We start from the raw sequence: 133339 nt of genomic DNA on the forward strand, positions 1-133339 counted from the left end.
ACTCCCCTGCTTCTCCCTGACACAAAGTCCTTCCTGGGGAGACACAAGGACATGTCCTCCACTGCCTGTGCCTGCTGCAGCTTCTCCCACCACCCACGGGCACTTCAGCAAGGCCAGGACAGGGGTCAGCTTGTTCCCCAGTGCCCTGCATGGGCACAGTCCACCTGCAGCCAGACATGATGCTGGCAGCTCCCAAAATCACCCTGCTTTCCCCTCTGCCCACCCAGGGAGGGGGCAGACGCTCTGCAGACCAGGGCTGAGCAGGAGCTCCCAGCCCCAGCATACACAGGTAGCACCCAGCACCCCCAGATCACATCCAGCTGCTCTCCCACACCGGGCTGGACCCCGAGGGCAGCACCGGGGGGCTGGCTGCCAGCTCCCTCCTCTCTCCCCAGGCAGCTGCTGGGGCTGTCGGCTTTATTTAGAGCTTCGCACAAACAAACAGCAAAGATATCTGAAGTGACTTGGCACCATCAGTCTGCGCACAGCGTCAGCCTGCGCGCGTTCCCATCCCCGCCAGCCTCCCCCTCGGCCCCAGCTACACCCATGTGTTGCATTCAGCCTTAATTTAGCTCCCTTGGTGCTGCTGGGAGCTGGGACTGGCCTCCCCAGGCATCTTGCACCGCACCTCCCTCCGGGAGCCCCCCAGGGGAGCTGGAGGCTGCGCTCAAGTGCTGCAGCCGCTGCTGCTCCTACTGTAAAATAACTCGTGGCCAACACCAGGGTGCAGCCATTGCTTTTATTTCCCCTTCGCACCACCAGTGAGGGCATGCAGCGGGGACCCGGAGGAGCCGTTAGCTTTGGCCTTTTGCACATGCAGCATGGCATGAAAACAATCACTGTGCACAGGAACGGGACATGGGATTAGCAGTGGTTTGTGGAAGCCTACACTGCCACCAGGGCATCCCACCCAGCCCCAGTCCAGGAGCAAGGCACCCTCGGGGTGCCCAGCAAGAGGGAAGTTACCGAGGATGGGCTGCAGCCGTTCACAGCCACTTTCCTGGTTATTTTTAAATGGAAGCACAGTTCCTGGAGGCCTGGCTGACTTCAGCCTGTCTGGGCTGTTCTCCTGCTCGGCGATGAAGGTTCAGACAACCTGTTTCAAGGAGATTACAAAGCGGAGACAGCCTGTACGCAAGCAGCCGCCGCGGAGTGCTTGGGAAGGAAAGTTGGAGCTTAAAAAAGCTCTGCAAGGGAAGGTACCACGGCAGAGCAGATGGTGCAGCATGAGCTTCCCGGGAAGAGCTGCTATTGCTCCCCATTAGGAAGCATATGGGCAGGCTCAGCTGCCTCCCCTCCTGCCCACGGCCCTTCCACTCGGCATCGCAGGGGCCTGCTCACACCCAGGGGGGTTTAGAGGATCCACCCCAAGAGGGCAGCCCCTGCCCCATGGGCTGGCAACAAACCTGGGGGAAGAGAGGAGCACTCTGCTCCTTCGTATGCCCGAGACCGAGCAAGAGCGCAGCATTTCAGGAGGCGCAACGCCATCATTAGAGCTCCCTTCTGCACCAAACACCCACGGGGAGCAGGAGGCTGCTGTGGCGCTTGGCAGGGCAGGCAGCACTGCCAGGATCCCTGGCTGCCAGCGGGCAGCCCGGCTGCGCTCGCTTTTGCAGCATCTTCATGCTTCAGCTCAAACCCACTGCTCCTGCAGGGACAACTTTAAGTGCCTGGGTCTCGCCGGGAGCCGTGCAGCAGCCAGTGCGGGGGGCGCAGGCAGCGTTTTAAGAGAGCTTTTCAAGAATAGGTTCATTTTCACAGCTTTGAGGCACAGCGAGGAACAGGCATCACACTGCCAGCACCCTTCTGGGGAAGGCACGTGCTCCGGCTGGTCTGGGCCAGCTCACCCACCCTGGCAGGTTTGGGTGCTGGAGGGAGGCTGGGACAGGCAGGGTTCTGGCCCCCCCTTCCTGGGGGCAAAGGCTCCAGCCAGCATTGTCACTGCTCCCGGCAGGGACCAAAGGGCCAAATGTGCTTTTGCATTTCCCCATTTTCATCTGGGAAGCTCCGCGTGGGCAGCAGGACCAGCTGCACAAGTGGCTTCCTCCTCAGGAAGGGGGCTCCTTCCCCACACAGGGACCCCCAGCCAGGGCAGGAGCACCCCTGTCTCTGGGAGGGACCCAAAGAGACCCTCCTGTCTAAGCCCAGCAGGAGCAATTACAGCCTTGCTAGGGTGATCCCAGCTGAAAGTCTTGCAGCACTGGTTTTACCCAGACTGCTCTTTAATTCCCTAACGAGCAGCCGGTCTGATCCCCTCCCAGCACTAATAGCCTACGGGGACAGCGGTGGCTCACTGCTAAGGGGGGACTCACAGGTGATGGAGATGGGAGAGGTTTCAATTCCTCCCTGTAGTGCCAAACCTAGGCCTGTTAATGAGCCATGCTTCACTAATGACAGAGGCGACTGGTTTCTTCTCCTGCCCAGAGTTTTCTCCCTCGGGATTCCCAGCCCAACGTGGTACAGCGCAGTGGGAAGGTTACCAGCCACATCGTACCAGGACACAGGACCTGTCCCATAGGATTTATAGGCACAGCTCAGCCTCAAAACCCCAACCGGCAAGGAAATTTTAGAGATAAACATAGGGAAGGCACCAACACTTTGGACATCAGCCTAGAAAACACCCTAAAACCAGCATCTAGCAGTGCTGTTTTGGGGCCATGGGTGCACAACCATGCCTGAGCATCAGTGAGCAGCCAGCACCCATGGGACCCCTCCACAGTAAACCCAAATAATTGCACCACACGCCCTTGCCAAGGCACTCAGGGTTGCAAGGACTCGCTGCCCCAGGAAAGCTCGGAGCCTCCCGGTCGTATCCTAGCCCAGGCCCAGCCTCAAACACAACCCAGCCCAGTCCCAGCACCATAAAAGATGCTGCTTTCATAGCTCACCACAACAAAACGAGGCGTGCAACCACATCAGAGCACCAAGTCTGGCCCCAGCACCCACATGGGGTCTACTCCAGTGCACACAAAGCAGCACAGCCTCCCTGCAGCTGGAGAGCAACACATATGGAGCTGGGCACACCCACCCCATCTGTCCTCCAGCTCCAAAACCAAATTTCAAGACCCTTCCAGCTTACAATCCAGGTGAACACATCCTACAGCCCTCCTGCCTCTGCCCACCACCCCTCAGGCTTCAGAGTCAGCACCCTCACAGGGCTCTTAGCTGGGAGAAGTGCCACACAGATGCCTTCTAAAGTTGATAGCACCAATTACACTGCTGATATTTAGGGCTTCCAGCACAACAAATGGAGCTTCAGCTTCATTAGGTACCCTGCCAATTTAATCCAAGACATCCAGTACAGAAGGAGCTTAAATTAGTTTATCTGATGTTAACTTATAACAAGCAATATGTTAACACAAGGATGGAAAGAAGTGACCTGCAGCCTGTTTGCAAGGAGCAGCTGAGCTGGACGGTGACCCAGAGAAGAGGCAAAGGGGGCAGGCACCCACAGCAGGAGCACCCCAGTCCTGCAAACACCGATTTAAGAAACAGGGATGTGTATCATACCTCTCTGCTCACCACATGCTCCTCCTGCAGTACCCACCACCATGAACACCTTGCAGCTGGAGAAGGGACACCCAGCCACCCCCTTATGTGCGAGAGGCCCTGGGGGGCTGGGGGTGGTAATGAGCTGTAGGTGCTTTGTTAAGTCTGTGATTGCTCGAAGAAAGGTGGGGGTGGGCTATGGAGGCTGCCGTGTGAGCAGCCTGTGCATGGGCTTTGCCCCTTGCCTTTTGTGGGGGGCTCACGGGAGCTGCCTGTCATTGCTTTGGTCAAGCTTTTGTTGCGTGATTTAGGGCTGAGCTGAGCTAGCTCAGGTCCTTATCCCACATCCCATCGGTGAGACGGTGCTGGGGGTGAGCAGGGAGGAGCTGCTCCCTAGTGCAGGGGACTTTCTGAGGAGGCCACCGCTGTGCACACCAGCCGGACCTAGCACCTGTTACCGCGGCCCCGCTGGGGAGCTGGGCTCCTCACCGTAGCCTGCTTCACCGGAGCAGCCCTTGAATGCTCTGCCAGGGTCAGCTGGTCCCTCCAAGCCCATAAAATGACTTTCAGGGAGGATGAGGGAGGGATGCTGGTACTGCCTGCCCGGCGCTGGACTGTTCTGGGATGGAGCAATGCTCCAGTGCCATCATGGTGGCCATGCACCATCACCCTGGGCTGCGGCAGTGGCAGCAGAGCCCAGCCAGCGTCAGACCACCCACCACCGTCTGCTGAGCAAAAAGGGAAGCACATGGGTTGCAGCAGGAACCGCATCTGCGCCGCAGGTCGCCTGTGGCAGTGCCATGCAATGCTCCCAGGATGCTCCTGCTCGGCAGCAGCACCCTGCACGGTGCTGCAGACCGGGTAACTTGGCCGGGCTTCCTTAATGCAGCCCTGCACGCTTCTGGCCGGGGGAATTCCTCCTGCCTGTGTCAGAGCAGGAAAGGTGGTTTATATCCTGTGCCTGGCCTGGAAGCGGCTGGGCTGACCTGGAGGTGATGGGCAGAGGGATGGAGGGTTTAGGGTGAAACTGCTGCCTGGTTGGGAAAACCCAGCTGTGGGGGATGGGGGGCTGGGAAATGGCCCTGGCAGGGCTGGCGCGTGCTGCCCAGTTAGCTGCCGTAAGCCCTGGGGGGGCTGTGATGACCTTTGTTTGCAGGCAGGATCCTGCCTCTTGCTCTGGAGAATGATTTACTCGCTGGCTCTAGGTGCAGCAGGTGAGCAAAGCCTGAGCAGTCCCACACCGCAGCCTCCTGGGTCCACAGCACAGGGACAGGGATGGGGGCACAAGGCAGCTCCCACCTGGGGCAGCTCCCTGGGGGCACAGGGCAGCCCCAGTCCTGCATCACTTGTGCCAGCGGTTGCAAAGCTCGGGGGCTGTGGGGAATATCTGCACTGGCTGGGGGGCTCGGCCAGGGCTCACCCCAGCTCTTGTGGGCTCCAGAGACCTGGGACCCTTCCCGAGGCCGGGCTGGGTACAGAAGGGATGCTCAGCCCCGGGAGCAGTGGTGCTGTGGAGGAGAAAGCGGCAGGGAGGGGCAGGCAGGCAGGGGCAGCCAGGGAGCTCCAGCCATGCACGGGGACATGTCGGAGCTGGGTGTTAATCATTGATGGGCTCCCAGGAGCTGTTTGAGCTGGAGCCTCCATCCCTGCTCCGGAGCGGGATGTTCTGCACCGTGCTGGCCTGTGGGGACATAGTGGCAGTGCCAGTACCCAGATTCCCGTGACACACAGGCAGCTCCCTGCAGTCCACGGCCAAATGTATGTACTGGGGGCTACTGGGAGGCCTTGTCACACTGACGCAGACACATTTATTTCACCCGTCCAAGCCCCTGCAGCTGTGGCCCTCCCCAGTGGGCCAGGCCCCTGCCAGAGCTGCTGGTGATTCCCCATGTTGGATGCAGCTCGTCCCCCTCCAGCTGCCCCCTACTCTTAACCTGGGGGCTGCCAGTGCCATGCCCGTGCCCGGGGCTGGCCAGGGGCTGTGTGGGACAGCCTGGTGGCCCAGGGCTCCCGGGGTGCTGCAAGCGAGAGGACAGGTTGCAGGGTGTGGGGATGCACATGGGGACTGTGGGTGCCTGTGACTACAGCCCCATGGGGTGATGCTAGGGAAGACCTTGGTTTCCCCTTGGCAGTACTGGTATGACCATGGCAGGGTGTGGAGCCCAGCTGAGGGAAGAGCGATATCATCTCAGTTTTCTTCTGCCTTTTTTTTTTTTTTTAACTCTGCGTCCTCTCAAAGTTCTTTGTTGATTGCAAATTGTTATCATGAAAGCTCATCCAACGCTGCAATAGCAGATAATGCTCTGTGCGCTCCCAGGCACGGCTGCTGTAACTCATTGCAGGCTGTGCTGCCTGATAAAGTCCTGCGGCAGCTGCAGATGAAAATAAAAATGCTAACGTGGGGGGATTTATCATGTTAAGCTATCTCAGCCCATCGCTTCCTGCTTGTCAGAGCTCTCACTGGAGGCACCAGCATGGTTGCAGGACTTTGAAGCCCAGGTTTGGTGGGGGCATTTGTGCTGTTGGACCTTGGCTGGTCAGGACCTCGCACCTCCAGAGCCAGGGAGACGGCCCGGCGGAGGGCTGAGCTGGGGCACATGGGATGCAGGAGACCTGGTGCAACCCCCCATCCCACTTTCCCAACTGTTATTAATGAGAGTGCTGAGACATAACAGCGTGGCTGGCAGCGAGGGCTTTCACCAAGGTTATTTGTGAAAGTGCTGTATCTGATGCATTGTGGTGGAAATGGCCATTTCACCATGTCTGGGATGCAGCAGGGATGTGCCCCCCCTGACACGGCTGGACCCAGCCTGGAGCTGGGGGGTGCTGCTGTCTTGACCAGCCCCCAGCACCGTCAGTGCCGTCCCCAGCACTGACACCGGGCTGTCCCCGTGGTGGCTGTCCCCACAGCAGCCTCACAGCTCAGGGGCTATGCGCCAGAGCTCAGTGCTGTTTGCTCTGGCCCCATCGAGACCAGGCACATCCATGCTGCCTGACCCAGCACTCCCAGCTCTGTGGGACTGGGGCCACGCTGGTCCTGCAGATGGGAGCATGAGGACAATGCTTTTGCAAGGGGGTTGTGTTGGTTTTTTGGTATTTTTGGTTTTGGTTGTGGTTTTTTTTTTTTTTTTTTTAAGCTGAAAGGCAACAAAAAGCACAAGGATTAATTCCGGCTCTGCAAGATCCGCTGTGTGCCTGGTGACTGTATTGGTCCCAAGGGTCTGGCCTGGCCCTGATAAGGAGCTGCAAATCAGAACTACGAAATGCTGCTGTCCTGCCCGGGAGCTCAGCCTGCCAGAGCCATGGAGGGGGATCAGGGATTTAGAGGGTCTGCGTGATGTCTGACAGGTTTAGAAAATACTGCCTGGGATTATCTATTAGCAGTGGTGACCAGAGACCTTTGAGCCGAGACGCACGTCGGCACCAGCTGATGTCTGCTGAGGGGGGGTTCATGCACGTGGGGAACCTGTTCCGCATGTGCATGCGTTTGCATATGTGTGCATGTACACACGTACCTGTGTGCACACAGGTGCATGCATGTGCAGCAGCGACAGCTCTGGAACAGGCTACAGGCACAAATGGGGCTGCTGGCCTTGTGGCATTGCAGGGTCCAAGCCATGCATGGCCCCTGGCAGCTGCCAGACCCGTGCTGGGTCTTTGGTGCCAGGAGGGAACGTAGAGAGCCGGTGGCAAAGCATCTGCCCTGCGCCATACGTGAGGGACGCACCAGCCTTCGTTGTGCTGCAGCCCTTTAACAGCAACTCCTGACCGCCAGCATTAATGATATCCACCCAATTAGCTGCTGCAACCTCCACCTAGCCTGAAGGATTAGCAAACGAAATCATCATCCCAAGGCATAAGCAGTTAACACCACTAATTAGTCATCGTGTGAATCCTAACCCAAACAGTATCCCGGGTGCGGGCAGCCAGCCGTGGCAGCACCGCGGGCAGGGGGCTGCTGCTGCCCACCCGGCCGGGGCCTCCCTCAGCTCCTGGAGACGGGAGCTGTTTATGGAGAATTTGCCGGGCTCGGGGATACGATATTTTTACATGTTGCCATAGTTACTGATGCCATTATAAAATTAAGCCTGAACTTTGCGGAAGAAATGGATCTGTCAGAAGCAATTATTTTAGCAAGCGCGTTGTTGATCCCACTGTGCTGCCCACCCCATGGCCGGCAGCGAGGGGCTGAGCCCAGCCGGGGCGATGGAGCTCCCCGCTGAAGGCTCTGCAGGGGCCACATCCTGCTAACGCGTGTGTTGCTGGGCCAAGATGCCGGAGCACTGGGTTCGCCTGGTTGCACCACTGGGAGCCACCGGCGCCGGCACAGCCCCTCGGCGCTGGCAGTGCCATTGGGCACGTCGGGGCGAACAAAAGCCGGCTGAGAGCGCGCTTTCAGCCGCTCCACGGCTCCCTCCCGCAGCGCCTGCTTTCCCCCTTCTCCTGCCTCTCTAAATATTTTTTCCTTTCCCTGCACTTCTCAGAGGGACGCTTGTGCTGGGCTCGGGGCACTGCCAGTGCTGGGGCCACTGCCAAGTGCATCCAAGCTTTAAGGTTGCTCTGTGCCAGGAGGAGTGGGAGCCCCAGGGACCCCGGCAGCATCCTGCCCTTGCTGGCTAACAGGGATGCCCTGCGCTGCCCTTGGGGAGGAGAGCTACCCAAAGGGTTTCCCCATCCCGAGCAGCAGCCCCCGGCTCTTTTACCTGGACAAAACCCACCAGAGCGTCCCCAGGAACATGCACAGCTCACTCTGGGCATGGTGCATGTGTGGATGTTGGGGGGACCAGGACCACACCAATGGACCACCAACAGCTGATCCAACAAGAAGAGCCCTGGGCACCCCCAGAGCAGGCAGTCCCCTCCTGCCTGGGGTGAGAGGTCCCCTCCCTGGGACCCTCTCTCAGGCGCTGGCAGGACCAAGTGCCACAGCTGCATCCACCCTTCCCGTGCTGGCTCTGGAAGGCAACCGTCCCTGCGCAACGTCCCACCAAACACCAAAAGCACAAAGCGAGTCTTTCTTAAGCACTGGATGTTCCTGTTCATCCCACGGTCCTGGAAATCCCTCTTTAATCATTGCCAGAGTCTTGGCCTCCACGACATCCTGCGGTGAGGGACCACACGGGCCAAAGGAGTGTTGGACACAAAGGATTTCCTTTGAAATGTGTTTGACACTCTCATTTTCACTGCTTACCCCCTCTGTCTGCAATAGAAGGGATGGAGAATGGCTGGAGGGCAGCCCCCGATCTGCCCCATGCCCCTCCAGCTCCAGGGATTTAATGAAAATTATTCCAGGTCAGGCAGGGAGGTTCTCAGTAACAATAGCTGCAATAGCACAACCTCCTATTAGATATCAGAGAATCCACACAGACAAGCAGCATCCTCCAAGCACCTCTCCTCAGCTTAAAGCCCCAGACTGCAGCCCTGGGGTCCTGGTCCGCTTACCCACGGCCACAGGGCCAGGTTGTGGCATGGGCACAGCCTGGCAGTGCCTGGGAGCCCACCTCCTCCCCAAACCCTCTGGGGGTCCCGCAGGGCACCCCGGTGCCGTGGGGTGGCTGTGCTGTAATGCTGCTTTCACTGGGGGTGGGCTCAGGGGGCTGGAGAAATCTCTGCTGTGCTGGAGAGAGCCCTCGCTACGTCAGGAATCCAGGAGGAGGATGAGGCTGGCAGCGAGGCTGTGGCACCAAAACAGTTCCTATGACAACCCCAAATCCCAGACCTGTTTATCCCCTTTAATAAAAATCCACAATAACCATGAAACCAGGGAATAAGATTCAATAAGTAAGACGCAAAATAAATCAGGAACAGTGCAAAATATGTCACTGTTTTACTTTGGCTTTATTCCTTGTTTTCCAAGGAAAAGCCTGAGAAATGGGGAGCTGCAAAGGGGTGAGCTGGCGGGTCTGGAATTGGTGGGAGCAGGGTCTGGCCGTGCAGCATCCCTGGGCTTCTCCCTCCAGTTCTCTCTCCTGGGAGGAGCGCAGCCCGGGGCAGTCAGCAGGCACAGGCAAGACCCACGTGGCATTTCTTGGGGACAATCGAAGGTGTCTCTGAGACCCTCTCACCCTTCCCAACCCCCTCAGAGCACCCCAGCTGTTCCTCCAGCTCCTCGTGCTGTTCCCTGTTGGTGTCCTGGCACAGCATCCCCATGGCATCGCCTGGTACCCATGGCATCACAGGGTCCACATGGCATCGCTGGGGTCCCCATGGCATCACAGGGTCCACATGGCATCACTCGGTGCCTGTGGCATCGTGGGAGCCCTGTGGGGTCCCGGTGGCATCAGATGCTCTTGGACCCATGGTTGCTTGGCTAATGCTGATGTGCCAAGGGACCAAGCTGTCTCTCCCTGGGGATGGGCTTGTGGCCACCACAGACTCACAGTGGCAAGGACAGAGATGGGGACAGAGCAGGAGCTCAAGGGCATCTTGAACAGAGACAGACACAAACCAGGGCTGGAGCTGCTGCCCCGTCAGCTGCTGGAGGGGACAAGCCAGAGCGATGCCAGCTCCCGGGAGACATGATGGCCCCTGGGCACCCATCCCTGTGAGAAGCACTGCCAGTGCGGGGGGGCTCTGCTTCTCACCCAGAGCGGAGCATCCCAGGGCAGGGCATGAGGCACTTAGCCCTGTCTCTCCCCTTTTCTCCTTGCTCAGCCCTGGCTCCAGCACAAGCTCAGCTTTGTCCCACTCCCCAGAGTGCTGCCAGCCCTCTCCTGTCCCCTGGGACACCAGGGATACGCCCGCATCCCCCTGTTTCAGACAGCCCCACGTGCTAGCTGAGACCATACTCTTCCTCCGTGTTAATTAAATCATTGCTCCCCCTCCCCTCACTGCCAGGGCCAGCCTCCTCCATCAGGCATGCGCCCTGGACTAATTGCTCTCTGTAATTGCACGCTTTCCTTTGGAGGCACACACTCCCCCTTGGCTCTCAGCACAGCCCGTGCCTCCAACGCTGGCTCCCTGGCACGGCATGGCATGGCACGGCACGGCACGGCATGGCACGGCACAGCACGGCATGGCACAGCACGGCATGGCATGGCACAACATGCACCACCACCCTGTCAGGCCCTGCCAGCCCTGTTGCCTCAGTGCCTCCGGGAGCTGTTTCCCACCTCCCAGGGCCAGGAGCAGGGCAGGCAGCCCCTGAGCAGCCCCTGGCCCTTCCCCAGCTCCTGCTTTCTGCTGCTCCCCAGGGTGGGGGTCTGTGCAGACCCCCACTGCAGCGCAGCCCACCTCAGCCTCTCTCCAGCCCTTTTGCTTGGATTTGCCATCCCACAAGGTCCCGGCACTGGGCTCACACACCAAAGCTCAGCTGAACCCGCTGCACCACCCACGTGTTGGGAGCTTCTCACCATGGTGGGGGCCACTGCCAGGGCTGTTTGCCAGACACACCGCCGCAGCCTCATCCGCTCCACTGCACGCTTGCCCTGGCATGGCATTGCCCCAGGGTGTCCGTGCATGGGGTCCAGCCCTGGGACACAGCCCAAACCCTGGCTGGAGCTGGCGTGTCCCCTCCCTGTGACACCAAGCCTCTCCTCACTGCCTGTCCAGCCTCAGCTCCGCACCACAGCGAAGGCATCTTCACTCGGCCCCAGCTGCGGGCAGGAGGAGCTGGTGGGCACCAGCCCCGGCATTGCCCCATGCCCACCCCAGCCACTGCAGCTGTTGACAGAGCACAAACACCCGCCTTTCTCGCTCGAGCACCCGGCGGGTGACTTAGTGGGACGTGACGACCAGCAGCACCAGGAAAACACCACGGACAAGCAGTTAATCCCTGCCCCCAGCATTGCCTGGCGCTGCCCCCCAAGCGAGGCGCTGCCCCCCGAGCAAGGTGCTCCCGGCACGTTCCTACCTTGTGTCCGTGCTTGGGCACTTGTTTGTGCTTTCACTGCTGGCACACCTCGGGCTGGTGGCTTAAAGGATTTTCCTATAATAAGCACCAAATCCCTCCCCTGGGCAGTAAAGCTGCAGACCTGGGCCCTTTTGTAGGTGCAGAGCGCTCCGCAGTGCCCTGCTCGCTGGCTGCTTTGCATATGCTAGTATCAAACTGGATTTCCCCCCTCCTGACCCAGCCCAGTGCTTAAAAAGCCCTAAATCCCCTTGAATTTCATTTCCCCTTGTCTGCGAGGTCTATCCTCAGTTTCAGTCTCACCCACATATTTTACATACTCCTCTCAATCCTGGTGTGAGCTTTCCATGAGCTTCTCTGTGCCGAGGCTGCCCAACCCGTGTCCTGCTCAGAGCAGCCACCACCTCAGTGGAGAAAGGAGCCGCTGCCCGGCATGGCCATGGCTCCACCCGGGAGCTGGTGCTGTGGGAGGCTTCACTCCGACCCCACAGCCCTTTACTGTTGCTGGGGTGGTGCGGAGGGGGCCAGGCTGGGGACAGGTGCTGTGGTGGTGGTGATGGACCCCTGCCCTGGCAAAGTCCCCCTGCCACCATGCCCACCGGGTGCCGAGTGCCCCCAAGCTGTCCCGAGAAAGCGATGACCCAAAACTGTCCCCAGTGTACATCCCCGGAGCAGAGCATGCTTATTCAGTCATGCAAATGAATTTCAGTAGTGGCTTCTCACCCCCCGTAACAGTTCTGTCCCCAGGAGGATCTCTCCTGGCAGATAAGGCTCTCCTGGGTATACGCACGCTGCTGTTTCATGCTGTCTTGTTTCACTTCTTTTTTGATTTCATGGTAAAAAGTAGATAAAGTTGGAAACTGGCAGCTGCAGCGGCTTACAAGGTTACAGGCAGCAGCAGCGGCAGAAACAGCAGGTTCCTCTGCCTGCAAAGTGTGTTCTGCCCTTAGCCCGTGCCTGCAAAGCAGCCGATTTGCTTGTGGCAGCACACACTGGGGTGGGAGTGCCTGCCGCCACGGGTGGGTGGGTGTGCGCACCTTGTGCCGGGGTACAGCCAGGTGGTGCCGTGGTGCCTGGCATGGGGCACACACTCTGTAGCTTCCTGCTGTCACCGTGTTCCATTGCTGGCCACCGGCCTGCTCTGCTCGGAGGTGGGCACCCAGCACGTGTGCACAGAGCAGGAGATGTGCAAGGAGCAGATGTGCAAGGAGCAGGGGATGTGCATGGAGCAGATGTGCACGGAGCAGATATACAAGGAGCAGATGTGCAAGGAGCAGGGGATGTGGACAGACCAGATGTGCAAGGAGCAGATGTGCATGGAGCAGATGTGCACGGAGCAGACTTGCACGGAGCAGGGCTGTGCATGGAGCAGATGTGTATGGGCTGGCGGGGGCTGGAGCAGGAGATGTGCATGGATTGGGGAGAACGGGTAGAAGGGCTGGCTGGTGCCAGCTGCCCCGATTTTAACGCAGCATCCTGAGGCCCATTCCCAAATACCAGCCCCGTCGGAGGGCAGGGAAAGGTGGGCGACAGCTGGCCCTCAGCCCACGAGCTGCAGCAAAGCGGCACCGAGGGCTGTTCCTGAGAAGTGACTCACACATCAGGAGATGTGGGTTTCGGAGGAGCCGGGCAGCCACCCTGCCCGGGGAGCTGCCCGTGGGGCTCAGCACCAGCCCAGCAGCAGCACAGGGTGAGCTGGCACGGGGCTGCGGAGGGCATGCATCTCCCAGGACCCCATGGGACCAGCGCTGTTTCTCTTGCTCTGAACACAGCAGGACTGGACGACACGGCTGTTTGATGGCTTTAATGAGGATGGGATTGATGAAGTGACAAGATAAAACAAATTATGGGCGTGCTGAGCCAGGAAAAGTGCCAGTAGTGGCCTACGCTGGTGGCGACAGGTGTGTAAGTCCTTCTGGTGTGACTGGCACCGAACAGCTTGCACAAGGCAGAGGTGCTTAGCCTTGTGGCCTGATCCTGTGCTTGAGATGGCTGCTGGGTCCTGGGAGAGCTGCTCCTGAGCCTCACCCAGCACCATTGATGAGACGGGAATGAATTAGGGGAGCTTTGCCAGCTCTGAGCATGGCGTGCCGAGCTTAGACCAGGGTGTGCCATGCAAACAGATCCGCTTCTTTTTTGTGCTCTGCAGCAATGCCCCTGCTTCCTCCCCCAAAACAGGCTCTTTGGCCTTGCAGGCTGTGGTGCCACACGTCACTTGGCAGCCACCCTTATGCTGGCGTACTCGGAGCAGGCTGGGCCGGGGTTTCTGCCATGCCGTGAGGCCACGGGCAGGGGCTGGAGATCAGCGTAGTGGATGTCATTGTCCTCCTTGCTGCTTTGCTGCAGAAGTGCATACAAATGGTGAATGCTGTCACAAGAAAAGTCTCACAAAAATAACCCTCACGGCAAGTTCAAGGTGGGATGGCAGTGCCACAGCTGGACAGATGGCCCTGTGCCATGGCGTGGAGCGTGCTGGGACCACGTGCAGGCAACTATTGCTCCCCCAGGGCCCACCCTGCCCCAGAGCCTTGCAGAGTCCCTGCAAGTCAGGGCATCAACATGGGATGCTCTGCCCTGTGGTCACGGCTCGCTCTTACCTGGCTGGGCAGAGGTGAGGTGACTGCATCCAGGACTTCGCTGCTGGGGGAGAAGGATGGCCATTAGAGCTGAAGGGAGCAGGGTCCCCTCCCCACCCAGCACAGCCCTCCTCAATTCCCCTCCCGAATTTCAGCCCCACTCTGTAGCAGGTGGCCACATGATGCCCACGCTGAAGGCAGAGAGGGACAGTGTGCTGTCTGCATGCCTAGGCCAGGCTCAGACACCATGGTGAGGGGCTGCAGGGAGGTCTCTGATGCTGGGTGCTCCTCACTGTGCACTTCTGTGAAACACAGAGCAGCAACACAGCGTAGCAATGCACCTGTGAGTAAAGGACCTTTTCTGGGGAAAATCACTGCTCCAGGAGAGAAAACCAGGATAAGGCAGGTGGATAAAGCGGATCACTCGTCTCAGGGTGCAGAAGAAATAGGTGGTGGGTACAAACCTGGGGGTGCTGGGGGTCCCTGCACAGCACTGCAGAGGGATGGGTGAGAGGCTGCCTACAGCTGCTGGCCCAGCTTTGCACGGGCTCACTGCCTTGCCTCTGTGCTTCCTCCTGTACATGCAAAAGGCGATGAAAAGGCTGAGAAGAAGGAGGAAACAGAGCACTACAGCTGCAGCCACCACGCCAGGAACCGGGGCTCCCTCTGTGGATACAAGGCAGAGAGGGGAGTGGGTGGTGGGCACGGGGCAGTGTGGAACCTTGCCACAGGCAGGATGGGGGCTGTGGGACAGGGTCCCTGGGAGCAGCGTCCCTCAGGCTGCACTCACCGTGCACGGACACCTCTGTGCCCTTGCCGTGCTGAAACACCTGAACACCACCCAGTGATTTGCTGAACTTCACACAGTAATAGCTGCCGGCATCCTCGAGGCGAGCATCCATGATGTGGATGGTGAAGTCTGTGTTGGACTCACTCACCGCCCTCGTCACACGAGGGAAAGAGCCTGTCTGGTCGTAAATGGTCTCGTTCTCGCTGCCCCAGCCCTTCAGCCACTTCACAGGGCCAAGGGGACCATCTCCGGACGTGGTGCAGGTCAGGGTGAACATCTCCCCCTTGTTCACCGACACCTTGGTCTGGGGCTGCTGCAGCTGGAAGCTCTGACCCGCCTGGGCACCCGCACCTGGGGCACAGTGACAGGAAGGTTTGGGGCTGAGCAAGAGGTGACAGCTTGCTCCACTCACCCCAAGTGGCACAGGCAGAGCAGCCCCGGCTTGCTCCAGGCTTGCAGCAGCAGCTCAGCTGAGAAATATCCCTGGATATGGCAGAGACCAAACTGCAGGCACCGGGAGCGGTGGAAACCGGGTGCAAAATGAACAAGGGGCCAATTTGCATCCCCCTGCCCTGTTGTTAACAGGAGGTGCTGCAGGTGCTTGGAGTCCAGAGAAGTACAGAGGGAGCCAAGGGGAATTCCTGGCAGGAAAAACTCCCAACTGCTGTTAAACATTAATGCCCCAGCTCAGTACAACACGAGCCAGGACTGTGGGGGTTCTGCGAGGCAGCGGGTTCACAGCGAGGGCTGTGTGCGGCCAGCCAGGAGCTGGCTCTGTGCGGGGACGTGCCCTGGGGCCCAGCACAGCCCCCAGACCCCTTCTGTCCCCAAACCCCTCCTGGAGCCCAGCACAGCCCCCAGACCCCTTCTGTCCCAAACCCCTCCTGGAGCCAGCACAGCCCCCAGACCCCTTCTGTCCCCAAACCCCTCCTGGAGCCCAGCACAGCCCCCAGACCCCTTCTGTCCCCAAACCCCTCCTGGAGCCCAGCACAGCCCCCAGACCCCTTCTGTCCCAAACCCCTCCTGGAGCCCAGCACGGCCCCCAGACCCCTTCTGTCCCCAAACCCCTCCTGCAGCCCAGCACAGCCCCCAGACCCCTTCTGTCCCAAACCCCTCCTGGAGCCAGCACAGCCCCCAGACCCCTTCTGTCCCCAAACCCCTCCTGGAGCCCAGCACAGCCCCCAGACCCCTTCTGTCCCCAAACCCCTCCTGGAGCCAGCACAGCCCCCAGACCCCTTCTGTCCCCAAACCCCTCCTGGAGCCCAGCACAGCCCCCAGACCCCTTCTGTCCCCAAACCCCTCCTGGAGCCCAGCACAGCCCCCAGACCCCTTCTGTCCCCAAACCCCTCCTGGAGCCCAGCACAGCCCCCAGACCCCTTCTGTCCCCAAACCCCTCACTACGTCCAGCACCGGCTCGGCGGGGCTCGGCGCTGCCCGTCCCGCCCGCGTTGCCCCCGGCAGCCCGGCGCAGCCCAGCAGGGTGGTCGCAGGGGGCGAGCCCCTCCGTCCGGCGTTTGCCTTTGCCCTCCTGCTCGCCTTAGCGATCTGCTCCGGCGGCCGGGCCTCCCCCCGCCGCCCCCGGGGCAGCCGCCGTCGGCGGGGCAGGGGCTGGGGGCGCTGGCGGCGGGGGCTGCGCTGCCCCCTCCTCACTCACCCCAGAGCCGCGGTGGGAGGAGGCTGAGCGGCCCGAGCAGCAGCGGAGCCACCGCACGCCAGGCCATGGGCACTACCAAACTTCGGGCTCCGGCGCCGGGAGAAGGAAAAGGAGAAGCCGCGCAGGAAATGGAAGCGAGCGGGCGCGGGCTGTTAACGCTTTTGGTGCCTGCCCCGAGCAGAGCCGCCGGGCGCTCCGCCGGGCTTCACCCCCAGAGGCATCCCCCCCAGGGGCATCACCCCCACGGGCATCACCCGCGAAGGGCGTCACCCCCACGGGCATCACCCGCGAGGGGCATCACCCCCAAGGACATCACCCGCGAAGGGCTTCACCCCCAGGGGCATCACCCTCGAAGGGCTTTACCCCCACGGGCATCACCCGCGAGGGGCATCACCCCCACAGGCATCACCCGCGAGGGGCATCACCCCCAAGGACATCACCCCCAAAGGGCCTCACCACCCAGAGGAATCACCCGCAAGGAGCATCACCCCCAACGTGCATCACCCACAAGGGCTGTCACCCCCAGAGGCATCACCCCCAGGGACATCACCCATGAGGGGCATCACCCCCAAAGTGCTTCACTCCCCAGGGGAATCATCTGTGAGGGGCATCACCCCCAGAGGCAACACCCCCAGGGACATCACCTGTGAGGGGCATCACCCATGAGGGGCATCACCCCCAAAGTGCTTCACTCCCCAGGGAAATCATCTGTGAGGGGCATCACCCCTGAAGGGCATCACCACCAAAAGACTTCACCATCCAGGGACATCACCCATGAGGGACATCACCCCTGAGGGTGAAGTGCCTCCATGTCTGCCCCGACCCCAAGGGGCTGAGCTGGGCTTGGGGCAGGACAGCGGCTCTGCCCCCTGGGTTTGGTGAGCCAGCTGGATGGGGCTCAGGCAAAACCCTGACTGAGCTCTGCACCACGGGCCCATCGGAGAGGCCAGCCTGTGCCCTGATCCTGCTGGCAAGGGCTGGGCATCCCCCCAGCGCCCCGGGGTGCTGAGCTGTCGGCTGGCCACGTGTGGGGGAGTGTGCTGGGTCGGGGTGCCGCTGGCTGGCTGCCAGGTGCTGGTGGCCATGGCAGACATTGGCACGGCAGAGCGGGGCTGACATCACTGCAAGGCCCAGCCTCATGACGTGAGATGTGAACACAGCAGGCACCAGCTGGGACTTGTGCAAGGGATCCGTGGAGGAACTTGGGTGGTGAGCTCCTTCCTTCCCCTTTACCAGGAGGCAGGCCAGCACCCTGCTGAGCCGAGCCGAGCCAAGCCGAGCCGAGCCAACCAACAAAGCCAAGCTGAGCCATCGGGGAGTGGGACGTGGGAATCACCATGGCTCTGCCAACACAGGTGCTGCCTCTCGCCTGCCTGATGCTGCTGCTGCTCTGGAGAGCCCTGGGTGAGTGGGGACCTGGCACAGGCCCAGCGGCTTTCCCACAGCCCACCCCGCCATGCCACTGACAGGGCAAGTCCTTCCCTGTGCCCACAGGTATCCAGGGCCCTTCTCTTGCTGCCTCCCTTCCAGCTTGCTTTTTTCCCCAGCCAAAGAGTTTGTTTTACTCCAGCAACTCCCAGGCGCCCTGGCCCCTCCCCATCCTGCAGTCCCCATCAGTGCCAGCTGCCACTGGGGGTGAGAGTCGGGGACATCTCTCTGCCCACTGCTGGGTTTGGAGCTGGCAGTCTGGCAATGCTCCGTGCTGTGCTCTGGCCCCAGGGTCCCTCGTCAGCCCCAAACCTTCCTGTCACTGTGCCCCAGGTGCGGGTGCCCAGGCGGGTCAGAGCTTCCAGCTGCAGCAGCCCCAGACCAAGGTGTCGGTGAACAAGGGGAAGATGTTCACCCTGCGCTGCACCACGTCCGGAGATGGTCCCCTTGGCCCTGTGAAGTGGCTGAAGGGCTGGGGCAGCGAGAACGAGACCATTTATGACCTGACGGGCTCTTTCCCTCGTGTGACGAGGGCGGTGAGTGAGTCCAACACAGACTTCACCATCCACATCATGGATGCTCGCCTCGAGGATGCCGGCAGCTATTACTGTGTGAAGTTCAGCAAATCACTGGGTGGTGTTCAGGTGTTTCAGCACGGCAAGGGCACAGAGGTGTCCGTGCACGGTGAGTGGGGCTCCCAGAGCAGCTCCCGGTGGATGCCAGCCCTGCTGGGCGCAGCCCCCAGCACAGCCCAGCCCAGCACGGTGGGCTCTGCTGTGGGTGAGCGGAGATGGGGAAGGGGCTCGGGGGCCGGTCCCAGGAGGGTTCTGTGGGCCACCCCCGGGCAAATCTGTGCCCCCACAGGAGACCCCGCTCCCTGCAGCCCTGGCGCCGGCTGGGGGTGGCAGAGCCTGGTCTGATGGCCCCACACTTCTTCCCACAGCCAAACCCAGCCCCCCGGTTGTGTCCGGGCCCCAGCACAGAGCGGGGCCGGGGCAGTCGGTGCCTTTCACCTGCACGGCCGGGGGCTTCTTCCCCAGAGACATCAGCGTGAAATGGTTCAAGGACAGGAGCCCAATTTTGGCTCGGCAGCCCCAGATCATCACCCCTGAGCAACTGAAATCCTCCTACAACATGTCCAGCACCCTGACGGTGATGCTGAAGGAGGACGACGTCCGCTCGCAGCTCATCTGCGCGGTGCAGCACCCCACGCTGACGGCCCCGCTGATGGGGACGTACCAGCTCAGCAAAGCCCTGCGAGGTGAGGGCTGGGAGGGGAGTCGGCGCTTGAGGTGCCCAGCTTCTGTGGGGCTGGGGGTCCTGGGGCAGGGACAGGGCACCCTGCGGGGAGCAGAGCCAGGGGACACCAGGCACCAGGTGCTGCCTTTCTTCCCAGTTTCCCCCAGTGTCCACGTGGATGCTGACCTGCCGAGCCTCTCTGAGGTGAACAAGACCGCGAACTTCACCTGCCACGTGAAGGGGTTTTACCCGCGAGGGGTGACCATCACCTGGCTGGAGAATGGGATGGAGATAAAGGTGGAGAACACCTCCCCGCCGGTGGAGACCCCACAGGGCTTGTTTGAGCTGAGCAGCCTGCTGCAGGTCCAAGCGACGGAGGAGAAGAATGGGTCCGTGTTCACCTGCCGAGTGGTGCACGACGCCCAGGACCCCATCAGCAGGACGGCCACCCTGCGGATCGCTGCCCAGTCACCACCAGGTAACACTGTGGGAGCACTGTTGGGTCCCCATGGTGGTGGGGGGCTGTGGGGTGCCTGCGCTCAAGCCCCAGCTGCTCATGTCCCCTATCCCCACTACAGGTGTGACCCTCCTGTGGAGCCCGGGCTTGTGGCTTGGCATCCTGCTGGAGAAGGGGCTCCTTGGCGGCCTCCTCATCTTCCTCTTCAGGTGCATGAGGGTGTGACTGGGGACACGGCGGGGCTGCTGCCCTGTCCTGCTCTGTGTGGACACCTGCTTCCTCGGGTGGTGGTGCTGGGAACGGGTCCTGGGGCTCGGCCACCGTCAGTTTTGTCATGTGTACCTGGAAATAAATGGGCCGGGATTAAATAATAAATTAATTAATGGGCTGTCCTGGGCTGCTCAGCGCCTCTGGTCTGGGCGCCTGGCCCTGTGTGCAGCCTGTACACCCACCCTCACCTGGTGCTGGGCGCTGCCCGTCCCGGTGCTGGGCGCTGCCCGTCCCGGTGCTGGGCGCCGCACATGGAGCCGCCGGGCCGCCAGGGGCCGCTGTGGCGGGAGGGGCAGGGCAGGGCGGCACGCGGCGGCAGCTGTTCCCGCCCGGGAGGCTCTGGCGGCGCACGCGGGGCGGGGCGGGGCGGCGCGGGGCGGGGCGGGCACGGCGGGGTTTGGGCGCTGCACCGCGGCAAGATGGCGGACAGGGAGGAGGCGCTGAGGGAGTTCGTGGCCGTGACCGGCGTCGAGGAGGAGCGAGCGCGCTTTTTCCTGGAGTCCGCCGGCTGGGACCTCCAGGTAGCCCCGCCGCCGCCTCTCTCCCCTGCGGCCTGCCCGCCGGCGGCTGGGCCGAGGCGGGGGGCTCGGTGGAGCCCGCGGCCTTAGAGGCCAGCGCAGCGGCCGGGGGCGGGGGCAGCGCTGGGCCCGGAGCTCGGGCCTCCGGCGGCCTCCGGCCTCTCCCCGCGGCCGTTCCCGAGCTCTTGGCCCGTCGCCGAGCTGCGGGGGTCGGGCGCAGCCCTTGCCGCGGGGCCGGCTGGGGCCGGAGCCCGCCCTGGTTCTCACGTTCATTTGAACGTCGCAGATTTTCCGCATGGGGCCAGGGAGCGGGGCCTGGGCTTTGGGAGGTTTCCTGATCGCTGGCGAGGCAGCCGGTGCTCTGCCGGCAGCAGGCCCGGCACCCCCGAGTTAAGGGGGACATTGGCCACTGGTCTGACCTGTTCCCGCCACTGACCCCCTTCAGGTGACCTGGCTTTGTTAAATGCTGAGGCTACTTATGGGCGTCAGCGACTGGTTCAGAGCAGTAATTTTAGCATAACTGCTATAGAAATATTACAGAATAAGTGCCTCCTGTCGGGGAAGTTGCTCTGGCATACCTGCAACGAAGCCAAATATTACAAGCTGGCAAAGCCCTGTCTGTTCTAGGACCTTTAAAGGGGGAAATTACATGAAGTGTCTTTAGTTTGATGTGCCTCACGAGGTCCAATGTGGCAGAAACTTTAGCTATGTTGTCTGTGTGCGGTTTTGCCATTGTTCTGGAATGCTTGCTCTCATCCTGAAAAGCTCCTGCGGTGTGCCTTTCCAGATTGCGCTTGCCAGTTTCTATGAGGACGGGGGTGATGAGGACATTCTGACTCTTCCCCAGCCGACACCCAGCTCTATATCCAGAGGCACTGCAGCCAGGTGAGGAGGGAGCTTCAGCTCAGGCTGATCTATTTATCTGAGGCCTGTAAACCAATTTATGTAAAAAAAGCAGGCTCTATCTAACGTTGATTTTCAGGAAAGATAGCCCTGCATTTAGGTCTGCTTCACCTCATATGGCTCTAGAAATTGTGAAAACCTCAGTATTTATCTGTCGCAAGCGCAGATGGTTATTGCACATCTAATTCAAAGGTCAGTTAGGACAACTTGCCTCCTTGTTCAGGAACGTTTCATTTGTCTTTTGAGGTTAGAAGATAATCGGTCAGTGATGCTTTCATCTGAGCAGATTGGATCTCCACAGGAAAAATACTTTCTTATTTTGTGTCACACCTGATCTGATCAAGTTGAGCATTTTACAAAAATAAGTTAATTTTGCCTTACCAAATCCCTGTGCGGTAGGGAAGTACTATCCAGTTTTAAAGAGGAGTTGCTGACTATATCCTGAAGGAAAAGTGCTGTCGGTTCAGCTTTGGTGAATAAAATCCATATTGCAGAAGAGCCTGTTTTCAGTTTGGATCACAGCTAACAGTCTTGGCAGAAACAACAAGAAGGGAAGGACATGGAGGCTGGACTGCCCTGGGGCCTGGTAGAAAAACCTGTGCAGGTTGGGAAGCGGCAGATCTTTGGAAGAGGCAACAAAATCCAGTATGCAAACAAAGGAGGGGTGACTGAAGACTCACTGCTTTTTCTATGGTTTCAGCTGCTGTCTGAGCCTCCTCCGGGGCACCCGCTCTTGTTTTTTGTTGGTAGAGTTGGCAGAGAGGTCCAAGAGCTCAGTTCACCACTCTGTTACGCCAGTGCTGACTGTCACAGAATAATGAATCAGGCCCTAAAAGTAGAACAGGGTCAACCTAACTGCTGAGTTTGGGAGCTTTTGCTTATGTGATTGAAACGTATCATGAGGCTGACGTACTTCTCCAACTGACTTTTGCAGTGACCATAGAGTAACATCGTTTAGAGACCTTGTTCATGCACAGGATGATGATGATGAAGAGGAGGAGGGACAGCGGTAAGTTTTCAGTTAAAAACTTGAAACCTGTCTGTTTATCTCTGCCCTTTTGTGATGGCTTGCCACTTCTGTATAGTTTTTTTTTAAAAAGCAGATTTGTGTCGATATGAAATTTCCTGTAGTGAAAAATCTCAGGTTTGACATGGAAAGAGCAAAGTCTGTCCACAAGCACTTGCTCAGCATGGCTGTGTAAGCACCAGTTTTCATCGCTGAATTGATGAGAATCCTGTTGAGAGAAAGTCTAAGGTAGGATGTGGAAGCCCTAGGTTAATCATAGACAAAAGCTCAGATCATTTGTGTCGGTAGAGAATGGAAATGTGGGAGTAATGCAGGGATTGCTTTTCTTTCTGTTTGGTGGTTTTTGGGGTTTTTTTTGGCTGGGGATTTTGGTTGGTTGTTTTGGTTTGAAGTGCTGCTTAAGGGTAATGTAGAGGAGTGTGGAGATGGAAAAAAAAATGTAGGTCCCCTTTCCAGTGGGAACATGGTGTACTCATGGGAAAGTCGTCTATGATGCCAGTTGTAAGTAGTTAAATACCCTTAAGGTTAACAGTCAAGGTAAACTGAATGGAGCTGATGTATCTTAAGGTGGCTTAACCTAGGTAGACTGTGCGGTCTTCTGCAAACAGATGTGAGCTTGCTCTGTATGTGTTACAAGCAGTCTGGAGCTAATAAACCTGATCTTCCAGAAGTGCTTAATTGCACTTCACCGACTGTGCATTGATTGCTGCCAGTTCACATCGCTCCTGTGTGTGGCGATCTGTCACTGTGGCATGAATGTGTGCTTTCCCTCAAAATACCAGTTAGATACTGGACATCTTCTTTCATCTGACAGGTCAGAAACTTGCTGGAAGTCTTGTTCAGCTTGGTAATATAGCTGGTACTAGCGTTTGAAACTGAGCCTTGTCAGTCTGGACGGTTTGTCTTGCTAGGTCTGGCAAAGTTATTATCACTTTATTGCTATTGATCAATGGATAATTTTACAGTAACTGGTACAAAAAGAAAGTCCCTGCAGTACGGGGACTTGTAAGTGGCTACGATAGCAGATATGCTGGTAGTAGCTAATATTTGCAGATCCAGGCTGTTTCATTTAGCTGCACAAATATGAACAAGTAGATCCTGATATAAAACTTCTGGGTCCTGTCCCATGCATCTCCTGGAGAAGCAGTGGTCCAGTCTTACCCAGAAGCCGTGTGCTTTCTGTTAGGTTTTATGCCGGTGGCTCGGAGAGAAGTGGACAGCAGATCGTTGGTCCTCCGAGGAAGAAGAGTCCCAATGAGCTGGTGGAGGATCTGTTCAAAGGAGCAAAGGAGCACGGTGCAGTGGCGGTTGATCGGACGGCCAAGAGCAGTGGCGAGACTAGCAAGCCTAAAGTGAGGAGTGATGACTTCTTCTTTCTGCTCCCCATTTCAGTTCAGGCTCCCACCCTGACAGCTGTTTGGGACTGTGGAGTCCTGGAATTGTCTTAAAAGGACAGCTAAGTCTGGACTCCTCTCCTAGTGCGGCTCCAATTCATGTGTCTCAGTGGCAAGACAAGCCACTTTCTTGTGCTGTATTTATTAACTTGCTGGTCACTGTTCCTGCAGGACAATAGATACTGCTGGTGCTGCAAAGCCCCCATTTTTCCATAACTGTGTTGGGGAAAGGGAAGCAAGCTGTCTCGGGTTTGTGTCATTCTATAACCTCTTTGCCTGCCTCTCTCTCTCACAGCCTTTTGCAGGGGGAGGATATCGCCTCGGGGCTACTCCAGAGGAGGAGTCAGCTTATGTGGCAGGAGAGAGGAGACAGAATTCTGCTCAGGATGTGAGTATCTCTCTATTCTGTTTTGTAGATGTCACTTGAGGGATTTCTTTGCTCTAGCTACATAGCTTGTGAGCCCAGAGAGTTATAAAGCTTTATAGAAATTCAAGAGGACAGAAGTATGGTAAATCCCGCTTCTCGTGGGATTTCTGATTAGAAAATAGTAGATGCTTGGGTCTTGGTAAGCAGTTTTCTGATGAACTTAATTAAGAATCTGAGTGTTCCTTAGAAGTGCTGATGGTAAAATGTAGCGTGCAAAGAGCACTGGGCGATTCACTCTGTCCACTGAAGAGATGTGGAGCTAAGGGCAGCAAGGCAAGATTCTCTTGTGCTTGGTTTGTGACAAATATGCACCCTAGGCCACGCCAGGAGCTTGGTTTAGGCTCCTTGCCTAACGCACTCTTGGCTTTTCAACTGTATTTATCAAAAAGGGGTCTGTGGTGCTGCCTCCAGGAATGGACGCATGACCATTACTTAGCCAGTGCTTTGGGTTTTTCTCCTAACCCAGAGGAGTCTGGCTGGAATGTTTTCTGCACCTTGAAATTCCTCTGCCAGCCAGGAACTTTTCCCTTTGCGTCTGGTTATTGTTCTTACTAAGATGCTTCAGTGAGGCTGATTGTTTGGGGGCCACTGCAGGTGCATGTTGTACTGAAGCTCTGGAAGAGTGGATTCAGTCTGGATAGCGGCGAACTGAGGAGCTACCAAGATCCGTCCAATGCCCAGTTTCTTGATGATATCCGCAGAGGGTATGTAGCAAGAGGGGAGAGAAGGAATAGCAGTTTTCTGAAACAAGCGTTTGTGGAATCCAGGATGCTGAATCAATGGCACGTTTCACCTGGGCTTTCTTATAAGAGCTAGATGCTTAATATGGAAACAATGGGAGGGCAGAGCTGACAGTTTGCTTCAGACAAATGGGAAGTGGCTTCGGACTGTATGGGGCCTTGAGAATTTGAAGTGAACAAACAGACTTTCCTATTTGGGCTGAGAATTTCTGATGCATCATGTCACTCCAGGTGAGGGCTGGGGAAAAGTAACATTTCATTTGTGTCTGTCGTTGGGGAGGTGTGCGTCTGCCCTGTTACTTAAGCAAGGGCTCACTGTGATTCCTGAAATTCCAGAGGTGGTCTGTGGCTGGCAATTTTTCTCTGCACTTGCCTGACGTGCTTTTTTGGGCAGCTGCCTTAGGACACTGTCTTTGCAGGGAAGTCCCAGCAGAGCTGCGCAGGTTAGCACGGGGTGGACAGGTGAACCTGGATATGGAGGATCACCGTGATGAAGAGTATGTGAAACCTAAAAGTGTCTTCAAAGCTTTTACTGGAGAAGGACAAAAGCTGGGCAGGTGAGCAGCGCTGATTTGCTACGTAAGAGAGTCACTTGAGAGTTTTGCTAGGTGGAGCCTTTTGATTAGTCTTTCTGAAGAAAAGGCACTCGGTGCCTGTGGTATGGGAGGTGTTCCTCTAAAAGAGGAAATGAAGTTTACTGGTGTGTACTGTGAGATGGCTCAGCCTTTCTGTGGCAAGAGGCAGATCCCTAGTTTGGAACCCCCATGGTACGTCACGTAGAAGCAGTGTTTCCAAGTTACAGTGTCCCTGTCCCTCCAGGTGTGTGAAGACACATGATGCAGTGTTCCAAAGGGAGATGGTAGAGGTGAAGTTCTAGACAAGGTCTTGCTGACTGGCTGACTCCTAAATTCTCACTTCCAACCTGCATTGGTGTCTCTTGGCTAGGAACCTTGGTAGCTGGCCCAGCAAGCGATAAGCTCACTGCCTGACTCCTGGCACCCTGCAAACAGGGGAGTCATTTGGTTTTTAACAGCTTGCCTTTTATCTCCCCGTCCTCAGCACGGCACCGCAGGTGATGGGCACCAGCTCGCCAGCCCAGCAGGCAGAGAATGAAGCCAAAGCCAGTTCTGCCATTGCTATCGATGAGTCGGAGCCCATCACCAACATCCAAATCCGGCTTGCTGACGGTGGACGACTGGTCCAGAAGTTTAACCACAATCACAGGTACAAACACAACAGGAAACACAGGTTACTGACTGGGAAGGCCTGAACGGCACTGCAGACTGCACAAGTGGAACAGATGTTAAAATCCTGGCTAGCCTGCTTAAGGGAGCTCTGGGAATATTTCGGTATAGGTGAAGAGGAACAAAATTACGGTGGGGTTTTAAGGCGGTCGTTAACTGTTGGAAGGATAGGATTTGCTTTCCAAATAGTGATGGATTATAGCCAGCAATACTGCACCTGGGAGCATCAGTGTTATCAGCAGAACTTTCCTTGATGCCATCTATAAAAAAACTTGAATCTCTATAAGGGCTCTAGAGATTGGCAGATAATTAGGAAATTGGTTTGGTTATTCTGACTCTCAATTCAGTTTTCCACTGTGCTGTTCCCTGTGTTGAAAGGAGCACCAAGGGGTGTTCCTACAGCAGTTCTGTTCCCTTGGAGGAGTGAAGCTGGCTTATATACACAGCTTCATTAGACTTCTCTCCCAAAGCCCTCACCTACCTTATCTCAAAGAGCATGGCCATTTGTTTGTACCTGTTCCTCCAGTTTCTAGAAGAGAATCAAACATGGTACAAAGAGCTATAAAAACCTTCTGTGATTTGGTTCAGGAAATAGATCCAGTGTCACTGTTCTAGCTGCTCTTGGGAGTTGAGATCATCTAGGTTATGCTGTGTGTGAGCAGCTCAGTCACTTACAGCAGCTAGTATCAAACAACTTGTTAATCTGTTTGTCTTGAAGGGTTCAGAAGCGTTCAATTTTGAATAGCCGCCTGACAACAGATGTTACCTTTGGGCAGCGTAAAAGAACATTTAGCTGTAAGTCTTTAGCCTATAAAGCAGCTTGTGTTATTTCACTAAATGGGAGCTTACAGAGGGGTAGGTTAAATCAGAATTGTCTGGCTGTGGCCTCTACTGTTAACTGAAAACAGAGTGCAGTGACTGCAGGGTTGTGCGCACTGGAAAGGGTGAATTTGGGCTGTTGCTGTGCATTTTCATAGGATGTTCAGTAACAGGGTCACCCTTGTGTGTTTGATCCCTTTGGACAGGATCCGTGACATCCGACTCTTCATAGTAGATGCTCGGCCAGCGATGGCTGCCACCAGTTTCGTCCTCATGACCACCTTCCCAAATAAAGAGCTGACTGATGAGAACCAGACCCTGAAGGAAGCCAACCTGCTCAATGCTGTCATTGTTCAGCGATTAACATAAAGGAACCCACCTCTCGCCACACGCCTGTCTGCAGTGCGCATGTGTCGTCTCGTCCTGTGTGCGCACCCATGCCGTGCAACACAGGCTCACATCTACTCGTAGCTCTGGGTTCTTAGGTCTTGGTTGGACTTTTTTTCCTCTTTAGTTGCATTTCCCATGGGGTTTTTTGTTGGTTTTTTTTGTGATGATGATCAGTGGACTTCAAAATAAATAAACGAAACGAATCTGTTTTGAAAGGAGCTGCAGCCTATTGTGCCACAAATTCTCCCACGACAGTTCAGTTACTTTTGTGGATTGTGTTACTGCAGTCTTTAGAGGAGAGGAAGGTAAGGGGGAAGGGAGCTCCCAGGGAGCAGTTTCTGTCCAGTGCCAACTGGCTGCTGCAAAGTACTCCCTTTATTGTCGCTCATTAAATATAAACCTTACGAGAATGGATGATCTCATTGTCAGGATAATGGTGATACTGCTGTAAAAGTGTTGTCGGGGAAGTCTTTGTGAAACAGCTGTTGCTCAGAATGGGGAGAACTCCAACATGTGCATGTGGGTGCAAGGTTTAGCACTCCTCTTGGACTTTTTCAGAGAGAGAGCCTTGACTTTCCTTCCCTCGGCAGAACTCTTGGGGACATTCATTGCAGTACATCCCTGCTCTGCCCGCCCCTTCTCCAGCAGTCCAGGCTGACTGCAGTTTTAACTTGCTGTATTGCGTTTCTCTGAGAAACCCTGCTGCTGACTTTTTCTTTCCAAGAAGGCACAAAGCTGAATCAGCTTGAAGTGACTGAAAGTAAAAGGCAAACAGAGTCTATCTTACTGGAAAGCAAGTTATAGTTTAAGAGGTGAATTACTGAGATGATGGAAACAGCCCAGGTGGAAAAGCTCAAGGCTGTAGTACCCTTTTATTTCCTCTCCTCTGCTGAGGACTAAGCTGAACGACTGGAATTATCCAGCTTTGGTCTGTTCCACTGTTTGTGTTTTGGGCTCAGGTCTCCATATCTTTCTCTTCATTGAACAGAATCCTGCGGGTGAATTCATTATGCCTAGACATGAGTGACTGGTAGCGCTGGTGTAGTGTCACATGTCTGAGTTGCCATTTAGTGTGGTGCTACGGCACTTTGCAGTGACCGGCAGTGTGCTTGCTCTTCTAGCTCTGGGCTTTGGAGCACAACTCCAAAGAGCTGTGCTGAACTGTGGGCCTCCAGATGTCAGCTAACCTGGAGCTGCGCTGTGCCCGGTGGTATTTCCTTGAGAGAGGCTGGATTGCTGCCCTCCGAAGGGCTGGAGCGCGCTGTCCGCTCCCTGCCTTAGTCACTCTGGACCCCTGCGGCTGCTGTGCTCTAAGTCCACCCCCCTCAGCACTCTGAAGCTTCCAGGTCCTGGCCTTGGTGTGAGGAGAAGGAGCTCTAGGGATATGCAGGCTTGGGGAGGGCCAGCAGGTCGGACAGGTTTGGCATGAGAAACTTGCTTGGCTGCCTGTGTTAATACGCAACTGCCAGCATAGATACCAGACCTTAGCAAGGGCGTTTTTACAACAGTTTCTCAGTTGAGAGCTGAATTAACTTAGATTTTTCATTTCTAAATGGATATACAATGTGCATAACAGATTTGTAAATTATTGTGAAAATTGCCATTAAAAGCCCTCAAAATAGGAAAATGGCGTTTGACCCTTTCTAATAATGGCTACCATTTTTTCTCGTAATTTGGGTGATGTGCATGCTGATGTCTGCTCTCACTGCTTTGGGTTGCTCTGCAAGCAGGCTTTGTGCTGAGCTGTCTTCAGCTCAAGGAGATTCAAAATCTCAGCAGCATTTTCAAAGTTTTTTGTTGTTTTTTTTTTCTGACAGGTGAACTTGGGGTTTTCCTGCCTGCATCACTTGATGTTGTATATTATGGCCACTTCGTGAACCAGTACAGAGAGAATTCAGGAAGGGAATTTCCCTCTGATCTAAATATAGCCGGAACTGCCTTGTGGGATGTCGCTCATTTTAATTGTTTGTTGGAGGAGTTCTTGTATCCTCGTCTCCACACGTGCCATTCTGGGGACCTGGGACAACATCTTCCAGAGTGCTGGACAGGATGCGCCCCTAGACCCAGAAAAAAGTTTTAACAGAGTACAAATTTTGTCTCCTGCTTCTGCCTTGGTCAGCCAGTGGACTAAGGGGGTGACCAGCAGCATCTGTGGTCTTTGGCTGGATGAGCTGGCCCCACTGGTGTCCCCAAATTAAATGAGGGTTGGCAGCTAGACAGCAACGCATCTCCCTGGAGGATTTTGTGGCACAGATTCTGATCATTGATGGGAGCCTTCACATCCAGGACTCCTCCCAGCTCTTTCCTTGCCAGTGAGATGGCAAGGTGATAAATTCAGGGGAGTTCCGGCCTTGGAGGTGCTTCTCTGCCAGGAAAAGCGCGTTTTCCCCTGAGCCGGAGGGTGGCACTGCTGCAGAGAAGCCGCTCCGCCTTCAGGGCTCCTGCTGAGAAACTGCCAGCTCCCCCCTTTCTGAAGGGAGCTGCACCTTGTTCTCCCCTGCGTCTGAGCCTCTCTGGGATGCGGCTGCCAGCTCCTTCTTCCTCTCATTCTCTTCTTAGTTTTTGTTTTTGTAAGTAATGAGCAGTCCTTATGTCCTGGTGAGCAGGATCAGTGCTGCTCTGTCGCCAGGCTATCTGAAGCACGCCTGCAGCGGAGCGCTGGAGAGGTATCGGGAGCCAAGATAGGCGCATCTTCTTCCGAAGCTGACAAAAGAGCCTGTGGAACAAACTGGAAGCAACATACATGCAATCTCCTGTATTAAACCACCTCCTTCTGTGAGCTGGTGGAATTTTTCACTATAAAATAAGCTATAAAGCAAGAATGACAGCCAGGCTAATTAATGGGGAAAGGCTTACATACCAGAACAGGAAAAAGGCAGATGGTGGAAAGAGACACCTTGATTTTGCAAAGAAAATCACCTTCCCTGTCACTTGTGCAGCTCTTTGGTGTTTGACGTGCCCCTGCAGGGAGGTAAATGCTCATTTCTGACACTCCTATAGTTTGTGATGGTTGTTAGCGAGTTTGATATGTCTCTCTGCTAAAATCTCCTTTGTCATCCCATTTCTTTGTTCTAACAGTCATAGGCTGAGATTGGGCTTTTCTAAAACTGACATTTATGCTCACAAAATACTGTCTTTTTCTCCTTCTTTGCCCAGAGAAATGTTTCACTTTTAAAATGTCCTTTTTTCTCTGATCATTCCCTCCACAAGGGAGTCTCGCCTGTCTTCCTGGTCTTTCGCACGCTGGTGTTAAGGCAGTGTTCCACATTTCAAGTGAGAACTCGCTTCTTTTAAATCTCTGTGTGATAAGTTTTATGACTGTGCTGTCCCATCTGGGGCTGATGTCTTTCACTGTGTCTGAGTGTTTTTCTCAGAGCGCTGTATTTGAACGATTTTCTCTTCCTCTGACAGGTAATCGTAGGACTTCCTTGGATTTTTTTCCTTTGTACATCATTCATTGTTTCCTCCTCTTCCTTTTCATGCATCCTGTTGCTAAGGTTTAGTTCCTGAGTTTTATGATAACATTTTTAACCATTTCCTGGGAACTTTACCTCCCCTCTGTAATGCTGTTTTTGCCATGGGATGTTTCCTGGTCCATGTTTCTTGCACGGTCAGTGGTCTGCTTTTACCTCGGGAGGTTCTGCTGTTCTAGTGCCTTTGGTCAAGTAGTTTTTCAGTGATCCCTTTGTATGAACATCCATTTCTAGGCATAGCTGCACCTTCAGCTGCCTGTTTGGATAGAACAATGTTAACAGCACAAAGCAGCTAGTTGGTTGGCTTGTTCTGCCACAAAACTTGGGTACCTCAGCTAGCGGATAAATGGAAGCAGTGACAAGAGATAGGGAGCAAGAAATCTCTGGGGACACCTGCAGCTACAAGAGGATAAGTGTAACTTTAGCCTAATTTTTTTTTCTGCCTTTGGTTATAATCGGTTATATTTAATTTAGTCTTTGCTCCTTGTTGCTGAATAACACCAAATCTTTCCAGAAGGAGAAAGTGACCTTCATGCCATGGCTGCTTCTTGGGTGGGTCTTCAACTCCCTCATGTCTTTATTTAGAGGGGTGATTAAAAGGATGTCAGTCTGCTCCTGGGAAGTTCTTTGGAAGTTCAGTCAGGAGAGTTTTCTTTTGAAAGCAGTGCTGCTTTACAGATCCTTATGGATCCTTTGTTTTCAAGAAAAAGGACCCTGAGCTGACGTTTCTCCTGACTCTGTAGTTACAGCGGAAAACTGGCTTGGGGGATTGGTGTTACAGTCACATAAAGCAGGATGCTTGTGGGTTTTTTCAAAGCTCACCACCACGAGGGGAGGAGCTGTGATATCTGTTTGAATCCTTGGGCAGGAGCTGGTGTCTGTTGAGGAGTTTGCTGTTCTAGGTAAGCCTGTGTGAAGAATTGCTAGGTTGTGAAAGAAAGCTACCCCCCTACTGCTTCTGAATGGTCTTGTTTCTGTTGCTGAACCAGACTGTTTAGAGATAGAGACTGGCAATTTTAAATGACAGCAATTAAGCAACGAAGTTGTTTTTCTTACCAGGTTGTGGGTTTCCATTGGTGCTTGTATGGTAAACACCTGGCATCAGCCAAGGAAGGGTGTCTGACAGTCACTCCAGGTGGAGCTGGTGTCCCACAGCTCTCAGCCGTGCCTGCTGCCCAGGTGTGCTTTCCTGGCAACCCAGCTGTGTCCTCCAAGAAAGACAAGCCTTTCAGTTCCTATTGTGCTTCAAGACTCAGACCAGACTTCTCTGAGCTGCATGGTTCTGTACTTGTCCTTCAGGCACAGCAGCAATGAACATACGTGTCAGGGCTCTGCCTGGTGGCAAGGGAATTGGCCATCGCACTGGCTTGCTGAACTGTGCAAGCTGGGTACCCTCACCTACAGTCCTTGTTAACGAGGTGTGATCACCCTGCCAGCTTTCAAGGTTTAGGCAGTTTCACTATAGGAAGAAAAAAAGCCCCAAAGGTAGTTGATGTCTGCTGAGAGTTCAGCTGCAAGTCTCCTTCTTGCTCTGATAAATAATGCTGTACCATGTGGCATAAACATACTCAGCAGGCACGATGGCGAGAGTGGCTCTGGGAGCTGGCGGAGCGTGTGTCACTGCAGACGGCTTGGGGACTTACGTATGTTGGCTGCTGCCGAAGTGCTAAGTAGGCTCCTACGGCAACGCTGATGGAGCAAGGAGGCAAACACATGCTGTCTAAACCAAGGGAGCTGCTGATTGCAGCTGCAGGCCAGGTGATCAGGCTGGCTGTCACAGGGATCCCGCAGAGTTCAACGGAAATGGGAAGAAATCCTTTCTTAATTACCTGTTAGCAGAAGCTTTTCCAAACAAGTCCCGTTCTTTCCCAACTACAGACTTCTACAGAGAGTAGTATAATACTAATTATGCAACAGGGCCACATCTTTGGCAGTTGAACAGCTCCTGTGTTAAGCACCTCTTGATTCACTAATTTATCATTTTCTGACTTATTTACTACATTCCTAAATGCTTATCTTATTTGCTGCTCTGTCTTGTCTGCACTGAGCCTGTCTGTCCCAGTGCTGGGAGTTCCTGAATAGATTCCAGATGTGCTTATTTACTCAGGTACGATTCATGACTCTTCATTAAATTAACTCTTTATTGGCTTATGGGCCTATGGTAGCAACAGCTCTTCTTCTTCTGTCTCATCCATCTTGGTGGCTGCAGAGAAGGCAGCTGTGCTGAAGGGAACACAAGAGCCACTGGCCATGCTTAGAGCAGTCAAGGAGGGGTGAACCTTTGGAGGACTCACTAGTGGAATGTCTCCAAATACTGCCACTTGTTTCTGTGCCAAAAAAATCCCATTTGCTGGCTTTAGACTTTTTTTTTCCAATGGGCCTCCCTTACTTGAGCAGCCTGTCTCTAGGTCATAGGACCCTGAGAAAAGCTGTTCAGCTAGCGTGGCTTGGATTGGAGTTGTTTGTATCATGCATTCCTGGGCCCTGGGCTGCCTTGAGAGATAAGATCTCATGCTTCTGCAGTGGAGAAGGGGGTTCTGGGGAGGGGACCTTTCCTTTGCAGTGAGTAAATTCCAACATGACCTTGTTTCTGAAACTGCAGAGCTTTGACTTCTCTGTGCCTTTTGCTGAGTATTTGTGCAACAGAAAAACGGGTGTAGCTGCAGTGTTGCTGAGTGCTTTCCCTTTTTCAAAACCTATTTCTAAGGAACTGATAGCAAAGGATCAGCGTAGCGATGGAAGATTCATCTGCCTTTTGCTCCAGACCCTTGGTGTGCACAGTGTATGGGTAAGCTGGTTTGGTTAAGATTTCAGACCTTGACACACAGCATTATTAGAAAGCTCATTGCTTGTAGTGAGTAGCCCAGTGTGTAGCAGTGATTAACAATGATACTGGTGCTTTTCACTGAAATCTGCCTTTCTAGCACAAAGCTGAACCCCCCTCTTGTGCAGAGGCAAGCTGTCTAGACCCAACGGGTGATGCTGTCTTCTGTAAGGCACTGAGCAACATGACAAAAGGCTTTGGGAGGATCTGAGCAGAGCAGAAATAAAGCTTTCCTGTGCTGAAGATAATTGTGCGCTGAACTAGCTAGGGAGCAAGAGCTACACAGCTACTCTGGGAGGTAACTGTTGGTCATCTGTTGGCTTTCTAGTCTGTGAGCAGAAAATGCAGCTATTTGCACCTGGAGAGTAAATGAGTGCCAAAGAGCCAGAGGATTACGTGCTGAGTACAATTTCCAAAGGTACCTTGTGTCTGTCCAAATGTAATTGTGTGTGGTGAGTGGGTACAAAATGGCCTAGAGAAAAAAATTAAAATCAGGTTTTTATATTTCCTTTTGAGTTTCCCCTTTCCTCCTGGGTGGGGAGAGATGTATTTTGCTTTGTTATAGAGATGTATGCTTAGATATGCTGGTGGGAGACAGGGATTTGGCTCCCACTGCACTGGCTGTGGTCCAGTGTGAGTGATATTTGTTATCTGGGATGTCAGTAAAACAGCAGTGAAGAGAGATGCCGCTGACTCAGTTGTACTGTGGCTTATTAACCAAGTTCTGACTAAGCCTGCGAAATTTTTTGGGTTTTTGGTTAACCCCCACTGGACAAGGCAAAGCTGAGCTGAAGATGACACATCTTTCTAACAGTGTTGTGATGAACCTTGCAGGATGGGTGCTTGTGTTCCCCTTGGCCATGGATGGTGGTACAAAGACACTAACATCGATTTAACGCTCCCAGGGGCTCTTGGTTCCTGGGAAGAGCGCAGGGAGAAGGTTTTCCCTGTGTTCTTCTGCCCTGGCTGCTGATGTAAGTTCAGTCTTGAGACTGAATTTGATCTAGTTGGAGAAGCCTGTTTCTTAAAGAGCTGCCTGATGAGACTAGATGTGCCAAACAGATGATTAGCGGGCAGAGCGGCAGTGCGATCCCTTTCATGCCAGCCTTTTTGCTGTGTGCCTTCTGTCCTCTGAAGCCAATTCTCCCTCTGTCTTTGCTTTGCCAAGTACTCGTAACGGTGACTGGCTGCATGCTGTGATCACTGCTGCCTTGGGAACTTGGCTGCTCCCACACAGCCAGCGCTGAGTAACTGGGCTCCTACCACTCTTAATGTAGGAGTAATTTTTGGTTTGTGATGCTGAGACTGCTGGGCTCTATGGGCTATGAAGGGTCTGTGAAAGGGGACTAAGAAAAGCATGGTTCTTGTCATCAGGTTAAAACATACTGTGTGGGGTCTGCATTGCCATGGGAGACCTCTCAGGAGCTTACAGGCTGAAAGAGGTTGATAATTGCAGATCTCATTTAACAGAGAAAGGAAAATGTATCCCACACCTCCTGCTTCCACTGACATTGTCCTGGGCTAGCGCAGTGCCAACACCTTGCACCCATTAAGGATAGGGCAAAGCAAAGAGGCAGGGGGTTTCCACAGCCCCACACAAGGAGCCAGAGCTGGTCTCCTGGTCTTCCTGCACTGCCTTGGAAGAGAGTGGCTTTGTCAGGGAGCAACCTGGCGCATGAACTTGCCTGTTCCTGCTGCCCTCTCCCTGGCTGCTCCAGCTGCTTTGGTTGCCTGCCCTGGGTTTCGCATGTTGGTTCTGTGCAGCTGGTGGTTGCTGGTGCTGAGGCAGGAGTCCTGGGGTGGCTCGAGCATCTTCCTGCAGTGGTCTGGAGCTCAGGCAAAAGACTTCTCCACACCCTTACGATGTCCATGTGGCAGTAGCCCTGGGGTGGGAGGGAACTGCTGGACCCAGTGTGACCTTTTGAAAGGCACCAGTTTTCTCCACTGCAGAGAGCCGGGCAGCCACTGCCCTGAGGACATGCTGCACTGTGAGCCCCACCAGCCTTCCTGCCTCCATGGGCAGGGTCTGCCCACGCTCCTCCCTTGGGGCCTGTCATTTCCCCTCCATCAGCTCCCCCGGGGCCCCACAGATATTGTATCTTCACTTGTCAAATCTCCATCCAGCTCTGATCTGCGTCTGCGCTGCACTCTGACGTTTGAGGCATCTTCTTCCTCAATCCTGGGTGAGGAAGCTTCTACTTCCCTGCCACATGCTGCTGAAGGACACAGTCATGTCTGCAGTCATGCTTCCAGGTGGTCATGAAGATGCTGAGCTGCACACGTTAAGCCAGGAGGGAGCTCTTCCACAGGGGACAGTGGTCGGCAGAGAGGTGAGATCAGTGGTCCAAGGTGCTTCTTTCTCACATGCAGAAATGCATCTCACACGTGCACACTAACCCTCACGAGTGTGCACACCCACGCAGAGCCTACCCGGATCAAGCAGCCACAGGCTGTGGGGGTGTTTCGAAGTGTTTATGACTCGAGCTCAAGAACACATTGTTAAAGTAAGGCTCTGCGTTTTGTTGTTATTGCTGACTTTCAAGTGAAATGGGCAGAGACGTGCAGAGTGCTGTCCTACCTGCTGAGAGCGTAAATGGAACAAAAGCTGCCGCAAAACCTTACAGCTGGGAGAAATGCCTTTGTTATTTTAGAAACAGAGCTGCTGTGCAAACAAGATGTTGTATGAGTAAGTGCTCCTTAGTGGTGGTGCAAGCCTAATGCTTCAGCTATCCCTGTGGGACAAGGTTGCTCTGCAATTTGAAATAAAAGGGACCTGACTCTTGCTGTGAGGTATAAAAGGCAGAAAGTAAACTCGGACCAGAAGCTGTGAGGCACAAGCAGGCTGCTGAGCTTACCTGGCATGGGGAAGGCAGGCACTCTGCTCCCCTGGGTGTGTGGGAAGAAACCGGGCCCTCCAGCCTGATGGGCACAGCGGTGTCGGTGCTTTTTCCATGGCACGGGCTGTGGAGGAGTTATTGCTAATCACTACATGAGGGAAATGCGCTTGGTGCCTTCTGGAATGCTGCTTTCTGGGATTGTGCCTGTGTTTTTGGAAGCTGCTCCCTTTTACCATTAAAATGAAGGTCTGTGACCCCTCGAGGGTGGCTGTCAGCTCGACTGGTGCCAGCGGCACAGCAAGCTATGTCCAGCCCAAACAGGCAGGGGAACCAGCAGGTTGCCCCCTCACCCCATGAGCGATGAGGGCAAGTGGGAATTTGAGGCATTCCCTGACTTGATTTCCCTGTTACCCAACTGTCTGGGTGACCCTGCAGTCTGTCTCTCAGCCCAGTCTCTTGCACAGCTGCCTCATGCCAAGTGTTCATCCCTCCTCATTCTCAGCTCTTCTGCAGAGCTCTTGCTGGAGGAGCTTGCAGCCTTTTACAGCCATGTCTGGACCAGGCCTGTTGCCTGGGATGGCCGTCTGTGCTGTGCGAGCAGTGGAGCCTTCTGTATCTTTCCAGAAAGGGCTGTGTATTTTTTGGGTGCAGGACAGCAACCCACCTGCTGCACTCTGAGCTGTGCTGGAGCTGCGCAGTGATCAGGAAAGCTGAAACGTGGTGTACACCAGGAACCCGAGATGCTGACAAGCCCTGAGCATCATCCAAGGCAGGCTGTGCTGAAGTGGGAGGTCAGCCCTGGTCTCCAGGCATCTGTGCTGCAACCCCACCACTGCTCCTCTGATCCCAACCGAACAGCCTCTAGCAATGGTCTACTCCTAGGAGAGCTGAGCTGCGGCCAAGGCTATGTGCTGCTTCAGCCAAGTGGAAAGCCGCCCCCCGATCGGCTGTCTGCTTTCTACGTGGTCTCACCCTGTATGCTGCAGGATACCCCTGGTCTTGTGTGGTGCAGAGGTGTATCACGCTAAACAGAAAGCTCAGTTCAGGGCTGGGAAGAGATCAGTGCTGTAGGTTGCCCCTGGGAACTTGCCAGGTACTTGAGGCTTGGTATGGTATTTACTAAAGCTAACCACATCCAAATAAAATAGTGGCTTTGCCATCAGTCCTTTTCCTGTGCGCTGAAACGTTCCTTGTGTTTTCCCTGTTGATCTGTAGAAATCCCCTGGGCTCCAGCCTTTGCAGTCTCTCTTCTCAGACTCCCTCTGTTACAGGTCACTAATCACTAATGCAATGTGTACTTTTTAATATTAAAGAACTTGAACCACTGGATTGTAGGTCAATAGAATAGGAAAGGACGTTAGACCCGCTCAGCAGATAGCACAGTGTCTGGCATTAGATACATATCACGTTTGTTAGCAGCCTGTAATCTTACACAAACGTGCCTGTGAGGAGAATCAAGGTGAAATGCCAGGATGTGGCCCTGGTGACAAGACAAGCCTAAGACAAGCAGATGAGGCAGATGTCCACCGAGCAGCTTTTGCCTTGGGGCCTTGGCTGGTGGAGGAACAGATGTGGGCCGGTGGGGTGTGGTGAGGAAAGTGGCTCGAAGCGCTGTGCAAGAGACCTCGAAGGTTTATGAAGAATAGGAAACGCCGCTGAGCAGGACCTCAGGAGTCGGGCTGCTGCCTGCAGGCAGATTGCGCGTAGGAAGCTCTGTGCCCTGACCCACCAAGATTTCCAGCAGATGGGGAAGGACTCCACAACACCCCAAATGCCGTGACCACCTTGCTTGTGAATATCAGGTGGAGTGATGTCCAGGCAAAGGACAGGTATATGCATGGTGGGTGGGTTGTGTGAGGTCTTATGACATGACTGAGGGTTTAGATGGGCTTTGGAGAACCCAGCGGATGAGACGAGCAGTGCTAAAGGTTAGCTGCCAGCCAGAGGTACGTATCATTTCTCAGGTGGGCTTGTTCCCTGGTGTCTCGGCTGCAGGAGAATCCAGGACCGACGCTCTGCAGAAAGATTTGCTATGCTGTTGGGGGCATTCCCTACCAGATGACAGGCAATGCCCTTGGGTTTTTCCTCCAGATCTTCCTGTTGGATGTTGTGCAGGTGAGTGGCCACGTGAGGTGGGGTTATCTGCAAAGGGGCTTAGCATAATCTCAGCAGACTGGGGCAAGCATAGGGTTTGGTGGGTGGCCAAAGCCCTTGGAAATGCTCATCAGAATTACATTCAAACTGGATGAAAATTGCATGATGTAAATATTGTTGGTGGGTGTGTAGGAGATGTTTCTGGGCCACTTTCAATGCTTGGAGTGGTCTCCAGGGGATGCAGATGAAACATTGGCTAGCATGACCTGCATCGTGCTGACTGCTCGCAGCTTTTCATCAGGGCTTCTTTCCCTTTCGAGCTGTGGTTTCCATTTCCCCCCCAGCTGGAGCCATTCCATGCCTCTTTGATCATTTTCCTTGGAAGAGCTTGGGATGCAGTTACTGACCCTGCTATTGGCTTCTTAGTCAGCAAGAGCCCAAGGAGAAAATATGGCAAGCTGATCCCATGGTGAGTGTCCGGGCTGGAGCCTCAGGAGGGCTTTTGGGCTCAAATTCCTTGACTGCTAGCATAAGGAGGCAGCTGGGAACACCTCACCAGGAGTTTAATGTGGTTGTGGCTTAGAGAGTTATGAAACCTTAACGTCACAAGGACGCTGAAGATAACATAACTTATAGTGGGGTCCATATGTCATTGTGGTGAAAGAGGAGGAATGTATAGCAAACTTGTATGCGTGCTGTTTCTCTGGGACCTCAAGTTTTCGAGGTCATGGGGTTCAGTGCCCTGTGAGCCCTGTGTGGTGGCATGTGCAGAGTTTGGTAGTCAGCTGTGCTAGCAGATCATGAAACCACAGAATGGTCAGGGTTGGAAGGGACCTCTGGAGATCATCTAGTCCAACCCCCTGCTAAAGCAGGTTGTCCTTGAATAGTGTCCAGGCAGGTTTTGAATGTCTCCAGGAAAGGAGGCTCCGCAAGCTCTCTAGGCAGCCTGTTCCAGTGCTGTGTCGCTCTCACAGTAGAAAGTTTTTCCTCATCTTCAGATGGAAGTTGCTGTGCTGCTGTTTGTGCCCATTGCCCCTTGTCCTGTCAGTTAGCATGACTGAAAAGAGCCTGGCCCCATCCTCTTGGCAGGATCTCCTCTAGGCTCTAACCACAGGCAGAACTTGCACATAGAAGGTGCTGCCCCCAAGGTTCTGCTGCAGGACAAGGCCTTCAAGTAGTTAAGCAAGAGAGTAAGAAATGCTGGACAACTTTGACATTACTTTTTCTCTGTGTTTGTGTCTAGCCCTCCCAACCTGACTTGATGGCCACTCACTGTGCAAAGCTGCTTCCTCTTGCAGATCCTGATTATGCAGTAGCTGGGCTGTGGTTTGGAAGCTGGGGAAGAGGCTGCGCTACATAGTTCAGCTTGTGCAATGAGAAGTATTACCAGCTTATCTGAGGTTAACATCTGACCAGCTCTGCTTCCTCCCCAGGATCGCATGCTCCATGCCGTTCGGGGTGCTCTGCTACTGCATGATGTGGTCCACCCTCTCAGATGCCACCCCCACCTCCCTGAAATTCCTGTGGTACCTGTTCACGTACAGCTTCTTCCAGACTTGCATGACTGTAAGGAACATGATGCCTGGGGCTGTCTTACATGCCATCTTACACTGCACGGTCAGCTGGGGAGTCCCAGCCTCCCCAGGAAGGGAGCTGGAGCAGAGCCTTGGAGAGCTCTAGATGGGGAGTAGTGAGGGGTGCAGGATGGTGCAGGCCATCCCTGCTGGGGTGGTGAGGTGGAGCGGTGTATTTTAATGCTGGGGATTTGGCTGGGCTGCCTGTATGTGATGAGGTGAACTTCTCCATCACTGGTTTGTGGGAACAGAGCTAATCACAGAAGAGGGTGAAAAGCCACGAGTGCAGGGGGGACACAAAAGGCAGCATTACCTGCTGTGTGTAGGGACGAGGCAGGTCATGACCAGCAAACCAGGGAAGCAGCAGCGTTTGAACTGTGCTCTTCCTAGTGCCATCATGTGCCATACTCTTCCCTGACAATGTTCCTGGGAGGAACCCAGAGAGACCGTGACTCAGCCACTGCCTACAGTAAGTGTCTGTGCCCCTCCAACCCTGGTCTGCCTGCATTCCTCGGAGACCCTCCCCAAAGGAGAGGTGAATAAGTTCTGGCTTTGAACAGGCTGCAGAGTGGATGGGGTAAACCAGGGATATGAAACCAGTCATTTTCTGCAAAGAATTTATCTGCAGAAACATTTCTTAGATCTATATCATCCCTAGGGGACTCAAGAGCCAGATTTATTGGTTCCAAACTTTAGAGCATTTACTGCTGGAGCCAAGAGGAAAAAATCAGAGCAGGGAGAAACAACAGGTCTCCTCTTCTGGGACAGCTCTGGATGTTGGTGCCTCCATCCCATTTCCAGAGCTGGTCTTTTACCCTGAGGGATATGTCCCATCAGTGAGGAAGTGGGACTGAGGTTTCTCTCCTCATCGTCCTGACAGGAATGGGGTTTGAGGTGTTCAGCACACTCCTTGGATCAGGAATCCAGGGGCAGATTGTGGGCAGCTACCATGCCCGCATGATGAATGACTGTTACGTGCCAAACGAGACCCTGCCCAACACCAGCACCCACCACCTCACAGACTCGCTGGAGAACACAGTAAGGGCTGCCCCGGCTGCCCCTCTGCTCCTCCTGCAAGCTCTGGGGTGGGCACCACTGGCTGTGCTGCCAGCTCTGTGGGGGTACCCGCATTGTCACTGGGCACTGTCTCTCATTTTCCAGCGTAGGGCCTATGTATTTGCATCCCTGGTCCTGGGCTCGATCTATTGCCTGTCCTGTCTGATTCTCATCTTTGGAGTCAGGGAACAGCCTGGTAAGTTCCATTTAGATGCAATTTGGAGGGTGCATGGTGGCAGCGGATGGTGAGGATGGGGTTGTAGAGGAAGGTGCAAGGCAGAGGGAGCTGGGCTTCTATATGGGGATGGCTCTCTGGGTGTGGGGCTCAGAAACACAACACAGACTTGGATACTGAGATCCTCCTCAGTTTGTGCTGGGAGCTGTGGGCCTGGGACAGGGTCTGCAGCACACTGCTTCACACTGAGCAGGCCTCGCCAACACAGCCTGCAGAGCCACACAGGCCAGCCCGAGCATGCAGCATGAAAAGGCAAAATCCTGCCTGTAGCTGACACCATGGCTGTTGTCTCTGCACCAAGATATCAGACCCCAGTAGCTCCCCACCCCTTGTGCCTCCCATCCTGTGCGTTTTCTCTGGCAGCTCCAGTGCCAGCCCTGCTGTTTCTCCTCCCAGGGCCCCTCAACCCCCTGGGGAAGGCTGAGCTGTCCTTTGTCAGCTGCCTGAAGATGATTGCGGGACACAAGCCCTACACCCAGCTGCTGTGTGGCTTCCTCTTTGCATCCCTGGCCTTTCAGGTAGAAGACCTGCCATGGCAGGCAGAGAACTTGGAGGATAAAGATGTCCAGGCAAGTTTTCCAGACAGAGAACTCGGGACCCCCAGCCATGAACGTCTCTGTGTTGCCTTCCCAGATCACACAGGGGATCTTTGCCTTCTTCTGTACTCATGCTGCAGGGCTAGCTGGGAAGTTCCAGCATTTAGTGATTATCATGTTGGTAAGTGAGCCCCAGGCAGACCTTCCTGGTGGAGAAGTTGATCCCTGGGTCGCCTCAGCCCCTGAGCATGGGCAGCTCAGCCTTGTGGAGTCATGTCCTGCTGTTTCTGCCCATCAGCAAGGCTGTCACCCAGGCAGAGACTGGCAGTCCTGGGGGCACTGCTGAGACCCCTTTGGTTCTCTCCTCAGGTCACAGCTTCCCTCTCTATTCCCTTTTGGCAGTGGTTTTTGGGGAGATTTGGAAAGAAAACAGCAGCATCGCTGGGTCTGGCGGTGAGTTGGCCCATGGTTGTGGACTGAGAAGCCCTGCAGGGGGACAGCTTTGCCCCAGCTGCTCATGGTGTCTGTGGAGAAGAGCTGGCTGGTGGCTAAGGGTGGCCCTGAGCACATTGTCCTCTGCACTGCAGGTGACCAGGTGTTAAGTCAGTAGCTGATGGCAGCTCTGCAGTTCCTTGTGTCTGGCTGCTGCTGGTGTCAGGGGCCTGGGCTTTGCAGAGCTTTGCGTTAAGGTGCAGGGAGGCTGAGGGACCAACTCTGGGACAAGGGGGAAATTATACGTTGCCTGCAGCATCACCCAAGCAAGGGCTCACACTGTGAGACTCTGTGGCTGCAGATTTGGTGAGCAGTGTGTGATCAGATGTTGTATCAATGCACCAGTCTCATGTGTACACGCAAGCATCATCCTGTGGCCTCTGTCCTGCTCCAGGATCTTGCATGCTTGATGCAAGTGATCCAAGTTCTGCCAGCCAGTTCCATGAGAGGCATGGGGAGGGAAGGAAGGGCTGTGTGCCACGCTTGGCACTGGCCAGGAAACAGCCTGCTCATCAGACACACGTCTGGCTGCTGCCTGGCTTTGCAGGTCAGCAAGGACATGCCATTTAACTTTTTTGCGGAATTAGGTCCTCAAATCCCATTGAGGAGCTATCTCCAGATGCCTTCCTCACAGACATGGGGTGCAGCCACAGCAGATTCAGCTTTCCAGTTCAACCACTTGCCTCCATTGCCCCCCATAACCATCCCTTCTTTATCCATGAGGAAGGTTTTCTTGCCAGTGTCAGCCTGCCCAGGGCCTCTCCATGCTGCACTGCACAGGGGACAGAAGCAGTTCTGTTTGTGAAATGTGTGGGGAAGTGGGGAGCACGGCTTTTGGTTGGGCAGACGAGTGCAAACTGCCTGTGAGCAGCAGAAAGGGCCCATGTGTGCTTTTGTTTTTTCCTTTTCCTCTCACTGTGCAGCTGATCATCCCAGCCCTGGTAGCCATCACCCAGGTGACACACAACTTCCTGGCCTTCATCTTCTTGGTGATCATGGCAGGCTGCAGCATGGCTGTGCTCTACCTTTTACCATGGTGAGCAGCGGCACCTCAAGCCGCTTGTCAGGTGGAGAGGAGGGGAAGGTTATAGGGAAAGCACCACCCATGAGGTGCCAAGGCTGCCTGTTTGCTCAATACAGCAGCTTTTGAGCTGCAGAGGGACACATGGAGGTGGGAGTGGGAAGGCGCATGGATGTAATGCACGGTCCCCCAGCAGCATCGCTCAGTCTGCATTCGGGCTCAGCAGCAGGACACCCATCATTGTGCAAGGTGCTGTTTGTCTTCCCTTCTTCTGAAGCAGCCGCTGCACCCTCTCTGTAAGATGCTCTCTGCCTAAGGCAGAGGACAGACACAAAATGGTCTCCAGAGTGGGGTTCTGCAAGGGGTTTCTGTCTGTCTCTGCTGCTTCAAGAGGCCTGGAAGCAGCTAGAGCTGAGCTCAGCTGGTGTGGGTATCACCAACACATCTGTGGGGCTGTCTGTCCCCAGGTCCATGCTGCCAGATACTGTGGATGACTTCATGCTGAGGAACCCCAGCTACCTCAACCTGGAAGCTCTCTTCTACTCGTTTTATGTCTTCTTCAACAAGTTTGCAGGTGGCCTCGCTGTGGGGATATCGATACTGAGTTTACAGTAAGGCCCAAACACTACCTCCCCTATTTTGTCATCCCTGCACAAGCACTTTCCACTGCTGTTTTCTAGAGCCTTGATAGGAGATGCTGGAATGAGTCACAGGGGTATCCAAATTTGTCTTTCCAACATTTTCTGGGAGTAAGAGGAGCAGAAAGGAGTGGGAATTCCCCAAAACTGGACCTCCAATGCCAGGCTCTAGAGGAAAGTGATGGAGGTGTCTGCTTGCCTTTCTGCAGTGACCCGTTGGGGCTGGGGGAAGGAAAACTGTTCTCCTCTTTAGTTTCGCAGGTTACCGTGCTGAAAAGTGCATGTACAACCCCTCCGTTGTCCTCATCCTGCAGCTTCTCATGGCCCCAGTCCCAATAAGCCTGCTGCTCATTGCCATAATCATCTTCTGCCTCCATCCCATCAACGAGGAGAGGAGGAAGCAGATGAGAAGAGAGATGGAGGAAATGGGGTAAATATAAGCTCCCTGAAGCCAGGTCACCTAGCATTAATCTGGGTGTCTGCCTTGGTCCTTGCCCAACACAGAAATGTTGTACAGGGCAGGGGCTCTGTGTGTCCAGTCCAGCACCCCGTCCCTGGGCTATGATCGTTTCAAGGGGTGCATTTCTTAAAGGGCTTTGGGGTATTTTGGAGACCATTCCAGATTTCATGAGTGCTTGTGTTCCTTTTGACAGACATCAGGTACAGCGTGGCAGCGGAGAATAAACCCAGGGCTGAAGTGGGTGAGTTCTTTGGGAAGGACACGGATTTGCTGCCCTGTCAGGATGTGCTGCTGTCAGGGAAAGTCACCGCTTCCTGTTGTTTCCTGTTCCCTGTCCCAAAGGCCTGTTTTGCATCCTGACCCACTTCCCTCTCCTGGCTGGCAGGCACGGGATGGGGAGGGGGTCCTGCTGCAGCTCCAGCCCTGCCACCTCATCAGAGCTGCTTTCTCCAGGGTTTGGCAGGTCACGACAGAGCTGGGCAAGGGAGATCTGTGCTGTCCTTCTGGGAGACACTGCAGTGCCAGAGAGGAAGGAACCCTGCCAGCCCCAGAGCAGTGCTCACACACACCGGGGTGCAGAGGTGTCACATAACCTTGTGGGAAAGCATGCACAAAGAACACGGAGATTATTTTTGAGAGGACCAGGTTTTAGGGAAAATACTGCAAAGATAGTGCACATCTTTGTGCTTAGACTGCCCTTTCACAGGGAAAGGTTTCAAGTTTCTTTGAACAAGGGTGAAGTTCAAGCCAGCAGTGTTTTAAAGCATGTGCAGTGACAATGACACCTGGTAGCAGGGTGGTGGAAGCCAGCTCTGTCCATCTACCTTGGCCTTGTTAGCTGAGTCACTACTGGGAAAGCAGGAGCTTCCTGGTGCAAGAGACTGTGGGAATGGGCTGCACTGCCTCAGGTCAGGCAGCTGGGGGGGGTGTGTCTGGCAGCTTGTCCTGGTTTTTGGTTGGGAGGTTACATCAGAAGTGTCAAATGAATGTCAAGAGCCGAGTTGCTTTTAAATTGTAGCCCATAGCTAGAGCATCTTGCAAGAGCTGCTCAGCACCCCCACATCTCTCCTGGCAACAGTGAGGGGGCAGTGGGGGGAAGAAGAGAAATCAGCCATCTCGTGGCTGGTAGCACTGAGCTGTGTTCAGCCTTGTGCAGAAGCAGAGCAATGAGGCTGGTTATTTTTAGGGCTAGAGCTGTATCTGACCGTTGGTTGACCTTGCAGTTCTCCACTCTGGTGCACACTGGCAGGATCTGAGCAAATTGCTCCCCAGTTGTGTGCTGAATTAATTTGAAGCCTTAAGTCTTGTGGCGCAACCTTGCCATGGGTGAGGGAGATGGTGTTTTTGCGCTGTGCCAGGGTACCTGCAGGAGCGTCACAACAGCGCAGATTCAGAACAATTTCACAGCAGCACAAAGAGCCTCCTCCCATCGTGCCCCCTCCCCCCTGTCGTCCCTGTCCCCCGTCCCCACCTTTTTTTTTTTCCTTTCTTTTTTTGTTGTTTTGTTTTCTGGAGTGTGAAGGATGTTCCTTGGGATCACCTGACTAAACCCATGGTCAGGTGTGTTGGGATGCACTGCCCTCTGCCACGTTCCTTTCAGCCTTGCTGCCTCTGGATTTACAAACAAGCAAATGCCTTTGAGCACTGAGGAAATGCTCTGATTGTCGAGCGTTTAAAGTCCTGCAGAAGCATGAATTACAGAATCATAGAATCGTTTAGGTTGGGAAAGACCTTTAAGATCATGGAGTCCAACTGTTAACCCAGGGCACTGCCAAGTCCACCACTAAACCATGTCCCTAAGTGCCACATCTACACGTCTTTTTAATACCTCCAGGGATCTAGTCTCCACCACTTCCCTGTGCAGCCTGATCCAGAGCTTGACAACTTGACAAACCTTCTCTTCAAAGGCACACACGCTCCTTGGAACAGAGGAGTGGGCTTGATCTGGAGCTCCCAACCTGCAGCACGGGCTGTGAACAGGCCACGGGCCACTGCAGAGCAGGACAGACCCCATGCAGAGCAGGGAGCTGCTGATGGCGTGCGTGGTGCCTGCCAGCCCCGCAGCTGCCTGGGGTGGTGCTTCTGTGTAGCAAATAATGTCCCATTTATTTTTTACAGTATTAAATCTGAATGGTCATGCTTTTCATTCTTGGTATTTCTTGTGAGTTCTGCCAGCAGATGGTCCAGAGGGCAGGGAGTGGTTTGGGCAGAATTCACTTGTTTTCAAGCCTTTGTGCGTTCTCCAGAGTTTAGAGACCAGAATCTGACCTGAACCTTTCCTGGGTCTTGATCAGCTGGACACTGAGCAGTGAGGGGTGGTCAGACCTGGTTGGGCCCCTTGCCCCTGTTGAAGTACTGGCTGTTGCAGCGACCTTGCTTACTGGTAAGATGAGCAGGTTATGTCAAGGAGTAGAAAAACCCCAAGAAAACACCCCACCCAGGGCGAGAGCTGCAGTGCCTGACTTGTGCAAGCGTGCCTGCACTGGCATGGCAAGGGCTTTAGCGTGGGCATACACAGAGCAGTATTTTCCCCTTTCAGATCCTTGTTTGTTACTGCCTCTTGCAGGGAGAGCAGGCCCAGCTCTTCTCCGAGATGGCATTAATCGGGAGGGATGAGAACGTGCCCCTTTTTCTTCCCTGTTATTTTTCATCTTGACTCTGGGCCTCACACATCTGCCACGCTGACGGGAAGTCAGGGACCACAGGCACCATCTGCGTGTTTCTGCTTTAACATAAAAAATAATGCTACGGCATCAAGCTAGAAGAAAAAAAAACCCACCCTTGGTATTTCAGTATTTAAAAGATGCAAGCAAGGCACAGAAGCAATTAAAGCTTGTTTCATCCCATTATCTGTTATTTTAAGAGTTTCCTCCTCTTGTGTCCCATTTTAATGCACTTGCTGAGAATACTGGCTTTTTATTAGTCTCTTGGCTGTCCTTGGAACTTCTCTGTTCCCTTGTGGACACTCAAGTTCATCTCCTTGAAGTAAGGAAATAGGACGCTTTGAGGCAAAAATCCTGTGCCTGGAGTGATTTTTTTTTTTTTGGACCAAAAAAAGACAATAGTTCCAGCTGTTCCCAGAAGAAAGTCCTTTTGCGTGTGGGCTTGTTCAAACCTGCGTGTCTTCTGCTGAACCTGTCCCCGTGATGGGGTGCTGGCGCTGACCCCCCGGCCTTGCGCGTGAGGAGCAGCACGAATATAGATGTGTACATCAGCACGAATATAGAATATAGACATCAGCACATCGGCAGCACATCGGCGGCTCCCCGGCGGCTCTCGCTGCGTGTGTGCAGCGCTCCCGGTTCCGGCACAGCGCCTGTCTCGGGGGCTGTGGAAACCCTGAGGGCTCCTGGCTGGGGCCTGCGGCCGGCGCCGGCACCTCGGCCTTGCCGGGGAGCGCCGCGCTGGCAGCCTTGGGCCCGCGCCGGGCCACGCACCCGCGGCCGGGTGGGCTCCCCGCGGCCGGCCCGCCCCGCTCCCAGCGCCTGGAATGCCGGGTGGGTGGGCAGAGCCTGCCAGGACCCCAGCCCGGGGGGGTCCCCAACCGCCGGCTCCCGCGTTTCCCCGGCAACGGCGCGGTGCCAAGATGGCGGCCGGGGCCGGGCAGGAAGGGGGGGGGGGGGGGGGGGGGGAGCGCGGAAGATGGCGGCCGCCGGGGGTGGGGCCCGTCTAGGCGGCGGGCGGGCGGGCTCTATGGCGGCGCGGCGGCCGAGGCTGCGCACACGTGGCTCCTCCTCCCTCGGGCTGCGGGCGCTGCGGGTGCGCGAGCGGCACCGGCACCGGCATGGGCGTGCATGTGGAGACCATCGCCCCCGGCGACGGTGAGCCGCGGCGTGCCTTCCCTTCTCCCTCCCCTCCCCGCCGGACCGGTGCCGGTGCCGGGTCCCGGTGCCGGGTCCCCCCGGTGCCGGTGGTCTGACGGTGTGTGTCTCCCCGCAGGGCGGACGTTCCCCAAGCGCGGCCAGACCTGCGTGGTGCACTACACGGGTGAGTGCCGCCCGCCGCGGGGCCTGCAGGGCGGGGCGGTCCCGCCGCCACCGGGGCACGGCAGGGCAGGGCCGGGCGGCCGCGGCCCGGACCGGACCGGTGACCGAGGGGCGCGCCGGAGGAGCGGGGTCTGCCCCCCACCCCCCGCCTGTCTGCCGGCATCCCGGGCCCGGCCCGTGTGGGCGGCCCGGCGCTCCACAGGGGTCCGGCTCGCCCCGGGGGCGCTTTGCCGGGGCGGGGGGGGGGGGGGTGGCCGGGCCCCGGGGCGGGGGTATGGCGGGGGAGTGGGTCCCTGTGGTCCCCGCCTGTCCCGCTGCCCCGTCTATGGAGGGGCCTTTTCCGCTCACCCCCAGCCCGTTTTTTGGGGGTGCCCGGGGGGCACGCAGTGTCCCGTACCCAGCGGCTCCCGGCGGGGTCCCAGGGCAGCAGAGACCGGCGGGGCGAGCCGAGCCCCCCCCCCCCACCCTGGGTGCTCCCGTGGGACCCCCACCGCCCCCCCCAACTTGGGGGCCCGCTGTGTCAGAGCGGGGTCCCCTCTGCCAGAGACCCTTGCGGGTGGGGTGGGGGGCAGCCCCCTCCCCAACACCATCCCTGCAGCCCCAGCCCCTTCTTCCCCGTGGGGTGGCAGCCGGGGTGCCCGTGGGGCAGAGCTGGACCCACAGCACACCCCGGGCCGGTTTTGGGGCTGGGGGAGCGTGGGGCAGGTGGGCCTGGCACGGGCAACGCGGGGGCTGTTCGGGTGTGGGATTCCCACGAGGGGCTGCCACGAGGGCTGGGGAGGGCCCTGCTCCCCACGGTGCCCTCTGCGAGCTCTCGCGGGGGGAGAAAGGAACCAACGGTGGGACCCCCCAGAAATGCTTCGGAGGTCACGCCGGGGGTCCCTCTCCCCTTCAGCCCACCCCTCCAGCAGCTCCGGCTCATCGCGGTGGCCACTCTGCAGCGGGGTGAAAACATCGACCCGTTTGTGGCTGTGCTGCGCTAGCCGGCTCCCCTGCCGCCCTCCCCTCGCCCGCGCTGGGGGGCTGGGGGTGCCCCTCTCTGCAGAGCGGGACCCCGGGCAGCGCTGCCCGCCGTGGGGCTGGGGGGCATCCAGCCCACCGCCGCCCCTGTCCCCCCTGTCTGGAGGGAGAGGAAGCAGCCCGGTCTCCCCGGCCACCCTGTTTCCTCCGCCGCTGGAAGAACAAAGAGCGGTTGGCAGGCAGTCAAGTGGCTCCCGGTGGGCCAGCCCTGCTGCCTGCCAGCCCTCCCGGCTCCCGGCGCCCGCTCTCCCTTCCTGCAGCGCTGCCGGAGCTCTGCCGTCCTCCCCGGCCCTGGCAGAGCCGCTTGCGGGTCACCAGCATCCCAGCCCCACGTCCCGGTGCTTCTGGCAAAGTGCTGCATGGTGACTTGCTCCTGACAGATCCTCCCCAGCAGCAGCGATCCGCTGTGCGTGGGGGCGGTTCTCTAATTTCCTTTTTCTTTTTTGTTTGTTATTATTGTCTCCTTTTGTCCTTTATTCCCCCCCCAGTTCCCTCTGCAGGCAGCTTCGGGCCCCCCTGCCTCAGCAGGCAGCAGAAATCAAACACCTTCAGTCCCTGACACCGTTTTTGTGGCTGAACGCTGCCTGCGCCGGCAGCGTGGTGCTGGGCTCTTGAGAAACGTTAGAAACCCCTGATTCCCCAGCCCCTTTACGGTGCCCACGGGTCCCGATCACCATCGGGGACGTTGACAGAGCACAGCGCGGGAGGTACCACGCTCCGAGGCTCCTTCCAGAGCCCTGCGGTGGCTCCGTCCCCAGCTGCCCTTTGCTCCCAGGCAGAAACCTGCCGGCACTGGGGAGATCCAGCCTGTGGTGTGCGGTGAGCCAGCTCTCCCTGCGCTGGGCTATGGATATGCGTTCAGTTAAAAACAATTTTGGAAAAAAACCCGGTGACCCAAGGGGAAGGGAGTGTGGGGAGCCAGCTCGGCTGGCCATCCTGCGGCTGCTGCTGTTTCTGCCTGTGCCCAAGCCTCTGCTCCGCGGGCCTTGGCCCCACTGACAGCAGCTGTTTCATCCCAGGGCAAGGGACAGACAGACAGATGGCCCCGGTGCGGGTGTGCAGCACTGGGGAAGTAGAGTGGAGCATCCTCTGGGCCACCTCCTTGGGAGATGTGGGTTGCTCCTGCTGGGATTGCGGAGGTGGAGGCGTGGGTGGGAGCTGGGGGAATGGGGCTCCTTTCCCCTTCTTCAGTCCAGGGTCTCTGCTCCTTGTGGAAGATGGTGCCTGCAGCCCCGGGGGGAGCCAGGGGAGTGCTGCCGGAGAGCTTGCGCAGCGGGGTGTCCGAAACAGCCTTTGATATGAAATCTGCTACAAAGGGCTCTTAAAAAAACTAAATGAAGGATAAAGTTCCCCAGTGTGTTCGGGACTGCTCGCAGTAATTGGCATGGGGCAGGAGGGCTGCACAGGAGCACGTCAGTGGGGAGGAAGGTGTGGGTTGAGGCCCGGTAGACCTGACCCCCCTGGGTCTGGCTGCTGGGATGGGAGCCAGGACAAGGTGGGATGCTGTGCTGGCTCGGCTGGGGCTCCCGTGATGACCCAGAGAGCTGCTGGGGCTGGGTGTTGCGCTCCCCAGGAGTGGGCTGGGGGTGAAGAGAGTTGGTGCAAGGGAGAGCTGCTGTCTGAGTGCACGGGGGGGCTGCAGAGAGGGTGGGGAGACCATGGCCACCCCACTGTGCTTATGGAGGGGAAATGGGGGGGCCGTGGTCATGCTGGGGAGCACCGGGATGGGAGTGAGCCTGGCTTGGTTTGGCCGAGCACGCCCAGCATGTTGTGTCTCGGAGGGGAGGTGAGCTGGAAGTAGGGAATGGAAGCGCTGGGAGGGATACTAGAGAAAACTGGCTTTCTCCAGCAGGATAGCCGCAGAGGGGACCGCCATCCCTCCCCAGCACCTGTGTGTTGCTGTGCAGGCTGGATGCAGCCTTGGTGCTGGCAATTTCTGCTGTCTGCACAGTACCTGCTGTGGTGGAGCTCTCCCCACTGCGCCTGGGTGCTGCCCGCTCGCACAGCAGCAGTGAACGCTCTGTGGTTGTGAGGTGTTTCCTACCGAGCTGTGCAGCTGCCGACTGGGGGATTTGGGGTAGCTCAGCACCTTCTGAAGCACCCCCTTCCCTGCCTGCCCCAGGGGTCCTCTCTCCTGCCAGGCCACCGCGAACGGTGGGCAGAGCCCCCCTCCTGCATCCAGCTGCGGGTGGTGATGGGCTGCGTGGTGGGAAGCGCCGGTGCAGGCAGCTCAGGCCCTGGGATCTGAAGCACCTGGCAGAGGCTGCTGGTGGAGGCAGGATTTAACTTCAGCCTGGGCAGCCCCATCCTGACGCGGGGAGTTGGAGCGTGCGGGGTATCCCAGGGTTTTCGGGAAGGGTTTCCCATCCTGTCCCTTCCTCGAGCTGGAGCAGAGGTGCCTGCCCCACTGCTCCAGTCTCTTGCTTCCTTTCCTTGGGAAACTGGCTCCGTGCAGGAGCCCCTGGGCAGTGGCCGTGCCAAGGACTGGCATCCTGGGGCAGAGGGGATGGAGGGGGTGCAGGTGGGGCTCCACACCCCCTCAGCAGAACCCAGACCTGCAGGTTTATCTCAGGGGCTGCCTCCGCCTGCCTGCTCCAGCACTGCTCTGCCGCCTCTGCCCGCCCAGGGGGACGGGAGCCAAGGCGCACGCTGCAGCTGGCGTCTCCTGGCTGCTGCCTGCCAAGTGTGGCAGAGACCTGGCAGGGCTGCGCTGCTGCCTGTCCAGAGCCCCCCGCTCCGTCCCGCGGCTGCTGCAGCCCCGGCCACAGGGCTCCGTGCTCTTCCTCACTGTGCTTCCCCCAGACCCCCCTGGTGTTCATATAGCCCAGCTGAGATCTCTGCAGGGGTCAGATCTTTCAGGGTGGGGCAGTGGGGTCTCTTTACAGAGACCCACCTCCACGGGCTCTGCCCTTGCGGGGCTGGTGGTGACAAGCCAGGAGCGCTGCCAGGGCTGTGATGAACCAGGATGTGCCAGGGGCTGGTTGCTGCTCCTGGAGCTCTGGCAGGGCAGCTGCTTTTGCCAGAGGATGCTTTGCCTCTCCTAGCTTTAAGATCTCGTTATCTCCTTGCTTTGGGATGGCAGGGATGAGGAAATGGTTGCTCATACTTGTCCAGGGCTGGAGAAATCTCCCGGGAGCCTCGCGGGCAGAGGAGGTGCCTGAGATGAGGATGCTGCCTCCAAAGCATTGGAGCCTCTTTGTTTTCCCCGACGATGTGATGGAGGGAGTGTGGCAGCCCCATGCCGCGGAGCACGGAAAAGCTCCTGTGCGTGACTCTCACCATCCTGGGCGAGGGGCAGCCTCAGCGATCGATCCCCCTGGGTCGCTGTAACCAGCTTAGTCCATTAATCCCTCTCTCCTGCAGCCAGGGTGCTGCCAGCTCCAAAACACTTCCCACAAGGTTGGATTCGGACAGGTGATCTGCGTGGCAGAGGTGGGCAGTGCCACTCACTCTTGTGCGAGGTCTGCAGCATCTCCTGTGCCACTGGTGATGCCTTTACATTCCCCTCGCTGGGGCATTAAACGGGATGCACTTCTGCAGGCTGCGGATGCCCCACCAGCATCCCACAGGTCCCGATTTGCCATGACAAGCAGAGGGGTTGTGCTGCGTGGCCCCCGCGGTTTTTCTGCTGTGGGTGCCTGGGGGGAGAAGGGTGGCAGGCTCCCTTCCATCCTTCTGCAGCCTCCCCAGCTTGTTGCAGCGCCTGAGGGCTCGGAGCTGAGCTCAGGGTCAGCTCGGGCCACAGCCAAGCGGCACGGCCTGTGCCAGCCGGTATAGCCTGCCCTGGGTCCCTGCTGCCAGCATCCCCGCCGGGCGGGAGGAAGGCCAGCGGACGGGAGCAGGGAGCAGTGCCAGACGTGGCTGGAAGCAGGTTCAGCGAACAAGAGGTTTATCCTGGAAGGGAGAAATGAGAAAACTCCAGATTTACTATTCCAAAGTCCATGGCTACACTGTGACCAGCTGAGCTGATGCTTGAAGCCCTGGAGACGGGATTTTTGCTTTCTGTGAAATTAAAAGCTTAATTCCACTCCCTGAGAGAAAGGTGGGCTGCCAGCCCCCACCCCCTGCATCTTCCTACAGCCCGGGTGTTTCGGTGCTTGTTGCCCCTGCACAGGTGATGTATTTTTTTCCCATTCTCTTATTTCCGTTCAGCATCTCACGTTACTGTTGGCTGCGTGCCATTTGCTCTGGTCGCGGTGCGAGCTGGGGAGCGATGTCCTGTCCCAGCTTTTGCACAGATGCTTTTTCTCTTGCCTGTGGACAGTGCCCTAGTGAAGGGAAGTCACTGTGTCCCATGCGTTGCTGGGTGAGGTTGGTTTTTCAAGACTACAGAGCAGTTTCCAGCCAGGAAAACAGGTTTTTGGACTGTTTTGGGAAGTGAAGAAGTGAGAAGTATTTGGAGGAGGGTTTTAATATTGCTTTTATTGTACAGGGCAGTGACTGTGTTAATGCAGAGCTGGAGCTGCCTTATAGGAGCAGCAGCTCTGCTGGCCAGTGGAGTTGCTGCTCCTGTAAGGCATCTCTGGCTCCAAGATTCCCCAAGAAGGTCAGGCAGGGAGCAAGGGAGGGGAGGAAATTCCTGCCTTGCTCGTGTTGGGGAGTTATATTTAGCCCTGGGGATATCAGCCTCGCTCAGCCCTCCCCGTGCTGGGGGAAGGAGGGGTGCTCGGGGCAGATGTGCCCAGCACTTGGTGCTGCCTCTCCCTGTCGTCGTTCCTGGGTACGGGAGTCATTTGGCTGTGGATCAGTGGGACACAGCTGGGCATGGGGAGGGCTGGAGGCTGGTGGCAGCTGAGATAGGGCACCGGAGCTCTGGATTTTTTGGGTGCCTGACGATGGAAGCCTGCCCATGGCAAGGGGCGTGTTTGCTGGCCAGATGGGAAGCGCCTGGCCTGATCCTGCTGCCTGCAAAATGGCTAACAGTGGTGCTGTGAGGTGGGGAAGGTGTTTTTTCCCTGCTTCCATCTGCTCCCCTCATCTGTGCTTGATCCCAGCCCAGAGGAGCGCTGCTCTCTGGGTCGAAGCAGCCAGGAGCAATCCTGTCCTGCTCCGCGGCTGCTGCTGCCAGGGTGGATGGTACCCTTGGGGGTGCTGGGGCGGGGGGGTGTCCCTTCCAGGCCACCCTGTGCAGGTGTTCCTGTGGGGGAAAGGCTGAGCTGAGAAGTGTCTTTGACTCAGGGCCCTGTGAGCTGTCCCGGGGTGAGGTCACCTGCTCAGGCTGCCAGGTCACAGCCTGTTTCACGCTGTCATGTGTGCATCTGTCCCTGTGTCACCATCATCTCCCTCCCTCTCTCCCCAGGTATGCTGGAAGATGGGAAGAAGTTTGATTCCTCCCGCGACAGGAACAAGCCATTCAAGTTTGTGATGGGCAAGCAGGAGGTGATCCGCGGCTGGGAGGAAGGAGTCGCTCAGGTGCCCGTTGCTCCTCCGCCTCGTAGTCTGCCTCACAGGGCTGCGCAGAGCCGCACGCCTGGGGAGCTGCAGCGTGGGCAGGAATCGCTGTGTGCAGCTCGTTCTCTTATTTTTTATTTTTTTTTATTTTATTCCCCTGTGTTTTCCACCCCTCCGCCCCCTCGGCGCTGGGAGGTGTGGGTGTGAATATCACCTTCTGCATTGCCACCTGCCAGATGGCAGGAATGGAGCAGGGCCGGGCCCCAGGAACACCTACGGCATGTCGGTGACTCAGCGGTGACATTTCCCTACTGAGTCAGCTCTGAAGGAGCGCGGCGGGGAGCGCTGGGGCCTCCCGCACCGAGCGGAGACAGCTCCTGGGCTGCGAAGCCCACGCAGAGGGAGGGCTGGTGGGCACGGCACAGCACCGGCTCCTGCACGCATGGCTGCGTGGGGACGCATGGCTGCGTGGGGACGCAGGGCAGCACGGCACAAGGGTGCCAGTGGCTGTAGGGAATGCCAGGCCATTCCCTGCCTTCCCTGGTGTGACAGACGTCTCAAGCACTGCTCCTTTTCCAGCCCGTGCTGCCAGCCCTTCTGATGTTCTTCCCATTCCTCTTCTGTCCCCTCCGGTTTGTCCAGCCTGGGTCCTTGCTCTTGCCCAGTGTAGGGAGAGGAGTGAGGACAGATCTGTGTCCCTCTTGCTGTCACTCATCTGGCAGTGCCCATCTCCTGACATCCCTTTATTTCTGTCCCTGTCCCCAGATGAGCGTTGGTCAGCGGGCAAAGATGACCATCTCCCCAGATTACGCCTATGGCTCTACTGGCCACCCAGGGATCATCCCACCAAACGCCACTCTAATTTTTGATGTGGAGCTCATGAAATTGGAATGACCTACTCCCGCACCCTGTCCTTGGGTAAGGAGGGGCAGCTGCTGGCAGGGAGTGTTGTGGCCTGGGGGCAACTCGAGACCCCCATCCTTTGTTTCGGGCTGCTGTGGGTGGAGGTGATGGCAGTGGGGGGTATGAGAAGGAGGGGGTAGGTTTATGGCTGTGGGTAGAAGTTGCTTTCAGGAGGCTGGTGAGGTAGGGGTCGCTCTGGTGGTATGGGCAAAGCTCCCAGCCTGGCAGAGCGGGTTCGTGCCATGGAGGCATTGCGAGGCTGGTTGACCGTGCCCTGGGTTCCTTGCATGGTGTTGCTGCATGGCGGGTCTCGCCTGCCTGCTCCCCCTCGTGCTTCTCTTGCTGCTGGTGTGTGGGTCCTGCAGCGTGGGCAGGATGGGGCTGTGCTTCCCCCCTGTAACCGGGGCTTGGCTCCCGCTTTGGGCGAGTAGTGCGGTTTGCGCGGAGCCTGCCCACCCATGCCCACGCTCCCTCTGCCGGGTTTCCTCCGCGGGCGGGTGGGCAGCTTTGTGACGCTGCCTTTCCTCTCCCAGCAGGTTTGGCACATGGAGGAATCCAGAATCTCAGCTTCAAGAAGAGTGCACATGACTTTGTACGGAGCTTTTCCTGATAGTCCACTACACTCATTGTATAACCTTACACCTTGATTGAATGCCTTTGGTCACTAAGCTTTGCGTCTGACTCTTCCTCCTTGTATCGTGTTTTTATGTCTTTTTAAACTATACGCCATAAACCTCAAATCTTTTTTGGGTCAAGTTCTTAATCTTATTTTTGTTCCAGGTGTAGACTGCGTTTTGCCCGTAGCACGCAGGTGGGCCACCCTTAGATAGGAGTCATTTGAACAAAAGGAAACCTGTTAGTTACTTGTTTTGGTGCAGATCTCTATGGTGTTTTCAAACCAGAAATTGCTGCTGCTGCAAAAGCCATAGCAGAGTGAGGCTGTCGAGGCTGAACGGATGCGGAGAGCAAAGTAGCGCTAGGATTGTGTGTAGGTATCTGCCTGGATCCGGGGCAGTGGGGGAGCAGCGTGTCCTTTCCCTGCTTCTAGGGAGGGCGCAGCATCGCTGCTGGCACCATGGGTTTGCTCCTGGGAAGGGGGGCTGCTCTGCTCCTGCTTCACTGCCATCTCACGGTGGACCTTCCTTCCCACCCCGCTTTCGGATTTATGGAGATGGGTTTCCACCAGAGCTCCACCACACCCTGAAAATTCAGTAGCGTACATTGAGCTTTCTTTAAAGGAAAAGGAGAACAGCAGGCAAAGGGAAGGTGCTGTCTGCAGGGGAGGTGGTGGGGCTGGTGGGGAGTCAGCTCAAAGAAAACGCCCCTGTCCCCTCTCTCCCGCCCTGGAAAGGAAACATCAGGCCCCAATTGTCCCTGGTCTGAGCACACCTGACCGTTCTCTCCTGACACCTGATGCTGGTCATCGCCGCTTGTCTGGCCTCATATGATGCATAGCTTCCCCTGCTGCTGTCCTATCTGCCCCCCTCTCCACCCTGCCTAGTGATTTGGTAAGAGAAATTGCCGCCGTTCACTTCTTCTCCACCGCATAAAGGTATCAAGTTTTATTATTGCAATAAAAATGCTTTATGCTGGCTTTTCTCAACCCTGTGTCTTGGAGGTTTTTCCCTCGCCTGTCTGTTGCTCAGCACAGCGGGTGCCAGGCCAGGCTCGCGGGGTGCCAGGGGTGCCGTGCTGGGCTCGCGGGGTGCCAGGGGTGCCGTGCCGGGGTTCCATGCTGGGCTTATACGATGCTGCGGCAGCAGAAGGGCCAGCCTTTGGCTGTGCTGGCTTGCTTTGGCGTGAGGCTCGGCTGCTTGGCCCTGGGAGCGTGGAGGGATGCCTGGGGCTGGCTGGGCTCTGTGGGGAGGTGATGGTGGCCTGCTGGAATTCGCATAATTAATTGCCTTACCATAACCTATTAAGTGTTGCCCTCACAGCCTCTCACCGTTGCGGCTGTGACTCAGCCTGGACTGGGAGCGTGAAGGGCGGACGGATGTGCGTTCCCAGGGTGTCTCCAGCTCCAGACACGCGTGTCGATCCATCTCCCTGTGTTCATTTTGGTCCTGTTCAGAGCCTGGATGTTGCAATGGGTGGCACGGCACATCCAGGAGCCAGCATTTGCAGGTCGGAGCCCCACAGACCTGAAGAGCCTCTTGGGGTTTTTTCAGTGCCTTTTTTAGTGACCCCCCAGCATGCCTGCTCGGCGGGGCTCCCCGAGCCCCCCGCTTCTGGGCTTCCCTGCTGCAGCTCAGATGTTTGCTGGCCATGGCTGGTGAACATTGCATGGGTTCACAGCATCAGTGCTGCTGGGGCACTGCACCCAGCTCCTCTGCAAACGGCCTTTGCTCCATTTGCCACCATTGATTACACGGCCATGATCGATAACGCGGCTGTGATCGATAACGCAGCAAGTCCCAGCTCTTGAGCGGTTTGCTGGGAGCAAAGTTTGTATTTAATGGGGCCCTGGGGAGGCTGGGGAAGGCGCTGGAGGGAGCCGCAGCTGTGGGGCAGGAGCAGCTCTGCTGCTGGACTGCGTGCGGGAACACCGATGCTTGCACAGGCTCGTGTGGGATTGGGGCCAAGCGGTGCAGATATTAGTGCTACCCTTAATTGCTCCTCAATTAAGCCGAATGGGGAGCTGCCAGGGTACCAGCGTCCTGCTCTGCCCTTCACTGTAACCACTTCTAGGCGGAAGCTCAAGGCAAGCTTGGATTTCTCTTCCTGCAAAGCTTTTTTCCTTTAATTATTAACCAGTGCCAGGTAGTGCCGTGGCTTCTGCCTGGGGGTAAGCCGGGGCTGGGGGAGCCTGGTGCCCTTGGGCCAGCAGCTGCCCTCAGCACGCAGCCTCCCGCGCCAGCTCCTGCAGCACCCACGGGTGCAGATGGGGTGTGGGTCCTTCCAGCTCCGGTTTGGCAGAGATGAGGACTTTGGAGCAGGCACAGATCCCCTGGGAAGCATCCTTCTCTGGCTGCTGTAGGATGTCTCCCTGCTCCTGGCTGTGTTCATCAGTGGTCAGGCTGCTCTCGTCCCAGGCTGGCTGAGGCAGCCGGGCACCACTGGGCTAAAAATAAACCCAGAAAATGAAATGCTTCCTGGCCTGGCACATGGGAACGGAGGCACGGGGAGCTGGGATGTGCCCAGCTGCTGCTCTGTGGTGGGGCTGGCCTCATGCTGGCAAGTCCTGGGCTAGTGCCACTGGCTCCGAGCCCGGCTGGGTGCCTGAGGAACCCATTGCCCAGTTCCTGAGGACGCGGTGGCCCATGGCATTCCTGGTGCCAGCAGCAGGATGTCACAGGTGGGTGCTGGAAGGCTGGATCCCAGGGTGATGCAGCGATGTCCCATGGCAGTGGGATGCCAACGTCTGCCCCATGCCCTGACTCAGGTGAGCTCTGTGCTCGCTCAGGTTTTCCACCTGCGGTGCAGGACTCCCATGGGGCTGTCACACCTGGCACATGCCCCGGGGCCACCAGTGATGACTGGAAGGATGCAGGACACGGCATCCCCATCATGGCTGCGTCAGCCCCACGTGCCTGGGCAGCGAGATGTCAGCGGGAGCCAGCCGCCCACACAGGGCTGCTCATAGTGGGGCACCCCACTTCACCACCACCCCCGGCAGCACCCTTGGTCCCCAGTTTGGGGCACTGGGCTGGGGCATAAGGGCTGCGGTGGGGCCAAGCCATGTGCTGGTGCCAGCATGAGTGGTGATGCTGTGGGAGAGGGGGCTGCTGTGGTGGCTAGTGGGGGGGCACAGCATTATCCCTGCTCCCCCAGGATGCCAAAGCCACAGAAAGCCATCCCCATCCCTGTCCCCATCCCTGCAGTGCCAGAGCCCTGTGCAGCTTTGGCTTCACCTTCCTCTTCCTCACCTGTGCCCTACCTGGCAGGGGTGACAGTCAGCTGAGGCTGCCTGGCCCCTCCCTGGGCTGGGCACGGCAATAAAAGCCCAGGGCTGGGCAGAGGGTGGCACAGGGAGCTGGGATCTGTTGACAGGTGAGTTCAGGGGTGCCAGGGTTGGGCTCTGGGGGTCTCACCTGTCTGAGAATGCTGCTGCGGTCCCAGGGCTGCATGTGGGATCCTGCCTGGCTCCCATGGGGCTCGGAGCTGGGTCCAGATTTGGCTCCTACACCCTGGGTTCTGGATGATGTGTTTTGGGGCACGCAACGCTGTGGGGCAGGGCTGGGTGGCACAGGAGCACTGGGGGCAAAGGGGACTGATGGGGGGCACGGGGGACTGTGAGGAGCAGTCAGAGGGACAGTTCCCATGGGACATCCCACTCCTGTGTCTGGGTGATGCTGGAATGGCCCCACTGGGCAGGTTGATAGGGGGAGCAGGACCCACCACCAGCCAAGCGATGCTCAGGGTACCTGTGCCTGGAACACTGCTGCTTGTGTCCCCACTGCTGGGAAGTGGCAGAGGTGGTGGCTCTGGTGACACAGCCATGAGTCACGCTGGAGGCCCTGGGGTGACAGCCCATCTCTGGCACGCGGAGCCAGGCACGCGGGCCAGGAGGGATGCTCGGGGAGAGGTGCCCCATTCCTGAACCACCCGTCCCCGTCCCCAGGCACAGCTGTGGCAGCAGCAGCAATGGCAACACTCTACCCATCCCTGGAGGACATGAAGGGCCACCAGATCTTGCAGGTCAGTGTTGGCAGAGCAGTGTTATGGTAGGGTGAAAAACCCGTGATGGGTCCCTGTGAGGTCCTGCCCTCAGAGGGTCCCCAGGGCTGGGGGGCACAGCCTTGAGCAAATCCTATCCCTTGGCAGGCGCAGGCTGCTGCTGGCGTGAAGACCCCTGCCACGACGGTGGTCACAGAGAAACCAAAGCTCGTCTCAGGCACCGGTAAAGTCGGTTGCAATCAGCTCCCCCCGTCAAGGAGCTGTCTGAGGGTGCGGGGCAGCAATGCTCACCGTGCAGGGGGGCTCACAGGGCAGGGCCCCCCCACAGCATGGTGCATGGGTAGAGGATGGGAATTGTGAGGGTTTCTCTCGGCTGGCCCATGGCTCCTGAGAGGCTCCCAGGGAAGAGGCAATGGCTGTGGGCTGGGGACCCCACGAGCTGAGGCTGCCCTTGGTGTGTGCCACAGGGCCGCCCGTGCTGTACCCCAACCTGGCTGAGCTGGAGAACTACATGGGGCTCGCTCTCTCCAGCGAAGAGATCCAGAAGAACCTGCTCCCGGAAAGCAGCACTGTAGGTGTCCAGGCTGGAAGCTCTCTCCTGCCCTGCGTGGGGTCCCCATGCCACAGCACCCCTGCTGGTGGGCATCCCTCCAGGGCCGCATTCTGCCTGGGGAAGGAATGCAGCATCCCCCCAAGGGCTGGTGTGCACAGGCCCCTGTACCCCCGCTGACCCCCAGCTCCATTGCAGGCACTGACCCCTGCCGGGCCCTCTCCGGGCCAGCTGGTCGCCCCCCTGAGTGGGAACAATGCGGGGCTGCGTCGCGCAGAGATCAAGCCAGGTGTGCGGGAGATCCACCTCTGCAAGGACGAGCGGGGCAAGACGGGGCTGCAGCTGAAAAACGTCGACCAGGTGAGAGGGCTGCGCTGGCGTGGGGCTGTGCATGGTGCAGCACCGCATGGCACAGCACAGCATGGTGCACTGTGGCACGGCATGGAATGGAACGGCATGGTGCACCATGGCATGGCACGGAATGGGACGACATGGTGCACCATGGCATGGCACGGAGTGGAACGGCATGGTGCACCATGGCATGGCATGGCACAGAACAGCGTGGTGCACCATGGCATGGCATAGCATGGCATGATGCACCATAGTTTGGCGTGGAACAGAACGCATGGTGCACCACGGCATGACATGGCATGGATCGGTGTGGTGCACCATGGCAGGGCACAGTGCAGCACAGCATGATGTTGCATGGCAGGGCAGAGCACAGCACAGCACAAGCATGACAGTACAGCGCAGCATGACATGGCACAGTGCATCATGGTGTGGCAATGTGTGGCATTAAATGGCACAGCATGCCACACTGCCCCACAGCAGGCTGCAGCATGGCATGGCATAGCATGATACATGGCATGGCACAGCCACTGAGTCCCCATGCCAGCACCATGCCATCGCTCCCCCCGTGTCCCCAGGGCATCTTTGTGCAGCTGGTGAAGGCCAACTCGCCGGCGGCGCTGGTGGGGCTGCGCTTCGGGGACCAGATCCTGCAGATTGATGGCAAGAACTGCACGGGCTGGAGCAGTGACAAGGCGCAGCGGGTGCTGAAGAAGGCATCCCCTGAGAAAATCGTCATGGTGGTGCGGGACAGGTGAGCGGGCAGGCAGGCAGTGCCGGCAGCAGTGCTGGTGGTGGTGCTGATGCTGATCACGCTCTCCCCGCAGGCCTTTCCAGCGCACCGTCACTGTGCATAAGGACAGCACTGGCCACATTGGCATCGTGGTCAAGAAGGGGAAGATTGTGTCACTGGCCAAGGACAGCTCTGCTGCCCGCAATGGCCTCCTCACCCACCACTGTATCTGCGAGGTGAACGGCCAGAACGTCATCGGCATGAAGGTAGGGGCTGTGCACAGCCCAGTGTGGAACGTGCCCGGGGGTGCCCGGATCCCACTGGGGAGCTGTGAGGGGCTGCCGCGGGGCAGTGGGCAGAGCTGGGTGCCCCATGGGACCCACCCGCTCTCTCCCACAGGACAAGCAGCTCACGGAGGTGCTAGCAGGGGCCGGGAACGTGGTCACGCTGACCATCATCCCCACAGTGATCTATGAGCACATGGTCAAACGGTGAGAATGCAGGGCCATGGTGCTCGCCCCCACCCTGCTGGGGCCCCCCGGGGCCCCCCAAAGAGCTCCCCAAGCTCCCCCCGCTGAACACCCATCCCTGTGCTCAGGCTCTCGGCGGGGCTGGTGAAGTCAGCCATGGACCACTCCATCCCTGACCTCTGACGTGATCGCTGCTGTCCTGGGGAGCTGATGCTGGAAGCATGAAGGGGCTGCTGAAGTACCCCTGCAGCATCCCCGAAAGCAGCTGTTTTAGCACAAACCCCCTCATCCCTACAGAGGCTGGTGGCTGCTGGGTGGTGTGGGGGAACTGCTGGCCTGGGCTGTCCCCTCCTCCTCCTCCTCAGCAGGGATGGGGCATGTGCCCTCCCCCTGTCCTGGGGTCCTCACGTCCCCCTGTGTCCCCGCTCAGGCCAGCCCCCCTTGGGGCAGACGCCAAAGGCTGGCTCCAGCCAAAGCAGACACAGACCCAGTGACATTTATTACATCCACCACAGACAGCGAGTACAGGACAGGGGAAACAAGAAAAGGGGGGTTACAGCTTTTTCAGTTCTGTATTTAAAAAATATATTATATAGATTTGTCTTTCAAATATAATCGTTACATTTATTTCTTGGCAAAGCTTTGGATAGTCTAACAGACGTGTACACAGATCCACAAATACATTGCACAAGAGGCGTATATCCTAGCTCCACTTACATCGGCCGCCCCGGCTGCCTGGCCACCGGTTCTCCCCCAGTATTTCACCCGGCACCTGGTGCTGTGCCAGCGGCTGCCGCTGCCTCCGCAGCCCCCCAGCACGGGCAGAGCCCCTGCCCCACGCTCCAGCCGCCGGACGGGGGATGCGGGGAAGAGCAGGGCAGGCAGGACACGGCGCCTGCCCCTCCAGGGACTGCTGGATGCCAGCGCATGGAGCATCGCCGGCTCCCAGGGCACCTGGCTCGTGGGGCACCTGTGGGTGGTGGAGTGGGCTTGGGTGAGGGGGAAACACTGTTAGTTCAAGTCACGAAGAAGCCACAGACATTCGTGGGGGTGGGAGTGCTGCGCACCCAGGGGAGTCCCAAGTCTCGCATCTCGCCAGCCCCTGCTGAGCAATCCTTGCTGTCTTTGTTTCTCAAAAAAAAAAAAAAAAAAAAAAAAAAAAAAGGCAATTTTCCAGAGGCCACCAGCAAAACTGGGATTTGGCTCGGCCAGTGCAGGCAAAGGCGCTTGGCTCTGCCTGCGTGGCCCTGCCCGCACCCCCTCGCTGCCTCCCGCAAAGGCATCCTCGAACTCCAGCACAGGGTGGGACCATCGGCATCACCAGCATCGCGCTGCCAAAGCCGCGAGAACCCCTAGCCCCGCTCCATGGCAGCCAGAGCCAGGGCTGGGGGTTTCCCACCCCATTCGCTGCTGCCACGGCCCCAACAACCGGGGTTCAGTCTGTACCGAAAGAAAAAGTGAATATAGTGCAAAGCAAAGGGAGGATGGACCAAGGCTTCCTCGGGGGCCACTCTGCCTCGCTCGGGGGTGCGGGAGCTGCAGCCTGGGTCCATCTCCATGGGGGGTCACATTTCCCAAGCAATGGGTGGCTTGAAGAGGGGCCGAGCAGGATCCGGCCAGGGCCTCATCCCACCAGAGAGAGGAGGACAGACACCAAAGCAGTCAGCAGGCCCGGGCAAAAGTGCCCCATGGGCTCCCACTGCCACCCATCCCGCTCCAGAGCTGGTCCCTGCATCCAGGCGGGTTCCCCCTGTCCTCCTGCCCACAGCCAGGCTTTGCTGTTGCAGTGCAACCTGGAGCAAGAAATGCACCCAGGGAGTCTCGCTGCTCCCCTCGCCCAGCCAGGCGGCCCCTCGCCATCTCCCACCTGTGGCAGGGCAAGGGCAGCCAAAAGCCAGTGCAGTGAAGGGCTCAGCCAGAGGCACCGCGGCAGCGGCGGGGCAGGGGCGTCCATCGTGGTGCTCGGTGCCTTGTCCTGCATCGCCGCTTGGCACCTCTCTTCCAGCAACAGTCCTTTCCCTCCTCCAGGACAAAGGAGCCGGGGGACAGGGGGCAGCACACCCCAATGCACCCACAGCCCCCCCCGGCCCTCTCCCACCCCCACCCCGGGGCTGCGTAATGAGCCAGAGCCGACGAAGGACCCCAGGAGAACAGGGACACGCTGGGGCTTTACAATCAGCAGTCGGGTCTGTGGGGGCGGGCGGGGGGGTGTCCAGGGGTGTCAGGGCTGGGTGCTGCCCCCGGGGCCGTGGCTGGCGACAGGGCGACAGCCCATCCTGCGGATGGAATGGAGGGCCACGGTGCAGCAGCCCCGCAGCAGTGAGCTGATGTTGTAGATGGGCTGGCCCTGCCGGCGCTGCGAGCGGCACAGCCAGGCCACCGTGGGCACCGCCGGCACCACCACTGCCAGCAGATCCACGATGAAGTGGCGGCTCCAATAGCTCTTGGAGGGGGCGGCCTCGCAGCCGGACGCCTCCATCGTCTCCTCCTCTGCCACGCAGGCGATGGCCACCGAGGGGCTGGCGCTGGGGGGCTGCCGCACCGCTGGGTTGCAGGGGGCACCCGCCTCAGCCCCGGCACCCACCGTTGCAGTGTCGGGCTCGGCTGCCAGCAGGTCCATGGCCCCGGTGGGGTTGGAGAGCTCGGGGCCGGGCATCACGTCTTCCATTTCAGAGACCCAGGCTGAGGTGGGGCTGCCTAAGCTGCAAGCCTGGGACTTCATCACCTTCTCCAGGATGGTGTCCAGGTCAGGCTGGCAGGGCACGAAGTCTGTCTGGATGGCCCGCTCCTGCATGCAGCTGGCTTGCACCCCGGCCTCCACGCCGCCCCGCAGCCCCAGCAGCTTCTCGTAGGTGGAGCTGGGGGGCAAGCGGGTGCCAGGCTCGTCCCCCACCTCCAGCGGGTCCGTGTGGCAGGGAGCCTCCTCCACCCCCACGAAGCCGCTGTCGGCCCCCTCGTCCAGCGAGATGGTCTGTGAGCCCCCCACGTTGCGGTCCCCAGCCCCCTGGTCACTCAGCTTGGTGTAGGTAGAGCTGCGGGTGAGGGATCGGGCTGGGGACCCCCCCGGCTGACTCGCCAGCCCCCTCCTCCTTCAGTGCCCCGTTCTGCGCCACCTCCATGCTGTGCAGCAGTGTCTCCAGCTTCTTGTTCTGGATGTTGATGTCCACAAAATACTTCTGGAGCCCCTTGTCCTTCTCCAGCAGGTTGTTCTTCACCGTGTCGATGACCTGCTTCAGCTGCTTGATCTCCTTGCGGGCCTCCTTCAGTGCCAGCTGGGCCTCCACGCGGTGGCACTCCTCCTCGATCCAGTCCTCCTGCATCCGTGACAGCTGCGTCTTCAGGTCCTCAATCTCAGCATCCCTGTGAGAGACGAGGAGGGCACCGCCACTGCACTGAGAAGGCTGCGGGACCAGCCGTGTCCTCATGTGCCTGGCACTGAGTTGGAGCCAGATCACCCAGTAACACTTGTGGCTGGGACCCAGGGATGGATCCAGTGGCTCAGGGACCCTTGGGAGCAACGTTCAGGGACCCCCGGGAGTGATGCTCAGCCTTCTCCCGGAGGGGCTGCAGAGCCCGGGTCTCCCGAGGGCTGCGTGGGGATGGGCAGGTGCCCTGAGCGGGCGCATGGCAGCTGGCATGTCGGCGAGGACGTGCCTAAGCCCAAGAGGAGCAGATGGGGATTAGCCACCCTCTGACGCTGAAATTCAGAAAAAGCGTGGCAGAGACTTAAGCGGGGGCGCAGGGGAGAACACAGCCACCACAGGTGGGATGTACAGGCTCCACAGCCCCAAAATCCGCCGCTCCCTGGTTAGACGGGCAGCAATGCCAGATGCCCACATGCCTGCAATGCCACTGTAAAGCTGTGAACCTGGTGCCTGGGCATGAGCCCAAGGACAAGGTGCAGTGCTGGGCACTGAGAGCCCCCAGAAGGACCAGTCCCACACAGGAGCTGCCACTGCAGGTGCCAATGGCTGGTGCCGGGACCCTTCCCAGTGGCTCCCGTGCTGGGAGTCTGTGCCCACTGTTCCTATGCTCACCTGTCCTGCAGCCGCTCCTGTGTGTCCTTCAGGCGAGCCTTCAGGTGTCTGATGCAGACCTCCTTCTGCTGCAGGGGTGTCAGGTACTGCTCCGGCGTCGGTGGCTTTATCCCATGGTTGTCGCTGCAGAGGTTGTACTTGGACGAGCGCCTGCAGGGACACAGATGTCACCCATCCGCCGGTGCCAGCGCTGGCACCAGCTCAGCAGAGGGGCCCCAGGGGAGATGCTTGCTCTCAGGGTGCAGCTCCATAGCACATCCCAAAGTAGCCCTGCAAGGCAGGAGGAGCAAGGTGGGTGTCTGAGGGTGCTGTGCCACTGGCAGGACAGTGGGTGCAGCCTGAACCTGCTGGTGCTTCCCACAGCCACCCAGCCCTCTGCAGAGCTGCAGGTTTTGCCAGGGCGGCGGGCACATGAGCAGAACTGGGAGCAGGTGGGCACCAAGGTCTCTGTGTGCCCAGAGCAAGCTTTCCGGGGAATGACAGAGGCAGACGGAGACCCCAGGGTGGGATCAGCCCCATCAGAGATGGAAGCAGAAGTGGGTGATGGGAGGGTTTGGGATGGAGCAGGTCTGGAGCTGGCAGCTGTCCTGCCCTTGGACAGCAAGCTGTGGAGCATCTGGCACCCGCTCCAGACGGGGCCAGCAGCATGTCCGCACCCTCCTTGTGCTGCCACCAGGGTGGATGAGGTGACATCTCTGGCCCAAAGCCCAGGGCAGCCTGGAGAGCAGGAGCTGGCCAGGGACAGGGCTGCATGCCTGGGCTGGAGGCACAGAGAGAACTGGGCGCAGCGCGAGATGCTCCTGCATTGCAGCAGGGTGGACCAAATCCGCTGTGCATCGCAGCAGGGTGGCACGTTCTCTCTGTGTGTGACAGCCCCCATGCATGCTGGCAGGCAGCCCAGCAGCCTTCGGCCAGAGACATAAGGATCATGTTAGGAGCAGCCAGGCAGACCCGTGGCCTTGCAACACCCCACGGCAGCAGGATGGCCACCACTCCCTGCTGCGGTGTGCACAGGCTCTGGGCACAAAGTTACCCTCAGGCCCCTCATATCCTCCCAGATCTGATGCCAGCTCTGGGGCTGGAAGGTGGCTGGGGGTGGGAGGAAGCAGCCCAGCCTGGGGACCAGCCTCACTCCCTGGAGCAGTACACCAGCAGCCCAGAACGCTGGCACAGGCTGGCACAGCTCAGTGCCCGGCTGTTTATGCCCCAGCACACTGGGAGCTCCCCGCTGAGAAGCCAGGCTGCTGCCAGCCCTCGCCAGACTTCTGCCGGGCAGCACGAGGGGATGGAAATCAAGCTCTTGTCCACTGTGCCTTTGGTCCTGAAGGACCCAGGTGCTCCTCAGAGAGCAGGAGCAGCAGGAGGGATGCGAGCAGCGTGCAAGCCACAGCCATGGCAGGACAGAGGGAAGGGGATGGGGCACCAGGCTGGCAGGCGGGGGGGACAGGGAGGTAGAAGACACAACAATGGCGGCAGAGAGGTTTGAAGGAGGATGGTGGGGGTCTTTGTGAGACACAGCAGCGGCTCCGCCAGCTCTGGCTCCCCCAGCGCACAGCCTCACTCCACCGGCCCCTGCACTCCTGTCCCCGCCGGGCACCAGCACCGGCAGCACGGGCACTGCTCCCCCGCTGCCCGGGGACACCCGGCAGCTGCCCTGGGGCCACGGGTGATGGGTTACCTTGGGGTGGGGCTGCTGTCGCTGCCCTTGCAGGAGCCAGAATTGCTGCTGCTGCTCAGCGAGGAGGTGCCGTAGGTGTCCCTCCCGGGGGGCGAGGGGCGCCTGGAGGCAGGGAGAAGAGGCTGTGTCTCAGGCCGAGTGGCTGAGGGCGCTGAAGACTTAAAGAAGGAGGCAAAGCCACTCCGTCCATAAAACCCGCGACTGCCAACCACCACACCGAGAACACACAAGACAAAAGGACAAAACAAACAGCAGGGATCAAAATGGCACAGACATGGCGACGGGCACAAGGCAGGGCTGGGGGTGGACTGCCCACCCACTCCCCACCCAGCGTGGCATCCCCCGGACGCTGGCACAGCATCCCTGCACCCCAAGGATGAGGAGCCCCTTGGGAGCCTCCCAGGAGCATGGCCCTGGCAGAGCTCAAGCCACCCCACTGCCTGCTGCCAGGTCAGATCTGCCTTCTCTCTCTGCCCACGCTGCCGGTGGCAGCCAGTACCTAAATAATGGCAGCCCAGGCCATGGAGACAGTTGGAGGGGAATAAATGCTTTTTTTCTCCTTTATTCCCTCTTGCTCTTCATCACTGCAGCTCAAGGAGAGGCTTTCCAAGGGCTAACACACCTCCCAGCTTCACCCTCCAAAACCCAGTGCCCTCACACTGCTGCCAGGGCCCTCCACCACCACCTGCCTTTGCCCAGAACGGGCAGAAGGGTCGGTCCCAGCTGCAGCAGAGACGGACAGAGAGGGATGGGGGGTGCAGCGCTCGAGGGGCTGCATGCACGGATGGGGAAGTGCTGTGCAACGGGCAGCGACATGCAACCCCCGAAGAGCTGGGCGGGGGGTTCGTGCTGCAAAGTGGCAGCTCGTGGTGTAGGTGGGGATCGTTCCCTCCCTGCTGCCAGCCAGGAGAAGTGCCAGGCAGGTGCCAGTGCCCAGTCCCAGGGGCCAGAGGCCGAAGCATATTCACCTCCGTGATCCGGTGGACGAGCGCCTGCTGCCCGGCAGAGACATTGCTGCGGTGCCACAGGTCCTGGGCACAAGGGAACTGCGGGTTAAATGCAACAGAGAGAGGAGGTGAAGGCAGGGAAACGGCCCCAGTGAGACAGTAACCATGCAAAGTGCTGGCACAGGGGTCAGACCCTGCACCAGTGCATCAGTTCAGTCCCCAGGGCCACCCGTACAGGGACAGATGCAGACGGTATCCCCTGCACAGCTGGACTGTGCTCCCTGTCTGCTCCACGGCCCAGGAACGCCGGGATGCTGCATGTCCAGGGTGCCACCCTGGCAGGGCATGCGGGAGGCACAGGGTTGCTTCATTTCTAAGGCAAAACAGAAGCATAGCAGGTACCTGCCCATGGGCTAAAGCCCCCTTCCCACCAGTCTCCAGACACAGGTCAAGCTTTCCCCTGACCCCAGGTCCCCATCCCTGCCAGGGGAAAGGAGGTCTGCCACAGGGACCAGTGTGCCTGTAGCGGTGGCATTAATTAGGGCAGAGATGGGACAAGGGCACTGACACCCAGCCCGGGACCTCACCGAATTTCCACCCAGGCAGGCAGCTGTCCCCGCAGCGGGCTGGGCGCCCGCTTTTTCTTAACTAAGTCCGAATCACCCATTCGCCAGTGCAATCAGGTAAGGAAGCACAGATCCCTGTGTGATGCGGCAGCAGCAGCTAATCCCTCGGGAAACACACAGCCCGTTTTCCTGTAAATAAATAGGCCAGATCCAGAGGCTCGCAGCGACCAGCGGGAGCTGCTCAAGGAGGCAGCACCTTGGGCACATGCAGGGATGTGATGTGCTGCAGCAGAGGGGAGTTATGGAAAGGACCTGCTCAGCACATCCAACCCATTGAGCATCCCATGGCACTGCTGATGCCTCACTGTGCTCAGAGGCTGCTGGGGACCAGCCAGGCTGGGAGCACCGTGTGGGCCCCCCCCCCATCCCCAAGCTGATTCACAATGCTGGTATTTGTCCCAGATTTTGGCAGTTCCAGCCCAGAGCAATGTAAGCGATGGGACCGGCCAGCTGATAATCGATGGGCAGTCGGAAACTCTAAGTGCTGCTTGGCCCCAGTCCAGGGGAGTGCGAGGAGCAGGACAAGAGGGGGAGGCAGGAGACGAGGGAGCACAGCCAGCTCACCCCGATGTACTCTTTGGTATTTGCCACCCCAGGGTTGTTTTTTCTAGGCTAACTCCTGCCCAATGCTCAAAGCCCACAGCAGCCAGCCTGGGCCTCTCTTCTGCCCAGGATCTGGCGCTCCCTGATCCCCAGACCAGGGCACCGAAGACCCCAGAGAGCTGGAGCAGAGGAGACAGTGATGTGCAGCCACAGTGAGCCCCCAGCCCCAGCAGGCACAGTGCCCCATGCCATGGGGGTGCCAGCACCCCAGGGACACAGTGACCAGGATTTGGGGGTCCTGCTGCTCCCCTCCAGGATGGATTTGCCAGGGGAGGACCTAGGCAGGGGGAGGCAGCGCTCTGCCCTGCCAGAAAACCACTCCTGGTTCTACAGCATGCATGGCTGGGTGGCTGCGGGCTTTGCTAATGCAGCAGCGTGAATCAGCATCCAGAGTGAGAGCCGAGCGTGGCCCCGGCGCCGGCAGACGCATCCTCCAGGATGCAGGGCTGCGGCACAGCCGGGCTCTTGCCCGCACAGCCAGTCCCTCGCTTCTCATGCTGCAGGGTGCTCCCCAGGCAGCTCTCAGGCAGGGCTTTCGGGAGATTTGCGGCCATGGGAGTTAGCTCCTCACCCCCTCACAGCCCCAAGCCCTGGCTCAATGCAGGGCAGCAGTACCCGGCATCCCCGCTGCCTCCTGCTCTTCCCTGGTCACAGCAAAGTTACCCATATGCCAAGATGGTGTATGTATGAACTCAGGGGTCCCTCTGCACTCCACTAACATGCAGCACCAGGCAAGTGCCAGCACCGCAGATGGCACATGTGTGCCCAGCACGCTGGCTGGTACCACGCTGTGGGCTCCTGCCAGTGCCCCACACTGCACCCCAGGTGCCTGCCACCAACACCCGCACTGGGAACAGCTCTGTGGGGAAGCCTGGAGTCAGCCTTGCACCTGGGGAGCTCAGTTGTTGTTGTTCCTCCTCCTCCCACTGCTGCAGACTCACCTGGCACCCACGCTGGGGCTCAATGGCTCTCGTGGCACTGACAGACTTAAGGGGGGAGAAACTCAGAGCAGCTCCGTACTGCTGCCACAGGGAGCCTGGCCCAGGTCTGCCAGCAGGCACCAAAACCCCATGGAGGGGGAAGCATCATCCTGCACCCTGCCTGGGTCCCCATCTCACAAAGGTGCTGGGCTGTCCATTCCCTCCCAGCCGGGAAGCAGCTTTGCCTCACCAGGCTGCCCTAGGGCAGCTTCAACAAGCAGGCTTGAATTCAGTCACTGGTAATAAATTGTCCCTGTCTTTATTCCCAAAGAAGCAATGGGCCATTTCGGTCTCCCCAAAACCCCACCGTGCCCCCAGGCTGCCAAGAACAGGCAGACTGGGCAGACTTTTAGCACCAAAGCTGAAAACACACCATTCCCACGGTACACGGCTACTTGGCGTCTGAAGGCAGAGGGAATTACTCATTTGCAGTCAGAATTATCATTATCCCATGGACCAGGATGAGCAAAGGGAGCCTTGCCATGAAAGCAAGAGGAAATCCAAGATTATCTTACCACATTTGAAATGCGAGAAAGTGAGAAGCAGTGAAGACCTCTGCTTTTCCAGGGATTTGCAGAGGGGATGCCCCTGCCCCCCCTGGGACCCACGCCAGCCCAGCCCTCACCTCCCTGCAACACCTGGCACTTGTGAAGGCTCCAGCTCGCTGCCGCGGCTGTTCATTGATTAGGCATTAGGAAAAACACAGGAAGAGCAAATGAAAAGCATTCAAAGGTGAATAACCGTGTCCCCAGGCGCACTGCACACCCTCCAGCAAGGAAGACGATGGCAGCTGCAAGGGCCAGGAAACAAGAGCAAGTCTCACTAAAATCTAAAAACCATCTAATAGATGGGGCTTGCGGCAGGAGTCAGAGCAAAGCTGCAAGGGAAAGCAGAGAAGAAATCTCGTAAAAATATGGGGGTGGAAAGCAGCCCAAGCCAGGGCAGAGGGTGGGCTGGCTCATTGCTCTGTGTCAGAAGCACTGGGGATGGGGCCAGCAGAGCTGCCCATGGCTGGCCCTGCACGCTGGCCCCACACGGGAAGGCAGCTTGGGGGACAAAACCTCAAAACCAAACATTGGGAGCCTCAGCAGTGGGAAACAAAACCTGCAGGCCTGGAGGAACACATGCCACTGCCAGCAACCCTGGCTCTGCAAACCCCAAGTCATGCAAAGGAGGGATGAGATAAAGCCAGGTCCCATGTGCCAGCGGAGATGCCCAGCTGACAGCCAGTGTGGGGAATGGATTTCCTCTGCACTTCATTTTAATCGTTGCAGAATGAGGAATATGGGGACCACCTTGCAGAACACAAATGCGGCAGGATCCCTCGCTTGTGGATTGATTCTTACAGAGCTGACAGAACCAGCTTGTGCCCCAGAAGAGAGGATGTGTCTGCAGCACGGGCTGCAGAGAGGCAGCTCTAACCTGGCCTCAGAACCCGGCGCTGAGCCCAGCCACACCAACCACTGATCCCCGCAGCCAAAGACCTCATCTCCACATCATGACCCCACCAAGACGTGCAGCCCCAGCTCCTTGGTGCAGCCCAGGCTTGGAATTATAGATTTCAACAGGCATTGCCAGTGCGAGTGTGCTGGCACCAGGAGTGGGGTTAGGGCGATTTGGGGAGCACTGGCTCGTCCCCGTGCTGGGGTGACCAGTGGGACCCTGCTCAGCACAGCACGTCTGCAGCCACGCTCACTGCCTGGGGACAGTGGAACAGCCCAAGGTCTGACAATCAAACTCACACCAGATCCAGAGATCGCGCTGCAAACCACCTACATGTGTCTCAGCATCTTGCAAACCACCCCAGAATGCAGCTTGGGCGGATGGGCAGGATGAACGCTGCTCAGCACAAGGTCTAACACTCTCTCCTGGAGCCACCGACAGCAAAACTCCCTGTGAATCTCCCAGCCCAGAGTGGAACAGAAAGGCAGCTCGTTTAGAAACAGCAGCACAAAACAGCACTTACTCTGTGCAACAGAATTAGCCCGGGGAATTCATGCTAAATAAAAGCCGTGGTCCCTGAAAAGCTCATCACGAAAAGCTGATACCCCACGCAGGGTGGGATGGAGCACAACTGGGTATGAGAACCTCTCACCCCCAGGGGTGGGAGATGGATCCCCCCTCACTGGCACGTTGTGCTGCAACTGCTCCAAGCACCTTCGGCACCTGCTGTGGTCAGCAGCACCCAGCCCCCGGCAGGGCTCAGGCAGCCACTGCTCCCCACACCCAGCACTGGCCATCCCAGCACCGGCCACCCCAGCACAGCACGTGTCCCCTCCCCACCAGCACAGGTCGTTCAGCCATCTCCCAGCTAGAACCCCAGCATGTCCCCTGGGGCCCAGAGCCCCTCACTGTCACTGGGCTGGCGTGGGTGACACCATGGGGCTCTGGGTGCACCCGAGCTGCGTGCCCCAGTGGGTCCTCAGCTCCTGCCAGCCGCAGAGGGGACCTGGGGCACTGCTGACCCGCAGATCATGCCACGATGGTGATGCAAAGTGCGATGGGTGGCAGAGCGGTGGCAGAGCAATGGCAGAGCGGTGAGAGTGCCAGCAGAGCACCCCGAGGTTCAGCCTGGTGCCCCCAGAGAATTTCCCCAAGAAGAGCAGCTCAGCCATCATTTTGGGATCACTGCCCCATAGAGATGCCTCCGTGGCTTGAATGCCGCCGCTTGCTCACTCCATGCTGGATCCCCTGGCCGTGCCAGTGACGGACAGAGGGGGTCAGGCAGGGATCACCCCTCCTAGAAGCTTTCTACATGGGAAATGTGACCATGGGACCCCTGGAGAGACCCTCGCCATCAGCTCAGTGAATCCTCTGATGAGTCCTCAGCTTGTTCCTCCAGGGCTTTGACAACTACAAGCTCTCAAGTTCACCTCTGTGAGCTCCCAAGGCATCTCCCTTGGCTTGACTCCTGCAGGGTTGAGCAGAAGCCGGCTGCAGCACCAGCCTGAGCTGCCCCACTGGCTTGTCCCGGCCCCACCAGGAACATGCAGAGAAGGTGCAAGAGCAGGCAGCTCATGTGGCAGCCCCAGCCCTCGGCACGCAGACACCCGGGGCCAGCAGCTGCTGCATTTCCCAGATTTCTCGCTCACTGCTTCTTTTGTCGGAGTTCCCATCACCCTGCCTGCTGCCGGATTCCTGTGTTTTCCTTGATGCATCCCGTGTTAGGAGCATTTTGCAATGGTGGCACCAAGCCCAAGCATCTAAGAGCAGCTTTACCGGATTCTGCAGAAATCTTGGGAGAAGAACCATGCCTCCCCTGCAGGTCCCTCCCCACCGGGCTGGGGGCGGCCGGGAGATTTTCAGCCTTCCAGTACTAACAAGATTAAAAGCAGAGAGCAACGGGGGGGGGGGGGTGGGGGGGGGGGGGAAATCACAGCTTTGTTTTCCCAGGAAACAAAAAGAGCTCCCGAGGAGACCTCTCTGCCTTTCTGACATGGGCCCTGCTGTTCTTCACACTAAAAATAAGCAAAGTGCTGAACATGGCAAACAACCAGCAACCGGATTTGAGACAGAGCACTGCGTCCCCAAAACAGCGGCAATGCCAGGATCAGTTTCAAAAGGAACTGGGATGCAGTTGGGTGGTGGTGGGAAGGAGCAGGATCTGGCAGCCGGGGCCGAGGTCGGCAGAAGTCCAGCGAAGGAGGGGGTCAGCACTGCAGGCACCATCCGAGCTGCTGGAGGCAAATGATGACTGCCTGGCGCACGGTGGTGACCATGTTTGTGCTCCTCCTTCTGCCACAGGGGATTTTTTGGAGACAAGGGCTGCTTTGCTCCTGCTTGGGAGTTTCCAAGGGAGCGGTGAGATCTCCAGGGGTTGGGAAACTCTGTTCCCTGCTCCAGTAGAGTCGGGCTCATCCCAAAGCAGGCAGAGATTCACCTGGGTCCCGGATAGAGGGAGATGCTCCAGTTCCTGCCAGAGCAGAGCGCTCGGGCAACAGTGGGGACAAAACGCACAGGATGTTTATGCAACACCACCAGAAAAATCAATTTCGCTAAGAGTTGTATCACGTAACGAAACACAGGAGCATCTCCTTTTATTCTCGTTTGTTATAAAATGCTAAGTCGACACCCAGAGATTACAGGAAAATAGAGACCATTCGAAAAGATCGGGTTATGCAGCTCATCACTTTTCCAGCTGACCTGGCTGCAGCACCAAGCGGGGAGGTGGCAAGCCCTGGCCCTCATTAGCTAAAAATAAGGTGCCTGACCAGAGGGAACAGGCTGGTCTCTTGCTGAGGCCTCTGGAGGCAAAGGGCAAAGAGCTCTGTGACAAATGCTGCAGCAGCAGCAGTTGCTGTAAGTCGGAGCTGGGTACCAGGATGAAACCCTACGGCCATCCCCAGGGCTGGGCAGGGGGGCAGGTGGGGGACGCAGGTGAGATCACACTGCACAGCCCCTTCTGTGCAGGAGCTCTGCTCAGGAGCTGACTGAGGACTGGTAAGCAGAAGGAAGAGCCCACTCCTTCAGGATACAAAGGCAAAAACATGGAAGGCAAATCCTGATTCCAACACAACAGCTAGTCTCCCCCTCCACACGGTTCCGGTGCGGCAGAAGCAGGTCTCCCCTAACCACCTTGAGCGAGGGCTGGGAAAGACGGCGGTCACGGAGGATTAGCCCCGGGTCCCTGCACCGCTGGAATGGCCTACTTTAACACCACGCCAGATCTCCTGCCTCAGCCCACTGCAACACTGCCGAGGTGCCAGCACCTGCATTGCCCCCTCCTGACCCCCCAGCCAGGGACCTCCACAGCCCCAGAAACCAGGAATTGCACCTTCTTGCACAAGGTCACGGCACAACGCACCCACTGCCCAGAGAGGGTGGGCACACCGCTCCTTCATAAGCGCAAGAAATGCACAGCAGCGGGTTTCTGTGTGACAGCCAGGCAGCACTGACCTTGTAGGGAGGAGAGAAAAAGAGCACCCGGCTCATCAATCAGCTCATGTGTTTTCTGTGTCCCTTCAGAGATGGAGCATCAAGCCATTAAATAATAAAATCTCAATTGCACAGCCGCTCCGGCTCCTGCAGTGTCCTATGGTGCTGGAGACACATCTGGTGCTGTACGAGCAGATGTGGGTCTGGTGCATGCAGGGAGGGTCTGGTGCACGTGATGTGGGTCTGGTGCATGCAGGGAGGGTCCAGTCAGTGCACTGCTGGTCTGTGTGAGCATGGAGTGTGTCCGATGCATGCTCTGTGGGTCTAGTGCATGTAATATGGGGCCAGTGCTTGTGATGCAGGACAGATATGTGTGATGTGGGTCCAGTTGCATGCAGTGTGGGTCCGGGTACATAAGATGTAGGTCTGGTGCATGCCATGGGGGGCCGGTGCATGCAGTGCAGGTCCAGTGTGTGTGCTGTGGGTCTGGCAGGCGTGACGAGGGTCCAACACATGCCATGGGGGTCTGGTGCATGTGCTGCAAGTCTGGTGGGTGTGACGTGGGCCCAGTGCATGCCATGGGCATCTGGTGCATGCCATGGGGGTCTGGTGGGTGTGACGTGGGTCTGGTGCGTGCCATGGGGGTCTAGTGCATGCAATGAGGGTGTGCTGCGGGCCCGATGCGTGACCCGCCCCACGCACCCCCTGCCCCGTGGCCCCCACACCCGATGAGCTGGCAGCCCCGTGCGGTCCCCCCCCCCCCGCAGGCTGCAGCCAGAAAGGGATGAGTCACCGCGGCCGCGGGGCCCCGCTGCCCCCCGCCCGCCCCCCGCCCCGCTCACCTGCGGGGGCCCCCGCCGAGGTCCGGGGCGGCAGCGCCGGGGGGGGCTCAGCGACCTGGCGGGGAAGGGAGAGAGAGCGGCGGTGAGCGGCGGCTGCGCGGGGTGCGCAGCGCAGTGCGGAGCGCGGTGCGGTGCCGTGCCCCCCCTCTCCCCCCGGCCCCGGCCCGGCCCGGCCCGGCCCGACTCCCCCCCCCCCAACCCCGCGGCCTCCCCCGCCTCCATCACCTGCGCTGGCCTCCATGGGTGCGGCGGAGGGATGGAGGGAGGGAGGCAGGGAGGGAGGCAGGGAGGGAGGCAGGGAGGGAGGGAGGGATGTGCCTTGCAGCTGCGTAATTTGCCTCCCTCCCCTGCGCTCTTAAAGCGACGGCGGCGCGGGTGCCCCCCCCCCCCCCCCCCGCCGGGTTTCCCCCCGTTTCTATGGCAACTCCTCTCTGCCGAGGCGCAGCGCCCTCCAAAAAAAACCCAAAAGCCGGTCCCTCCGCGGCGGCGGAGCCCCCCGCGCCTGGGGCGGCCGGCGGCGGGTCGTGCTTGGCTCCTCTCCCCGTGTAACCCCGAGGGGGGGAGGGAGGTGGGGGCAGGGGGAGGAAGACGCCGGAGGTGGGAGAGGCCCGGGGCAGCCACATGCTGCATCCCTGCATCCACCTGGCCCTTGGAGTCTCCCCAGCATCTTAATTTGCATCTAACTGGTCCAATTCTGAGGGCATCCGTGCGGTTTAATTAATGACGCACTTTCATCAAGTGAAATAAATACAGAAACGAACGGCAAATCCCCCCTGAAACACCGGCGGGTCAGTCCAGCGGCCGCGGCGGGGCTGGGGAGCTGCGGGCATCAGCAACGCCGAGCTGCAGGGCTGGCACATGGTGTGGGCACTGTGTGCCCCGTGCCCCCCTCCCCCCGCCCGCCCCCCCCCCCCCCCCCCCCCCCCCCCCCCCCGCTTGCTTGGTGCAGAATCGTGCTGGTAAGCGCTGGCACAGCACATCCGAGCTCCCAGGCATGGCCTGGTTAATGGGTGCTACCTACACGTTACTCTCTGCGGCCATCCAGCCTAACCTTTCCGAATTCTTTAATGAGCAAACACCTCGGGCGAGGCTGCTGGGCGCCCGCTGGGAGCTGCCCAGTGACTCACTGTGGTCCATGTGGCACAGCCGGGGCCTCAGCTCCATCCCCGCGCTGCATGCCCCCCGCGGCGGCTGCAGGCACCCTGTGGGGCACGGTGAGGTGCACACACACGTATGTAACGTATAGACACGTAACAGCCCAGGTGTATGCACGCAGGTATAGACTTACGGAGGGAAAGCGTTCACCGGTCGGCAAGGTGGGGGCTCCTGGGCTGGGCCTGGACCCCGGGCTGGCAGGCTGGGCCAGGTTAAAGCCCAAGCCCCTGCCTCACTCACACCGCTGCACCCCGCCAGCACTGAGCTTCCCCTGCCATCGCAGGCTCCCTTGGTAACTCCCCCACGGTTATTTCAGAACACTGACAAACCTGTTTTGTAAATACACGCCAGTCTTTCTTCCAGGACTATTTCCTGCAAGATTTGTACCTCATTTATTCTGACACTCAGACTGTTTTCAATGTACATATATATCCTGCCTGTCATTTATTCCTGCCTGCCTCCTGCCCGCCTCCATCCTCCTTTTGTTCCCTCTTTCCTGGTGAATCCATTGCACAGCCTCTCTCCTTGCAAGGAAAATTAATGAGTTATTGCATCTGCTGCTGCTGGAGCTGCTCTTGCCATGCGGCAGCAGCAGACGTGGCACGGGCGGCAGCTCCGATGCGGGGTGCAGAGTCATTTTGGATGGCTTTTGGGGAAGAAAAATGGTTTCTCTTCCCTCCCCAGCCCACCGTGTCCCAGGAAGTGTGGCGTGGAGCAGGGGGCTCACCGAGATACATGCTGCGCCAGGGGGGATCAGACCTGCTGTGGGCTTGCTCCCGAGGTGCCGAGCATGAGATCTGGAGAACTGAACCCCCTCCTCAGCCCGGGTCTGTACTCAGCTCCTGAACAAAACCGTGGCCTGGCCCCAGAGGGGAGAGGGAGGTGAGCCACTCCCGATTACGGCCTTGGCCTCAGAGAGCATCACTCCTATTCACATCAGAAAAGGGAAATACTATCTCTTCTGCAGAAAACAGAAAGGTTTTTAACAAACAGGGTCCCTTTTCCCTCCCGTACACCCAGAAAAGGCTTCTTATTGCTTATTTTAATCAAATACTACATGGAAAATGGGAAACCAGGTGAAACCCTCGCAAGCAGGCAGCCCAACCCCCAGCCCATCCCTTCCCACCCAGCACAGTGTCTTCACTCATTTTAAAATCTTTTTATTCCTCTGAACAGACCCCTCAAAATCAATTCCTGGCACCCCCTACACCCTGCCTGCACAAATAAATCAATGCATGACAGGAACAGCACACGTCAGCAGGACCAGATGCACGGGGTGCAACTGAACACCCACAAAACCAGGATGACAATATCATCCATCCGTTTAAATTTTAAGGAAAATCACCAAACCCACTTGACTCTGAGAAGGCAAACCCAAAGGACAGCTTAGGCTGCAGCTGGTTTTGATCCTTCAGAACAAAGGAAACATCTTCTTGTGATTTTTATTGATTTCAGATTAAGAGATATCAGCATACCCGCAGCACTGTAACACTCCAGAGTGCTGAGCACACACAACCGTCCCGTGCATCACAGGTTTGATATGACTGAAAAACACTACCTTTACAAAAATGACAGCAAAAGTATTAAAACTTATCCTAAATTAGATCAAAATGCAAAGAAGTAATAACATTTCAGTTTAACATCCATTTTTAATTAGGTCTATGCCTAAATAAAAGTTTTAGTCTCTAAGTAAACATGCTCCATGATATCTAACATGGGAGGATTTCTCCTGTGTGACTTTTCGGGGGATAATGTAACTCCTCTCTGCCTGAACACATGAAAACGGTGCTGGAGACAGGAGCTTGCTAAACCTTAAAATATCAAATACTGAACATTCTTGAAAGGAATAATTTCAAATAGACTAATTTTTTGGCAAAGTAAGCTTAACAGACTTCTCTTGCTGAAGGCATTAGATAATTCACACTCACAAGCCCTGTTAATCACCTAACCTCCAAAGCTGCTCTCTGAGAAAGGTTTTTAAGGACTTTCATACAATCCTTCACAGTGTAAATCACTTATGTAGAATATGTATTTTAGCTATATTGTATTAATGGAATAACTAACTGCTCATCACATAAACATATATATTAAAATAAACCTACTAGTGAACACCGTGGTGGCCAGCACTGAGGCAGCACACCTGCACAAGCTGGGACCTGGCAGTTCGGAGAGGTGGTATAACATAAAGGCAGCTCCGCTCAGTTACCACAGCTTGCCAAGACATTAAATCATCTTTTTTTCCCCAGGAAATCTATTTGCTGGAAAAATTAGAATTAAGATTTTTTTGTTAGCTTATCCAAATATTGCATGATTTCAGCAAGTGTCAAACATTGGGCCAGTGGTGGCTGTAATGTCAGCAAAGGGAGCGCTCTGATGAAGCGCAATAACTGACTGCTTCTTCAGGACAAGGAAGATGTAAAACTGGGCTGCGACTTCTTTCCGGTTGTTTTTCCAACAGAGCTCCCGAAAACTGAACGAACACATGCCTGATCTCTTCAGGTGCTGCATGAGAGAAATGAGAACATCAGTCAGGTCAGCTTCCCTGCCCATAAACCCAGATCCCATCAAGGCTGAACCGAAGAGCGCTGCTCGGAGTGAATATTTTCTGCTTGAACACCTTGAATAGGATCTTATCTTGGCATTTGCATTTATGTAAGTGGCTCTTAACATTTTATTGCCATAATATTGCTAGCACCTACCTACGTTACTAAAATCTACATATGCCCAGTTCCACTGAATTCACCGAAACAGTATTGAGGCATGCGATGAAGCGCATCTATAAGGGTTCTCATGATTCAAAATGATAAGAACCCCCGCATGCCTTGTTCGTGGGATACAGAGTACCGGCTGTATCACAGGCAATTTCAGTCACATCTAACGAAGTGGTATTATTGCTTGGTTTTTAATGGCGCTTGGACATTCAGCATCAGAGCAGCCTGTTAGAGCTGGCTTCTGTTAGAGTCCTGGCGATACGGTGTATGATGTCTTACATTACAGTTTCACCAGTTTCACCAGGATTTCTGCAAGAAAAGCAGAATAAGCCTTCCCGAGGCAAAGGCTGCCCTCCCTGGTGAATTTCAAGCACCTTGAAAGCACCAGGGCATTAAAACCTCTTAAAGAAGGTGATACCAGCTTTCTTTTTAACATAACCCTGATTCATTTCCCTAGCTGACATCTCAAGAGGATGAATAGCTAAACGATGGCACCCCAGCAGTGCCCAGCTGAGATCTGGAAACCTGTAAGCAGCTGTGAGTTGGGTTTTGTAGAGATACTCCAGAGCATACTCATAGAAGGAAGAGAGCAAGGGCCTAGCATTAGAGCAAACACTGCCCTGGAAGCAAACGTTCAGGAAGTTCTAGCAATTCCAGCAGCTGTGGGAAGACACCGTGTCAGGCACTCAGACTTTTCCTATGTAAATACCCAATAAAATGCAGTTACGCGCTGCGTATAAGAGGCAGCAATATGACCAACAGTCTAAGTAGGAGATTTTCTGACATGGTCCACCTGCAATCAACACCTGGCTTTGGCATCTAATGACTAAATCCTGCACAGTACCTGTAAAGTTCTTAATAACTGACGAGTTCTTTTGCTCCACCTTAGTTCTTCACTGTCTTTCCTGTTCCTTGTTAGTTCCTCGAGAGGAAACAGAACAGAAGGTTAGACAGCACGTGTAAAAAGTCACACCCCATGATGATAAAAAGGACAAGAGTTTTAGCCTAATTGAAAATCCAGCTGGAGCTGAGCATTTTGATGGCCATACTCAGGATAACTGACACCTCTGTGGCCATACCGGGCTTTGTGAAACAGAGAAAAGAATGTGTTCTGGTTTTGACTTTGTGAAAGGTTGTATTGGTCAGGGGCCAAAAAGAATGTTCAAAAATTTGGATTTAGATTTTGGGCTTCACCTCTGAAGTCAACAGGAGAAGACTGCCCTTGTTTCAGAGTGTCTGAGCATCCTCACAGCCAGTAAGTTCAGAAACTGTTTCCTTCTTACAGGAAGCACCATCTCTATGTAAGGAGCTGTTTCCCTCCCAGACTGTAACCTTTGAATGTGGGAATACCGCAGCCCTGATTATCAAGCTATACAGTTTCTGACTAGCAAAACATGTACTAAAGATGATGTTAGTACACCAAAATGCACTGTAAGTTCATGACGCTATTACAAATATTTTTAAAACATTGCTGAGAAAGAACACCGTTCTCTTCTGAAATAAGTCAGAGGGGTCAGCTTCGGGTATGCATACATTTGCTAACTCAGCTGGCTGTGTTTCAGCTTCTTGGCCCGGGCAATTGCTCACCAGTGAGGAGCTCTCAGAGAAAGTCAGTCTATCCTGCTGTTAGAACAGAAAGGATGATCAGTAGGCAACACCATTTATGCATACAGTGCACTTCTCGATTACATAATTCTGCTCAAAGCATTTACTGTAATAAACCAAAATGATTTAATAGCTGCTATTTCTACCATGTCTATTCTCACATAGGCAGGGACGTCGCTGTAGTATTTGTCCTACAGCTGGGTCTGTACCTATGGCCTCCGTTCAGACACAGACCCTGCATTTTCTACTCCTGTTAGGTCCAATTTTGTCATTCTTTTTCAGCTTTAGTGAGTTTCATATTCTCTAAAGAATGCCCTTTCAAGTCAGCATAAATGAAGACAGCAGAAATAATTTGTTATTGCTTAAGTATTTTCTCAATACGAGACACAAAAGGTAAGTTTTATCCTTTATCAAGATGATTATATTTATCTCTTTAGTACAAAGAGTCTGTATTTCCTATTAAGATTTCATTTATGCTTAATGGTTAGACTGTAATCTATACTTATTAATAGACATTTTAATTAATCATTCATTCATTGTAAAGCTACTAAAGTGCTAATAAATAAATTTTCGTAACACAAGCTACTTAATGCTACATCAGCTGTTTCTAGCATCCTTTTCAAACATGTATTAGTAATTTCTTAATGTGTGTTACACAGAACCCTAGCATAAAATGAAACCAATAAATACATATAGGTCTCTAAAATTTATGGAAACTGCTCACTATCATTTCACCACAGTTATCATGAGTTTCTTTTCTGTTATTCTGTGATGTCAACATAAACAAATCATTTCTAGTTTTTCTCTCAGTCTCTGAATGAGCTGATTCCTGCAGGTAACTTGGCTCTTCTACTATCAGCATCTCTGTATTAATAAAAAAACAAGGTTTAAGAGGCAATTACTGTGAATCACTGTCCTTAAAAAAACAAACAAACAACACTGAAAAACAAAACTCACACCCTAGCTAGCAATCTTTGAAAGAAAGGGACAGAATGAGTAAATACAGAATAAATATTATTCCCAATAGGACCGTGGAATAAGAATCACCTTCCAAGAGAGTTTCTCCTTTTCTAAAAGTTGACCTTTATGGACTTGCAAGAGGTGCTTTTGTTGATTAACTTGTGGGGCAGACATACAGATTATACTTGTGGCAGAGCAGTGGAGTAAAAGCAGATACATCACCCTCTCAGATCTAAAATGGAACATTTCTTCTTGCTTGATATTAACCAAAACACAATCTTTAGGTTACAAACGGAAGTTATTTACATGAATTTGGAAATCTAGAGAGCAGTTTGATTACACTCAGAACAAGTGAGAAGCTTTTTTTAAAAAAAACCACCACCACCAAATCTGGTAGTTTGGTAGACAATTACAGAAACCAAAGCTGAAACCAAAAATACTTCCTTATGCCACAAGGAAGAAAAAGACTTCCATTCAGTTTCTGATCTAAGGAACAAAAGAACAGCAAAGTACTTACAAAAACAAAAAAACTTTTCATTTTTATTTTAAATAATTAACAGCCACTTTCCTTAACATTTAACTTTCTTGGCCTTTGATTTATAGAACACTGCACACAAACACTGTGCACATGTCTCTCAAACGTTATGTAAAACAGAAAACATTTTCTAACAGCTAATTCTGCAACAACAGAACTAAAATATTACCTGTGGTATCTTGCTCTTTTCTTGTTTCTTCCATTTCAGACTCCCTCTGTATTCCTTTTCTTCTCATGTTAAATCTGTGACTCTTGAAGCATTTTGCAAACAACTGAAATACAAGCTGTATATCAATTGCTGCAACCCAGAATTCAGATATTTGAATCAAGTAATCCTGAAAATCTGGAATAGCCTTCTGCAGCTTCAACTTTGTCAGCAAACTTCATGAAGAAATAACTAAGGGACAGCTTGGATCATTTTTCCTTGAAGCCAGTAAGCAAGGATGAAAAAAGAATATCTGCAGTTATGTGTGTGGATTTCTCTCCCCATGTACTGGTATATGAGTATTTTTCATCCTCATAAAGAGCAAGTTGTAATTCTGCACCTCGACTCTAAGTGGTGAAGCTGTGCTGCTATAATGAACCTGCAGAGCTGTTTGCCTGGAGACCCTGCCTCCCAGATCTCTCCAAGCCACACAACAGAAGAAAGAGTGCAATTAACGTAAGGCTGCTGCACACAGGTCACACCGTTGTTATTCCCTATCACCTTGTGTGCCTGTTGAGCTCTTTTTTATCTTATCACCAGCTCTAAACTTACAGCTTCTTTGAATGATCTGTCAGATACTACGTAGGGACACAAGAGGCTTTGATAGATAGTATTTCCATAAAACTGTCTTGTGCAAAAAAGACCAGTAAGGTGCACAGCCACAGGAAAGGGTGGTCTGGCCCACCCTGCTAGCCAAAATGATCAGCAATCAGGAACCTCTTGGTCCTCTGAAAAGCAAGTCTCTGGCTGCTCTCCAGCTGGCAAGTGCAAAACAAATTGGCATACTGATTTTCTAAAGCCATTAACAATATCATAAGAATAATGTTCATGCCTGATGTACTTTAAAGTAAACATAGAGGAAAGATGTGGTCTCATATTGATTACAGAGCAGAAACAAAACGGAAAATAATAAAGTAGAAAGCAGAAAAGAAATTGACAGAAATCTAAATAGTTGTGTATTAGTGTACAGTCAGGTGCCAGTATGTGAAATGAAACATCAGCTTTCAACTTTGTCGTGTTTCACCTGTTGTTGGAGTGCTAGAGATAAAAGTTGCGAGCTCTACAGACTGTCTTTCTGATGAAGCAATTAGTGGTGAGTTTGCAAATAATCATCAGGTATCCAACTGAACTTTACTGCAAAACAATACTTTCAGTGATGCTACGCACCTGCAGTTTACTAGGAGTTCACATGAAACCAAGTCTGCAAAATGTCTCTCAGTTAGACCCTAGGTGTGCAACAGTCCCATAATCTATACAGTGACATTAAAACCTACAAGAAATTGATCTTTACCATTTGCAGATCAGCATGAACCACAGGCTGTGTAGCATGGAACAGGATTTTATCCACACCTCCTGATTTCTTCCACATCATTGTTTTTTTTGTTGGGGGTGCAAGGTCTAATGTAGTAAGAATGTCCGTGCAGTTGTTAAGTTGGTTGTATATAGTGTTACAGCTGAGTTCCTTCCCTACATCCACAAGCAACTTCCTCTTTCTTTTATTTTTTTTCCTCTGGGTCATAGCTACATAGAACAAGTATTTAAAAAAAAATATCTAAGAAGGTCTAGTCACAGAACACTTAGGCATAAAAAAAAAGCACTGTGAATCAAAGGGACAGGCTGCTGACCTCCTGAAACACCACATAGACTTGAAAATCAAAGTACAAGTGCATGTGCCGTTTCTCCAAAATTTTTCATAAAGTATACTCTTTGTATCCTTGTACAGGAAATTCATGTGTTTAGTTATGGAAGACATATGACTACCATACTAAAGAACCAGGAATGTGAGGACTTAATGAGAACACAAGATATACCAACAAAATTGAGTAAGCTGTCTTTAATCCATCAGGAAGGTCATTGTTCCAAGAACTGCTGATGTACTCAACAGGTTTCATTACCTCATAATTAATATCTGTATTTGTCAGTTTAATCCTTTAGGAATTTAATTTAGATGTACATAGTAAACATGACAGAAAGACATGGATTGGTTATATAGCTGTAACTTATTGAATATTATTTTAGCAGACTGGAAAATTCCAGTATTTTAAATATTAATGTCAACATGAACTTGTTTATTTGCTAGCAGCCACCAACACGATGGGTGACATTTAAATTTACTTACAGAAGAAATTAAATATTTTTCTTATTGGATCTTATTAAAGTTAAAAGTTTGCAAAACAGAATTTTACAAAGGCCTGAAAGTTTTAAGATTGTTATTTTACACATAAAAATCACTGATGTGTCACTAACAGTAGAAGTTCTTTGGCTGAAACCTCAGTAACATTCATGAACAGCCCACGCTTGCACTGTTAGCAGAACTGAAGAGCAAGGAAACTTGATTTGGTACGCAGAAGAAACTGTCAGCAGAGATTTGGGCAGATCAGGTGAATACCTGATATTGGTTTGTGTAATAGTTACCATAAAATAGAACTATGACAGTAGGAGCCAATGAAATCTAAAGTGGGAATAACCTGTTTTGTTCCAACAAGAAGAAAATGAAAGCTAGTTAGTGCAAACATTCAACAAGAAACCGGTCAAGTTCTGACCTGTATCATCAACTGGCTCAAGCACAAATCCATCGTGTTCCATCAATGAAGGCATTGTTACATTCATTAGATGACTTACTTCCTTAATGGTGGTGTCTGTGCAGCTGGACTCAACTGTAAGAAAACCCAGCAAATAATCCAAATTAAAAAAAAGTTTACAAGATGGAAAAATTTCTTAATCTCACAACAAAGAATGAAAGCAGACAAAAAGGATCAGAATTAGAAAACTGTGATTTTATCTATGATCTCACAATCACCTTAACCAGTAATAACTGTCTCTGCTTCTGCACTACACATTTCCCTTTGCTGACACCAGAACCTGTATGACCGGGTGGTGGAACAGACGGAAGAACTGGTAGAAAAACCCACCCAATGAAAAATGTTTGGGGAGAAAAGTGGTTATTTTCAATATGTATCTGTTTCCAGTTCCAGGAAACTGCATGGCAGTGTGGGCATCTCTGTCAACATAAAAGGAACAGGTAGTAGCAGGACTAGTGCAAGGAAAGGCAAGTGCCACTGTTTCACTTCAAAGCTGTTCCAGAATTCTCAGTTTTAAAGTAACAGTGTGATGGGGGTATAAGGATTTAAGATATAAAAAAATTTCCAGAAATACTTTTCAAAAAAATTATTTCTTTCACCAATGTCAAACCAAAAGACGACTAGGAACTTTATGAACTACTGAAGTGTCATTTGCTGCTGAAATATGAAGCCAGAAATACTCATAGGTAAAGTTCAAAGTCACAGCATACCCTTGTTCAGTTTCCTTTCCCCTACAAAAGCCTTATCGTACTGCCTAAGCAGCAGGGTGGATCAACAGCGTATCCAACAGGATGTCACATAAAAGTGTTTCTAAGCAATGTCACATTACAGATCTGGAATCCCTAGGTCAAATTAAATTGTACCTAAAATGGTGGATGGATATTAGAAAAAAAAATAAAGGAAAGGAACAAAAGAGAAAGGCTCCAGATATTATACAGAGCTGAATGTGAGTAACTTTAGGCATTAATACAGAGGGTTTGTGTAAGACAGAGCAGACACTGCAGACTCACTGGCTATGCTGTTCTCTGGCAGACCTTGTGACAAAGGATGTTCTTCCTTCATATCAAGAATGTCTTTATCCAGACCATTTTGCTCATCCCTCAACAGGATTTCTTAAATACAAAATGGATAGTTTTAATCATTCTAAGTCTCAGTAGTTATAAATTAGTCTGATACAGCCTAATGTTAATTATTTAAGGTTAATTCTCTGCAAACTAAAATAAGCTCAGCTTCCACAGATGGCTGTCAACAGTACAGCTGTCTTCAGCAGTACAAAAACGGGAACGTTAGTCTTACTTCTGAGATTTCCACCTTTTCTTTGAAAAGTAGAATACTGATACTGGTTTAAAAGTATAAATAAAGATTTACATAAATACTCTAAACCACATAGATGTAGAAGCTACTTTGCTGCCTTTGTTATTACAACAATAAGGATAAAAATGCTGCAGTATATCACCTCTGAAAATATAAATTAAACTGTTAAATATTAGGTATAAATCAAATTCCTTTAATTTTAAATAATTTATATCCTTTAAAACAATTTTATGTGGCAATGTCTAAGTGATCATAGATTTAGTGACAAGTAAAAAAAAGTATGAAAACAACAAAAAATATAGGATTTATGTTTGAAAGCAATCACTTTCATTCTATCCTGTTTGTTTTCCTGTAAGAATAAAAATATTTGGAAAGAAGCTAATTCTGTTTATCTATGGCAAACCCTACCAATCATATCTACAGCATTCTCCTCATCTCCAAAACAGTCATGCTCAAAACAGTAAGCATCTTCACGCAGCGCAGACTTGTCTCCATTTACACTCGCAGAGTTGTGATCAGCCACAGGACTCCTACTGCTCATTAAGATGCTGCTGTCAAAGAAGCTCTGTTTTCTTAGTGCATCTGGTTCTTCATCTGAATAAACACAGAATTTCTGATGCTTCATCTGCCTGAATTTTTGAAACACGTATTTATCAATTTCCTAATTTTTCACATATTTTTTAAAAGATTGTAACATATCCCATACCTCAAATGGAACAAACAACAAACAATTCTAGCTAATTCAGTAAAAAGCAGAAAATGTTTGGTTTGATTCTCAGTCTCCAATATCATATTATATTACTTAGAGTACTTACACTAAAACTTAAGCATAAGACAGTATGACAGGCCAATCAGCACAAGTGTGAAACACACACACTTTCAATAATGCACACACTTTTTTCACGTCTGGAAAGCACTCAGACTGTACAAATTTTTCCACACAAACACACTTTTCCTTATGGAATATTTCTAATTTCTCAACTTCTCTCACCAAAGTTTCTATCACAGAGAAGTATATTGCTTTCGTAATCCTCTGTAAGTGTGATGTCTTCAGCTCTGCTCTGATTCAAGGTAAAATGTTCAGCAACATCAATGGAACTGACGAAAAAAACATTATACAAAATATAGGGTGAACTGAAACCTATTGACCAGTTAGCTGGAACATGAAAACTTGGTCCTAAACAGTCTTCAATCCTGACACTTTGTCATGAACCCCCCCAAAAGATAGCTTCTGTTTTCTATGGCATTAAAAGTACCCTGGCTGCTCCTCACTTCTGTGGAGAGAGAACAACTGTTTCCCAAGGCTATTCGCAGTCAAATCGTTTTTAAGGGGGTTTTGATAAAATTCACTCTTTTGGATTTCCTCTAAAAGCTGAAAATAAGCATATGGAAACCAGGTGCTATAGGTTTATTAAAATTGATACCTCTAAGCAAGTAGGCAGCTGCTGCCTTTGCTAGCCAAAATTTCCATGCATGCAATCACCAATGTATGTCATGCAGCGAAGACTGAACCTGCACTAGCTGTGAGAGGAGACAGCTGGGAGAGGTCCGTGAGGAAGGGGAAAGCACTGTGTTACCCAGCTTCAGAATACTGCCCACATCCGGAACTCCATGGACAAATGATCCAGATGTATACTCAGACAGCAGCCCCCACAAGAAACAGCAGGCATAGCTATAAGGACAAGGGCAGCAGCCGTACTCCTTATTTCACATTTTGCCACTCTCTTTTGCCAGAAAACTTGGTCTCATGCGAGTTTGTTCACATCCAAGCCCTGCTATCTACCGGGCGCTCACCCCATAACAGGCATCTAATCAGTGTAACGCCATCATCTGTAAATCAAACCACACAGACTCTTTGGGTAGGCAGCAAAGGCATGCTTTACAGTTAGCACACTGAAGTACTTGAATAAATAGTTTTACCTGGCAGCTGTACTTGGAAAATACTAAATACTAACAGATCCCATCAAGCTGTATTTATGACAAGGTACAGAGGAAGCTTCAGCAGAAATCCCTTATCCTGGACCTCTGGGGGCATTGCAGACACCAGAAACGTGTCTTGGCCTCCCGCTTTTTATCAGTTTTTCTACATTCTGTCAGAAAAGCCAAAGAAATATGCTGGCTTTTCATGGGGAGCCAAGCTGACTACTGCTGATAAAATGCCCCAGCCCAAAGAGCAATGGAGCAGAAATTAAATACAGTTACACAATGGAACAGTGCAACATTGCAAGGTTACTAGCCAGAGCTTCTTGGTCTTACAATGGCATTTATATTAACTTTTATATCTTTTCTTGAGGGCAGAAAGTTGTTTGCAGGCTTCACTCAGACAATTTAAAATCCTGAAGTTCCACACGTTATTTCATTGTAGATGTCTGGACTTTGAGGAACCCTACCAAAGTACAATTCATGTGACTGTAAAGCCGACTTGGAATTTAGGAGAATTCAGTTATCAAATCAGAGCAATTCCGAGTCCTGATCAGATAACAGAAAGGATATGCTTTACTTCTAGAGATTCTAAAATAATGAGTAAAAACTAGGAAAGCATTTACTTTAAATCAAGTAGTGGCATTTCAAAATCATGAAATTCTTCAGGTAATGTAATGGACAGATAATCAGCCTCAAAGTTCTCTTCTGGAAGGTCAACAAGTCCTAAAAGAAAGAGACAACATAACAAAATAAGTATCAATAAAAGTAATGTTCTCCCAAGTACATATAATAAGACTGTAAACCTGTCAGGAATGTCTGCTGCCATTCTAAATAACAGAAAGGTAAAGCTTAAGCACTTTGTCAACAGGACTCCGAAGTGGAATTAAAATCCTTAGTTTACATATACTTTAGAAGCCTTATTGTTTTACAGGCAGATACAGAAGAGTCTGCTGCTACAGGACTTGAAATACAGTCAGACCATTGGGGTTATGAACAGCTATATTAAGTCCCTGAAAGATTCTCACAACTGACATTTGGCCTAGCACCTTCCATAGCACTTGAAATGAATTAGTGCATTTTCTTTTTCTCTCCCGTGTCTGTATAACACTGTTCTCCAGCATCAAATAACTATGAAGTGAGACTGCAAATATGTGGTCATCAGAGAATCCTGGAACCATTTGTGAAGTAACAGATTTCTGAAGGCCATCTAACCCAACCTTTTGCTCAAAACAGGGTTAATTTATAAGTTTGATCACTTCTGTCTATTTCTGCTGATGGAGATTCACAGCATGCCTGGACAGCCTGTTTCAGCATTTTACCACTTCCACTGAGAATTCAACCCCCACCCCCTGCCCCCTTAGATCTCATGGGAGTCTCCATTGCCACAGCTGTGACTGTTGTGTCTTGTTCTTGTGGTGTGTAGTCCTCTATAACTACTATAATAGTAGGCATTCAAACTAGATAGTACTGGGTACTTATTGTGTTTCTTCTAGAGATTTCCAAATGTTGACAAATGCTAACTTGTCGCAACACTCTCCAAACTAGCCAGCTGCAACAAGGTCTTTTACCATCTCATACCAGCATTCTCTTCATGCCAGTCCCTCCACTGCCTTCTCCTCATCTCACCTCATCCAGAGCATACACACACACACTCTCTCTGCTTCTTCCTCGGCTGCTCTCTCTTCATTGGCTCTCAACCACTTAACTTAACCAGCCACAGCTGCACCTTATCTACATTGGCCAACCCACCGCCCCTGAAGCCAACCCACAGTTGTATATTATCAATACTAATTAACCCAGCTTCATTCTTCTACACTAACTAACTACTCATGATCGTTAACCAGTTCTGTTTAATATCTTTATTGATGATCTGGATGAGGGGATCTAGTGTACCCTCAGTAAGTTTGCAGGTGACACCAAGTTGGGCAGGAGTTTTAATCTTCCTGAGGGCAGGAAGGCACTGCTGAGGGATTTGGACAGGCTGGATCGATGGGCCAAGGCCAGTTGTATGAGGCTCAAGAAGGCTCAGTGCAGGGGTCCTGCGCTCGGGTCACAACAGCCCCTTGCAGTGCTGCAGGCACTGGGCAGAGCAGCTGGGGAGCTGCCCAGTGGGAAAGGGCCTGGGGGTGATGGTCATCAGCCAGCTGAATATGAATTGGCAGTGTGCCCAGATGGCCAAGAAGGCCAACAGCACCCTGGCTTTTGTCAGAAACAGTGGGGCCAGCAGGACGAGGGCAGCGATTGTCCTTGGCACTGATGAGGCCGCACTGTGAATACTGTGTACAGTTTTAGGCCCCTCGCTACAGGAAAGACATGGAGGTGCTGGAGCGTGTCCAGAGAAGGGCAACAAAGCTGGTGAAGGGTCTAGAGCACAAGCCTGATGAGAAGCAGCCGAGGAAACTGGGTTTCCTGGAGAAAAGGAAACTCAGGGGAGACCTTCTTACTGTCTACAACTACCTGAAAGTTTGTAGGCAGGTGGGAGTCAGTCTCTTCTCCCAAGTAACAAGCAATAGGACAAGAGGAAACAGCCTCAAGTTGTGCCAGGGGAGGCTTAGATTGGATATTAGTAAAATTTCTTTACCAAAAGTGTTGTCAAGCATTAGAACAGGCTGCCCAGGAAAGTCACTGTCCCTGGACGTTTTTAGAAAATGTGTAGATGTGGTGCTTAGGGACATGGTTTAGCAGTAGACTTGGCAGTGCTGGATTAATGGTTGTACTCGATGATCTTAAAGGTCTTTTCTAAGCTAAACAATTTATGAGTCTATCCTTAGGAATAATGTAGAGTAGGTATTCTGCAAACAGACCAGGTCACAAAGCACATTAGGGCTCACAACAGATGCTGGTGTCCGATTCTTGGCCTTTTTTTAGACAAATGTGCCTCCCCATTTGTTGCCTAAGTATGACAAACAAATAGCGTGTTGGAAAAGGACCCAGTCATCTCTGCTGCATTCTTTCTGGCTACATGGCTGGAGCTCAAAACACACTGTCAGATCTGGCACTAACACCCTGTTAGACATGTTGTTGGTGTCATTGGAAATTAAAATTAATTATCTAGCAACTGAAGCTGAATTCAAGCTTCTTCTTGTAAGACCACTTAAGACACCGCTTCTTTTAAAGGAGTCAAAGACCTGAAATCACGTTAAATTAAGCCAGACTAAATGTCAGCAGTAGGCACTAGTATGTTCAGTTTCCTTTGTTATCAATAACATGTATTTAACAGAAATATCAAAAAATAACTTTTAAAATGAGAGCTGTAAAGGACACAGATGGAAAAATGCAGAATTCTGTACACACCTGGGCGAAAGGCTGTCTTCATTTTTGTCAAAGCTTCACCACAGTCTGCCAAGAGGTACTTTACTTTCCTGTGGTAAATCCGCACCACTCCTAGGAGTAAGTGCCCAGAGGTTCGCAGAGCTATTGTAAACTTTGATGATTTAAAAAAGTTGTTCAGGAGTTAGTATTTTTGGCAAAAATATCAAAATGAAAATATTACACAATAGTAACAGAGTTCCAGTAACATACCACAATACAGAGCTCTATGAAATTCAACAGGGCTTTGTACTGATATAGAGGATTGTAAACATAAATGAATTTTCAGAGCTAGGAACTTTGAGTTGATTCTGTTCCTAAACATTGCCATGCCAAAGTGTAAGTCCTGAACCGGTGCACTTACTTTATCTAAAACATCTCAGCTAAACGCCAAGAAACAGTGTAATGCAACCTGAAACAGAAAGTAGCTGCCCTGTATCCTAGTATTTGACACTTTGGTTATTTGAGTGAACAGACAGGGTACCTATGCCCTTACTTCTGCAAAGAAAGGCCGTAACTATGGCCTTATTTATGCAAAGTCTTCCTGCACCAAACACAGTCAAGGTGGTCATGCAGATGCTAGGCAGGACAGCATGCAAGGGAAAGCAAACAGTACTCAACTAGCACCTCTTGGAAAACACTTCCAAATAATACCAAGATTATTTTAACAACACTCAACTAATAATAACCCATGCAAGACAGATGATGCAATTCAGGCTACCAAATATCAAGCAGGTATTTTCATGGAGAAAAAAAACCCAAAAATCTGCTTGCACCAGCCAAAAGCCTTGGCTCGCCTGAGCCATCGATTAGTGACAGTGCAAAGCGTTCCTCACTGTTCCCTTGGATGCAATTGCAACGGAGAGGCCAAGGACTGAGTCATGGCTACTTGACTGCCTGCATCTGTGCTTGCTTGAGTCATACCTTCTCTGTGATGACAGAGGACTTCAGCCTCCAGGACTGTTCATACAGAGTCTCTAATAAGCACTATGTGTGCTTAATTATATGTGTATATGATTATAATGGGGGACCTGGAAGAAGTCCACTGAAAGTGGAAACATGGTTACAATATGTCAAAAGTTATTTATGACAAGATCAGCAAAAGCATTCTCTGTGTACAATTTCACGGCAGTTTTCTTTGGTTAAGCTTGACTTTGGTTAAGCAGCTGACTTTTCAATTTTTTTGAGACAATTTCCTTGTATTTGGGAATACCAGTATTTCCCAAATTCTGTTGAATACCCACTGCCAGTACTCAAAGGCTCTGAAGAAAGACCATTGCTACCACACTGCACTGACGGGCTCATGTTGCCTCACGGGTGGCTGAAACCCACCTACCGTGATCCCTTGGCCAGCAGTGCCCACAGAGCACTCCCTGGAGCTCTATCAGCATGCGGAAAAATACATTTGAATATACTGTGGTAACATTTGCTTACACTGTACATAAATGTATGCCACAGATCTCCAGGAGTAAAATAGCAAGTAAAATATTTATACAAGTATAACTCAATGAGATGGAGATCTTATCTGAGTAAGAACTGAATAAAACCAGAGTAGGATTGTATCTCACACTGGTTTTGAAATAGCCACAAATTTGTCCTAAAGTAAGTCCCCATGATAGCAACAGTCCTGTTCCCTACAAAAGATGAACACCACCCCAGAATTTACCAGAAGATGCCTTCTCATTTAATAGCATACCTTTGGTGAGATGATCTTTTCAACTGTAGTCTCTAAATTGCACTCAAATACGTGAGCTTTGGTAAGCTTCCTCTCCCAGTGGGCAGCAAGCCATATTTTGGCCAATGGCCCACGCTTGTTGATGAGCAAATGCAGGTAGAACATGATGCCTGGGGCAATGCCCACAGGCCAGCCCTGCTGCCACCTCCCGGGCTCTTGTCCTCCCAGTGGGAGAAGGGTCCTGGGGCATGAAGTGGGAAGAGGGATTTAGTGGGACCCTGAGGGGATGGAGGGACTCCACCAGGCGTTGAGGGGACAGGGGGATTTAGCAGGATCTGAGGGGATGGGGGAACCCAACCAGGCTCTGAGGGGACAGGGGGATTTGGCGGAACCCTGAGGGAATGGAGGGACCCAGTCAGAACCTGAGGGGATGGGAGGATTTGGCGGGACCCTGAGGGGATGTAGGGGGGGGAGGGATTTGGCGGGACCCTGAGGGAATGGGGGGACCCAGTCAGGCCCTGAGGGGGTTGGAGGATTTGGCGGGACCCTGAGGTGATGGGGTGTGAGGATTTAGTGGTATCTGGGGAGATGGGGGGTATCCAGCCAGGCCCTGAGGGAGTGAGAGAATTTAGCAGGACCTGATGGGGTGAACACAGCTGGGCACTGAGGGGACAAGGGGGATTTAGTGGAATTTGAGGGGATGGGGGACCCAAGTGGGTACTGAGGCAATGGGGCAGGGGGGATTTAGTGGAATCCTGAAGGGATGGAGGGATCTAGCCAGGTGCTGAGGAAATGGAAGGAGATTTAGTGGGGCCCTGAAGAGACGAGGGGAGCCAGCCAGGCCGTGAGGGGATGAGGTGACCTCACCAGGCGCTGAAGGGATCCCGCCAGGTGCTGAGGGGATGGGAGGATTTAGCAGGACCTGAGATGATAACGGGACCCCACTGGGTGCTGAGGGGATAGGGGGAAATTAGTGGGATCAGAGGGGATGGAGGGACCTCACCAGGCACTGAGGTGATGCAGCCAGGTGCTATGGGGATGGGGAGGGGATTTAGCAAGACCTCGGGGGACAGAGGGACCTTGCTGGGCACTGAGGGAACGGGGTGTGGGGTGGGGGGGGGTGTGGGGTCGGGGGGGGGGGGTGGGATTTAGCAGAACCTGAGGAGATGAGGGGACCCCGCCAGGCTCTGAGGGGACCCTGCTGGCGGCTGGGGGATTTAGCGGGACCTGCGCGGACTGAGGGACCTCGCCGGGCCCTGAGGGGCCGGGGGGGATTTAGCGGCCCCTCCTCGGGCCCTGCGGCGGCGGCTCCGTGCGTGCCGCTGCCCGGCTGCCACCGCCTCTCTGCCCGTTCCGTGTCCTGCGCCGTGCGGTGCCGCGCCGTGCCCTGCAGTGCCGTGCCGTGCCGTGCCTGTGCGGGCAGCGCCTGTGCGGGCAGCGCCTGTGCGGGCAGCGCGGCAGCCGGGCGGCGGGCGCTGCAGGGACGCTGCCTGCCCTTGCCCGAACCTGCGCGCCCGGCGTGCCTGCAGCTGCCTGGCCCCGGGCAGGGCAGCCCCACAGGCCTCCTCCAGGCCGGTGTCAGTGAATCCCCGCTCCTCCCTGGCGCTCACAGCGAGCGTGCACGCACCTCCAGGAGCCCGATGCTGCTCATTTGAGGTTCCTGTGCCTGGCCAAGGCGGCCCACAGCACCCTGGCCTGTATCTGAAGCAGTGTGGCCAGCAGGACCAGGGCAGCAATCATCACCCTGCGCTCGGCGCTGGTGGGGCTGCACCGTGAATCCTGTGTGCAGGGTTGGGCCCCTCACTACAAGAGGGTCGCAGAGGGGCTGGAGTGTGTCCAGAGATGGGAACGGGGCTGGGGCACAAGGCTGATGGGGAGCGGCTGGGGGAACTGGGGGTGTTTGGCCTGGAGAAAAGGAGGCTGAGGGGGGACATAATGGCTCTCCCCAGCTGCCTGACAGGAAGGGGTGGGCAGCAGGGGGTTGGTCTCCCAGATAACAAGCAAGAGGACAAGAGTAAATGGTGTCAAGTTGTGCCAGGGGAGGTTTAGGTTGGATATTAGGAAAAATTCCTTCACCGTAAGGGTGGCCAAGCCTTGGAACAGGCTGCCCAAGGATGTGGTGAAGTCACCATCCCTGGAGGTGTTTGAAATATAGGATGCTTAGGGACACGGTTTAGTGGTGGGCTTGGCAGTGCTGGGTTAACAGTTGGACTTGATGATCTCAAAGGTCTTTTCCAACCTAGATGATTCTATGAATGGAGAGCACCTCCCCAGCACCCTCCTCCTCCTCCTCCCAACCTATTTCACCCTTGACATTTTAAAAGCCCACTTGAGAGGCACCATCCCATCTCTTTCTCTGCAGGTGAGCAGGTCCTGTGTGGCTCCAGGCACATTTGATAATGTCTTGGTGAAGCAAATCTGCAGAAGGAAAAAAAAAAAAAAGAGCTTCAGATCTGAACTCTATGCAGAGGGGATAAGGGTAAAGGTGTGCAGCCACCCATCTGCATCAGCCACAGCCAGCACTGAGAGGAAAAGGCAGCCTGTGTGCACCCTTAGGTGTCACCAGCCAGAAAAAAAATTAGTTCACCAACCCTCTGCTTCATGCTTTCTGTGCTTTGCTTTATATTCAGGCAGAACACAGCAAGTCTCCTGGTGCTCCTGAGCCACAGCATCAGCTGTTGCCATATCACAAGGCACCTGTGGTTTTCCCCATCTCCCCGGCAGCCTGGTGTTAGCTGAAGATAACTAGATTTCAATTATCACCAGGAAAGTTTTGAGCCTCTTCCCAGTGTGGCTCTGCAGCTGGTCTTAGTGGAAGGCATGGCTCTGTTCCTCCGGCTGCCTTTGGGCAGAGATAGCTACCCTGGGCTGAGGCTCAGACATCGCTGTTTGGGGAAGGAGAGGGGGTTCTGCTATAAAACACCCTTGGAGTGACACATCCTCAATGGGGACCTGGAGGAGAGCCCCGTGAGCTTCAAAGCAGCCGTCCACCACCCCTGCAAGGGCACCAAGACTTCCTGGATGCACCGTGCCCTGCAGTGAGGAGAATGACCTACCCTGGTGCCTGGCTGTGCCGGCTCCAGCCCTTCCCAGTGCCGTAGCTGATTTCCAGCCCCGGGGTGCAGAGCCAGCCCTGCCTGCCTCACCGGTGGCAACAGCTCCTGAGGGCACCCAGCACTGCGAGTGCATCCTTGTGTGCATGGGGACTGGGGTGCCATGTCTATGGCGTGCAGGGACCAGCAGTACCAGGAGGGGAGGCCACGATGTACCAGGCACCTCTGGTCCTTGCACACTGCTGGATCTCCCCGCCAGTGCCAGCAGCTGGCTTGCAAATTGATTGCCCGGCTGATTTTCCCCTGACCTCCAAGTCACCTTGAACAGTGCTGGCTGCAGGCATTCACTCTGCCATGGGATGCTGTGAATACTAAGGAGGCAGGAATGAAACTTCACCTCCGCTGCTGGGCTGGATGAGGGTCAGCACTGCCGTTGGGCACCGGGCGGCCACAGCAGCCGTGCACACCCCAAAACTGTGCAGTGCTGGGGTATGCTGGAGGGGGCCGGAGGGACAGAGCCATGTCCACAGCCCTGCTGGCTCCCTCCCGTTCCTGCTCCCACCGTCCTTCTCTGCTGGCTTGGGGCTCAGGTTCGCTGTCCCTCTCATCCCCATTTAATTATTTTGGCTGAGCAGTGGCATGTTCCCACTCCTGGCAGCGCCATCCTGCTCCCTCACCCTGCTCCGTCTCCCAGGCTCCCTCCCTCCCTCCTCTTTCCATTTCTTTCCAAGCCCTCAGGCTCTCCTCTCCAGTGCTCCTGCAGATTCATTGTGAATTTTGGCAGCGCTGCCTCTGACCTTGGCTGTCTCCCTCCTCTCTTTGCTCCTGCGCTGGCAGCATAAATCTTGGCTGTCTCCATCTCTCCTCCCTTCCCTTAGTGCCAGTGCCCTGGGGGCAGAGCAGCCCTTGCCAGCTCCCAGTCCCATGCTCTGCCTCCTCGGGATCAGCCGGGGAAGGCTTGGGCTGCCCACCCCACGCCCCGCAGCCCTTCAAAGGCCCGAGGCCATCTTGCCAGCTCCCATCCAGCAAAGGCGGTGGGACCCAGGGGCAGCACACTGAAAGCAGCAATGCATGCAGGATGCATCCCTCTACCTCATCCATTGCAGGTGTCCCCTCAAGCATCTCTGCAGGATTGGGGTGCAGGAGGAGCCCCCCCGGGTGCCCTGACCCCATGGCAGATGTGGCATGGACCTGACTGCTACAGCAGCTGCCTCCATGCTAGCGGGCTTGTCCCTGTCCCTGTCCAAAGGCAGGAGAGAGCCACAGCACAAGTGGTTCTGCCTCTGCCCCCCAAATCCCCAGCCTCACGGGGGTCTCAGCCGTGGCACCCTGGGCACTGCTGGGTCCCTTGTCAGCTCAGGGCTCGGGTGCTGTGAAACAGAGGGCTTGACCATGGCTCTGCACAGGAGCAGGCCAGTGGCGTTTCTGTTTTTCCTAGGGAATTTGGTGATGCCAGAGGCAGCATTCCCCAGCTCTGCCATGCTCTCCACCCAGCCCTGCTCCTGCCTGCCCACAGGGATGTACCCGCCTGCTCCAGATCCATCTCTTTCTGCTGATTCGGGACAATCTGTGTCCCGTGACCTACTTGTCTCCAAGCATATTCTGCCTTCCTGCCGAGTGGGTTGGTACTAAAGCCTCTCTAAATGTGGTTAACGTGTCAGGATGCACTTACATTTATTTTTAATTCTGCTTCTTTCTCGGCCCACTTCTGGATGTGTCCCCAGGGACGCTGTGCTGGGAAGCCTCTGCATTTCGACACAGCGCCATGAGAGGAGACGGGAGCAGCAAGCAGGTGGGTCGCAGCATGCACAACCTCCACTGCAAACTTAAAAAATAATAAAATCATGGGTGCCCTTGCCCTTGGTATGGCACAAGGTGATGGAAGACCCCAGCCCATCTTGCAGCCCCTGGCCCTGCTGCAGCTCAGGGACTGGAGGTACCGTGGGTTGGTCCCTTTTCAGGTAGTGCCACGTGACCCATGAGGATGCCAGGCAGCATCAGCCGCGATGTAAGTGCATCACAGCAGGGAACCTGCAAACCCATTTTGCCAAGCTAAACCAATAATTAAAATAATAAACCTTGCCAGGGCACCTTGGAGGAAAATTTAAAAAAAAACACAAGAAAATGGTTATCGAGGTTAATATTTAACAGAAACTTTAGCATTAAATGAGGGGGATGTTCAAGGCAGGATAACGTTGTCACCCATCATTGAACAGCAGTGGCACAAGCCAAGCTGGCCCTGCTGGGACTGTGCCAGCACTAGCACCTGGATGGGTGCTGAGCCTGTCCAGCCCTCAGCCTGGCTCCCTCAGAAATACAAACACACTTCTTTATTTGTGCCTGCGTCCCCCCTAAACTCCCTGAAACCTTTTGATCACTTTTAGCTGTATTTGACAGAGACTTCAGAGAAAGTCCTTGCCTGTGTCATGAAATGGGTGGTAGGAGATTCCCATCTGCTGCCCCCACGCAGGAAAATGCCCCAGCGCCATGGGTTGAGTGAGCCCAGCACAGCTGCAGAAGGGCTCGTTGCGAGGGGGCAGGGATGACACACGAAAGGGTGTAGGGCATGGGGGGGTCAGGGCAGTGGCCACACATCCCTGCGGCCCCAGCACTGCAAGCTCGCCCAGCACTGGCAGCAGCATCGATGCATCATGTAGCGTGATCGCAGGTGAACTTGTGAAGATGCTGGAGGCATGTGAGTGTGCTGAAAGGAATGGCAATGTGATGGACATATCTTCCCGGCAGCTTTCAGCAGCCCACCCGCTATCGCTCAGGATTTACGTCCACAACTCCATCTCCAGGCACCGCTCCAAATGTGGAAATAGCACACGTCTCATTAACAAACAAGCTAAAAGCGCGCTGCTGCCAGCAGGTCACTGCCGGGGCTCAGGCCGGGATCCAGTTTCAGGTCAGTGCAAAGCGGAGCGCAGGCACTGACACCAGTACACTGAAAAATGGAATAAATAGCGCGGTGAGAGGTGGGGGTGAAAGGGGGCTCTGTGCCACAGGACTGAGGTGGGACCACGGCAGCGGGGCCCAGACTGGCTGGGGGGATGGCTCTGGGCAGTGAGCATCACCGTGGGCTCTTCTGTCCCAGGCTGGAGCATCTGTGCCTGGCCCAATCCCAGGTCAAGCCCTGAAGGTTTCCCCAGGATCTGGGGGCAGGCTTGGCCCTTGCAGGGGTTCTCGGTGGGCAGCCGACTGGGCTGGAGCTCTCCCTGCTGCATTCAGGGCTGCAGGGCTCAGGATGCCGTCCCAGTGTTCCCATCTCCACCCCAGGTCCCCAGCGGGGACAGCCAGTTATGGGGTGCCCAGCCAGCACCCCATGGGCACATCCTCCAGGCATGACCCACAGTCTTCCCTGTGCAAAACCCACCGTGGTGGTCTGCCCTCTCCACCTGTGCCCCTCCGCATGCATCCCCCCACGGGGTGCCCATGGCAGCTCCCAGCGCCGTCGGGGGTGCACGGAGGGCCCCCCCCCTGCAGGTGGGGTGTTCACAGAAGGTGCTGGTGTGCAACCAGGCATGTGATGTGTGTGCCCCCCCGGGGCAGCCCGCTGTACGTGTGTGTGTGTGTGTGCGTGCGTGTGTGTGCGCGTGTGTGTGTGCACCCGCGGGGCCGGCAGCTCGGGGCACCCACAGCCCGCCCAGCCCGCCGCGGCTGCACGGGCACCGGCCCGGGGAACCGGGGACGCGGCGGGGGTAGGCAGCCCCGGTGGCAGGTTGAGGGGGGGCGGGTCGGTGCGGGCACCGGCGGGGTGGGCAGAGCGAGGTGAGACCGGAGAAGCGGGAGCGGAGCGCGGCGTGGGGACCGCGGCCCCAGCTCGGTGCGGGGAGAGGCTGGGTGCGGGGGCCGGGGGTCTGGGTGCGCTGCGGGGCACGGGCGGGGGAGGCGGGTCCGGGAGGGGCAGCCCGGCAGGGTCACAGGGACACGGGTCCCGGGGGGTGGGGGCAGCCCGATTTGGGGAGGGGGAGACCCGGGGGGACGACAATCTGGTTCGGGGAGGCAGGTGCCGGGTCCAGGGAGCGGGAGCAGTCCGGTTCGGGGGCCCGGCTCCGCGCGGGGGGGCCAGCCTGGTGCGGGGGACCAGCCCCTGGGGCAGCCCGGTTCGGGTAAGCGAGATCCTGGGCGGAGGAGCAATCCGGTTCGGGGACCTGGCGAGGGGGATTGCCGGCACGGGCTGGGGGTTCGGCTCCGGGGAGGGTGACAGCCTGGTTCGGGAACCCGGCTCCGGGGAGGATCCTGGTTCGGGGAGGGGGAGCAGCCCGGTTCGGGGACCCGGCTCCGGGGAGGGGGACAGCCCGGTTCGGGGAGGGGGAGCATCCCGGTTTGGGGAGGGGGAGCATTCCGGTTCGGGGACCCGGTTCGGGGAGGGGGAGCATCCCGGTCCGGGGCGGGGGAGCATCCCGGTCCGTCTCCGCCGCTCACCTCTGGCCGCGCAGGCCGGCGGCGGCCCCATGGCGTCCCCGCGGGCGGCGGAGCTGCGGAGCCCTGGCGAGGCGGCGGCGGCGGCGGCGGCGGCGGCGGGCGGGGGCGGCCCGGCGGGCCCGGGGCTGGCGCTGGCGCTGGGCTGCGCGCTGAGCGGCGCGGCGCTGGTGGTGCTGGCGGGGGCCGTGCCGCGGGCGGCGCGTCCCGACCCGGCGGTGCCGGCGCGGCAGATGGAGCGGCTGGAGGCGCGGGCGGCGCGGCTTCGCGCTCGCCTCGACCGCTGCACCGTGGCCGGGCTGGCACTGCTGGCCCTGGGCGGGCTACTGCTGGCCGCGCTGCTGCTGGCCGCCGCCGCCGCCCGCCGCCGCGCCCGGGCCGCCCGCCGCACCGGTGGCACCTACGGTTCGGTGCGCCTGCGGATGCGGAGGGTGTCGGTTGAGGGGACGCGGGCGCTGCTGGAGAGCCAGCTCAGTCCCCCGCCCCAGCCCCCCGAGGGGCCGGGCTCCTAGCCCCGCACGCCCTGGGGACCCCACACCGCTGGCAGAAGCAGGGCTCCCCTCGCCGCACCCCAGCGCCAAAGCCGTCCAGTGAGGCTTCGCCCACGCCTGCCCGGTAGCCTTTGGCCACCTTCTTCACCTTCCCGGACCCTTCTTGGATGGGGCTCCTGTCCGGCAGCACTGGCACGATGCAGCTTTGGGATGCCCCACTGGGGCTGTTCCCCACCACCGGTGCTGGGGCAGTGTGGCCTTTGGATGCCCCGCTCGTCACCCCAGCACCTTCCTGGATGGGGTCCTTCCCACCAGCACCAGGGCAACGGCACCTTCGAGACACCCATGGAATTTCTGTGCCACGGCCGGTCGCAGGCTGGGCTGGACATGAGGCCAAGCTCGCTGCTGCTGCCACGGCTCCTTCCCAGCAGCCAGAGCTTGGGACCGGCTGCTCCTCTTTGGGATGGAGCTTCTGATTTTCTGCTGTCGGTGACCTTTTTTAGCAATAGTTTCTTGTAAAACTCTGTGGCATGGAGTTGGCACTTGCACCATTCTGGGCAGAAGAGGAGGAGACAGCAAGCACGACCACCATCTGTGCGGCAGGGTCCAGCCCTCCGCCACCTCCCAGCCCTTGTACCCCACCAGCCCCACTCTGGAGAGCAGGATGAAGGCTGGGACACACACTCACACTGTGCTGAGCATCCCGCTCCCACCAGCAACCCCGGAATGGCCTCCTCAAAAATCATGGTGCTCTGTCCAGAGGAGAGAGGATAATTCCCAATGCCTCAAAACGATGTGGTTCGTCTGTTCCCACGTCAGGCAGGCAGCTCTGCCCGCCGGGGTGCCCGCGCGTGAGCCTTTGTGCTGATTGCAAGGGCCATTGTCTGCGGCGTGAAGGTAAAATTGCATCTTGGGAATTAAACATGAAGTATCATTAAAGCACAGTGTTCTGTGGTAAGAAGAATTGGTATGAGCAGGATGCTGAGAAAGGGAAATAATTATCCCATAGGAAAATGCAGACCCACAAAAGGTGGTGTTTGTCATGAACTGCCACCGGCTTTCAATCCATCCCATAAATTACTTACTTCAAACATTTCCAGGTGGAGACAAATCTCTCCAGAAAGCTCAACACAAGAGGAAAACCATTTTACATGTGGTGCGATTGCCTGGGTCAGGTTTTATTTCAGGGCTTCCAGTGTCCTTCTCGGATGCTGGTGGTGGCTTCCTCTGCCCTGTGTTTTTGTTTTTAATGGCTCACCGATGATTCCTCCTGCTGCAAAGGGCCACACATCCCTCTTGCTGTCACTGCGTCACTCATCCACGCTCTGTATTTATTGTAGGGTCCTAGGAAACAACCTCGAATGGCCTCACACCTGCAGCCCTGGTGGCCAGGCACCCTTCCCTGGGATTAAACCACGCTTGGGGTGAAATGGGTGGCTGTGCTCTGCTGTCCCCCAAACCAGCACTGCCTCCCCCCCCCCATGGCCCCCGGGGAGATGGCCTCGAGCAGAGTTGCAAGGTCAAATGAAAGGCCCAAGCAGGGCAGGGGGAGTAAATGCCATCGTGGCTGTCACAGAGGGGCTGAACCTGGGCTGGGGGAGGCAGGGGGCACACTGCAGAAAGAAGGGGAGGAAGGGGAGGAAGGCTGTCAGGCAGGGTCTGCCATGGGAGCCCTGGCTGTTCGCAGGAAGGCCCTGGGCTAGGCTGGAGTCCCTCCCGCAGTTCTCAGCACCAGCCCTGTGAGCCGGGATTAGAAAATAAACCCATTAGATGGAGAAATCATCCTCATCAATTTTTGTCAGTTTAAATAAGATGGAAGGTGTCTCTGTAGGACGAAAGGCTGAGCCTGCTTGGAGGTGACATCTGCTGAACACCTGCTTTATGTGAGCACAAGAAATACTCCCGTGGATTAGAGCGTGAGGCTGCTCAAGGGACTCTGTAGGAAGGGGCTGTCGTTGCTTTGTCAGTGTGTTGCTGGGCTGTCTCTCCAGGACTGGCAGGGCTGGGGCAAAAGCCCCTTGGTTGATATATATATATGTATATATTTAAGGTGAACAAACTGTGTTGAGGAAGGAGTGCCATTAAAGAAGCTCATCCATCAAGAGCTCCAGGACTGGGAAGTGATTTCATACAGAGACCCCCAGGGCTGAGCGGAGGGTGACTGCAGTGGGGGGACCCAGAGCTGCCTGCAGCCCTGGAGCCACTCTGCCCCGGCGGCCCACAGCTTCCTCCCCGGCTTGGCCTGGCCACCCCCTTCATCACGCCCGGCGGGTGCAAGAGCAGCGCAGCCAGCTTGAGGCACCCTGTGATGGGTAACGTGCAGGGATGTATTTAGGAAACACTCAAAAATATTCCTGGGTGGTGAGAAAAATCTGGCTGGGAAAGGCAGGCTGGTGCTGTGCAGCCCGGGTGGGATGAGGGTGGCTGGCCCCTCAGCACAGGGGGCCCTGGGCCTTCACCCCCCACGGGAATTAGGTGCTGCTGGGGTCAGAGGCAGCTTTGAGACACTTCAGAAGTTCCCCACCCAGCCCCTGGAAGTGCAGCAAAACCAGCCCGATGGGAGAGCATTTCACCCGATGTACCATTTCTGGATCTTCTCCAGCTTCCATGGGAGAAGCCGGTTTTTCCGGAGGTGGCAGGAGGTATGGGACGGGCACCGGGGAGGCGTGGGGGATGCCCGTGGCACCCAGCGCAAGGGGAAGGGCTCTGATGAAGGTGGCAGTGGGCACCAGCCCCAGCCCTGCTGCCTTCCTGCAAAGCTGTGGGCAACAGCAGCTGCCTGGTCCTGCACAGCTGCACCCCGAGCAGGTCGCCCTGACACCACGGGGATGGGCAGTGCAGGCATAGTGCGCGGCACCAGGCCAGGTGCGATACTGGCTCCCCCCAACAATGCCACTGCAGCAGGCCATGGAGTTTGGTGCAAAGTCAGGCAGATGGCAGTGTCCTTGTCCCCCTGCTCAGCACAGGGGTCTCCAGTCCCCCAGCTCCAGGGCTTTGTGGGTGTCTCTGCTTGTGCCAGGAGCAAGCAAAAGGGAAGGGCCCAGTAGGCCTTTCCCAGCCCCGTACAAGGGGGGCTGCTTTGTCTTCTCATCTGTGTGATACACACGAGTTCCTGGTACACAGGATCCCAGGGGCAGAACATCGTCTGCAGGGTAATTAGCAGTGCTGGGGGCTCTGCCTTTGGGACCGTGTGGGACAGGTGCTGCTGGGCTGGGCGGGCTGGCAGATGGCCTGAAAGGCTCTCCGGGGATCTCAAGCCATTACCAATAATCCAACATCTTTCGTGATGTGGAAGCGCCTCGCCGGTGCTGCGGGAGGAGGGAGGGCTGTGCCTGTGCCAAGATCACACACACCAGCCCCTGCCGACCTTCACGGGCCCCCCCCCCAAATTAACCCGAAGTGTGCTTGCTGTGCTCCCTTGCATGTTAATGCTCGCCGTCACTTAGGTTAGCAGCAGCCATGCCTGGGACACACAGCCGGGGCCCTGGATTGTCTCGTCCTGCTGGAAGGAGCCCTAGCCCTTGCAGCCGCTGTGCTCAATGTGGGTCCAAGTCCACAGCAGGGGAGGCTGCCTCTCAGCTGTGCTCGGGGAATGGGGATGCTGCCTGGCCACCAGCCCTGCGGATGGAGCAAGGAATATGCTTGGGATCCCTGATCCCCGGGAGCCACCTCTATCACACTCTGAGCAGCTCTGCGGTGGCCCTTTGGTGTGAGCGGAGCCAGCCACAGGGACAGTCTCCTGTCCCCACCATCCTCTGACCTGGAGAGGAGGATCCTCACCTCCTTTTACCTACCCCCTCTGAAGAGTGGATGGCACAGCTCTGGGAGCCCGAAAGCTCAGGCACGGGGCCTGCAGTGGGCACGGCTTGATGCCGGGCACTTGCCCTCCTTGAAACCCCTTTCCCTTCCCACCTGGTCCCACAGCTGCACAGCTCCATGAACCCGCTGGGGTTGAATGCTGCAGACAAAAGATTGTTTATCAGGACCCGACGCAGCCTCCCCCGGCGCTGGCTCGCTTTAATTAGCCCCATCAAAGCCGGCTGCGTCTCTCTCTCCTGAAAGGTTGCAGAACATGATTAATTCAGGCACAGAAAGCAGCCGCCTCCCGCAGAGGGGCCCCTCTGATAAGGCCAGAGCTGCTCCCTCTCCCCAAGCACCCAGTGTCTCTCAACCCCACGAGGCAAAGCCGGGGGCTCCTTTCTCCTGGGGCAAAGCTGTGGATGGGCTCAGGCTGCCCCAGGAGCTGGAGGGGATGAGCCTAAGCGATGGTCTCCCCAAGCCCTGGGCCTCTCTCCCCATCCCACCCATGCTGCAAGCGCAGCCACTGTCTGCTGTGGTCACAGGTGTCGCCCACTGCCCATCTGTGGGTCTGCAGGTGGGACTGCCCATCAAAACCCCCAGGGATGTGCAGGGGGGGATGATGCATCCCCACTAGGTCTGGGCTCGAAACCAGCTCCTGCGAACATGAGGCTGATGTGCAGACCCTAGGGAGATGCAGGGGATGCTCCAGCTGCCCCCAGTGCTGAATTTCTACAGCCAGTCCTCCCTGCTCCCACCTGTACACAGCCCAGGGTTGTACGCATCGTAACGCAGCTTTATTAGCTACATTTGTAGGCAAAGGGGTTTTAAAAGGAAAAAGCCTTTGGGGACAAGAGACAGACAGGGGGATCACTTCCCCCTTTTTATTTATGCCAGCACAGTTGTATGCAGTGTACCGACAGCATTCAATACCCCGGAGAGCCAATTACCGCAAGGAGCGCAGCCAGAGCCAAGGCTGGGCTGTTCTCCACTTAATTTTCTTAACACAGTCACATAGTCTCAGAAAACCGCCACTGCTCAGAGGAAGGTACAAAGCCGGTTCCCAGTGTGAATCCTGTGCCTGGGGGAGGACAGGCGCAGCCTGTGCAGAGCTCCGGGGCTTCCCTTCTCATGATGGGGAAAAGGGGGCTGCGGTTGGGGCAGGGGAGCAGGGGGGGCCACCAAAACAACACTGTTGTCAGGTTTTTATTTCAATCTCATGAACATCCTTCCAAGAAATCAAACCACGAGAATAAAAACATAGCATGAACCCCTGACAGGAGAGATGAGCTGCAGTCCTCAAATTAACTGGGGAAGGGAGGAGATTTCCAGAAAGAGCTAAGGAGCCTGAGCCACACGGATCTCCACTCTCCCCGAGCTGTCTGGCAGAGGACAGCCAGCGCCACACCAGCCTCACGCAACAGGACTGATGACACGGAAACATGTTCTGTAAACCTCTTCTGCAAAGCAAATCCCACAGGTGAGCGAGGCCTCTGTGCGCATCCCCAGCAAGGCCCCAGCTCCGTGCTGGGCTCAGCAGGTCATGCAGGCACCCAGCACCCTCCCTCCGACTCCAGCCTCACAGGCAGCCCTGCGGGGCGTCGTGTGCACCCTGGGAATGAAAACCACCAGGGCTTCAGGGGAGAGATGGGGCAAGGTGGGGCTAGGAATTCAATCTATGTCTTTTCTCATGTACATTAAAGGCTTTGCTGGTGGTGCTCTTTAAAGCCAGCGGGCACAGCCATGCGGAAGCTGATCTGAGGCCGCTGCTGGGGGTCAGCCCATAGAGACTCCATGGGTCGGGCTTTCTAGCCCTTCATGTTGATCAGCCCCTTGCTTGGATAAAGAGCAAGACAGAAACCATCTCTGCATGGGGAGCCCACTCCAGCTGTCACCTTCAGTGAGGCAACTGTAGCTTCCCAGCACAGGAGCAGCAAGATGCCAGCTCCCTCCTCAGCACCGACCACTTGCGTAACCCCAGCAGCAAAAGCGGTGCCACCCCGGAGAACCAGAGGAGGAAACCACCCCACAGCACCCAGGCTGTTCTCAGAGCACCACGCCACACTCCACGCCGCCACCTCGCGCAGGGCAGCACCACTTCAGTTGGGTGCAAACGGTCAGGCACCCTCAGAGGAACATGGAAAGAAATGGACCTGCTGCCTCCTCTTCTGTTCTGCACACAGGGCAACCTTTATAGCTGGTCTGACATGAACATGGTCCCAAATGGGGAGAAGAAAAATGCTGCTGAAAAGATCCAAGTCCACCGAATGGAGAGCAAAGAGGGGAAAGTGCCCCTGCTTCCCAGGAGACTGCTCTGGCCCCAGCCATGAGAAGCCATGCGGTAACTCCTCACATGAACATGTCGTCATAGCCTGGAGGGGGAAGGTGGTCAGGATCTGGCCTGGAAAAAAATTCAAAGCAGAGTCAAACCAGGAGCGAGAGCTCAGTCCCACAGCAACAGGAATGAGCCAAGAGCTCCAGGGGCAGCCCAGAGAGCAGGCTGGGGATACCAGGCATGGCCAAGTACCTACCCGGATCTACCAGCCCCTAACGGGCCAAAGGGGTCGAATCTGGCACCTGGTGGAACTGCTCCCGGGGGAAGCCGGCCAGGGATGCCTGACGATGGGTCAATGCCAGGCTGTGGGAAGCCAGACCGGAGAGGATCCACGATCATTCCCCCAGTCCGACCTCTGGGGAGAGAAAGGCAGAGAAGGAGATGAGACTGGCACCAATGAGAGAGAAGCAAAGCACGACCCTGTGCCAAACCTCTGCTGCAGGAATTCTGAACATCTGAACGTGGGGCTAAGCAGACACATGGCCTGTGGGAGGAAAGCACCCCTAACCCACTGCAAGACGGGCCAGGACAAGCCAGTGAGGCAAGCCCATGGCAGAAAGACAGAGAGCCCTTCATGTGTGTACATGTGCACGTGTAAGAGTGCTGAGGCACATCTCATCCTTGTCCTGTGGAGGCTGCTGTCTGCAGCAGGAAGAAACCCAAATGCACCACATCCTGCTCCTGCCCAGGCTTACACAGCCCTGCAAACCTGCCCGCATTACGCCGCAACACAAGGTCTGGGGCAGCATGCGAATCATGGCTCATCATCATGCTAAGGTGGGAGTCTTATGGCTGCAGAGTATATGCCCAAGCCACGGCACCAGCAAATACCCAGGTCTTGGGCACCGCAGTGCCAGCATCCCCCAAAGCCTAGCTGGAGACAGGCACAGGGACACAACAGCTCTCACCCACCTGCCTTCCTCTGAGCCAACGCCAAAACAGAGACTCGGAGCAGCAGAGAGGCAGCTTCCCTCTTCCCCCAGTTCCTACAAGGAGCCATTTAGGGCATCAGCAATGGCTGGTAAGTCCCAGGGGGCTGCTGACCGTCCCCTGTGGCATCAGACCCGCTGGCCCTCGCTGCCGGCTCATACTCCTGTCCCCGCTCTCCCGGGTAAGCAGAATGTCCTGCCCTGCGCAGTGTCGCAAGAACTCGTGGACTGGGCCAGGGCTCCTGCCAGCCTTTCCAAAGAACTGCCTGGAAGTCATTTGCTGACCACGGTGGCTCCTCGGAGCTGCCCCATGCTGTGAGTGCCATTCCTCATGGTCGGCTTTGTGCAAACTCGGCTGGAGCCTCTGGACACTGCTCCCGTCATACAAGTCATTAACAACCGTGCTAATGAGTTCCATTACGCCAGGCCGGCTGCCCAAAGTGCCCCAAGACAGCCGGGCCCCATGAGCATATGCCTGGGAGTCTGGGTCTCCAGCCTCAGCGCTGGCAGGTGTCAGTGCACAAATCTGCTTCCATTTACAACCTTTATTTGTCATTTACAGAGAAACTTCTGATGAAGGGCTGGAGGCAGTGAGAGAAACATGGGGACAGCCCCCCAGCTGAACCCCCTCTCCTTGTGCTATCAGGTTTCCTTCCAGCCACACAGGCTCCAGGCCTCTCCTTCCAGCCGGGCAGGAGGTAGCTGGTCCTTTTCTAGCCAAACCCATGGAGAACCAAGTCTTGCAAGAGGGGAAAAAATGCCATCCCCACAGGAAAGTGGTTCTAAAGAGGACTCCCCTGGGCTGCAGGATGCTCTGCAACAACTCTTAAGAGCTGGTTTTTGTCTGACTATGTGCTTTTAACTGGAATGGAAGATGACAGGTTCTCCTTGCCTGACCAAACCGAAGAGTGAGAGATGTATCTGTGAAGATCAGTCCCCCAGCCAGCCTGCTTCTGCCCACCTTCCTCTGGAGTGCCTCAGACAGCCGGGAGGCTCAAAACCAGGACTCGAGAATCTGTGGACTCGGGTTTAAGCCTCCCCTTCTCCAGGCTGCTGGGCTCTAGACACAGCAGCTGGTAACATTTTAAATTAGAGGCTTACATTCACTTAACGATGTATTCAGCTTTGATTTACTGAAGGAATTACTGCATGTTAAATGAATACAAGCTGATTATTAAACAGACACAGATTGCAACCTATCATCTATGCAAGAGACGGGATCTTATTACGATATTAGAACCATATTGAGGTTTAGCAACTGTCAATTGGTCCCTTGTAATTTGCACTGAGCAACTGTCCCATCCTCATCCGCACTCAGAGACACTTCACCGGACGCCTGAGCCAGGAGGATTCCAGCTACTCCAGAGGCCTCCAGCCATGCCCTCCCACCCCAAGGGCAGAGCAGGGGATGCTCCCTGGGCACAAAAAGCATGACCTCTCCCAGCCATACTCACCCAAAAGGGTCCAGGTCTTCCCCACCAACAGCAAAGGGGCTCAAGGGGGAAGGCCTGAAACACAGAACACAGCGAGACGTTCAGTGAAGGGGAGACCGGCTGTGTGGAGCGAGCAGCAGTGAGCACCAGGCAGGGCAGTGCAGCCACCATGACTGCCGCTGCTGTGCTCATGGGTGCTCTCCCATGGCAAGCACTGCAGCACCCAAAGGGCCCTGGGACCTGCAGGACCCTGTGTGAACAGGCGGGCGTTGGGAGCTATCCCGTGCGTAGGACACAGAATTCCCTGCTCCAGGGTGCAGCTGGGTGTGGACACCGGTGCGCATGGCAGGCTTGCGGGAAGCCTGCTGAGATGAAGGGGGCCCTGCTGTTCCTACTGCTCTGGGCCGAGCTGTCTGTGGACACTGGGAGTTTCCATGCCAGGGGCTCCCTGAGCGCTGCCGGGCTAGGCCAGGCTCTCCAGCACGTCACAGCCAGAGACACAATGACAGTCCTGCTTCCAGGAGTGCAAGGACAGTGGGGCGGTGAGCCTGCAGCCAGCTGTCACATCTCCTTGCCAACAATATGTGCCAATAACATGGTTTCAGAGCCTTGCCCAGCTCCAGCCTGTCTGCCCAGGCCTCCCCAAGGAGCATCTCGCACCCTGAGCGCCAGCAGACAGCAGTGGGGTTAAAGAAACAAGAGGTGACACGCAAGGCAGAAGCCACAGCCGGTCCTCAAGAGATGGCACAGCCACTGCAGTGTCTCTGACTTCCAACCAAAGGGGATTACAGCTTGGGGTGTGGGGGGGACCCTGCCTGCCACATACAAGGGATGGCTGGGCACAGAAGGGCCAGGGAGGGATGGTGAAGCAGGTGCCATGTTTCCCTTCTCCCCACCTTTGCCAGCAAAGGGTTTCAAAGGGAAAGCGGGGTAAGGAGAGCAAGAAGAGGTCTCTGTTCTCCCCCACACCTCCTGCGCCTTGCCCCAAGCCCCAGCTGGGTGCACCTTCCTGGGAGGGCAGCTCTACCTCCCACAGCAGGCAGGAAGCTTAGAGGCAGCCCTGGCTCCACGCCAAGTGAAGGCAGAGCTCTGCACCCCCCACACACCCTCTCCCCTCTGCCATGAGCACTGACCCCACGGCTCTTCTAGAGCCCACAGCATGAACTGACACCCAGCACTCTGCTGTCCCTCCTGAAGCCTGCTTGGCCCCACAATGGCATCGTCCTTCCCACTGCCATCCCTGCTCTGCCCAGTCCCCCAGCCAGCACAGAGCAGGGCCTCCCCTCCTTCCACCTCACACCTTCCCACCAGCCCTGCATGCTGCCCTCAGAGCTTCCTGGGTCTGTAGGTCTCCAGCTACACCCCCAGCAACGCCAAAGGAGGGTAAAACCAACACACAGCTCCAGAACAGGCCACCCCTCAGCGAGCAACCTAAATCAAACCCAAGCATTCAGTCAATGAGGCTGAAACTGGCTGGGGAGGGTTTGGATCCTCATCACTCCCCATCCCACGCGTGCCAGATGGGAGACCAGAGGTGTAACCTGCAGAGCTGTGCCAGGACCATGTCTTGTCTAATGGACCATCAGCAGCCACCCACCCTTTACTCACCAGGACGGTGCTCTTGTCCCTGCTGGGTGGTGGTGAGGGACTCTGAGGGGGTCGTCATCCTGGTGCAACTCCGGATCCTTCTTCTTAGCCTCAGGTTCCTTTTTGGCCTTTTCTGTGGGGGCCCCAAGGGGAGCAATGATGCCTGAAGCAATCCTTGTTCTCAGCTCCTCAGTGTTCTTGTACACCCTGCAGGGAGGAGAGGCAAGGTGGTGGGCTGGGGAGACCACAGCACCTGGGCATGAGGTGCTGGACAGGCTGCGAGAGGGGTGGTGAGGGGACAGACAAGCTCAAAGCATCTCTGGCACAAAATGCATCCCCAGTCGGCAGCAGAGAGGGGACAGAAAAGGGTAACAGCACACAGTGGCACCAAAGCCCTCACCCCATTTAAGATGGCGAAGGGCCACCCAGCCCAGGGGACTCCCTTTTGTGCTGTGGCCACATATTGACCAGTTTGCACTGGAGGAAAGCACAGCACATGGCACTGGTCTTCAGCAAGGCCACAGGGCGTGTGGGACACAGTTGAAGCTGTAGCACCACTGAACAGTGTCCACCCAGCACAGACAGGCAGGCAGTGAGGCAGTGCTCTTCAAATAAATAGTGCCAAGGTGGCCTGGCCTGTTCCCAGGTGGGGTGGCTCTCCCCTGGGCTCTGACCCATGGTCCCACTATCCCCTAAATCTCCCTTGCCTGCCAGCAGTGCAGGAGGCAGCAGGGGAGGGAGCTCTGGCTGCATTTCAGGGCTGGCTGGTCTGCCCTTGGGTTTGTACTATGGAGGAAAGTCCTCCAGGTTCCTCCTAACCTGGTCTCTGCCCCCCTCCCCACACTGGTCGGACAGAATATACCAGACAACTGAGATTACCTGTGGAAATCATCCAGGTGCTCTGGATTGACATAGTCCGCCACTGCCAAGGTCACATCTGCTACCTTCTGAGAACTGCAATCCTAGCAAAAGATAAGTAGAGCATGGAATCAGCAGCCTGGCAGAGCTGGGAATGGGGGAAGGAGCAGGTATAAGCAGAGCTGGGGGCTTGGGACACAAGGAACAGGCTCACTTGCTTCCTGCTATGTCCCTGTGCTGTGCCCGAATCTCCAGGAGCAAACTCCAGCGTACAGCGAGGCTCTCCCTGCTCCCTCCCCCAGTCTGGGCTGCAAAGGGTGAAAGACTGAGCAAAACCACCCTGGGCAGGTGCTTGCTTGGGACAGCAGGAGATCTGCGGAAAATTCCTTAGCTGGGAAAGGGACAGAAATGGGACAACTCCTGGGCCAGAGTGTGGCAAGGCAAACTGCATCACTCCCCTGATGCAGCCAGTGTTTGACCAGTTTCAGGCTGGGCCACATCTCCTGCTGCACAGGCAGTCCCTAACACTCCCTGGGTCTGCCCCATCCTGAGGGACAAACACCGCTGCAACGTAGAACAAGTAACAGCAAAAATTTAAGAAATGGGCCCTGCTGTTCTTCGCAGCCACTGCTCCCAAAGGACCCCAAACCCACCAGAACCAGTGTGGGCACTCACCATGATGTTGAGGATCATACTGTCTTCCACCATGATGGCCTTCAGCAGCAGCTCACGGGCATCATCCACGGACTTGTAGCGCAGTGTGTATACCTCCTTGTTGGCTTCCCAGCCGGCAGGCAGCAGCTCTGACTTCCTTTCATCAGGACCTGGCTACAACAGAACAGATGTACTGCTGAGACCCTGCCCACGAGCTCAGCACACGGCAGGGCTGCAGGGACCTGTCTTGGCTGCACAGAGCGATCCAGGAGGGGATCTAGGTCTCTGGGAGTGGATCTAGGTCTCCAGGAGGGAATCTCTCAGCGCCTTCCAGGTTTTGACTGCAGAAGCAGGGCTTTATTTCCTAAAGGCTGGCCCTGCCTGCTTGCCAGCCTCCCACCCTGTCCCTGTGCCAGCACAGGAGGGACACAGCCACCCACTGCTGAGCAGGACCAGGCAACGAAGACCCAGACTGGGGGATGACGCTCTTCCCTGCCTGGCACCTCCTGGCTTCCCAGCACAGGACAGGGCTGCCTGGGGCAGCAGGGAGGCCATCATCCTGTCTGTCCCGGCTCCACAGTGGTGCTGCCGGGGGGCACTGCCCCACACTGTCCTCTCCCCCGGTACTGGGGGGTTTCTCTGCCAAGGCAGTGTCCTGGACCTCCCCCAGCACTGTGCCACCCTCCCACCCCACCAGACCCCTGCCTCAGCCCTGGGTCCAGCACCAGACTGGCCCCCCAGCGCTGGGACACCCCAGCACCCCATTTCTTCCCCAGCACTGCACTGGGCACCCCCGTTTTGGCATGGGGCTCTCCCACAGCACCGAGCTCCCCCCAGCACCTGACTGGCGCCCCTCCTGGTACCGGCACCCCCCACCTCCCGCTTCGCCCCCTGCCCCGGGAACCCCCGCAGCCCCCGCCAGCAGCACTGGGGCCCCTCGGACCCCGCACCGACCCGGCTGGCCCCTCCCCCGCCCGGCAGCGGGCGCCGCGCTCGGCCCAGCGGCGCCGGCAAGCGGCGCTAGGAAAGGCCGGGGCTCGGCCGCGGCCTCCGCGGCGCAGGAGCCCGGCCCGGCCCGTACCTGGTCGCCCGCGCCGAGGCAGCGGTAGCCGTGCCGGACCAGCTCCCAGTGCACGCCGCAGATGAGCGCGTCCTGCGGGCGGGAGACTGCGGCCCGCGCCCAGGCGTACAGCAGCTCCAGCCCCGCCATGGCCGCTGCGCACGGAGCAGGCGCGGCCGGCCCGGCCGGTGGGGAGCGGCCCAGCAGGGCCCGGGCACCGGAGCGCGGCCGCGGCGGGCAGCGGAGCGGCGGGGCGGGGCCGGGCCGGGCCGCCCCTCACTAGAGGGCCCCGTCGCCTGCGCAGGGCCCGGGGACTCTGGCCGCGGGGGGGCCCGGGGGCTAACGGGAGTTCTCCCCCCGGGAAGTCCAGTGTGTCCGCAGCGGGAGGGAGGGGCCTCGCCGAGGGGTCTCTGTCCGCTGGCAGCTCTGAGCGGGGCCGGACACCCGCCCCGCTCCAGCCTGTGGGTTAGGGTCTGCCCGACCCTCCTTCCCTGCCCCTGCCCCTTCCCTAGGGCCTGTCCTTGTCCAGCCCCTGCCCCTTGCCCCTGTCCCTTGTCCCTGCCCAGTCCTTGCCCCTGCCCCTTGCCCGTGTCCCTGCCCTTGCCCCTGTCCCTGTCCCTGCCCCTGGCTCTTCCTGGCTGTCAGAAAGGCATTGAAGTCTGCGTGTGCGCTGTAGCGAGCCTTCCCGCTGGGACCAAAGGGACCAAAGCGGCCATCGATGGTTTATTTCATCCCTTCCATGGCTCCTTTCCCCTTTGTAACCCCCACATTCTGTTCAAGTTGCTGCTGAAAGGTATTCGGGGCTTTTTTTTTTCGCCCCTGCCCCTGGGCCAGAGCTGGTGTCCTGGTCGCAGATGGCAGGAGGCTGGGGCTCAGGATGAAGCAGCCCCATGCCGGGGAACACCATCACCCGCTGCTTTCCCAATCTGAGCTCCAGCTCCTTGGGGATGCTCATCTTGACTTCATTATGCACCAATTAATTAACTTGCACTGTCCGCTCTTTCCATTTCCCTCTCAAAAAGTCACTGAGGCTGAACAATCGACCGCAGACCGGCAGGCCCGCCTGCCCGGCAGCCCCCACAGCTCAGCCCTGCCTGCTCGCACGAATCCTGCTGGGTGCCGCTGCACCTCTTGCGGTTCCCCCTGCTGCTCCTGGCTCCACGGAACATGGCTGTGGATTGAAAGCCAAGTGAGCCATGCCAGCCGTGCCGGACTCGGTGGGAAAGCTACCACTGGATTTTCCACAGGGCCAGGATTTCAGCACGGGAGCTTTGCAAGGGAGGCATCGGATGGGGATGCGATGAGAACAGCAGGAAATGCCTCAGCCGGAGCTTTTCCAGCGCAGAGCTTGTGATTCACAGCAGCAGGCAGCGTTTCCGCCCCACAGCTTGCTCCCGGCAGGCAGCAGCCGCGGTTGCAGGCTTTGACGGCATCCACATTTCACTTTCCCGGCACAGCCCACCCCTGGGTGGGCAAGGCAGGTACTGGTAGCTTTGCTCGAATGTCCCCTCCTGAGGAAGAATTTAAAATCATGGGTCTCCCTCCAGAAACCTGATCCTAAATCCTGTATCCCAGCACCTCTAATGGGCTTCACCTGCCTTCGGACCTGCTGCAGGTGCAGGAGTGCATGGCTGTTTGGGATCAGCGACTGTGGGAGCCGGCGGTACCTTGGTGGGGCAAGAGGCGACAGGAGTCACACAGAAGCTATGCCAAGGGCTTACCGAGCTTTTGTTTTTTTCTATCCAGCTTGCTGCCATCACTGTTCAGCTACCATCTGCTGTCCACCCTCTCATTATCACCACGCGCTCCCATCCAACCATTGCCTTGTCCTCCTGTGGCCTCACCTCCGTGTCCATCCTTAATTTATTTTCCCTTCCTCACGTTGTGCCGGCTGCCCCAGACCACACATGAGGAGTGACTTTTGGTGCCGAGTCCCCCCTGGCCCGAGCAGCCCCTCCATGGTCATGACATGCGTAAAGCGGGATGCCTCCCCACGGGACCCTGGTGGGAGCTGGGCCCTCGCTGTACCTGAGCCCGTGGCCCCAGGGCTGCCTGCCGCTACATCAAAGCTGCCTTTCCAGCGCCTGCGGTGCCTCGCCGGGCTGGCCCACACCGACTGGCTCCCCGTTGGCTCCATCCTCTGCTCCAGCGTCTCACTCTGTGGCTCGTTGATGATGAAAACCACTGGCCACATGAAAGTGGCTCCCCTAATGTGAGTTAGGGGCCTGCAAGCTATGTGGGAGGTAGCGGACAGAACAGCCCCGGCTAGGATGCAGCGGCCAAGTCATTAATGAGGTGACAAGGATTGCAGAGCTGGCTCATTAGCGCTGCAAGGCAAGTGCGTCACGGCTGCTGGGCACGCTGGTGCTGTTGTCAGAGCAGCCGCATCCTCTTTGTGGGCTGCCGGAGCAAAGCTGGGAACAGGAGCGATGCTGTGAGAGCCGAGCGAAGGCCCCGGAGCAGCCAGCGCCTTGGATGCCTTGCACATGTGCATAAGGATTCATGCCCAGCTCTTGCACCAACCCTCCTGCCCATGGAAATGCAGGGGAAGCTGTATGTGGCCATTTTCCTCCCTCTTTTACCTGGGAATAAGATCTAGGGGGCTGTGCATCTCATGGAGAGCTGCTCCCCGCAGGAGCAGGGCCAGAGGCGACGTCCCAGGGGAGACGGCAGCTGGAGCCACCCCAGCAGCGCGGTGGTGCTTAGAGCAGGTACAGGGATGCATCAGCTGGGGTCACCTCCGTCACACAAACCACAGCCTCCACTGACCTTCATACTTTCCCGCTGCCTCACTGCTCCCGGTGGATGCGCCCACTGCGGTGTCGTAACGAGCAGAAGAGGAAACAGATTTCCCAATCGCCTGCCCCGCTGGCAGCCTGTGAGCCCTCCGTGCTGGGAATGGCAGCCGGCATGGCCGAGGCAACTGGCTCACCCCTGCGCCGTGCTGCCGGCACCGGGTATGACCTGGGACCCAGCAGGAGAAGGCAGACGGGCTATGGATAATCACTGGCTGATGTTCAGGTGTTGCAGGCTGGTGCTGCTTGGGAGCATTGTCTCTCCCTCAGAGCCAGCTTGCTGTCACTCCTTTCGCGTGGATGGGAAAGGCCAGGCACCTCACCTCGCCAGGGGCAAGCAGGGCCAGGTGCCGGAGGATGGCACTGCCATGTCTCCTAGCGGGCTGCCCACGCTGTTCTGTGCAGGCAGCGCTTTCCCGGCACACAGCTGGAGGGAAGGAAGGGAACCCCCGCTGCAGAGCAGGGAGAGCAGCACTGGGGCAGCCTCCTCCACACTCTGCTCAACACCCCAGGGCTCACTGGCAGCCACCTGAAGGTGAACAAAAAGGCTGTGCCAAGGGACATTGGGTGGGACAGGGCATCGGTGACTCCTGGAACAGGCTTCAGCCCTGCCTTTCATGGGGCTCCCTTCGTTGCCTTGAGAGGGGAGGTAGTGACTCTGTGAGAATTTGGCCTCTTCTTCATTTCCCCCAAATTCAATTCCAGGGAAAGACGACACCGAGGCAGGAGAAAGGGGGTTTTTCTCCGGGGAAGAAATTCAAACCACATGCAGGCGGGCTTGCCGCAGTAGCAGGAGGAGGGACTGGGGCTGTGAGAGAGCAGGCTCTCAGCGGCGAGGCCAAACGTAAAGTCAATTAGCGCTTTCAGGACTCCGAACATGCTTGAGTGCTGTGCTTCGAGCAGGCATAATCCCTGTTGGAGGGAGGCTGCCAATAGGGTTTGAAAATAATTAGGAAGCCCTGAACTCCAGTGCTTCCCAGAAAAGCCTGTTAGCTCTGCGGTGGAAACCTTGCTTTCAGGGAGCACATCACAAAAACACAGTCGTGACTCACCAACTGGATGGAGCTAAACTCAATTTTTCAGAGGTCAACACACTCGAGTCTTAACAAGCTTTACCCTTGGCCCAGGGCTGCTGTGCTCCCTTTGCCTGCCTTAATTCAGGGGATGCCCAACACCCGAGAGTAACAGGGGGCGGTTTCATGGGATGTGTTTCATCTAGGGACACCAACACCTTCCTAAGGGGCAATGCCAATGGGGAAACTGAGGCACAGAGGGCTCAAACCACCTGAGCCAGCAGCCCGGCAGGCAGCAGCAACCCTGGTGCCCTGACCCACTGCCTCTGGCCAGAGCCTGCACCCCACCGCCCCATCCCTGCAGCCTGGGTGGACGCTGCCATCCTCCCCCCTGCTCTCGGGGGACCTCAGACATGAATCTAAACGGTCCAGGACAGCCTTGGAGGAACAAAACAAGACAATCAATCACCCTTACTTCACTCCCACCCCAGTCTGCAGGCTGAGCCGGGTTGCATTGTGCGGAGCCGGAGGGACTCCACATCAAAGCAGGGACCAGCTGGCTGCCAGGCTGCCCCAGCGCCCAGACGGGCAGCGCCCTGCCCATGAGCTGCCTGTCTGTGCTGCCTGCGCAGGCTCTGCCTCCACTCGCTGCCCAGGGCCAGGCGGCAAAGCTGGGATGCAATACTGGTCCCGGCTCGGGGTACAGTGGGACATGCCTGAGGCCACATCGGCTGCAGACAGCATCAAAGGCAGGAGCGAAGGGATGCTGCCCCAGGGCTGCGACCCCACCGCAGCATCCCGGGGCCAGCAGTGCCTTCCCTCTGCGAGGGAAAGGAGGAGGAGGAGGAGGCATCGCACACTGAGGAAGAGCTGGTCCCATCCCGAGCTTGTCCCGGAGCACTTCAGAGGCTGCACGAAGCCAGCGGAGCCGCAGGGATGGTACAGCCTGCTCCTGCAGTGCAGCTCCCGCTATCCTCACAAGACCCTTTTCTTCGCAGTTCCTTCCATGACACATGGCGGTCACTTCCCCCGGGCTGCTGCCCCAGCGCTGCTGCAGACAGTACATTCATTTTTGGATGTCTTTTGCAGCTCCCCGGCGTTTCTACCCATCCCAGGCACGCACGGATGGTATGAGGCAATGTTCTCGGGGAGTATCAGCTTCCCAGCGCAGTGCTGTTGGGTAAGCGCTCGCCTTTCTTCTGAGGAGATGGTGGCAAATCTACCCCGATGAAACTAGCCCGATGTGCTGCCCGGTGGGGCAGGGGATGGTGAGGTGGGGGTGGGGGGCCCAGTTCTGGTGGGCTGGGCCAGGCCATGGTGAGCCAGTGTGGTTAGCCGTTTGGGATGGGGGGTCTAGGCAAGGGAGAGCACCCAGATCCCCCTGGAGCAGTGCCCATGTGCGGGTGCAGCAGTGCAACAGCAATTTGGGTGCAACCCCCCAAACAACCACCATTTCCCCACTAGCAAAGGGTGGGAGTGTCCCTGAGTGTGACCCACGGCACAGGACAGAGTGGGGCAGACCACATCTGCATGCAGGGAGCCAGCCTGAGCCCCAGCACCTGCACCAACCAGCCCCACCATGCACAGCCTCCTCCTACACCCCAAAACAGGTCTGTGCCCCATTCTGGCCCCGCTCCAGGGCTCGCTCTGAGGCCACCGACACCGCAGCATAATGGATACAGCCAGGAAAGAGGCAGCAGTGAGCAGAGACTTGCCAGTGGCACTGGCAGCCCAGAGACCCTGAGCATTGTTGGGGAGGGGATGGAGGCAGCAAAATCCCATCTCAGGGTGGGTCTTATCATCTGGGCTAAGGGCGGGGTGGTGCTGCAGCCTGTGCCTCTGGGAATTTACCTTCCCCGAGGGCATGAGGGCTGTGCATGCAGCACTGGGGGACCACCTCCTCCCATTGCAGCCTGCGGTACACACGTGCCCATGGTAGGTAATGATTGACATTTTTTCCAGACACAGAATAAAATTCACCAAAATGCAAGGCTGAGTGTTTAAAGGGAAAATTCTCATCCAGGTGCCAGATTTAATTAAAAGAAGGGGAAAAAAACCAAGGGGGAGAGGCAGGGCCACAAGCTGGACAAAGAACATATGGGGAAGGAGGTGCCTTTGTGGGATTCAATGGTGCTATGTGTGTGTGTGGGAGCAGTGAGCATGGGGGCTGCAATAATCCCCCATGTCCCTGTGCCACCAAGACCCCCAGGTGCAGGTGGCCCCCAGGAAGCCATGCCCTGGGCATCGCTGTGAGGTGGGAGGTCCACAGCTCACTCCATGTGCCTGGAGCATCATCCAGTGGGGCTGACACCCTGGCAGGGCTGATCCACACCCTTTGAAGACTGGTATGAAACTGCCCTGAAACGGGGGGGGGGGGGGGGGTGATAAAGCAGGACACGCTCTCAGCATTGCCTCTGGAGATGGAGCTGCCGGGACACAAGAAAGACGTGCTCGGCCAGGGGCCGTGGTCTGATGCGGTGCTTGGGGCAGCAAAACCCTCCCAGCTCCCGCAAGCCAGCCCCGGGGGAGCGGGGGCTCCTGGAAGCGCTGGCAGTGAGGCTGGGGGTGGCAGAGCTGCGGCCCCCAGCCCCCACGCCACCCACCTCCGCCGGGTGCCTGCACACAGGCGTGGCATTTGCACTTACATATGTAAAGCATTAGGATTTGTTTAGAAGCCCTTTATTGTCATATTTTGTTCTTTATTTCCTACAAATTAAATTTGCTGAGGGATATGTGCAGATTGTGAAATTATTTTGAGAATAGTTCCTCTGGGTTTTTTAATTTCCTTTGTATTAAATTTTTACAGTGTTTAAAAGACTATGAAAAATTTTAAATAAAAAAGTAGGACAAAATCCCCTGGAGGAAAGGAGAAGAGCCAGAGAAGGGGACCAGCCGTGGGCTGGTGCTGGGGCTGGCCACTGCCGCCTCTGTTATCGCAGGCACTGGGGACAGGCGGGCACAGATGCCCCCCTCCTGCTCCCACTCCGTCCTGGCCCTGCTGGGCACCAGGGAAGCAGGGCTGGGAGAGCTGCTGCCGGCTGCCCCGGCGCCAGTGCCAGAGCGGGACCTGCCATCTGCGCAGGACTGGGCGGCTGCGGCTGCTCCCACTAGGCTCAGCCTTTCCCTTTCCTTTTCTCCCGAAGCTGGATCTAGGCAGGAATCCCTCAGACGAGGCTGTGGGGCTCCGCTGATCCCCTCACCTGTGTTTCCAACCCGGAGCAATTGTTTGGTGCAGACATGAAAGCCCACAGCCAGGCTATCGGAGACTGCCCTCCCCTGCAAGCAATTTCCACTGCGATAATCTTCCCAATTATTCCCCTGAGCTGCAACTGCTGCAGAAAGCCAAGCTGCCCCCCGTGAAGGGCTCCACATCTTGGAAGCATTAAGGACCCCTTTCACTGCCGGGGCGCGCGTCGCCACAGCGATGGCCGGCCGGGGGCCGCCCTCCCAGCCCTCCGTCCGTGTGCTGGGTGTTTCCAGCTCATTAAAATCGCAGACACATTTTTCATCTCTTTATTTCTACCACTGTCATCGTCATTGTTTCAGACTGGTGCAAATTGGGAACTGGTTGTGCACTGACGCTGCTGCTCCGCTCCACCCCGCAGCTGCCCTTGCCCCCACGATGTGCAGGAGGGCCCCGCTCCGGGGATGGGGATGGAGACCGGGATGGCACCAGCCTCCTGCCACCGCTCCTCTGGTGGCTTTTTCACCCAGGTCTTTGGCACTGCCCAGCACAGGACCCCTGGCACGCTGCCTCCAGCCTCTCTCCAATGTGGTTTCCCCTCCACCGCCTGCCCATGGGGTGCAGAGCTTGGCCGGGGGCAGGAAGAGGGTGCCGTGCTGGTGAGGATGGTGCCGGGGCTGTGCCGATCTCTACTCAAGGTCTGGGTGAGACCTGCGCTGCTGCTGGCCAGGGCCAGGGGGGACAGAGGTCTGGGCGTAATTGCAGGACACCACAGTGCTTCCAAGGGGCTCTGGGGGCTTTCTAGCACCTGGCATGAGGGCTGGAGGCCGTGGAAAACTCAGAAACAAGGCAGCAGCATCCCCAGGCTCGAGGGACTGGGGACAAGGACTCTCCTTCATTATGCACCGGTCCCTGGCAGTGCCAGGGCACCTGTCCCCAGGCGAGGGTCCCTGGTCTCAACGTGGTCATTCCGTCCCCCACGCAGGGGTCCACAGGAGCGGCTGGTTTGTGCCTCTGCAGCCCAGCCAGGCAGGGGGGCAGGAGCAGCTGCGCTCCTCCCAGCTGTGTGGGAGCAAACAGGGGGATGATGTGGAAAATAGTTATGCGACAGGGTATCTCCATTAAAAACAAGGAAAAGGAAGAATTCAGTGAATGTGTAACTTCAACTGAGAGCAAGCAAACGCCAGGGCTGCACATGGCGAAGCTGTCTAGTGCAGTTAGATGCTACCAGAGAATCAGCAGCACTGTCCAGCTGGGAAGAATGGCAGAGGGTGTTTGAATAAGCTGGGAACATCACAGCCTCCCAGGGCTGCAGGGAGGCAGGGATGTGGGGATGCAGGGTTGTAAGGATGCAGGAATGTGGGGATTTGGAGATGCAGGGATGTGGAGATGCAGGGTTGTGGGGGTGCAAGAGTGTTAGGATGCAGGAATATAGAGATGCAGAGATGCAAATCCCAACTTGATGGTTCCTCTACCCACCACATCTCTCTCCCCTTGCAGACCCTCTTCTCAGCTTCAGGGTGTTGAGGCCTCCAGCTCAGCTCCGCTCCTCTGACCTCACTGGGGAACTTGGCAAAATGAAGGGAGAAGGTTGTTGAGCAGAGCAGAACCCAGCTCTTGGTCTGTCCTACCAAAAGAGAGGCCACATCAAGAACTTTCTGGAATTCCTTCCCAGAGCTGTGGCTGAAAGCCGCTGCCTCTTTGCTGAGGCATTTAGACCCTGGCAGTGCTGGGACTTGATCCTGCCCCTTCCCAGCATCCCGGTTGAGGGAGCTGCAGCCTTTGCAAGGGCTCAGCCTCCCTGGCCCGTGCACCTCTGCAGGTGTCCAGACACGGAGCCACCCCTGCCAGGCACCTCCTGGCCCCTCTCTGTCACTGGAGACACAGGGTGGTGGCTCCTCCGGGCCAAGGGACCCCCAGCATCACTCTCCCTGCCGTGCACTGGCAAATTCCTTTCACATGAACAGGAAATGTGAGTTCTCCTCTTCTCTGTTTTTTTCAGGAAAAAAATATGTAAAAAGAAAAAATCTAATCAAATCCTATTTGTTTGTGGTCTCAGTGGTCTCCAGTTATTTGGTTGAGTCTGGAACTCAATGCGATGCTGTTGGGATGGCCACAGGCTGTGCGTACCCCGAGCCTGCTGCAGACCTGGACTCCCCCAGCCCTGCCATCAGCTGCAAGGGCCAGGGCTCACCCACATGTGGGGACAGACGGACATCCCCATGTCTCCGCTGAAACTGGGAGTGATGGAGCTGGAGCAGATTCGGCTCAACGAGCTGTTGCTGGCCCTGCTCCAGCCAGGCTGGCTGGGAGAGGCTGGGGGAGAGACAGGAGGTGCGGTGGGCATCTGCCGGGAGCTCAGGGTTTGCTGTGTGGTCTTCTGGGGGGGCTCAAATTAGCAACCCAGCATTGTTAAAGAGCTGAAAACATCAGTAACCTCTAATTATCCCCTTTGCTCACAGGAGGAGGCATTTTGCACGCCGGGGAGCATGCCACACATCACTCTTTCATTGCAATATTATGGTATTTTCCCCCAATACCGATGACTGGAACCAGCCGAGCTCCCACAGCACAGCCCTGCTCCTGCCCTCAGCAGGCAAGTGCCACCATGCCAGGACCCCAAAGACCCCCACCCATGGGGAGTATCACTGCAACTCTCATGGGATCCCTGTTCTTGTGGGGGTTCTGAGACGGCCAGACCAAAGCAGAGTCCTGGGCATGGCCCAGCATAAAATGCACCTCCTCCTGCAAAGAGGTGACGTGAGTTTAGTCCCTGTCCCTGAGGGGCTGAGCCTGCCCTGAGCAGCATAACATCCCTTGGGACCAGGTTCACCCTCTGCATCCAAGAGCACCCCATGGCTGGGGGCATGGCAGGAGGGAGCCTGTGCTTGCAGGAAGATGCTGGAGCATCACCATCATGATAGATAGCCGGGTCCGAGGTGCTGGGAGCCTCCTGGCCAGCCAGGGAAGAGCAGGGATGGATAGAGCTGTCGAGACGAGGGCACCAGGTCACAGTGTTCCTCCCTGCTGGGGTCCCTCCTGAGCCAGGACAGAGCTGTCCCCCCGGGGTGGAGAGTCGTAAATACCCGAAAAGCTGTGGGGAGGAGAGATGGCAAGCTGAGAGTGCCCAGAGTGCATGTGGGGTGGGGAGGAGGCTGGGGATATTTGGAAATGTACTTTTTCCTTCATTTAATCTTTTTTGCTCAAATTCCCAAGTGAAAAATTCTTTCCATGAGCCAGAGCCTTCCACAGCGGCTTTGCGCCTGGCCGTGGGCACTGGGGACCAGCTGAGGACCGTTGCCCCTGCATCCCTCCTCCAGTTGCAGCAGCACTGATGCTCGGGGGCTGATGCTTGGGTAAGGGCAGTCTCGGCCCTGCTGATACCCTCCTTGGCAGTACTTCGGCTCCACACGCCCACCCTGACCCTCTTTTCCTCCCACTCCTGCGGTTTGGTGCTTTTGGGGATGATGGCAAAGTTTAACCTCCTCTGTGTGCTTTGAGAGGGGAGCTGCCCGCAACCCAACAGTGTTCGGAACAGCTCAGACTTTGTCTTTATTCCAGCTCCTGAAAATTGAATTTGTTAGTGGCATAAACAGGATATAAAAGGCTGAAAAAAAAGGAAAGGAAAAGGAGAAGGGAACATTTTTCTCCATGGCTTTGCCTGTAACAGAGGAAGCGACCTGTGGGGACCACATCCCCTGGCACTCCTGTGTGTTAGTAAAACTCCTCTTCTAATGGCAAACAGACACCAGGGACTGGCTCCATCCAGTGTACCAGGATGGCTCCTGACCCTTGGGGTTTTGCTAATACAAAGATCTGCCCTTCTCAGTTCCTGCTCTTTCCTTCTTTTTTTCATGGTGTTCTCCAAAATTCACGGTAGTTTATGGCGCTCTTTGACGTCAGCCACAAATGGGGTTGTCAGGTGGTAATAATTTTCCTGAATGTCGGCTAAATACAATTATCACTCTATTTTCACATCAGAAATATTAAAGTTTGTGTCCCTCCTGTTATTAATTCTGAGAAAAGACTTTATAAGTCACTGTGACACACGGCCACGGGCCCTGGGGCGCTGGCAGCCACTGTGGGCCTGATGACCATGGTCCAGGCTGGCCCTGGCTGTGCCACATCCCCGGGCTGTGCCGGAGGGAAGGGATGGGAGGCAGTGCCCGGCGGGCATGGGGACCAGGGCCAGAAGCTGGGATGTCAGTGTGGTGAAGACGGAGCCCAAGGCTAGGAGAGTGAGGAGGGACCCGTGTCCCCATGGCAGACCCAAAGCCCTTGTTCCCATGGACAGGGAAGGATGCGCTGGGGAACCAGGGATGTGCAGGGCTGCTCTGCAGACCAGGATAAGGCCAAGAGCTGGGGCTGTGTTTACAGTGATGGTGGAGCAGGTCCTGGTTGCCTCTTCACTCAGCTGTGTGAAATCAAGCCTTTCTGTGCCTGGGGACATTCTCCTGGGTGTTTCCCATCCCTGTGCCAGTGCAGCAGAGTCCATCAAAGGACTAACTCGCAGACAGCCCCTAGGACATGCTGTTTCCTCCTGGCTTGCTGTCCAAAGCATGAGTACATCCGTGCAGTTTTGGCCAGGCAGGCAGGAGCGGCGGAGCCATCAGCTTCAGCCACGGAACAAATCGCATCCTGCTGCCAGCAGGTCCGCGAGGGTCAGGTTTGCTGTTAAGGGTCCAGTTCCAGCTATGGCCAGCAGAACCTGCAGCAGTGACCAGAACTGACGCAGAGAGGTTGGATTTTAAGCAAAATGGCTTAAAACTAAGCTCTGAGACGGAGACAGACTGTCACAGCGTTTGACAGCTGAGTCCCAGTCGGGCAGCCAGTCAATGCTAACACCGACAGTGGGCTCTCAGCCCTGGCGTGTGCTGGGGTGCAGGTACAGCCAGGCTTTGCCTTTCCTTCCCTGTGGGCACCCAGATGGGCACCCCGCTTGCCCCCGGATACCCAGGGGCACCACCAACCTCTGCCCTGAGTGCCCTCACCAGCAGCATGTGCACCGGGAGCAATGGGGCTGGCCTGGTGAGGGCAAGTGACGGCCATGGGCACCGGCGGCACAAGCGTGGCAGCTGCCTCCACAGCCTTCCCCAGGCTCTGTGGCTGCCAGGGGGAATTTCCCCATCCAGGACCAGGAGCCTGCCCAAAGCCTTTGTCTTCTGCTGAATTCCAGCTGGTAAGAGTCATCCACTGGAGTCAGAGGATTTACCCTCCTGGGGAATTATGTTCAAGAGGGAACCATGTAGTCACATTAAAATTATTTGAAAAAGGATGGGACTTCTGAGTGCTGTCTCACGTGGAGCCAGGAACATCCATCTGACTGATGCTTCCATCTGTCTTTCTCAATAGTTTCCTGAAATAGCGCAAATATTAAAAGAAATTCAGTTGGAATTTGGCATAAATAATTCTTAGGAGAATAGAAGAGGGCCAGCGACTAAAATACCACTGGCTTGCTCCCTTCCAGTAACAAACACATGATTTTCACTGCTAAGAAATCCAGAGGCAGCTGATAGCCACGCCTGGTGAACAGGAGGATGCCCTGTGGCCACTGATGCTTTGGCTTTGCCAGCTCTGCCTGGGCTGAGGGGCACGGTGGACACAGTGGCAGCATCCATCTCTTCTGGGGAATCCCAGCTCCCTGATGGCAAAATAACCTGCAGAAATTCTGCAGTTTGATGTTTCCAGGCTGCCTGAAAACCCAGTTCTGCTGCCCCAGCCCCAGGCTCCTGACCCCACATGCTGCAGCCCATTTCCCTGCCTTTTCTCGGAGAAACCTTCTCCAAACCCCAAGCTGCGGGGAAATTCTGCAATGGCAGGAAGAGATTTCGCAGCAATTTTTATGCCATGTCTCAGTTCCCTGAAGACCTCCCCTGCCTTTTGCTTTTAGTTTCACCTCCCATCAGATCTCCCCAGGAGCCCTGCGGTGCTGCAGAGCTGGTTCATGGCCTGGCTCAGCACAGGGGACTTTTCGCTATCATGTTTGCTCTTATTTTGTCTGTCCAGCTCAGTTGCTCCTCAGCGAATAAGCAGAGATGGCAGAGTTTCAGTGGCACATGCAGGGTGGAGATTGATGGCAGCTGCTAGGACAGCGCTCGGTGCAAGTCCTTGCCTGTGGGGATGCTGGCGCTGGGGGGCCTCTCTGCAGAGACCCTTTCCTGATGCCTGCCCGCTGCTGGGGAGGAGCTGAATAAAACCTTCAACAACCCCCAACCTTCATGTCCATCTCCTTCTTTTGCCTTCTCCAGTGAGTACCAAGGTCTAAGCGCAATGGTTCACTCAGCAAGCAAACGCATCCTCCCTCCTTCCAGGGCTTGCCCCATTCCACCATCCTCATCTTCTGGCTACCTGTGAGCACTGCCCAGACGCCACCTCTCCCTGAGAAATCCTGGCTCAGCTGTAACCACTGGCCCTGTCACAGCAGAAGAGCCGCAGCACCGGGGCCATGCCCTTCCCACAGCCCATCGGCGAGCCCATCGGCACTGGCCGGCACCAAGCCCGTCCCGCGCGAGCCGCCGTGGTGTTTTTCCCGCTTTGACAGCTGTACGGAAATTGGAAGGCGACGCTGACATGTGTCAACAATAACCAGCGAACAAGCGCCGACGGCGGCGGCTGTCCCCACCACCTAGAGGAGGCTGGCCACTCTTGGCTGAAATCACGACAAATTGTGGCTGGGAAGCAGGAGTATTGTTTCAATTATTTCCATTATATAAAGTCAAGCCATTTAATATATTCTGCCTCAAAGGGGCTCAACTAAAGAGATAAAATAAACATTGGAAATCTGTTCCGCTGGCACAGATCAGGAATTTGGTTTCAACACCAAACCTTCCCTCCCACCTCTCTACTCGCTTCGCTTTCCTCCTCTCGGCTCCCTCTCCTCCTCCTGCTGCCCCTCGGCCTTCGGCACCGCTCAACACCAAATTCGTCTTTGCGCTTTGCTTCTGTTTTGGCAGCCGGAGCACTTGGAGCCTGCGCAGCCACACCGGCAATTGCAGCCAGAGCCGAGCCAGCAGAGCCATGCTAGCAGGAGGGGAGCGGGAGCTCTGGTGTGCTTCCTGGGATGGAGGCTCTGATTTAAGACAAACTTTAAACCTTAAGGCAAATCTTAAACCTCTTGGGTTGCCGCATCCCCCTGAGAGCTGCGGGATCAGTGGGTGGCACAAACCCAGGACCAGCTGGAGAGTGGCAGGAGGAGGAGGAGAGCAAGCATGCTGCGAGCGTGCTGCAGGCTGCTTGGCGCACTTGGCCGATGCCAGTGGTGAAGTCAGCCACCTTCACGCCATCACGGCTGGGAGAGCTGACGGCTACCCGGCACCAAGGGGCCTCACCAGCTCCATGTGCTGGCACAGGAGGCGGTGAGGGGCTGCTGGCAGGCTGGAGCTGCATCTCACCGTGCAGAGCCCAGCTGCCCCCACCAGCTTCAGCCAAGCAGGAGCCAAGCTTCCCGGCCTCGCCAGAGCTCTGCTTGCCTGGGGCTGTGCTGCCCTGGGTGCTCTTCATATGCCAGAGCACAGGGAAGAGCGCCCGGCCACGCCAGGCTCCTGTGTGGGCAGCGAATCTGCAGCTTGGCCTTTCCCAGCAGAATTCCCTGCGCATCTGCTGAGCTCTGAGCTCTTGGGGGTCATGGGCAGTGCTGCCACCACGGACCCAGGTGATGGAGGCAGCCATGCCACGGGGTGCCCGGCGAGGGCCACGGTGTGGTGTTAGGTGGATCCGGCATTTCATAAGCATGGGGGAAAGGGCCTCTGCAGGGCTGGCGCAGGGAGCGTCTGTGACTTTCCATTCCTGTGGGAAGTGGGCTGCCACTGTCCAAGCATCTGGGCTTGTTATGATGGGAGAGGAATGCCAAATATTTTTCTTCCTTATCCACTACCATCCGCTCAAACCCTCCCCTGATCAAACCCACATTCATCACTTGCGATGCACGAGGGCCCCTGCTCTGGAGCAGATATCCCTCCTAGAAGCTGCTCCAGCCCCCAGGGCTGCAAAAATCTCAATGGAGGGAGAAAACCCTGCTTTCATCCAGGGACTCCCTCCATCCCATGCCCCTTGCTGTCTCCTTCCCCCCGCTGCCAGCCAGCTCCAGTCATTTCATTTTCACTTTGCTGCCTTGGCCAGGAGCACCCATGGTGCCTATATCCCTGTGCCAGCATCTGTGGTGCCAGCATCCCAGTGCCAGCATCCCTGACTGACCTGTAGCCCTGGCAGGACCACGGTGTCCCCTCCAGAGCCCCAGGCATCCTGAAAGCAGCCCCTGGGGTGGTACCCTGGGGCGCTGGCTGTGCCGGGAAGCAGGCGGTGCTGCCTTGGAGGCTCACCAAAATTTTTCCAAAGATGAAAGCATGCTCAAGTGTCAAACAAACTTTCCAAATTATCTTCCTGGACACTTTCTCCCTGGTGCTTTGGAAGACAGAGGAGGAACATTTCATTCCCTCTCTGCTGGCGTGGAGTGGGGCTGCGTGAGGAGCTGGGAGCTGCCAGCGGCACCCGCAGGCTCAGCCTTGCTTCTCCCCGGCATCACCCGTGAGTCACTGTGGTTGCCGCCCCAGCACCATCAGCCAGGCTCCCCCCACCCTCAGCCCCCCAAAACATCTCCCAGCACAACAGAGAGGTTACAGACACCTGACTAAGTAGCAGACAACACATCATCCCTTCCCACTGCAATTTTCAGAAGACTGGTCATAAATAGCCAAGTGAAGGCAAATGAGAGGATTTCTCTGCTCCCTTGGGGACACCCAGCATCCCCAAGCGGGGATGCGGGAGCAGCAGCTCTGCTGTCCTTGGCATTGCACAGCTCAGTGAAGAGCTGAGCAAATTGCCACGTGCTGTCCCCAAGGACCCAGTGCTAATGAGAGCCATCTAATTAGCACGTTCCTCCTGCAAGGGGGCTCACCCTGGCAGGGCTCTCTCTGACATCCACTTGCTCGTGCCAGCAGCCAGAGAGCGTGACCGGGGACAAGGCACTTCCCTGGCCCTTGCAAAGCATTTTCCTGCCAGGTCTGGACAATGAAAATTTCCAACCATCTTCTGAGGAGCTGGCCTGGCCCCGCCACGGGGCACGCTGCTGCCACAAGCCCTGCCAGGGTGCAAGCCCAGCCGGGCACCCGTGGCTCCCCCCGGCCACAGCCATCCATCACCGGCAGCCCCTGCAAGCACCGGTGCAGCTGCCTGCAGCCGTGATTCGAAGATACTCAAGTCTTTCCAATGTCATTCCCATATCTATATTTTCCTCAGCTCCTGTGCTGGGATGGCACCGCCAAGCCCATGCCCATGCCCATGCCCATGCCCATGCCCAGCCGACGCAGATCTGCACTGGGGACACCGTGTTGTGGGCTTGCTTGTTTATGGAAAGTAAGGCTGAGCCAGATGCTGAAAACCTGCATTTTATGGGTAATTTTTCAATTTATTTCACATTGGCATTAGAAGAAACGTAAAGCAATCCCAACTGTTATTACTCCTGGTTTCCTACTGTGAGGCCAAAGGGGTCTGAAACGGCTCCTTTGTTGTCTCAATCATTAACTCTTTGGAGCGAAACATGGTGGTGCTGGATGGGAATGGTGGAAGGAGGTATTTGGGGGGGCTTGGGGAGAGGGGGAGCAGGAGGGAGAAATTTATGGGGGTAGAGAGAAGAGTAACCCATATGGGCTCTCCCTGGGCACCATCGGGTGCCCCAGGACACTGATGGACACATCCACTGCAGCCCTGTGGGTGGCCCTCCCCCGTGCAAAGAGTTTGCTGGTGCTCAGCAGCCCCCCAACCCATTTGTTCCTCCCAGGTAAAGCAGAACCAGAGTATCCCAGGTGGGAACGAGCCCGCTCCAGCTGCCCTCAGCCTTGCCTTCAGGAGCAAATCCCAGTAAAACTGATGCACCCTGCAAGAGTGAAGCAGACAGAAACTCTCCATTAGCTGACTGGAAGCCATCAGGACCAAGGTCCAAACCCCAGCCTTTCCGTGGCACGAGTGGGGACACAGTGTGCTGGCAGAGCCACCTGAGCACAGCTCAAGAAATGCTGGGTTTCCCCCTGAAAGATGGGAGAAAATTTTTTGCCCTCTTATTTCCCTGTGCCCCACAGCCCGCTGGGCTGTGGGATGGGCAGGTGTGTCGGCATCTGTCCCAGGGATGCTAATGGGGCAGGGTGGTCCTGTGTGCCCGAGAAGCCCCCTCTGTGCCCTTGGAGAGGGGTGTGGGGGGCATAACACGCTGGTTTGCACTTGCTAATGCGAGGGGTGGGTGCACTGCTGAGCGCTACCGTTGGGGCTGTTGCCGGTGGCCAGTGGCCCTGGAGCCCTGGTCACAGGGTCACCAGGCTGCTCCAGGGCATGGCTCCTGGCACAGGGCTGGCATGTGCCAGCATGGTGGGGTCAGCATCTGGACCTCACAAGGGGACCCGCAACACTGGCATCGTGGCTCGCTTAGGGGTACCTGGTGAGCGAGGTTGTGCTGACAAACCCCTTCCCTTTCCCACGCTGCCCCCCACTCCGGGCATCCAGGAGCCACCACGGCATGTTCTGGGGAGCAATGGGTGCGGGTGGCCACGTGGGAGCCAGCAACAGTTCAGTGCAGCTCAACTCACACCAGCTCAGCTTGGCTCAGCGCAGCTCAGCTTAGCGTGGCACGGCTCGGCTTGGCACAGCTCAGCTGGTCTCAGCTCAGCACAGCTCAGCTGGTCTCAGCTCAGCACAGCTCAAC

General features: G+C 56.1%; 9 protein-coding genes across 23 annotated transcripts; 5 read left to right on the forward strand and 4 right to left on the reverse strand.

Moving 5' to 3' along the window:
• Positions 1-13127: 13127 nt before the first annotated feature.
• Positions 13128-16533, reverse strand: LOC130156186 (signal-regulatory protein beta-1-like). Of its 2 annotated transcripts, none has more exons than XM_056354483.1 (5): positions 16359-16533; positions 14705-15055; positions 14379-14580; positions 13936-13975; positions 13128-13678 (listed from the first exon to the last, which is right to left on the reverse strand). In XM_056354483.1, the coding sequence occupies exons 1-5, from the start codon at positions 16423-16425 to the stop codon at positions 13550-13552; spliced, it is 789 nt and encodes a 262-aa protein (XP_056210458.1). In that variant the 5' UTR covers positions 16426-16533; the 3' UTR covers positions 13128-13549. The 2 variants fall into 2 exon arrangements, with proteins under 2 accessions (XP_056210458.1, XP_056210457.1); XM_056354482.1 differs by having other exon boundaries at positions 13936-13978.
• Positions 16534-17526: 993 nt separating this feature from the next.
• On the forward strand, positions 17527-19865 carry LOC130155855 (tyrosine-protein phosphatase non-receptor type substrate 1-like). Its single transcript, XM_056353620.1, has 5 exons — positions 17527-17762; positions 18120-18470; positions 18730-19047; positions 19183-19503; positions 19604-19865. The coding sequence occupies exons 1-5, from the start codon at positions 17696-17698 to the stop codon at positions 19705-19707; spliced, it is 1161 nt and encodes a 386-aa protein (XP_056209595.1). The 5' UTR covers positions 17527-17695; the 3' UTR covers positions 19708-19865.
• Positions 19866-20139: 274 nt separating this feature from the next.
• Positions 20140-27432, forward strand: NSFL1C (NSFL1 cofactor). Of its 2 annotated transcripts, XM_056353622.1 has the most exons (10): positions 20140-20273; positions 21058-21155; positions 22108-22182; positions 23387-23552; positions 23890-23982; positions 24616-24725; positions 25181-25318; positions 25821-25985; positions 26724-26800; positions 27031-27166. In XM_056353622.1, coding segments are annotated over exons 1-10 (1026 nt in total). In that variant the 5' UTR covers positions 20140-20171; the 3' UTR covers positions 27033-27166. The 2 variants fall into 2 exon arrangements, with proteins under 2 accessions (XP_056209597.1, XP_056209596.1); XM_056353621.1 differs by lacking the exon at positions 26724-26800 and having other exon boundaries at positions 27031-27432.
• A 7040-nt stretch (positions 27433-34472) lies between these two features.
• Positions 34473-47300, forward strand: LOC130155854 (sodium-dependent lysophosphatidylcholine symporter 1-like). Of its 12 annotated transcripts, XR_008824237.1 has the most exons (16): positions 34473-35841; positions 38344-38463; positions 38787-38911; positions 39876-40008; positions 40407-40485; positions 40897-41054; positions 41178-41268; positions 41671-41825; positions 41941-42024; positions 42213-42296; positions 43259-43371; positions 43824-43967; positions 44248-44424; positions 44648-44695; positions 46701-46837; positions 47021-47300. XR_008824237.1 is itself a non-coding variant. In XM_056353611.1 (15 exons), exons 1-14 carry the CDS (start codon positions 35722-35724, stop codon positions 44676-44678), a joined length of 1614 nt encoding a protein of 537 aa, XP_056209586.1. In that variant the 5' UTR covers positions 34473-35721; the 3' UTR covers positions 44679-44695; positions 47021-47300. The 12 variants fall into 12 exon arrangements, 11 of the variants coding, with proteins under 11 accessions (XP_056209586.1, XP_056209584.1, XP_056209585.1 ...); XM_056353611.1 differs by lacking the exon at positions 46701-46837; XM_056353609.1 differs by lacking the exons at positions 46701-46837; positions 47021-47300 and adding an exon at positions 45970-46600.
• Positions 47301-48141: 841 nt separating this feature from the next.
• Positions 48142-56509, forward strand: FKBP1A (FKBP prolyl isomerase 1A). Of its 2 annotated transcripts, none has more exons than XM_056354536.1 (5): positions 48142-48275; positions 48394-48441; positions 54760-54872; positions 55617-55769; positions 56288-56509. In XM_056354536.1, the coding sequence occupies exons 1-4, from the start codon at positions 48239-48241 to the stop codon at positions 55743-55745; spliced, it is 327 nt and encodes a 108-aa protein (XP_056210511.1). In that variant the 5' UTR covers positions 48142-48238; the 3' UTR covers positions 55746-55769; positions 56288-56509. The 2 variants fall into 2 exon arrangements, with proteins under 2 accessions (XP_056210511.1, XP_056210510.1); XM_056354535.1 differs by having other exon boundaries at positions 48148-48275; positions 56291-56509.
• Positions 56510-60013: 3504 nt separating this feature from the next.
• SDCBP2 (syndecan binding protein 2) lies at positions 60014-62872 on the forward strand. The gene is made up of 8 exons (XM_056355029.1): positions 60014-60392; positions 60519-60594; positions 60839-60942; positions 61120-61281; positions 61848-62023; positions 62097-62268; positions 62402-62493; positions 62601-62872. Exons 1-8 carry the CDS (start codon positions 60339-60341, stop codon positions 62653-62655), a joined length of 891 nt encoding a protein of 296 aa, XP_056211004.1. The 5' UTR covers positions 60014-60338; the 3' UTR covers positions 62656-62872.
• Positions 62873-63447: 575 nt separating this feature from the next.
• SNPH (syntaphilin) lies at positions 63448-74680 on the reverse strand. The gene is given in 6 exon segments (XM_056355028.1): positions 63448-65536; positions 65538-65832; positions 66510-66659; positions 68188-68289; positions 69156-69233; positions 69722-74680. Coding segments are annotated over 6 exon segments (1548 nt in total). The 5' UTR covers positions 69802-74680; the 3' UTR covers positions 63448-64693.
• A 5827-nt stretch (positions 74681-80507) lies between these two features.
• On the reverse strand, positions 80508-96132 carry RAD21L1 (RAD21 cohesin complex component like 1). Its single transcript, XM_056354486.1, is given in 13 exon segments — positions 80508-80717; positions 81771-81848; positions 82460-82549; positions 83256-83395; positions 84196-84298; positions 85523-85752; positions 86775-86888; positions 87824-87925; positions 88536-88721; positions 89119-89225; positions 90674-90773; positions 93345-93474; positions 95056-96132. Coding segments are annotated over 13 exon segments (1734 nt in total). The 5' UTR covers positions 95200-96132.
• Positions 96133-107994: 11862 nt separating this feature from the next.
• On the reverse strand, positions 107995-115940 carry PSMF1 (proteasome inhibitor subunit 1). The gene is made up of 7 exons (XM_056354771.1): positions 115679-115940; positions 114619-114771; positions 113965-114047; positions 113107-113292; positions 111520-111573; positions 109333-109491; positions 107995-109202 (listed from the first exon to the last, which is right to left on the reverse strand). Exons 1-7 carry the CDS (start codon positions 115805-115807, stop codon positions 109151-109153), a joined length of 816 nt encoding a protein of 271 aa, XP_056210746.1. The 5' UTR covers positions 115808-115940; the 3' UTR covers positions 107995-109150.
• Positions 115941-133339: the final 17399 nt, after the last annotated feature.

This window comes from Falco biarmicus, chromosome 10 (genome assembly GCF_023638135.1).
Source record: "Falco biarmicus isolate bFalBia1 chromosome 10, bFalBia1.pri, whole genome shotgun sequence".
Lineage (NCBI taxonomy): Eukaryota > Metazoa > Chordata > Aves > Falconiformes > Falconidae > Falco > Falco biarmicus.

What these genes read in the sequence shown, in the direction of transcription:
- LOC130156186 (XM_056354482.1), bottom strand. Translation starts at nt 16,425, where the DNA reads ATGGCCTGGCGTGCGGTGGCTCCGCTGCTGCTCGGGCCGCTCAGCCTC. An exon ending in GGGACCCCCAGCACCCCCAG is followed by an intron (nt 13,979 to 14,378) that starts GTTTGTACCCAC and finishes CTTCTCCCCCAG; the next exon opens with CAGCGAAGTCCTGGATGCAG. An exon ending in CCTCACCTCTGCCCAGCCAG is followed by an intron (nt 13,679 to 13,935) that starts GTAAGAGCGAGC and finishes GCACTTCTGCAG; the next exon opens with CAAAGCAGCAAGGAGGACAA.
- LOC130155855 (XM_056353620.1), top strand. Translation starts at nt 17,696, where the DNA reads ATGGCTCTGCCAACACAGGTGCTGCCTCTCGCCTGCCTGATGCTGCTG. An exon ending in GCTGCTCTGGAGAGCCCTGG is followed by an intron (nt 17,763 to 18,119) that starts GTGAGTGGGGAC and finishes ACTGTGCCCCAG; the next exon opens with GTGCGGGTGCCCAGGCGGGT. An exon ending in CACAGAGGTGTCCGTGCACG is followed by an intron (nt 18,471 to 18,729) that starts GTGAGTGGGGCT and finishes TTCTTCCCACAG; the next exon opens with CCAAACCCAGCCCCCCGGTT.
- NSFL1C (XM_056353621.1), top strand. Translation starts at nt 20,172, where the DNA reads ATGGCGGACAGGGAGGAGGCGCTGAGGGAGTTCGTGGCCGTGACCGGC. An exon ending in GAAGAGGAGGAGGGACAGCG is followed by an intron (nt 22,183 to 23,386) that starts GTAAGTTTTCAG and finishes GCTTTCTGTTAG; the next exon opens with GTTTTATGCCGGTGGCTCGG. An exon ending in CTTGATGATATCCGCAGAGG is followed by an intron (nt 24,726 to 25,180) that starts GTATGTAGCAAG and finishes CTGTCTTTGCAG; the next exon opens with GGAAGTCCCAGCAGAGCTGC.
- LOC130155854 (XM_056353611.1), top strand. Translation starts at nt 35,722, where the DNA reads ATGCTGCTGAAGGACACAGTCATGTCTGCAGTCATGCTTCCAGGTGGT. An exon ending in TGACTCAGCCACTGCCTACA is followed by an intron (nt 40,486 to 40,896) that starts GTAAGTGTCTGT and finishes TCGTCCTGACAG; the next exon opens with GAATGGGGTTTGAGGTGTTC. An exon ending in TTGCATCCCTGGCCTTTCAG is followed by an intron (nt 41,826 to 41,940) that starts GTAGAAGACCTG and finishes TTGCCTTCCCAG; the next exon opens with ATCACACAGGGGATCTTTGC.
- FKBP1A (XM_056354536.1), top strand. Translation starts at nt 48,239, where the DNA reads ATGGGCGTGCATGTGGAGACCATCGCCCCCGGCGACG. An exon ending in CTGCGTGGTGCACTACACGG is followed by an intron (nt 48,442 to 54,759) that starts GTGAGTGCCGCC and finishes CTCTCTCCCCAG; the next exon opens with GTATGCTGGAAGATGGGAAG. An exon ending in GGGAGGAAGGAGTCGCTCAG is followed by an intron (nt 54,873 to 55,616) that starts GTGCCCGTTGCT and finishes CCCTGTCCCCAG; the next exon opens with ATGAGCGTTGGTCAGCGGGC.
- SDCBP2 (XM_056355029.1), top strand. Translation starts at nt 60,339, where the DNA reads ATGGCAACACTCTACCCATCCCTGGAGGACATGAAGGGCCACCAGATC. An exon ending in AGCTGAAAAACGTCGACCAG is followed by an intron (nt 61,282 to 61,847) that starts GTGAGAGGGCTG and finishes CCGTGTCCCCAG; the next exon opens with GGCATCTTTGTGCAGCTGGT. An exon ending in TATGAGCACATGGTCAAACG is followed by an intron (nt 62,494 to 62,600) that starts GTGAGAATGCAG and finishes CCCTGTGCTCAG; the next exon opens with GCTCTCGGCGGGGCTGGTGA.
- PSMF1 (XM_056354771.1), bottom strand. Translation starts at nt 115,807, where the DNA reads ATGGCGGGGCTGGAGCTGCTGTACGCCTGGGCGCGGGCCGCAGTCTCC. An exon ending in GTATGATCCTCAACATCATG is followed by an intron (nt 114,048 to 114,618) that starts GTGAGTGCCCAC and finishes ATCTTTTGCTAG; the next exon opens with GATTGCAGTTCTCAGAAGGT. An exon ending in CACCTGGATGATTTCCACAG is followed by an intron (nt 113,293 to 113,964) that starts GTAATCTCAGTT and finishes TCCTCCCTGCAG; the next exon opens with GGTGTACAAGAACACTGAGG.